General features: G+C 40.8%; 1 protein-coding gene across 1 annotated transcript; it reads right to left on the bottom strand.

Annotated features, from left to right (window-relative positions):
- Positions 1–32,057: 32,057 nt before the first annotated feature.
- PPARGC1A (PPARG coactivator 1 alpha) lies at positions 32,058–127,021 on the bottom strand. The gene is made up of 13 exons (XM_042936788.1): positions 126,974–127,021; positions 121,758–121,937; positions 70,895–71,089; positions 68,707–68,829; positions 67,642–67,846; positions 63,755–63,800; positions 63,572–63,645; positions 49,408–50,323; positions 48,712–48,816; positions 48,432–48,552; positions 39,012–39,133; positions 38,527–38,678; positions 32,058–32,437 (listed from the first exon to the last, which is right to left on the bottom strand). The coding sequence occupies exons 1-13, from the start codon at positions 127,019–127,021 to the stop codon at positions 32,334–32,336; spliced, it is 2,391 nt and encodes a 796-aa protein (XP_042792722.1). The 3' UTR covers positions 32,058–32,333.
- Between the last annotated feature and the right edge of the window lie 17,158 nt (positions 127,022–144,179).

The following is a 144,179-nucleotide window of genomic DNA, read 5'->3' as shown; positions in this document are numbered from 1 at the left end:
TATTTATCCAAGGGATACAGATGTGCTGTTTCAAAGGGACACATGCACCCCCATGTTTATAGCAGCACTATCAACAATAGCTGAAGTATGGAAAAAGCCCAAATGTCCATCGATGGATGAATGGAGAAAGAAGATGTGGTATATATATATATATATATATATATATATATATATATATATACACAATGGAGTATTACTTGGAAATCAAAAAGAGTGAAATCTTGCCATTCGCAACTATATGGATGGAACTGGAGGGTATTCTGCTAAGTGAAATTAGTCAGAGAAAGACAAATATCATATGACTTCACTCATATGAGGACTTTAAGAGACAAAACAGATGAACATAAGGGAAGGGAAGCAAAAATAATATAAAAACAGGGAGGGAGACAAAAACATAAAAGACTCTTAAATATGGAGAACAAACAGAGGGTTACAGGAGGGATTGTGGGAGGGGGGAGGGGCTAAATGGGTGAGGGGCATTAAGGAATCTACTCCTGAAATCATTGTTGCACTATATGCTGACTAACTTGGATGCAAATTAAAAAAATAAATAAAAAAAATCAAACCAAATAAATCAATAACCCCCAATTTTCACATTGCATCCTAAGACATATGATTTAGCTTCTCACTACCCTGCAGGTTTAATGAGTTACTATCATCGGACACTCTACTAACCAGTCAGTTTACTGACTGTGACAATGTACTCTGTAACTTTTGATCCTTTGCATACGTATATGTTGATTCCTCCTAAGATTTTCTTCTTTCTTCTTGTGTGACAGATACTCACTTACAAGTGAGTGTACTTCATCAAGACTCATTTAGGTGGCATATCTTCAGATGCTCAGGTAGATTAAGCACTACGTCCTGTATGGTCCACGGCAACATATGCATATATTCATTACAGCATATGTCACATTATATTATACCTGTTTACTTGTCTATTTCCCCAATCAGACTTGGAATGTCTTGGGGGAAAGAAAAAATGTATTATTCATCTCCATATCCTCAGTGCTCAACATAGTTGCTGGCATATTCATAGGTGCTGAAAATATTTATTGTGTAAGCATTAATTAATTAATTAATTAATATTAGGCACTTCCATTGATTAATAAGGGAGATTTCCTTGGTGAAATGGAGAATATTTCTTTCCTACCACCTTAAAGAATCAACAAATATTTGCCAAGCTCTGACTCTGTGATAGTCACTGTGCCAAGCACTTTTAGTTTAAAGGCAAAAAATATAGTCCCTACTCTCAGTAGGGCTTATATTCTATGGGGGAAGACATACATGAAAATAGGCAACTACACAAGAGAATTAAGTGATATGATAAGGGAAATAAAGAAAACTATGAGAAATCGGGGCCAGAGGACATCAAACCTACTTCTGGATCATTAGAGTAAATTTCCAGAGCAAATGACAGTTAAGCTGGGACCTGGAGAATAGGTAGGAGGAGGGGACAGCTATTCCAGGCAGTGGGAATTTCATGTGAATGTCCTGAGTGGGAAGAAAAGCACACCCTAGCCACAGAATTTAAAGATCGGTCTGAATGGATCACAGTAATTCAGAAAGAGTTGGTGGGAGGTGAGATTGTGAAGGGTTTTGATATCTCCCAGGATTTAAAAAAAGGGACAGAAAATATCATGCTATGTTTAAGAAGATCACACTGGCTGCAGAATGGAGGCTGGCTTGGAGGAAGGCAGGAATAAAGACTTACATGCAGTCATGTAAGTAGGAGACGGTGGTGGTAGTGTATAGGAACTCTGTCACCTCCAACATTTTTTTAAGACCGGCCCCTGTGACCATGGACTGAGGAAAGCTGCTGTGCATTGAAGGAGCTCTAACATCTTGCCTCCCTCACTGGGAAATGAGAGGAAAGCTATAGAGTGAAGGCAAGGGGAGCCCTTATATCTGACTTCATTTAGATGCTTACTTATTTATGTATTTATTCATTCATTCATTCATTCATTTATTTAAAGTTTTTATTTAAATTCCAGTTGACATACGGTGTAATAGTAGTCTCACGTGTACAATATAGTGATTCAACACTTCTATACAACACCCAGTGTTCATCACAACAAGTGCCCTCCTTAATCCCCATCACCTATTTAACCCATCTACTCACCTACCTGCCCTCTGTCACCATCAGTCTGTTCTCCATAGTTAAGAGTCTTGTTTCTTGGTTTATCTCTCTGTCTCTCTTTTTCTCTCCTTTGTTCATTTGTTTTGTTTCTTAAATTCCCCACGAGTGAAATCATATGGTATTTGTCTTTCTCTGACTTACTTCACTTGGCTTAATACTCTCTCGTCTCATCTCCATGGTTGCAAATGGCAAGATTTCCTCCTTTTTGGTGGCTGACTAATATTCCATTGTATGTACCCCTTCATCTTTCTTCATTCATCACTCGATGAAGCAACTTGGGCTGCTTCCATAATTTGGCTACTGTTGATAATGCTGCCAGTTTAAATGTATGACGCAAACCTGAACAAAACATGGTGTGAGGGGCTGAAGCTCAGAAATGGTGACAAGCTGATGATTAGGCCCTGGCCAGCCACACCCCTGGCTGTGAAAGAATAGGAGGCCACAGAATATTGCACTAAACAGCAACAGTGAAAGTATGTTCCATGGGCAAGAGAAGATCTCGATGGGCAGCTGAATAACCACTGAGATAGCTGGCCCCGTAAAATAGGAGTCTTTTCAATTGGACAGAAGTTCAATTCAATAGGGAAGCAATATAAAATCAGAAAGGGGCTTCTGTTGAGGTACTTCTTGGTTATGAAATGGATAAAAAATGAGGCTTCTCTGGTTTTATGTCAGAGCCGAGGATGGGCATCCACGCTGGGTTCAGATTCTTCCAAATCGCTGTAGTCATTTTGTTTTCTTAGAATCTGCCTTCAAGTCCTTCTTCATTTAAGGAAAAGGCACCTGGAAAGGGACAGTAGAACCTCTGCCTGCGAGGCCAAATGTTTTCTACCATACTCCTCTCGCAAATAAACAGCTACTGTCAAGAAGAACTCCCCCAGATTTCCCCAGTGAGCCCATATATTAATACCTCACAGCAGAGTTTCCACTTGGCTTCATGACTACAGGAAAGAATTCAAGTGTACACAAAGCACCTTGATGCTCTAATACTACCCATCCTTTGCCATAAACATTGGGCCTGTTTCACGAAAATGAGAGGTTCTCCTCCCCTGTATTACCAACTATAAAAGTGTACATTTTGCGGGCATAGGTTTCTCATAAGCTCCCAGTCTCTCAATCAGATGTTAAAAATATGGCATGAAATCTGAAGTCATATTTACTCCAGATGGATACCAAAATATGTATCATATTACATATTCCATGTCGAAGGACTATGGCAAGTTCTGCCTAGCTCAACTTTTTAGATTATCTCTTCATCCCATTCACTTTCCTCTATCCCAATGGCCACTGACATAGTTCAAGCCACTACTATCTCTCACTCAGAGGCTATAATTGAATCCATCCCAAATGACTCTGCCTACAGTCTTGCCCCATCCAATCCATCCTCCACACTGCAGCTGGAGTGATACTTCTAGAATGCAAAATGAATGAATCATGTCGCTTCCTTACTTAACACTCATCAAGTGTTTCCCAGTGCTATTACAATAAAGTCCAAGCCCTTTAGAATGCCCTTTGTGGCCTGGCATCCTGCCTTTCTTGCCTAATCTCACCCTCTTGGCCTTCCTACCTTAGGTTCAAATCAAGAAATGTGTACTTTTCCCGTTCTTGAGCATAATTTTACTCTTACCTACTGAACTCTTCATGGCCACTTTTTTTCTTTTTAGATATCATCATCAAAGCTTTTCTACCCTTTGGTAAACAACATCAAATGCCCCTTTTATGAGCTCATATTAAATCTTACATCTTATTGTTGTATTTATCACATTTTATCACAGGTAATGATTTAGCTGCCTATTCTCCTGCCATACTGTAAACTTGCAAAGAAGTGATCATTTTTTATCTTTTTCACCACTGTATTCCTAGCACCTAGTGCAGCATTCATATCAATTTGTTGGATGGATGGATGGATGGATGGATAAGGATGAGCTTGTAGAGAGCTTGATAAAGAAAGCGGATGGAGGCTTGTATCTCCTCTATAAAGAGGAGATAATAAAAATACTAACCTCATATCATGGCTATAAATATTAAATGAGGTATTTATTATATGTAAAGTATTTGAGACTGTGTCTGCCATGTTATAAGCACTCCTCTAAAAAAAGTCAGCTATTATTAATATTAATATTAATATGGTATATTCTCAAGAAATATGACAAATAAATGAATGGGTTTAAAAAGATTATTCAGTAGTAAAATCTAGATACATTCTCTCCGGCCTCTCTGTCTAGCCCTTAATTACAAAAAAACATTTGAGATTTCCTGATAATGCCCAACATCTGTGGTCACAACTCACCCACATTCAGCAAGCAATACAGTAATAGAGTACAATGAAACATTTTCTGCCCTAGGATCCAAGTTCAACCCTTATTACTAGAATTGTTTTTGTCAAATTCCCACCCCTAGGCTCTGGATGCTGCCTGTGTTCTGAGATCTATGACATCTTCTTGCTCCCTGCTCTCTTACCTGACCTTCTGGTCTTTGGTCCCTTGCCTGTCTATACTGGTGGTACCTGATTAATTGGGCTCTGCTCCTGACCCTTTCTTGTTTGGCTTGTGTCCAGGGTGGGTCAATGGCTTTAAGGACATGCCCCTGGGCAGTGCACTGTGCCAAGACACGCAGGAGAGGAATGCCACAGTGGTTGGTCTGCATTAGCATAATTATCTCCTGAATCTACTTTCAACCAATTCATACTTTGTCTCAGACCAACCTAGTTTTGACCTTCTTTTTATTTTTATTACTTCCTTACAAGTTGCCCTTTCAACCTGATGTTGTTCCTTTTTAAGGCTTTGATTAGCATTCTTCTAATGTGACATTTCCTTGGAAAATGTTTGGCTTGGTCCCAGGATCCCCCTTACCAATGGGCATACTTCTGTACTGCCCTAAGTGGGTATAAGCCAGAGGTGATATGCAAAATATTTAATATCTGATAAAACAGAGGCAATGAGGAATCAAAATGAATGATGGCAAGAGGCCTGGAGGTGGATCCTGGAAGGTCTCCATACTATGTCGAGCACTGATTCTTTAGTAGCTGTATCTAAGGTTGCAGACTGGGGATGTGGGGAAACAGCTGCTTACCAAGCAGTCTAATTTTTAGCAACCACTAGAGTATACCTCAAGATTTTATCTAGGTTGGTGTTTTCTAATACAAGCCTATTTTTTCATGCTCCATAATGCGTTGCCCATTAGACTAATCCCTAAACTTAGGCCCTAATTGACAGGATTGCTCACAAAAATGTCATATGCACATATATTGGCTTTAGTTGTCCAATATGAAAATTGCTAGAAGCAAAATCATCCCCCAAATTACTAGGTTTTTGAGGGGATGATGTTATTCAAGAAACCTCAAATTTATTATTTTTAACCCTAGAAGCCCTCGAAACTTCATGAACAAAACATAAACTAGAAGTTTGTACATTCCTCAGGAAAAGTATCTTCTCCAAAGTCAACTTCAAATATAGTCATGATGAATACTAGGGATCCTCATGGGAAAAGATAGGTAGATTGTCTAATAAAAAAAGGTGGACTCTAGGGCCAGGAAAAGTCCTTGCTATTTGATATATGTTATAGACCAGTAATTTGTATGTAATTCCCATTCTTCCTTTTTCTAAGATAAAGATTCTATTGTAGTTACCCTGTTCCTTCACCACCCCTGGATACTGGATGAAGGGAATAGACAACTTATCTTTCCTAATAGTCTCTAGACTAGAAAATTCACATCTGGATCTGATAGCGAGGAGTGGACATTACTCAGAGATGATACACTTTAAGCTAGATCCTAAAATAAATGATCTTTGGGGTTACTTCCTCTAGAAAAGGGCTAAGTAGACTCTATTAAAATGTGTATATGAAGAATGGTATGCACGGATGCCCACTAGTCTAAGGAATGTCAGAGACTGTTCATTGTTGAATTCAGTACTTACCTCTAACCTCCTTCTCCTGTGCCCCATCCACCGCAGAGGCCAGAGAAGCTACATATATGTTTTCCCAGCTTCCCTTAGAACCAGGGTGAGCCACATGACATACTTCTAAACAAAAAAGATGTGAAGGTCAGAGGTAAGGTGTGAAAGCTTTTACTTTACTGATGAAATGAACAGACATCACTGATACTTTGCCTTACCCCATTTTTCCTAACTTTAAGTAGACATGAGATTTGGTGATGTGGTATCCATCTGATAACCATGAACAACAAACGAACAAACCAACCGAGAGATTTAAAGAGGTGCAAGCCCTGACACTACTATGCTAGTGAACACATGTCAGCAATAATCAACCTCCTGATTCTTGAGTGCAAAACAGTTACTCATATTAGTACACCACTGCTGATTGAGTTTGCTGGTGTTTGCCGCGGAAAACATCCTTACTAACAGAGTCCTTTGTGATGCAATTAAAGTCTCTAACATCATTACCCAAGTGAAAACAACGGTGAATTTTGCACTGCACATGTTTTATATTTTCTTAGATCAACATCTCTGTTTCCTTACAGTCCATGTGGGATGTCTGTTCTCTGCTACGAAATCTGTCAGGGTACAATTTTGTAGCAACCCCAACTGGGCAAACAATACAAGGGCCAGATGGCTATTATGATACATCAATCCTTCCAGAAGCAAATTTTATAATAAAAAATTTAGAACCCCCCAAAATTATCAGAAAACTAAACATAATTGAAGTAGCAATTAGGCATGAATCAACAATAAAAAAAAATCATAGAATTCAAGCTAGCACTTCCAAGCACCATGCCTATGATAGATATTGCTGATGATTACAGTATCTTTTTTCAGAGATACCACTTCATACCTGAGAATACTTCATAATGGTTCTAGGCAACCATTATCCAGTAATTGGAGCTGGCACATAATGTGAAACCTAACTGTATCTCCTAATAACTGCATAGTCACGCTATATATGTAGTCACAATCCGAACAAAAATCCATGTTCACTAGAAATCGATAATATCTTTGGGGGAGGGAGTTTGGAGGGTACCAACTAAGTGTTTCAATTTCATTTTGTACCCCTTCTTATTTCTCTTAAGTCCTAGTTGACCTTGTCATCTTCATGACTACCTACCTAGTCAAGAAGACATATAAAATCACGTTGAGTTCTGAAAAGCCCCATTATTATGACCTTGTGCCCATCACTATAGCTAGTAAACAGTCTACGCCCTTTGTATTAATCATTGATTGATTATATCTCGATCCCTTTGTCGTTGCATCTGAACATTTGAAACTTGGTCAAAACTAGTCTTACTGTTACGTATAAAAAGAATTTTCTATTACCTCTTTACAAAAGATTGTGTATCTGCCCTTTTGGACGAATGGGCACACACATTTGTTTCTAGATATGACTTTTTGGAAGACAGCCTCTCTCCTATACAGGAAAAGACATCCTGGCTTGAGAGACTTTTCATTTTCTACTTCAAATCTATCTGGCAACTTAAAGGATAGATACAAAGGAGTAGAACCATTAGGAGTTAATGCTTAACACTTTCCTGCCAGGTACATGGAATGTCCTTCTTTGATCTGGGCTGTATTGAAAGAGTGCTAAAAGATACTACAGAAGATACCAAAATAGAAAGAGATGCTATCGGGAAACTCAGGCAATTGCTGTTTGGTGACCTGAAAGGAAAGAATTACATATGAGAAAAGCAAAGGATAAAATACAAGGAAAAGAAAATATAGGTCATGGGGAACAAAAAGCATAAAATTAAGTTGAGTAACATTTTAGAAATGAGTGTATACATATATATATATATATATATATATGTGTGTGTGTGTGTGTGTGTATACATACATATATATGTATGTGTATATACATATATATATATATGAAAAAATGGTCTAAGAAAATTGGACTTCTGCTAAAAGCAACCCTAGAAGTATAAGAAATCTGAAAAATAGAGAAAGTTTGACATAAAATCAGCTGGTGTCAGTAAGAAAGAATGGGCATGGAAATTCCAGCTCCCCATGACAAAATGGCATGATCTGGAAAAATAACTGTAAGTTCTCTCATTGTAGGTGATGCTGTGAGCCCTCCCCCAAGGGAGGAAACAAAAACCACATGAGGCAAAGACAGGAAACGAATGAAGAAGGGCATTTTGACTTTGTATTCAGTCATTCAATTATTCAAATGTTTAGTGAATCTCTACTAATGCTAGGCACTGTGCTGGGTGATGAGTGTATGTCAGTTAGCAGAAGCCTCAAAATACCTGCCCTCATTTCTAGCAAGGGAAAGACGTGATACACTCTAAGGAATTGTAGAGATCATGTCCCTTCTGTATTATATAATCGTGTAAAATTAAGCCTAAGTATTGACAACTTTTCAGATTCCACTGACCTATGGTCTAATGAAGTCAGTGTAAGAGAGAAATTATGTATTTGCATATACATATTGCCTTGCCTATTTATGAGTCAGCATCCCTTCCTATAAGAAACCATGCTTTGCTAGAAGCTCAATTTCCTGATCAGGAGATGTAAAGTGGACTAGGCAGTCTTATGTGCTATTCCCCCTGACCTTGCTCTTTAGGTTAAGGAGGGTTAAACCTTCAAAAGAAGGGAGTAATCAAGCAATGTTTAGCACTAGAAAAATCTCAAAGAAATTAGTAAAAATATTCAAGGCCAAAGCACTCGGAGATAACATCTTCTTTAAAGGTAAAAAAGTTAGTATAATGATAGGTTAAGAAGTATGTTCTCAGGCAGGGGCTGCTGTTCTAGGTCATCCGTCCATCCATCCACCCATCCATCCATCCGTCCGTCCATCCGTCCATCCATCCACCCCTGTATTCTAGGAGGAGCAGGGAGCTATGCAGAGGCACAGGCAACTTTATCCTCACTAGGAAAGAGGTGCCCCGATACAAGTTGACTTGCAAAATCATATTCAAATCCCATGGAGTTTATGTTGTAGGCTTTGTCAGTAGAGTTGATTCATGCGGGGGAGGGGATGGCACTTGTGACACCAGCCATATTTGTCTTCAGCCCAGTCTCTTCTTCTCGTCCTGTGCATTGTTACATTTTTTAAATTCTTTTTTAACACATGGGCTTTGGTATCCAATTTCCCAAAGTTGCTGGATGGCCCTGTTTGTGATAGACAAAGTCAAGCCAAAATCCTACAAAGAGAAATTTGCCTGCTGTCAGAGATCTGACATACTTTTGTATGAATGATGTAGATAGATTCTATAAAGCATTAAAGCAATCCCTGAGAGATTTATGTTGAACACAATCACTCTTATATAGACATAGATCTTGGAAGTCCACTCCTTGACATTTCTTCCTTAAGACAAAAATTAAATAATGACTCTCTGTAAAAACATTAAAGGTCTCCTTTTACGGGGGAAAAATGAGCAAAATCACAGGGCACTTGTGAAGCTTAACTTCTGTTTAGCCCACCTTGAATTCCTTTGACACACTTCTAGGTCTACCTAAGAGCAGTAGGAGAGATTCCGTAAACTAGAGATTTATAACATATGACAACTCAACCCGGATCCTTATGAAACTAGGAGTGAGTCAGCAACATTATAGCTGCTTGAAATTCAGGGCATTTCAGAGTGAGGGGGAGAAATCTTCAAGAATTTCACAGGCAATGTTTTACTCTGAAAAATTGCTGAGAATTCTTCAGAGGCAAAGTGGTGCCTGAGTTTTTATTTTCCATGGCTAGCTGGTAAATGAACCAAGGCTTTGTGAGTTGGGATCAGACAGCTGACGACAAGAAGGGCCACATCAGCGGGCTGTCTAGTTGCTTCCACACAACCTCTCTCAGAAAGTAGTTAACCTTCAATGGCTCCCATTCCCTTCAAGAAAATAATCTCCAATCCTTAATGCAGGCTATAGGCCCTTAATTAACTGGCTCCTGCCTCACTAGTCACACATGCCATCTGCTCAGGCTTTCTGCTCCTCTCCTCCATACTATTGCCAAACTGAAATTCTCTCATTGCCTTGATGAATCATGCTCTAGCTCTAATTAATTATTGAATTGACCCTTGATGGATTCATAATATAAAACAACTAATTATTATACATAATAATAACAAAAATAGAGTCTCCATGTACTGAATATCTACTCAGTGCCAGACATAAGTCTTATGCTTCTATAAGCCTGCAAAGCAGGCTATATATCTTTTTAGAGTTCAGGAACCTACATTTTGAGAGGATAATTTGCTTAAGGTAACACTGATAGTATGTGGTGGACATACAACTTTAGCGTAGGTCTTTTTGGTGTCCACGCACACTATCTTCCTGTGCTTTTTTCCCCCTAATTAACTCATCTTTGACTCTCAGTACTCAATGCATTGCAGCCATGTTCGGAAAGGCTTCCTCTGATGCCCTCTGCTCCTGTGGGGAGAACAGGTGCTTCTCTTGCTATTGGAAAGCAATTAAAACCTCTCTGAGTTACTGGTTTGCTTCTCTGTCTCCCCTCTCTTAGAATGTGAGCAACAACCAGCCCTCTTTCTTCTCATTAGCATCTTTACCTCCCATATGGTAGCAGCTCATAAGATGTTTCTCACCCGTGGCCAACCATAAATGAGAGAATGATTGAAGAGGTGTCACGTGGTGATTCAAGAACCAGGTGAAGCCAGGAAAAAGATATCTTAAGCCTTTGCCAGTGAGCACTTTCTGAAGCTACCCTTTCTTACTTTACTAGCGGTGAGCACTGACTAGGACTAGATGTAGCTAAAAACCCAGGGCTTTGTTTTTTGAGCCCTCACCCTCACCCTCACCGAACCCCCTCAGCCCAGTTCACCTCTCCAAATGGTCCAGAAAAACTAAAAGACAAAATCATCTCCCTACAAGGAGGTTTAAGAGTGATCATGTAAGGTAGCTGCTGAGGGACCGGTGTGAAGGGAAGTCACGATAAAGGCTGTTAGGAGGCTCTATTGAATCGTAACTTGGGAGAAATGTGGCTGGATTCATCAGGCTGTGGTTAGGAGACCTATGAGCAAATTTTACTGGCTGACCTTAACTAGAGAATTGATTTTTCTTTTCTCACAAATCTCATAACAAGAGTAGAACAGAGAAAAGACAAGAAGCCAGCAGGGATGAAGAGAAGAGCTGGCAGAGCTGAAGGGATTCTTCCCTTCTTTCCTGAAGAAGAAGAATGTGTTCTCTGCCAGGCTCAGGCCCGGGCCAGGGCCCCGCTGCAAATGAAATCCATGCATCTCCTGAGCTCTTCAAGGTTGGGAATTTCCAGACCAAATCACAGAGCAGGTCGCAGAATGAGGATCACAGGAGAGGACGTTGATTTCCTGCTTCACTTTCAAGGGCACTGATTCATGGATGTAAACACACACACACACACACACACACACACACACGCACACACACGTTTTCCTTTCTTCTCTCTCCATCTCTTTCCGCACTTGACAAGGAATCCCTGTTGCACATAAGCTCTGCCCATGCTTGTTTACTCGCTAGTATATATTTTCAGTCACTCAGATGTCTTACTATCCTACTGAACTGGGGTTACGGAGCATGCAGGGAGCACCAGGTACTTGAGTTGCAGAAACTCTTCCGAAGAATGCCATTTATTAAGTAACGAAAACTCTTCCCTGGCAGACATGGTTATCACAGATGTTGCAGTCATTTGCAATTTTAAAAAAGGTAACCATGAATATTTTTATATGTCACCTCTAGGGATTCCTGATCTGACCAAACTTATTGATCATAATAGCTGTTGGCTGGTGTAATCACACTTAACTCCTGGGAACTGTGAGCACCCAGGGAGGGGATGAATCTCCTGCCATGTTGGAACAGAGAAATAATCAATATTTGCTGTTATTATTAGTCACTGGTAATATTAGTCCCATTTTATAGATAAAGAGGCTGAGGCTTACAAGAGTTCCAGGCTTGCCCAAAGTCACACGCCTAGTAATTGATGGAGCCAGGTTTTGGTTCCACTGGGTGTACGTGAAGAATCCATCAAGGCTTCTGGACAAAATAGAAATGGGTGCAGAATCAGAGGAGCAGAGAGACTCACACGGCTGCCATTTTCTCTCCTTGTCTCAGAGGAGAAGGCCAAAACAATGCTTCTTAATGGGTTAAAGACAAGGAAGGTCCAACACCGTGTATGTGGTAAGAAATTGGCAGCTGGTCCTTGGGACAACTTCGCCAAACACCCCCATCTCAGAACAAAGTTGCTCCAGCTGCATTTACCGGGAAGTGCCGTTAACTCCTTGGAACTCAATTGCATTCTGACATCTTATTCATCTTCCAGATTATTTCCCATCGCTGACCCCGATCTTATTAGAAAAACCTTGGAGAATATCAGTAATGGCACCTTTTCTTTCTTGCTTGCTTGCTTTTTTTTTTGACAAGTTACTCCAGAATGGATTTAATATCTTAAAATTGTCATTGATTGAAACTAGTAATTCTAAATGAGCAGTTTAAAACTAATATCCCTCTTTTTTTTTTTTAATCTTTTTTCTCCCTAGCTACTCGACACTTGGTCTTTTCAAGGGTGTCCTCCTAAGCATTCAACAGGCCATAAAGATGTCCATGGCAGACAAAGATGGCGAGAAAATGTCCAGGAGCATAGGACCTCCCCAGAGACGTCACTTATTCTCCCACTGAATCTCCCACCTACCAAAGAGTTTAGCACATAGTAGGTGCTCAAGAAATATGGAACAAATCAGGAAAGGTCATTCCTAACTGGAGCTTATTATTCATAAAATTAGAGGCTAGAATCTCAACACTCAGTAGTTCTTCAGTGGAACTTTTGTGAGAAACAAACTACCAACATGCAGGTAGAGTGGAGGACCTGGAGGCAATGAACTTTTGTCTACTTCAAACATTTCTCTCTCTCTCTTCCAGCAACCTTCTACTGAATTTCCCATCCCTTCCCTAAGGAAGGGCACTAACTTTGGAATTCAGAGCTGTTAGCCCAGATAACTTTATTTAACTAGCTAATAAAGACCTTGGGCCCTGGAAGGACAAAGATAGGGGGTGGGTGAGTCCCAGCTACAGGAGGTAATCAAAAGTGCTCAACCAAAAGGGTGGCATGATTGGTTGCTGTTTGAGCAGAGGAAGTTGAAGAGAGCATGGCAAAGGGAGGGCCACCTAAACCCAATTCACCAACATAACTAGCTTGGCCCTGACACCAAATGAATGGCATGGGTTTGCTGCAAGAAAGCCATGTTTGCATTGTCCACGAGAGAAATGCAGCATCATGAATAATAATAATAATAATAATTGGTTTGGGGGGTCCAAAAAACCTAAATTGGAGTTCCATCTTCATCCCTTTTTAGCTATCAGGCCTATGACTTACTTTGTGTTTACTCAGTTTCCTCACCTGTAAAATGGGTAGAGTTGCCCCTCCTATTCGGTGGTGCAATAAGGCATAATTGAGATCATGAAAATGCCTAAGATTGAGTCCAGTGCAGAAGAGATGCACAGTAAATGGTAGTTTTATCACCCTCAGTAATTATCAATAATTCTTTTCGAAGCAATCTTTAGCCTTGTTACTAAAGCAAAAATGAAGAGGGTCAAGGGAAAGAGGTAACTAAACATGGAAAGGGAAGAGCAGGGACAGGAATATTTATCAAGCATCTACGAGGTGCCTTCACGTAAGAACACACCCTGAGGAAAAACAAAATGTGTCATATGAATCTAGCCTTCTCTGTCTCCCCCGCACATCACCATATCCCACAGACCCCAACTCTTCAGGCTCCCAAAAATACAGAAACACTGATGGAAAAGGAGAAACGTGAGTGGGAGGAAGAAGAAGAAAATTCTGTATAAACCGAAAGCTTAATTGCTTGAGTGTCAGACCCAGACACTTTCTGAGTTATCTCAAAACTCTGAGTAGCCTCATAGGGGAGAGGGAGATTCCCACACTGCCAATAAGAAGTGATCCCTTAGGGGCACCTGGGTGGCTCAGTCGGTTAAGCATCCAACTCTTGATTTCCCCTCAAGTCATGATTTCCTGGTTGTTGAGATCGAGTCCTGCACTGGGCTCTGTGCTGCAGCACGGAGCCTGCTGGGGATTCTCTCTCCCCTTCTTTCTCTTTGCCCCTCCCCTGCTCTCTCTCTCTCTCTCTCTCTCTCTCTCCCACAATAAATTAACATTAAAAATAAAAGGAAGCGATCCCTTAAGAACACAAGCCCCGTAGCAAATGGAAACCTGGTGTGCACTGGTTCAAACATTCCAGGGGAAGGGACCAAGAAGGACGGCTGAGCGATCAGAATCACGGAGTCACAGAGTCAGGCAGTATGAGCTTATAATCTTGGGAAATTCTGGAAGAGAAGAGTTTGCATCCCTCCTGCTATTTGTTCATCACCTCTTCAGAAGTATTCAAATGAGCTGAGACAACTGCTTCACTTGGCATTTGGATCCATCTATTAGCCACTCCGGGCCGCCAGTGCTTAGTCATTTCTTAGCTCATGTCACTGCCACTTTGTTCGCGCATTTGACACTGACTCCAATAACCTTGTAGCATCTGCCCTCCCAATTCCCTGAAAACCCTGAGCAGCCTGCTTCGATGAACGCTCCTTTGAATGTCCTTTCCTCTTTTTCTCTCTCTCTCTCTCTCTTTTTTCTTTTGACAAGGAAAAGAGCTATCAGGTTTCTTGAACATTCTTGAATAGCTAATTCCTGGAGTCCTTGTCCTCACTCCTTCCCCTCTGTACCTCACTGGCATTTGCTCCGAGATCTGCTGCTTTTCAAACAACGACCTGGCACCGAGCTGAGGTTTCCAAATGTTAACTCCCTGGCATCAGTCCTGTAGGTGCTGAAAGAATTTTTCCCTGATTTGCACACAAACCCTTTCATTTCGATGCATATCAGGGTCAGCCCGGCTTTCTGCCTTACCTACAAGGTGGTTTGGAGGCCATGGCCCAGAGAACAGCTAGAGAAGTGTTCCTCTTCCTCTTCAAACCTTCTCTCAGCCGCTCTCACCCAACCATTTAGAAATGCACAGTCCTCCCAGGTTCTTATTTAAACCCCTACAGGCAGAGTCACGCGGTGGACTCTTACCTACACTCCAGCTTGTCAGACTTCCTTCAGGGAAGTCTGCACAGTCTCCAGCAGCTTGTCTGTTCTGTTCTCATGCCCTTGCTCAAGGGAAAGCTTGTCTAAAGCTCCTATGATGGGAGAAACTTTCCCACCCAGGTGTCACTGTCAATATGATTATTTTAACAGATTGCCACGAGGCTATGATGTCTACTCTAGGGTGAAGGAGTGGTCTCGCCTGCCTGATATCCATTGGTTTCCACATTCCGTGCTTGATTCTTACAAGCAGAATGTAAGTGGAGCCTGGCGAGAGGAAATCAAAGAGAGAAGGCGACACGAGTAAAAGAATCCATTCATTCACCTATTAATTCAAAAAACTTTTTCTGAGTGCTACTTATATGGATCTGGGAAAGGTGATGGGGAGTCAAGGAGACACATGGCTGAGGCCTTTGTCCTCCGGAACCTCAAGAGTCTAGAAGGGAAAGTGAAACCATTTTAATAGCATATAAGCTGGTGTATAAGAGGAGTATTTAACCAATGCTGAGTGAAGATTAGAGATTTAATAAGAGCTTTCCAGAAGGAACAGTGTTGGAGTCAAATCTCAATGGAAATGAAAAACTGTTTATGGTTGGCCTGTTGTGGCTCAGACAGAGTGACAAGTGCTAGATGTACGTCAACAAAATAGACTCTGTCCTGACATCATGGAGCTTAAATTCCAGCTCAGGACATAGAGAGATGGAGTTGGGGACGGGAGGCGCTTAGATTCTCGTTGTAAAGGCCACGTGTTAGTTAACAACTACTGAATGTTCCTACGTGCCAAATGCCATACTAGATACATCATATTTAATCTTTAGAATGACATTATATAGCAGATATTGCTATTTCCATTTAAAGGTGATATAACTGGGATTTAGAGAGCAGTAACAGCCTGCTTACAAAGTTTACAAGTACTAGATCTGGGATTTGATATCTAGTATGTCTTACCCCAAAGCATGGGCTCTTAATCACCATGGGGAAAAGGCCGATGGGCTCTCTCATAGAACAGGTGAAGGAGGGCATTCCAAGTAGAGGGGATGGCTTTTGCAAAGCTTCGGAAACGTGATAGAATAGAGCATACTGTATTCTGGAAGCTGTAAAGGATGCAGTAAGAGTGGAGCTGTCGTGCCGGGGGCAATAGCGCTGGGAACATGAGGAAAAATAATGTTTGTGTGAGGGGAGAACCGTTCGTAGATGACTTCACACTCAATGCCAAGGACTTCGCATTTGGTTCCAGGGAGTCTTTTTTTAAGAGCACATCAGTGGACTCTAAGTAAGGGCAGGGTAGGATAAAATTGGGGTTCCAGAAACAGTATTTTGAACTAAATGGAAGAAATGGTGGAATTGGTTATATATGAAATAATGACGATGAGAAACGATCAATTTGAGAGCTTTGAAAGAAGTAAAATAAAGAAAATGCGATGATCTTCGATTTGGTGAAATTAGATGTGGTGAGGAAAAGAAGGAAGGATTTATAGTGACTCCTAGGTTTTTGGACAGGGCAGGTTGAGTTGATGACAATCTCTGAAAAGAGGAATGTAAGTAGATTTTTAGGGAATAAGATGATATGTTCGGCTTGGGAACATATCATCTTATTGTTAGGGGAAACTCAAAGGGACAGGTCCAGTAGGTCAATGAGTCTGAGCAGTGGTTGGGTTGGTGAAATTGATATAGAAGTCATCTCCCAGGGCCTTTGGGAAGTCAGTGTTATTGGAGTCAGTGATACATCTCAAGGATACAGTGGCACACATCAAGAACAGAAAGATGATTCAAGAAAAAAGCCAGGGGAATATCAACATGAAAGAGTTAAGTAGAGGAAAAGAAACTAACAAAGGAGAATATGATAGGATAGCCAGAAGAGAAGGATGAGAGCATATTTTTCTACCTGCATACCATTTTAGAATTGGAACTTATCTACCCCCTTTGCTTTGAGATGTGGTCAGTGGGGCTGGGAGAGATAAAGGGTATTGGCAAGGTGCGTATAGCTGACTAATACTAAAGCCAGAACTAACACCCAGAGATTCTAGTCCAACTGATGCCAGGGTTTTGGTTTCTTTGTTTTTGTTTTTGTTTCCCTTAGTCTATCTGGAATAGTGTAGGAGAACTAAAAAAAATGTTGATTGACAAAGTATTCTTTGGAACTCAGATTTCATTACAAATTTCCATGTTTTGAAAGGCATCTGAATTGTCACTGAGAAGGGATGTGAATGTGCTCATTGTCTGCCAGGTTCTTTGACACAGATCAGGAAATATCATATCAACCCCACAAAATGGACTTAATTTTCCCACTTTTTATTGAGGAAACTGAAGCTAAGAGATGGAAAGAAGTAAATTTCCTGGGATCACGTGGGGGAAAGAAGACAGTTATTTCACTGTCCCACTGTTCTCATTACTTGCCAACTTCTTGATCAGAGCTGACTCCATATTCAAACTCGACAGAAGGGACAATTTTAGAGGGGCACACAATAATAATAAAAGGGGGAGGCTAGGTTGATTTAAAACTGTTGTTCTCTGTGCTGGGGGACAGAGATGAATTCTACAGTGGAGCCATAGCTTTGGGGAAATTAGCAATATCTTTCAAGAAATGCCAATAACTGAGAACCAACTTCAGAGTTATTAGTTGGTGCTTTGCTCCTTCAGAGCAAGTCTATCAATGTGCAGAGGCCTCAGCCTCTTCTGTTGGAAATGAGTTAATGTAGTCAAAATATGACATGCTATTTTTATTTCTTACCCAGATCAGCCATACTCTAACAATGCATTTCAAAGCACTGCTGATGGAAGCTCCACCTGAAACCTGTTCTCGCAGATAAGTATCTTCATCCCATTCATTCTTTCAAGAAAAAGAAATCTTACTGCACGGCAGCATTTTCATCTGCTTTGGTTTCTACTAGAGATAAATTGCGCCTGCTGCAACCTAATTAATATCAGTCACCTGGAAAGCAGAAATTGGGAGACAACAGGCTTCTCTTTCTTGATAAACAGATTGCTGGGGAAGGGATGCACATGAATGTGACAATTCATTTGGCCATGGAAGTAGGAGAAATGAGACTTTTGGGACAGATACTTGGAAGGCATGAGGAAATCTCTTTCGGCTTCATCCACCTTCAGATCAGGTGAGGCTTTTGCACTAAGTTTCGAGCTTCCCGAAGTCCTCATATTCAGCAGAAATTTCTAAGCCCCCAGCGAGGTTGCCCTAAAACTGTAACCAGACTGTTAATGACCAAATACTTGGAAAACTGGCTCTGGGGACTGAGGAGGGCACCTGTTGGAAGGAGCACTGGGTGTTGCATGGAAACCAATTTGACAGTAAATTTCATATTAAAAAAAAATTAATTAATCAACAACAAAAAAAGGAAAACTGGCCCTGTATTCCTTTCATTAGCAGCCCCCTTGCCTGACCCAAGTTCGCGCTTGGGTAAAGAACCCAAAAGCCTGGCCTCCATAGTATGTAATGCAAGGAATCCAGTATCAGAACCAAGCAGCTAGAAAAGAAGAGCAAATGATGTTTAGAAGCAAGAAGCAGCAGCTTCCCCAGAGCTACCCCGTGGGAGGAGATGTCCTAACATGCTGAGAAAAGATGGTTGTTTTGCGTGGACCAAGTGGAACAAGTTCATCCCAACTTGAAGATATCACATCAAATGAAGATATCATTTGAAGATATCAAATGAAGATATCACATCTTTGTCCTAGCAAAACCGTTGTGTCAGGAGGTGGTTCTCTGAGCCATGAGAGGGCAAATGCCACCATATGAGTATTCCTTACACTCAATTTGCTACAGAAGGCTTGAGGGATCATTTTCCCATCTCAAGAATCATAAATTGCCATTTTTACAGGAGCCTCGGAAGAATGATACTCCAGAAATGCTTCATAGCCACAGAATTTGGGGATTAGTTTAGCTAAACATGAAAATTCATGCCCATCCCTCCGTCCAGTCAGTATCCTCGTAAACCCAAAGGGCAAAACAAAGGTAAATTAATAAATTAAAATATGATATTGTCATGGCTGTGATAGATGTGGATGTAGAAGACAAAAACGAGCCAGTTCTACAAATCTGGGGTAGGAGGTGGGGATAGGTCAGAAGAGTTTTTGTCGAGACGGCAACACTTGAACTGAGTCAAGGAAAAACGGCAAGAGTTCATAGGCAGAGTGGGGAACTCTAGAGTGCTTTCAATTCTAGAGAGACCTGGGGAAAAGATTGTACTACGTCTACTTCTGCCATTGCCCAGTTCTACATATCCAGGTCAACTCAGGCAGTAAAGATCCCGTAGAGACTTCACTGTCCAGCCCCCTTTTCTTAGTGGATTTGTTTCCATAGATCTTGGGACATTTCCTAGTTATATGCTCATGACATTGTAATGAATCCACTGGATTACAAATTGCTCAAAGACAGGGTCTCTCATTAACTCACTTTTTTTCCACTTTGGGGACTGAAACAGTGTCTGGGACAGAGCAGGTATTTTGCTGGCATTTGTCAATACAGTACATGTCTCCACACTTGATTAAGAATTTCTGAAAGATAGGAACTATATGAATCATCCCTTTTAGGTCTACTACAACACTCAAAGTAGATGTTCAATAACTTTAATGAATGAAAAAATAAGTGAAGAAGAAAGTTCTTAGGCATTGAGAATATAAATACTACATCTTCTTGGAGCCCACTCAAACTTCAAGTCAATGTGAGTGAAGTCAATGACACACCCACTATATGTCCTTTTTCTGATCGCCCAGTGTCATTGTCTTTCCTGCCTTTCTCCAGTCAGTGAGGGCTTGGGTATCCAGATTTCTTTCACTTTTGCTCTAACACACCTTGAAATTATCTGAGCAACAGTGGGCTAGAACTGGTAATGTCTCTGGTTCATTGGCTTACATCATTTTCGTTTATTATCATTTTATTTTTTCAGTTTTATTTTAAATTTTTAAAATATGTGAATCACCAAATGTTGATTATTTGTAAGCATTATGTGTAAGTCACCCATGGAAAAGATATTTTGTGGGAAGGAAACCTGTACACGGACCTCACAACTCCCACTATGGGTGCAGCTGCCTGATCTTTAATGAAACTGATTCTGCCTCCTGTTCTGGCCACACCTGACTGGTCAGTCAATATCACTGTTGTCCTAATGGACTCAATTTCTTCTGTAAGAGTTCGTTATTGTCACTGTATTGCTGGTTCATATTCTGATATTGTATGGCGCTCAGCAACAGGTAGCATAAGTGATGTAACTGCAGCCTGTTCTAACTCAGGCTCTACCGTTGCATGACCTGAAGCCAGGAACTTAGCTTCTGTGACCCAAGCATCTTCGTATGTGTCCTTGAAGATCCTCATCGTGATGCTAGTTCTAGAATCCTTTGAGTTTTATTTATCTTCTCAGTGAGAATCCGTGAAGACAACAGGGATGGCATTTCACTCTAACAAGGTTTCCTTTAGAAGGGAGAGGGGTGACCTTGGAAGGATGGAAAAATTGCCACGGATCTTGTATAACCTATTAACAATGATTCGTTAAGCTGCCAAGAGGTTCACAGCCTATCTATGCCTATAAAACAACCTATTCAATCCCAACCATTGGTTTGATCTATGCAGAGGGTTGGAAAATGCAAAGCAACAGAAAACTCTGGAATTGGGATATCATCCATATATTTGTTGGGCGATGGGAGAGACCTGAAGGAGCAGGGACAGATCAGATCAGGGAGTAGTGCCTTCTGCATCCAGACTTACTTCAGAACTACCTCCTTTTTGAATTTAAACATCCATTGGTTGTATATAGCAGTCCTAAATACAGAAAGGTCACCTCAGGGAGAAACATGCCCTCCAAACAGAGTCTAGAACCAAGTTCTAGACAGATTCTTCCAGAACAAAACTCTGCATTTCTTCTATAAATCACAGCCTCTTTTCAACAATTCCTTTCTTACTTGGCTCATGCAATGAATCACAAAGAGATTATTTTCTTGGCAAAATGGTAGGAAAACCCTAATGCACACAGTTCCCCTCTGCAGTCTGACTTCCCCTTATTGAATATTACATCAAGTAGTGGGTCAGGGGTTTCAAAGGAGAGCTCAGCAAAAGGAGACAAAAAAAAAAAAAGCCCACAAAATTTTTCAAGGTACCTACTGCAGAGTTATCAGGTCATAGATCTAAATGTCAGCACTGTATGCCTGATTTGCACATTTCAAACCGATTTGGTTTTGTTTTTTTTTTTTTTTTCATTTTTATCTGCACGCCTGAAGTACTCTGGAATACTGAAACAATTTAGAATCATATTTAGTTTGCAACAGTTCAATTAACTTAAGTGCTAAAACATGCTCCCCAGCTGGTAACTAGTTTAATCGGTTACTATTACAAGAAATAATTTTTTCAGTGCCGGGGCTCCCCGATGTCCTCTCTGAGAGGGCATGGCCATTCACAGGTATGTGGGAATGGGAAGGTTAGGAGTCTGGCAAAAATCTCTGACTTAGCAGAGAAGAAAAAAAAAAATCAAAGAATCCAGTCTCCTATAAAAAACAAAACAGAACAAAAACCTAGGTATGGGTTTTCATCTTCTGCTGTGATTTTATGACCTCCTGTTTCTCTGGAATAAGTTTATAACCACTCAATAAGCAAGATGAGGGTATGGACCAAGGGTCGAAGATTTTTAAAGATATTGCATAAATGCACTTAACCATGAGCCAAAGTGATAAATAGGAAACCAAGATGAATGTCAGAAACACTGTGAAGAATGATTAGCTGGGACAGTTGGAGCAGCTGCTAAGGCAACTCCAAACACCTGGAAAGAAGGATTTCCTTCTGGCTTACACCAGGGCTGAATTGTTCTAATTGCATTTGCATTAAAAGGCACCACTGGCAAATTGCAAAAAGGATACATACAGTACGGTAGAAAAACATTATGTAAATTTTCAAAAGACACACAATAATACTGCATCTTAATTTTGGATATATGGAAATGCAGTTAAAAGAGAAAGAAATGGATGGGGAATGACACACACCAACCACAGGAGATGGGTCACTACTGAGAGGGGAAGGAGATGGGTATGTGATTTGTTTGAAGAGAGATTTTAAGCATACAAGGCAACATGTTAAGATCTTATAAATCAAGGAAGTGGATATACAGGGCTCTATTTCATTATTTTATGACCTGATGCTTGTTTGAAATATTTTATAATTAAAGCTATTTTTTACAAGAGTCACTGACAACACCTGTTTTGTAGCTATTGTTAGTCATTTCACGAACATTTGTATCTCACCATGGAGACCACAAACCCTGGACTATTCAGGGTTCATAGAATTCCAAAGACTGATCAACCACCCTCTTTCCCATTACATGATCTTAACTGACCTCGTTGAGCTTGACAACTGAGTTGGAGATGGAGCCCAGATATTGCCGTATTGGAAACCGTATTGGAAACCGAGCCCCTCTTCTCTACTATTGGTGCTAGATGCAACGAGAACACTACCCCAAAAAGATCACCCATAAACTGGGACTGTGAGTGTCTAGTGATTGATTTCCATGGTAATCCTCAGACCCAACTGTAGAAAGGTTAGCTCTGTAGAGACAAATCCAGATGAATATATCTGAGAAATTTTGAGGAGGCCCTCTGCCACGAACAGCTGATAGTCAAGATAACAATGACCATGACCACAGGAATGAGGAAGCATCCGGTTAAAGGGTAACTTGTCAATATGCCTATTGTTTCTTATACATCCCAGCCTAAACCAGAAACTTTTAAATAGTGTTTGTAAAATCATAAAGAGCTCTAAAATAATTGGTTTTGTTATTGAATGCCTAAGTGGTAATAGTGTGCCAACTTAGACCTCCAAATCCATTTTAGTGTAGGGAGGAAGTCTACTTTTTTCCTTTTAAGTTGGCTACCAGTGCTTTTAAATCAGGTTGTATACTATGGTGTCACAGCCCTGTGTTAGTTTTGTCCATTAAGTATGAGGATCTCTGACCTTAACCTTCACAGAAATTTGTTACACAGTAATAGATATTCCAGAAAACACACACACACACACACACACACACACACACACACACAAAGGGTCCTGGCAAGAGGGTCCTGCTGTTGCTATTAGTAAACACACATTTTATTTTTCTTTTACTACATTTCCAGCTAGAATGTAGGGTAGGGTCCCTATCTAGTTCTCCTTTTGCTCTTAGAACCTCATGTGGATTCTGGCCAATTCGAAGAGTTTGATGAATGGATGCAATATGTGCTAAATTTGGCTTCAACCAGATGGTAACAACAACCCTACCCCAACTTTTCAATGACCTCCAATGCAAAATATTTTCTTCTGAGCATTTAGATTTTATTTGTCGAGGCATTGTATGTAGCAAGATGGTCAATGAAGTAAGTTTTGGGGTGAACTGGACTTCGCTCAGATCTTGGCAGTCCCTTAACTTCTTTACATCGCCCTTTCCTCATGTATGCGATGGGAACAGTTGTATATCTACTTCATTCTTCAGTTTGGAGGACCAATTAAGAAAATTCACATAAAGAGCTAAGCAAAGTGACGAGGAGATAATAATCTTATAATAAATGTTGGCTGATCATATCATGGTCATCATCATCTTCGTGCTTTAATCACCCCTGAGCCTACTGGACTTTCAAATGGAGGATGGCTTTTCCTATTGGTCTTCTCATTGCAACAGGCAGATTTGTCTAATTTAAAATGACGATGTTAGGGGAAACTGGCCAGATTAAGTACCACCATCACAGCCGAAGTGGAATCACTGTGAAACAAGGAAAGCAGATGCGTTGCTGAGAGCCAATTCTAAGAAAGGAAGTCTCCAGGTTGATCCAGTTTCCAAATGGGGTTGATGAGGCTAAGTTTTTGAGAGCATGAAAAAAATTAAATAATATTTGTAAATCACCCCAATGCCAGAGTTTAAATGTCTCCACAGTGTCTAACAGATAAGACTTTTTGAAGGGGTTCAACTTTCACCTTCAAAATGCTGAAAGTCTGAGAAGGTTCCTTGTCTCAGATGGCTATGGGAGGGTAAAAGTGAATAAATCAGAAGAAAAAAGGGGATCTTCCTCAATGAATTATTGGGATGTGAAAAGCATTGTTTACTGCATGCACATAGGGGCATCTTTTTATCCTTCCACAAAATTAAAGGTGAAAATTTCCATCCAAAAACCTGGCTATGGAAATCCCTAAAAGCCTTCCACCAATCCAGTAGCTGAGGTAATAGGCAGGATTTCAATCAACTCCTCAGAACAACATCAGTTCAGTGAAGGCCAACTGCTGTGTAGCTGACACACAGCCACGCACACACATGGAACAAGCATTATCAAGTCCATCATCTTCTTCACAACTCTACTGCCTCAGCTGTACAATTGCCTCTTTTGTTTATAGAATCCCATGGAATGAGTTGGCATGAAAAGCAAATAAGAAACCATGAGGAATCTTTGCCCAAACCTTGTTTTGTACCCAAAGTTCCAATGTGTTTGGTTAACCTTCTATTTATTTCTTGTCTTTTCACCAGCTGACCTTTCTAGTCTTCGTCTTTGCCATGGCAGAAGGTGGCTCAGTGAGACTCTCGTACCATGTGACAAAGAAACTCTTATGGGCTCTCTATGAATTGTTTCATTCATCAGGTGCATTCACTGGCGCTCCTTTGTATGGCCACCAAACCTGCCATTAAAAATTGGAAAATGTCATTTTCCAATACACAGGTACTTCTAATCTTCAGACACTGAGGCAAACAGTGGGCAGTGAATGCCAGTTTTTACGTTTCCTCCAGTTATTTTCCTGTTGGACGGTCTGAACTGCAGTGTGGATTGCTGACCCTGGGAAAGGTACCTTATTGAATAGGGATCAGGATGTTTTTCCCATGTAGCCAGATAACTAGAGGAAAATTAGGCCACGCGTTGACCTTGATCATTAAGGTACGTGACATGAAAGTAATATGGTGACATCACATACTGTGTGGCCAGTTTACTAACTTAAACTGCTCTAGGAAGTAACTGATCCTTATTCCCTGATAGGGTACACATATTCCTGCCAAAAAATAGTAAAATGCTCATGGGCGGGGCAATACCTCTATGCATTATGAAACACTAATCACTTTATTAAAGGATATAGCAATCAAGCTGAAAATGGTCTAAATGGTTAAACCAGGAACAAGCATGGTCTCACTGTCCTTCAAGCCTTTCAGCGCACTGAGAATCTCAGTAGGAATAGGCCAGAGGCCTAGTTGGAAGTGAAGTGAGAGAGCAATGGTATGAATGAAGACAGGACGTGATTTTCAACAACACAGAAGTCAATCAAAGGAAAGTACCGGTGAATTCCCTTAAATGACCTGCTGGAGGGTATTGTGCGGTAACTATATTACTATAGCTACTTTTTTTCCCCCATCAATTAGTATTGTTAGAGAGAAGCTTGACTATGGAGTTCCTAACAGCAGCAAAAATAAATTCCCTCCAATTAAGTAGTCTAATAAGCTATTTAGGATTTTACCACTTAACATTCTTTCCTTCCCATTTAATTTCGGCTTTCACTTGGATGTCATCTTGTTGAAAATCCATCACAGAAAACTATGTGGGGAGAAAAGATAATGTTGCTAAGTGCCCCTGATGTTCAAAAACGAGCGGAAGCACAATATTTTTTCTAAATCACCCCGGGATTTTTCCTAATAATTCAGCGTCTTCCTACTAGAAATTAATATATGAAAATATATGAAAATGGTCAATATGCAGATTCAAATATCACACCAGCTACTTGTCTTCAGTAAGTGCTATATGCATAAATTTGGAACAATATAATATTCTAAGGTTCCTTGATTATAATAATGCCTTGGTGTGCATATGTGCATGTATAATTATGCTCATTTAATTTAATCATGAAAATATTATAGGATCATTTGGTTTTCTCCTCTAAAAGTTCTCTCACTTTTTTCAATTAATTAATTCCACTTTGCCCCTTCTAGAAGTCAGCTGATGGTAAGTAATGATTTTTGAGCTAACAGGAATATGGCCACATTTCTAGGGAATTATGGGTAGAAAAGAGGCATATGGGAAGGTGATGGCCTCTTTAGCATACATCCCAGTCATGGAATGATGATAAGCTTTTCAGTGGAACCTGATCCTAGAAATACTCGTATTTTATGATCATTTCTTCCCGCAAGTTTCCAGTGTCCCCCAAATGCTGAGAATTTGCCCAGGGGCAGTCACCTGATTACAACAGAAGAGTCAGCTCATGTGACCCTCACATTCCACATGCTTGACTGGAGTGGAGCTTTGGGGACTTTGCAGAATTACTAGAATCACGTGGGATATATTGAGGGGAACGAGGAGGTGGAGGACATTGAACTTAACCGTGCAGTAGAACAGATAATGCCTCTGTAAGTAGAATGAAACAGACCATTCTGAAAGGGAAGAAACGTGGCATAAAGGCCATCCCATACTATCCTTCCCCCATCAAGACGTCTTGTTTCCGTTCTCGCCAAAAAACTGTGTCTCTTCTCCCCAACGTGTTAACAGAGACCAATGAAAAGAAATAGGCTGCTTTGTGCCCATCAATAGAATCTATATAGCATCTTTTCCCCCAGGGATTAATTCAGCTTTTGATTAAATCTTTCTGAGATTTAAATCATGATGTTACAAACCTCCAAGGAACTCCTCTATGAGTTGTGACCTTCTTTATTACTCTCTGCTGTTTGATAAAGTACGAAGATTGATTTATAATGGCGTATAATGTGTTTGAAAACAAGGAATGGCAACAGGAATTGCAAAATACGAGATTAATACAAAGTAAATATTGCAAAAAGGATGCTTTGGTTAAAATATTCTATAATTAATGCTGAGTTACAACTGTGTAGCTCGTAACACTAGTGTCAAATGAGTATACTAATGTTGGGGCTGTAAATTATATCCAATGATTAGCTAAATAATCCTACAACGGAGAGAAAACCGGCAACGCTGAAAAAGAATTTTGAATATCACATTGTACAGTTTAGGCAGATTTCGTTTGGAGGACTTCTGCATTGAGACAAGCTCCCCTTAAGTAAACCATTCATATTCAGCGCTCATTTCTTTTTATCAGCCTAATTTTGGTCCCAATAATTGTTTTTGCCATTCGTGTCATCAAGGATGGGAGTGATTTAATGTTTTGAGGACAACATGAAAAAGAAATCTTTTGTTTTGATGCAGAACATCCTCGTATCAGACCAGCGGCTACTACTGCTGCTTCTGCACATCCCCTCTTTACTCTCCAAAGGTTTTGAAGGGTAAAAAGTTAACCTTTAAACCCTTTAAGAGAAATACTTGCATTATTCTAATGTCCTTGCTGGGTCCAGCCAGAAGATTGAAAATGTCGTATACAATTTAAGCATCAGCCGAGACGGGTCAGAATCTGAGGGCGATCTACCGAATCTCCAGGAGTGCTTCATGCCCACGGTTGTCAATGAGGATGGTATTTGGGTTAGATAATGGCAATTTTTATTTTCTATTTTGCTAACGTGACTGGCAAATCTTAGAGTGGCATAAAATAGAAATAGTGGGCAGCGCTTCTTGTGTTATTTGGCAGGTTCCAATGTACTGTTTCCAAGAATTACACACACTTTTTTGCTCTAGGAGACAGAGGGGGGCGAGGGCTGGGATATATTTAGCCACCTTCCCCCCAGCGCCCCAATGTTTAGGGTGGGTCTTGCAGTGCAGGTGGCTGGGACCGGGGACGACCATCTGAAATCAGGAGAGGACAGAGCCCTAATAAGTGTGCCCTCTGTCATCTCTGTCATCAGGACCACCAGTCACCTGCGAGGCACAGCGGACAGACATCCTGACGGCAAGCTGTGTCAGCGGCTATTGGCTCGTCCCATATTTAACCTGATGACTTACATATGATGGGGGCTGCGTCCTGTTAACAAGTCTTCGAAACGTGTTCAGTCCATCCACAGAATTGCTTCCTAAGCTGAATATTCAGCAGGTTTCTCACTAGGGGCAATGGCTTGTACTCAGGAAGACACAATTTCTGTACAAAAACAGAGGCAATCCATTTCATAAAGTCTCACGTCACTTCTCGTGATAGAAAGCACTTCTGCCTCTGCCACTTGAAAGAAGAGAAGGTAAAACACAGAAGGTCTACGTTACCGTACAGCTGAAATCCATCCATGAATATGGAAAAGCGGGGAGAAAGGGAGGGAGATCCAGAGAGGAAATAGAATAATAATAAGCGAGTAATGGGTACCGATCTGAGAAACATGCCAGGAGTTTGGTTACAATAAATAAGAAAAGCAGAAGTAGATTTGAAACATTCGTTTCCCTTTATTAGCTCAGTGAGGCTGATGTGTACTGCACATTTAAAAAAAAATCACAGGAATTTTCATACAATGAATAAAACCACAACAATACATGTAGAATCGGCAGGTGGAAAAAAGAAAAAAAAAAAAAAAAAGAAAGAAAAAAAAAAAAAAGCCCGGCAAGGGCTGAACTAATCGCTCACTTACCCTCTTCAGCATAGTTCAACCAACAGTGTTACACTTTCACCTACAAATCTTAAACTAGCTCCATCAAATCAGCAGTTCACATTATTGAAAATGTCTGTCACATAGGTACAAATTTAGAATCATCACATTATATTACATGGCTATTCTAGGTCATCTATAGATCAGGTCTTAGACTACAGCGATTGAAGTTCTCGTTACAGCCATCGAAAAAGGACACATAATCATTACCTACTGTAAGCTCACATCTAAAGGCATGAAAAGGTTTCCTTTTTTCAACTGACCCAACCACACACCCCAATAGTGCAAAGTTCCCTCTCTGCTGCTTTGAATGCTGACAGCCCAACCGCGTTGTTCTCGGAGTCGTTTAGCAAAAATTGATTTGGTTGCACTGGAAGAATTATTCTGCTACATCTCTTTAAAAAAAAAAAAAAAAGGAAGAAAAAAAAGCCCACATCTCTAAAGCACCGGTTCGGTTCCCAAAACTGTAGATGTGGTACTTACCACAGCAAGAAGGCAATGGCCTGCGGTCATCTAAAAATCCTACAGATCTATGCTGAGTTTTGCCTCCAGTGATGATGGTGTGCATGTGTTCATTGGAAAGATTCTCTCCAAAAAAAAATTACAAATAAAAGTAAGAGGAACACAGTTTACGTTTTGATGGCCTACCCACAGGGTCTGCATAAGATACAAAAAGCTCTACTCGGACGGTTTAGTGATTCTCTTTTTTGCACTAATTTTAGATGCAATTTGAAGTCCGTGGAGGAAAACTATCTTCACGGTAACAATATTTGTCAGGCCAGAGTGGGGATAAATTAAGCCTCAACGTGAAATCTGCAGTGTTGTCTTTTTGAAAAGTAAGAAAAGAAACCAAGTATTTGACTCATGTCAACAATCCAGGGCAAAAAGGAGAATGTATTTAAAATTGGATCACAAAAATTTAAAGGCAAAATAGAGAACGCATCTGGTCCTTGAACACATAATATGATTTACTAAATATTGATTTCTTAAAAATAATTTATTGCTCTTAATAGTCTTTTTTTTTATTATTATTATTCTACAACAGAAGATACTCAAAATTCCGAAAGAAAGACTGTAAACTTTAGTTTGGCGTTCACACAGAGTTAAAATATCTGCATTTAACCTACAGAACAACAAGAATTAGGCGGATTAAAGATGTGTTACTGCCGTAACGCAGAACCTGTGAACAAGTTCTTTGATTTCATATTTTTTTTTTATTGCTTTCTATCTACTTAGAAATAAGAAGCCAAAAAATCAAGCAAGCATCCGACAGGACAGACAGTGGATTCACTCAGAACACAATATGCTGGTGATAAATGAATACAGCTATCAAAATTAGCTGCATTGGCCTGGGGGTGAAATCCATTCTCTAAGATTGTGTTGGGCGAGAGAAAGGAAAAGAACGATTAAGTAGTAGGTGTATCACGTCTTCCAGAAAAGTCATGTCGGCCAAACTGTAATCGAATCTCAATTTAGAAACTTGAATACACACTCCAAACTTTCCTGACTTCCTTTCCAGGGGCTCCGCACTCGGATGAAATCCTGATGCTCAAAATGGAGGTTTTTCTGAAGTTTTTATTGAATTTAGCAGAAGCAATGTCATCAAGAACAACATCATGGTCACGTGAGAGGCCAAGCTAGTGCAAGTAGAGACACCGCTTCTGCAAAAGCTGAATTTTCCAAATGAAACATTTCAACTGCAACCTGACAGTCGCCATGCATCCTAGGTAGAAAATTTCCACTGGCTTTATTATTTTCATCCCCTCATAATTTATAATAAATAGGCTATCTGCAACTGATAAATATGTCTCTTTAGTAAACAAAGGAATGAAACATCAGTATTTATACAGGATGCGTAACTGTAAAAAATACAGATAAATACCATCATCATACTCTGCCAAGGGAGAGAGATACTGGCTTCAAGAATAGTCTTCAGACACACATTAATTATTGTAAAAATCATACTGTAATTATTACCTCAGCATTTTGTATCAAATTAAAATCACAAAAATTAAAACGAAACAGCATTTTAAAAAGATTTCTGACCTCTAGTTTCAAAACTACTGTTGATAGAGAAAATAAAAACATTTCTTAATGGTTACCCATTGAGAGACTTTACATAAAATCATGATTATCTCCTAGAAAAATTTTAGATGAGAAAATTTCATTCCCCTAACAAATCCAGTGTATAAAACTTCAAAGGAAAACAAGCAACAAGAAAATGTGGAAAAATATCGCGTAAGTGGTTAATACCTTTAGGGGGCGCTGGGATATTTCTTGACAAGATGCTCAGATTGACGCTCACGTAAGAAGGGATGGATGTGCGTAAAGCATCATTTTGTTGTTGCACTTGACGGACACACACACTGTCTTTTTTGTTTTTTACAATCAAATATATATAAGCAGTAAGTTCAGCTTCTAAATATGTTAGTGTACAATAATTGTATCACCTCGTAATTACATTTGAATATTCTTGATTAAGAAAAATTTAGCAGTTTTGAAAAGAAGGCTGCATTTACAGTGCATAGCTGTAACAAAAAAGAACATCGTTGTATAGTATGCACACAAAATAAAAATACTCCATTTAACATCTGTAAATACTTCACTACATCAGAGAATGTAGCAGTGACACTATCTGAACACATACCAGAGAGTTCTACCCAACTCTCATCAGTAATGTAACACCGTGCCCGCTCCTCAGAAAGAACCACTGAATAAGCCGCGCGCTCGACCGTTTACGAGGCTTTTGAAATTTGCAGTGGAAGATCAACATGTGGGACATTTACATGGGTGTCAGGATAGAGGATGAACTACAGAAACTTCAAAATGTTAGGAAAGTTTAGCATTCTGGCGCCCGCAGTATCCTCTCCCACCCAGACTCCATGGCAAAAGGAAAAAGAGAAGAAAAAGAAAGAGAGGGAGAAAGGAGGAGGGAGGGAGGAGAGACAGGGGGAGGGGACGGGGGAGGGGGGGGAGGGAGGGAGGGAGGGAGAGAGAGAGAGAGAGAGAGAGAGAGAGAGAGAAAGGATATTAGTTCTACCGAAACTGTGGTTTCTTCGGGATTGTCAGATAACCATTACATTACGAGAGAAAGCTTGCTTCAAGTTGATTTTGCACTTTCTTAAAAAACAGAGTACGGAGGTTGATGCCCAGACATCAGTGGCTGTCATTTTAGGGTGGTTTGTGGTCGGTTGGTTAGTTTGCTTTCCTTTTGAATTTATGCTTTTTTTTTTTTTTCTTTTTGAATAGAGTATGAACATTTTGAAGTTCTAGGTTTTACGTGCGTCTTCATGGAACTGCTGCCATTTGAAGCGATTCGCCCCGGGCACACTCTGGTCACGTGCCCCCAGTCCCCACCTGTACACACAGACTTCCCCCACACCAGCCGTGCGCATGCGCGCACACCCACGCCCACACACCCGCAGCCGCGCACACACCCGCGCGCGCAAACACACACACACACACACACACACACACACACACACACACTCCGTCACCAAGAGACTCCAGGGAAAGCAAAGCTGACACCCATGAATAAACGTGCTTACTGGATATCCTTCCTGTCTCTTGCCTCTTCAGCAGCTGTGTTCATGTAAACCATTGCTGTTGTTGTTCTTGTTGTATTGTTGTTGTTTTGTTTCGTTTTTATACAGAGAGTGTAAAGTAGGAGAAATTCCTAAGAATGACTTGCAATAGTCCGTTAGGGAAGGACGCGCTGTCCCGTGAGGTATTCACCGTCCCTCTGTCATCTTCAGCCAGGGAACATGTTACCTGCGCAAGCTTCTCTGAGCTTCTTTCAGTAAACTATCAAAATCCAGAGAGTCATACTTGCTCTTGGTGGAAGCAGGGTCAAAGTCATCTGAGTTTGAATCTGCAAGAAACCCAAGCTAGGTTAGAGACACCCTTTGCCAAGTGTCATCAACTCAGTCATCCAATTCAAGATTACCTGATTCAAACACAACTTGTCCAGTTAAAAAAAATACACCCAACTTTTATCGGTAGATCTAGATCTAGATCTAGATAGATATATTGCTGTAAATGTCAATAGTGATATTAACTGATATAAATATAATTGACATCAACATCAATATTGATAGAACTTTATAGAAGTACATATTTGCAGGGGGTATATACACCCAATATTTTATTGGCATACTATTGATACATATATATAATTTACATAATAATTTATGAATAATATATCAGTATACTTATACTTTATTGGCATGCTATTGATACATATATATAATTCGCATAATAATTTATGAATAATATATCAGTATACTTATGAATTTATATATATATAATTATATATAATACATAAAAATAAGTATTTAAAATACACATATATTTGCAGAGGGTAAGGGGTGGGAAGCATTCAAAACACTCATTTATTGACTCATTTTAGTCTTAAACAATCCTAGGAGATAATCAGAACAAACTTAGTCTTTCTATTCAATAGCAACACATTCAATCAATATACTTAAAAAAAAACCATGTCCTGCCCCCTTTCTGGCATGTTAAATGACTTACCCAAGGTTCCTCGACAACTGAGGTGGACAGGTAAGAGTAGAAGCTGGAATTAACTTCCCTATCCAATAGGATGGATTCACAGAGCAAAAAAGCCAGGAGAGTGGGCAGGAGGGAGAATCATTAGAATTTCACCCATTCGTCACCTGACTGCTCCCCTTTGAAGCAGGAGGGACATATGATCCATTGATCTATTCCGGTACCTTGGGGAAACCCCAGCAATAGTGGCACAAATTATGCCCACATGAGAAGGTTCAGGGAAACACTTCAGGTCCAGAGAAGGTAAAGCCAACCTCTTTACCCAAGAATACGAGAGGAAAAATTCACAGGTAAGAATAAAACCACGGTCTTCTTTGAATTCCTACGCTAGTCCAAGTCAGCTTTTGTGAAGAGTTCCACACGCTTCACATAGCCCTTAACAAAACTGTCATGTTCCAGCAGCAGTGGATGTGGAATGAAATTCTGATTCTAAATATTTCTGATTTTCCTCCACTGACATTTATAAAAAAGTCGGATATTTCTTGCCGGTCTTGCAAATGAGGAAAAGGTATCTTGGAGACAGAATAGGAAGCCTCTTGCAAATAAACTCATTCATTGGAAAGCACTTATTTGAAGGGAAAACAAGACCTCTCTGGGAGACATTAACAATCCTACTAAAATATGAACCCTTGTATGTTTTATCCAGAATAAGTTACAAAATAGAAATGTCCGAAGTGACAGAGAGTGTAAGAGTAGATAATGTGGAGGCATACTCATTGACCTCACAAGCTGTTCTGCTGAAAAGGTTGCAATCCCTCAAGCTCTCCAGTACTGGGCTGATTTCCCCTCCTCGCTTCGAGCTCCTTTAACCATCTCAGACTTAAAGGCAAGGAAATTCCTTCACTTTTGTTTTTCCTTTCATTCTTACCATCCCTTGTATTTACTGACGTTTTGTCAATCCAGTTTTTCCAGGTAAGAACAGTAACTGCAGTCGGCCTCGGACATAAAAGAAAGGGGAAAAAACGGCCAATCGCTCCTCACTGAAATCTCCAGGAGTCAATTCTGAAATCACACTGGCTCCCACCCTTCTCTTCATAGCCTGATGAGCAGTTGGCTCGTATCACTAAAGCCTCACGACCAGTGGTTGTTCCAATCAAAGTCTTTCTTGTAGAAACACACACACACACACACACACACACACACACACGAAGTCCTGCTCATGGCTTGACATTAACTTGAAATCAGAATTCCACTTGCATGACAAATAAAGTTAGAAGAGCTCCCTGATGGCCAGACTCTGTGGCATTAAGGTCATCACTGAAACATCAAGAGCACACATACATATCTTTCCTGAAGGAAATTCTGAGAAGACTTAAAATATCTTAACTTTGGGTCACTCTACATCAAACCCAGAGTTTCAGGGTTTCCATATTTTCGTTAGCAAAAGATGCTCCAAAACCGTGGCTCTCAAGAGTTTCTTCACTATGAAACATGCTGGCTGGTATTCACATAGATGGAATCACTTATACGGGCATGCTACGTCACACTACGGGCATCTGCAAACTCTTTGTCGTCGCATGAATACAGAATGTGGTTACGTACAATTCCTGAGAAAATAACATCGACAACACCTCTTTCTTGCCACTAAAGAAGGATGTCGCAACACAAGCAAGACATAATAAAAGTTTTACGGGAATAACCCCAAAGCCACTCTAGTTATTAAAAATAAATAAGTTGTTACAAATAATGATACCGTATAAATAGAAACACATCATGCTACAACGGTATTCCTACTGCCTAGAAAACTTTTGGCACAAAGGAGGTACTAAAATGAATATTTTTTAATGAATGTATTAATCTTGAATGCCAGCATACTAAAAAAAAAAAAAGTGGTTGAAAATATTTGTGTTGGGATCTTCGGATGATTTACCAATTAATGCCAAGGGTATATATAAAGTTATGGATATATTCAAGATGCTGATAATGTAATACATTTTTTGAGTTAATAATTTGTGGTGGATATATTATTTATTTTATTTTTCTTAGTATAAGTTTTATGCGATAACTAATTCCTGATGAGCAAATTATTATACTCCTTTTTATACCTTTTCTTAATGTTTATTTTTGAGAGAGACAGAGACAGAGTGCGAGCAGGGCAGGGGCAGAAAGAGAGGGAGACACAGAATCTGAAGCAGGCTCCGAGCTGTCAACACAGAGCCCGATGCAGAGCTCGAACTCACGAACAGGGAGATAGGGACCTGAGCCGTAGTCAGAGGTGCTCAACCAACTGAGCCACCCGGGCACCCCAAATTATTATATTCTTAATACTGACCCATCCTTCTCTTCTGGTCCTACGGTCCTAATTTAATTTCTATCTCTCCTCTTCAAGATTTTTCATCGAGGTCTTTCAGAAAGATCCATCTGTTTACAAGACAGTAAACAGACAGACAGACTCACAGATTACAGATTCATGGAAACCAGGTCTAAATCCTGGCTTGACCTCGGTAACTTTGATTGTCCCTTTAAACTCTGAGTCTCACTTATAAAAGTGGCTCATGATATTAACTTGGAATCATTATACTGTGGACTAATAGCATTGTGGTAATCACTAGGTGGCCTCCATAGCAGAGGGATAGGATGTGTGAGCTAACTTGGCTTGGGGAGCAAATAAAAACGGAAAAAAAACTGGTTAAATCTATCTAAAATGATAGGTCACTTTACTCTTGGTAAAATTAATCTATATCACATCATTTTCACTAACTCTGGACACACATATGAGCTCCCGATCCCTCCAAGTGTCCAGTCTGGTCTCATGTTCACCAAATTCACCGGACGTTCCCTGAAGCATTGCACCGAACATCTTCAGGGGACAAAAACAAGACACATATGAATGTCATTCAGTTCCGAAGCTGACCCCTGACGCTGACGCTTTCATTTTAAAATGACTTGAAATTTCAGAGGCGCCTGGGTGGCTCAGTCGGCTAAATGACCGACTTCAGCTCAGGTCATGATCTCGCGGTCAGTGGGTTTGAGCCCCGAGTCAGGCTCTGCGCTGACAGCTTGCAGCCTGGAGCCTGGTTCAGATTCTGTGTCTCCCTCTATGCCCCTCCCCCACCCCACACTCTGTCTCTGTCTCTGTCTCTCTCTCTCTCTTTCAAAAATAAACAAACATTAAAAAAATGAAATAACTGGTATTTCTAACTTCTCATTACCATCATTTATAATCATAATCGTAGCTTCTATTTATTGAGCACCTACTTTCTGCCAGACACCGTGCTAACAGCTTCACACAGACACTGTGCTAACAGCTTCACAAACATTTATTTAATCTTTGCAACAACATTACGGAGTGGTTTACAAATGAAGGACTGGAAGCAGAGGAAGTGTAATTGTTTGTTCAAGGTCAGAATTTAAGTCAGGTTTCAAAACCAGGTCTGTAAGAGTCCAAAGCCAGGGGTCTTTCCACTACAGAGCAACTACGCTCCAATCGACTACCCTTCGTGAAATTGTAGGGCTTGAGGGAATTGGAAAAAGCCATGCTGCTACAATACACATCAAACCTACTTTTCACAGAATACAGAGCCAGCTTAGCGACGGTCAAGTTTCTCTTGCTGCTGGCTAGACAGAGAGATAACAAGAGGGGAAACATTCTTCTTAGAAATATTTCAGGGAGGCTCCGGTTCAATTTGGAAATACCATCCAATCCTCCCTCTACCAGTGATGAATCGTGATTTAAAGGCCCCTCTAGGTAGCTTATTTTAAACTCTAGATGTTTTGAAAGACTGGAAACACCCTGGCCTTCATCACTGAAGAAAATAAGTCAAATCAACTTAAGACTTCAATCCGTCTTGACTGTTTTTATCAGCCAACATTTGAACAAATGACTTGCCACCTTTTATATTTTCATCCCTAGGCCTCTATCTCCCTGACAGTCAGCTGCCTCTCCCCTGCTTCATACTATCTATTTAGCCTGTGAAGTGAATTATAGCATATTCCCTCCCGAACAATGCACACCACCTATATCAATTACTTTAGGAAGACATCACTTCGGTGGAAGGGAGAAAAAAAATCCCCGTATTTGGTATTCATTTCTTTCTTTATACCAAGCCAAAGCAAGTGCAGACAGATACAGAGTAATGCTTCGGAAGAGATTTCTATGTTAATTTTATGATTATTGTTACAAATCGATTTAAATAATTATGTCATATGCACAAGACATTTGCCATTTTCCTTCCTTCATTCCTTCATCTAAGAATTTAAAGGCTTACAATACACACATTAAATAGGGACCGACATGCAAAGGCACCAAATTAAAATGGAGAAGAAAATTAAGATGTCCATTTTGGCATTATTTATAATGCCAAAAAAACTGACAATTAAATAAATGTTTAGCTGTAATGGAATGATTAAATATAATGGTACTCACCTAACACAATACAGTGCAACCATTCAAATAAGTTGATAAATTATTTTGAATCCCATGAATCACAGTGGAAAATGAACTTCTATAATATTAACTGAGAAAAGTAGAATTTAAAGCTTTATAAATCTATATGATGTGACCTCAACTGTAAGAAATTAGACATTCTGAGACAAAACACTGGACTGCAAATCACACAGCAGACCTTTAGGTGATGTGCTGATGGGTGATAGGACTATTTTTCTTAGTACTTTTTTAGATTTCCCAAATGTTACCCCTTGAGTCTGTATAACTTTTATAACAGGAAAAATGAATACTTAGAAATGCTTCAGTTTCCTTATCTGTCAAAGGGAGGTGACAGTAACAATAGCCACCTTCTAAGATTGTTCTGTAGTAATTAAATAAGAAAATGCTTGCAGAGCCCCGGGCACAGTGCCTAGCATCTGGAAACACTAAAAACAGAACAGGGTTGTTGTTTTTTTCCCCTCTCCTTTTGTTTTAAAGAAAGTATAGTGTGATTTAGCATATGAAATTATATTTTCTCTTCTCAAGGTGTAATTTGTAGAATATGTCTTAACATTTTTAAGAGTTTGTAGGACAATAAGGAAAAAAGAACCAGACTTTTGCATATTCTGTTCCATGAGACAATGGTGATAATGCTAAGGTTTATACAAAAGGAGTCGCACTGCAAACCTACACAATGAACACACACACACACACACACACACACACACACACACACAACATAAACACTTGCTAACATACACATACGCAAATAGCCCAGACTTTTGGCATTTGAGAAGACACTACAAAGAACTCACTTCTGTCCTTTGTTTCCAAAACCTAAGCCCCTTGCTTCTGAGAATGGCCCAGATGATAAAAAATTAGAAATAAGATAAAATAAGTATTCAAATATCCCTCCTAGCAAAATAAAATGATGGCCCAACCCAATATGCCTATGGTTTACACCTGCTTCCATTTTTGAGCCTTACATTATGGATTCCTCATTCCATGTACAATAAAATCCATACCTAGGTCTGCATAGTTAGACTTGAAAAATTGCTTGCGTCCACAAAAGTACAGCTCGAAGTCAGTTTCATTCGACCTGCGCAAAGTGTATCCATTTTCAAGAGCAGCAAAAGCATCACAGGTATAACGGTAGGTAATGAAACCATAGCTGTCTCTGGAACAGACAAAGAAGAGAGGATCAAAGCTGGTGAGGAAGGATTAACATATATGCCTGTAACCCTTCCTTACTTCGGGAGACTTGGCTGGTGCCAACGTCTCAACCGCTGCATCCATTTATCAGTGTGATTGTCCTGTCAAGCAGCTAAATACTTATTTCTGGGACAGGAAATCTCAACTAGAAAGATTAATAAATAGGGATAAAAGAAAATAAATAAGGTTCTGAACTCAACATGTCATCTGTCAAAGCATTCTCATCCTAGTAATCTTATGGCCATAATTTTTTACATATGTCAGCCTCTAAACAAGAAATAATCTTGAAGATTCTTACCCATCATCCCGCAGATTTACTGTGCACTCCTCAATTTCACCAAAAACTTCAAAACGGTCCCTCAGTTCCGTCCGTGTTGTGTCAGGTCTGATTTTACCAACGTAAATCACACGGCGTTCTTCCTGGGGAAGGGGTGGGGGGGGAGTAAGGAGAGACTTTTGCCAGTTCTGGAGATAGGAAGGAAGTTACATCTCTAGAAACATTCATACGTGTATGCTCATGCGCACCAAGAACCCACGGAGCATGCCAGTGAAAACAAAACATACACTAAAACTGAATGAGAGACAACACGTGACCCCAGTTTTCGTGCCCATTTCTCCAGTCCTGCTCTTTCTCCCGCGCACCCTACCCTGGATCTCACTCTTCTGCTTTTGCTCTCCAGCTCTGTTCTTCTCTCAAGTGAGCGTCTATGTATTACAAAAGAAATATGGGCAATGCGATCTCTTTATCTCTGGACAGCTGGAAGATACCTGTTAAATATTTTAACACCTGTGACTTGATTATTCATCTTCCAAATTGGTAACAAACTGACCTGGCTTGCAAAACTGCTTAATTTCTCATTTAACTCAGGATTCGAATAATGAGATGTACAAATTTAGACATCCCTCGAAACGACGATTCTTAAACTCCGGTATAAATAAAAATTACCTGGGGTGCTTATTAAAAATGCAAATTATTGGGGTTTATCCTGGCTATATTAAAAAAATTAGAAAATACGATTCACCAATCTTCATTTTTAATAAGCACACCCCAGTGATTCTGATGCAGGTGGTCCAAAGACAATAATATGAAAATACAGTCTTAAAATGTAGGCTATTTTAAGCCATGGGTCTCTGCAGAATAAGAGCTATAAAAGAAGCTATAAATTTCACTTTAGCAATGAATCTTATTTTAGGAACAGACTAGAAGGGTGGGGCTAATTTTCAGAAGTGGAGTCAATATCATCATAATCTGAAAGTCATCAGCAATTTATAGCCTACAAAATATGGGAATAATATCTTACAGCCCAGGGATGGACTCCTTTTTCAGGAAACAGTAAAAAACACTTCTCAGTGTAAGAAGCAATCCTGTATTTGTTGTTCCAAGAAGACAAGGCCAAAGGTGATGATGTCCCTCAAAACCAAGGCAAGGTTTTTCGAGAACATAGGGCGTCAATGGAAAGAATGTGCTTACCAACTCATCTATATGCCTACTGAGAACAAACAAGAATGAAGCGAACTTATAGGTTGCAAGCTTTAAGTTAGATGGGAGCCAAGATTAGGAAACACACAGGACTAAGGCATGGATTCAGCTTGCCGAAGAGTTTCCTCCAGATGTACTGAGGGTATCCTGTCTCGGATGAGGTACAAAGTAATCTGGGCTTATGGCAAAGAGATACTCTATGTTATTCCCTGCATGTCTTTCCTTTTCATATGCCCAGTATTTAGCAAAGGGCCTGGCAAAGAGTGAAAACTCAGTAAGCACTTGTGAAACGTAACTGAGCAATTTACAGACTAGAGTCTCCTAGGTGATCCGATCATCCGTTCATCATCTTCTTTTACCACAGGCAACACTCATATTTCTGTTTTGATAAGAGAAGTTCCTCGGAGACTCAGATTCAAATAGCCAACTGTCTATTTGACATCTCGAGCTGGATGTCCCCTGAGCACTTCAAACTAGACCGTTACCCAAACCCAGTGCTCCAGTTCCACCCTCTCCCCAGTAGGTCTCTCTCCAATGGTCTTAATGTCAGTGAAGTTAATGTCATCTAGCCAAGATTCAGGACAAAAACCTGAGCGCCTTCCTCGATTCTTCCCTTTTAGTCCCCTCTATACATCCAATCATTCATTGGCTCTGTTGATTTTACCTCCTAAATACCTGTCTGGTCTGTCTCTCTTACTCGATCTCCTCTAAACCGAGGTGCCAGCATCTCTTTGTGGACTAGCATAACAGTCTCTTAACTTGGATCCTGGGTCTATATTTATTCTCCTCCAGTCTATTCTTTCACTTCAATCGGAATAATCTTTGCTAAGGGAACAGGAATCTGATCATGTCAATTACTGTCTAAAACATTTCAATGGCCTCACATAACTTTTAAGGAAAGACCTAAATCATTAACAGGACCCACGAGGCCTTGCGTGGTCTAGACTTGTCTCCCTCATGGGTTTTCCCTCCTACTTCCCACTCATCCCTTTATTTTCCAGCCACCTTGAGCTACTCGGTCCCTAGTATATACTGTGCTCCTTTCCTTTCCCAAGGCCTTTGCACAAGCTGTTCCCTTGCTCCTTATAATAGCCTCCCCACACTGTCTCCTCCTCCTCTTCTCCGATATACACATACTGTCTAAAATTACACCGAACTCAACAATCATTTCCTTTCTGAGACTTGAGATGAGGTCAGGTTTCCTATCATTTGTTCTTATAGTCCACTATTTCTCTTTCAGAGTTTGATGACCAATTGTAATTAAATAATTGATAATTAACTCGTTGTTTCATGTCTGTTGCCCCCCACAATCTGCATCTGTCCGATTGACAACTGTATGTTAAGGGTACTTAAAACCTAACAGAGTCTAAATGAATATTTGTTGAAAAATCAATCACCAGTCAGTTAATCGATGTCAACACTTACCCTTACACCCTTCATTGCATCAAAGAGGCTGAAGGGTAATCCTTACTCCCTGAGACTCTCTAAGAAAATGGAGAATGAAAGCCAGGTTTGATGCCTAGTCATAGGAAAGAACTTGCCAAGGTAGTTAAGCTGAGGGAATTGACAAAGGTTTCCATGACTTGTTTTTACAGGTTTAAGTGGAAGAAGTGTGGAGTAACTACATGTTTGCAGAGCTCTCACTCCTAAAAATCACTTCTGAAAATCCGAGGTGGGCCTCCACTGAAACACTCAGTAAAACACAATTCCCTTGACAACAGCTATCAGGCCTAAATGATTGACCGGGTGAAGTCCCACAAACAGAATGGACTGCCTGGTTCACTTCCATGTAGATTGTATGTCTCAACCGAAGGCTGTAATTATGTTGTTCCAGACCACCCAGCACATCCTGGAAATCAATAAATATAAATGGATGGTGAGACTCATCCTGGGGCAGTGTTGCACATTGGAGTAAGGGACTCATAACACCACATTCCATTCTATTTACAGCCAGCTCTAGCCAAACAGCCAAATGTGATGGGACTGTTATCTAAACTTTCTGGCGCCTGCTTCCATGGGTGTTACTTTTTTTTTTTTTTAATAGGCCTTTTTTAGGAAGGTTACTACTGTATAAAGAAAAAGGAGGGGGAAAGGCAGAAGAGAGAGAAAGAAATTGAACCATCACAAAGAAATTGCTCAACTACCATTATGGGAATACACACAGCCTACGTACTCAAGGAAATTTGAAGTTAAAGCTAAAATCGACCATATGCACGTCCATATGCAAACATATTGGGACAGTCTCTGAATTGCTTCTTTATACAAAACTGTATGCAACAACGATCCCACAAAGAAGATAAACCAGAGGACCTTTTTGGATACTGATACATTCTGCAGTAAAAAGAAGACACAATCTAGATGGGAAAAAACAGAAACCCAAAGGGCTGGTGCACAATCACTTAAATTACCTATTTGTCCATCATCTCCTTTTATGAAACACAGGAATGGAACCACGTCTTGCTTCCTTACAAAGATCAGAGACTGAATACATGCTGAAATTCTCATTTTAGAAAATGATTAGAGTGCTTGGTTTTCCTAGTGCTAAAAATGAAACTAAAAGGCATCTGAAGGTCTAAAAGCAAAGACAAAAATCTTTCCAAGATTGGCCAAAATGTCTAGCAAAGAACCGATTATTTTTAACGTGTTGCAGTTTTATTAGGCAGATGAATAGATTCCATATCTTTAAAAAACCTTAACATTTGCAGCCAATTTTTCAAGACATTAATTTCTAAACAGGAGATGAAAGGAAAAGAAATCAAAATGCTTAATAACATTTTCAACTTCTTAAAGGCTTGGAGGAACTCTAAACCTTTGGAAAAAGCTCCTTGAAAAATGATTTTCGGACCAGTTTTCACTATTGAGGAGGATGGAACATTTATCAAATATCTTTTAGCTTCAATTTTCACAAAAGCTAGTTTGCTGATGGTGTGGATAACAAAATTGAAGATTTATATTGCATTAACAGGTATAGTAAATCATCATTATATCAAAATGCAGGGGGGGGGGGAAATACAGGAAAAAAAACTGACTGAAATTAACTGACTTTGCATGATCAAAATCTTTATCAAAAAGAGAATAGAGCCTCTGGGGTAGCTGGGGAAACATACAATGGCTGCAGTCAAATAATAAGCTAGTTTTGGAAAAAGGGGTTTGACTAAGAGAAAGGGAATTTAGCAGGGAGGTTAACATTTATTGAATTCTAATATATGCCAAGCACTGTGCTTGATGCTTCTTTATGGGTTATCTCCCTAAAATGTTTTGCAACGCCAGGTAACAACAAGGAACAGCCTGATAGAATTTAGATTTTGATTCTCAGAACTCTTAGCCTACATTTCCAAGTCAGGATAATGGAAAAATTCTTTTTCCTACGTTAAGGAAGCTGCATGTCAACTTCAGCCACGAAAGACTTATGTTCATTTCCAGATTAGCTACCAACCTGACTTCCTCAGAAATTTCAAAGATATTACAAATAGTGTATGTGAGGTGTATGGATAAAATCTATGCCCTCTAGGCTGAACGGTACAGTGAGGTCCTCCATCTAAAAGACAAGGTGAGGGGGTGGATGGCTGTGAAAAGGCACATATGGACAGAAAGAAATGCCAAACCTTGACAAAAGTCAAATTGTGTTTTTTCCCTCTCTTTCCCTTCATATTGATTATAGTAATACTCTTAGGGAAGAAACAAAACTACAGTACTCAGTTTTCCAAAGTTACTTGCAGCTAAGTACTACCCAGGAATATTCTTCTAAGCCTAAGTTTGGATCAGTGTGAATAAATCCAGAATAGTCTACGTAAGAGCCAGTATGCAAGTAAACACAAGAATAAGGCAGACAGCATGGAAACTGAGGGGATGCAGGACAGCTTTCAGTAAAACTGATAATTTCTAAATAGTGAGGTTCAACTCACAATAGAACATGTATTCTAACCTACATGAAGTATCTCTTGAAAAAGGCTTGGATAGAAAACTATTTTCTCCAAAAATTCTAACTATGAGAAATTACACACACACACAATTTTTTTTTTTTTTCCCATTTGGAAGAAGCTGATAATTATCCGTGATGAAGCACTGTTCCTGACTCCTGGGCTGCATACTGACGAATGGAAGGGAGAAATGGAATGGCTTAGTCATTGCCCAGGCACATCTGGTTTGGGTTTCAAGCACTGAGCCGTATCATAATGTGTACATTTACCCTTTAAATGAACATCCCATTATCATGTTTTCTGGCAGAAAATTTTACCGACTGCAAATGAGTGGGACTTAGAACTCTACGAGAAATTAGGGCAGTGACAGTTTAGACATTAAGTGCCAAACTCTGGCTTGCAAAGTTCCGATTAACCTAAATTACTGCAAGGCTGAGAAAGACAGGGTGACGTGGTTCTTGAGAAAGAATTTAGGTGGAAAGTGGAGGAAAGGAACAATCAGAACGGTGGCAATGGTCAACCCCAATATAAGATTCTGTGTTAGTAACTACTGACTATTAGACCTCTCTTAACTCTCTGATTTGCTGCATCCAGGCTGGTCTGGATAAAGACTTTTAGACGCATAAGCAATGACAAGTTTATACAGACCTCCTAAACCGTCTCCTTACGGAACTCAAAATAAAAGCAATATAGACGGCAAGCCAAAGGCGGCAAAGACCGCTTTAATTTTGTAAAATATCAGTTATTCGATGATTTAACATTTTTTTCATTTCCTTTTTGGGCCTCTGCTTTGCTAGTCTTCTAATTATATGATTGATCTGAATTAATAGATAACCCAGCATTGCGCCCTAGATATTCTAAACAAAATTTACTACTTATTCATTACGTCAAGGGTTTCTCAAAAATATGAATGGAAATCACCTACCCAACCAAGTTAAGAGGACTGTCCTAGTTCCTTTAGCTGTTTCACGAATGACCTCTCAAGCTGATCCAGTCAAATGAGTCAAAGCTCATCACATGTATCTCTGTGCCCAAGTCCATTAAAATACATTTTGCAAATGCACTGTGGCACAAGAAAGTAAATCATCTTGATGAAGGAAAGCAATCAGAAAATGTTCCTATGGTAAACTCATTAAGAAATTCCACTATGCCTTCAAGATAGCCTTCACGATCTTTGTCATGTCTTACAGGACACTTTAAGGATCTCGCTTCCATCGAGCCCTCCAGTACCGATTCTGTTCCCCAGTGTTCTGGTTAAATGACTAGCAGTTTCTCAGCATACCTTGCTCTTGTCTAGGGACTCACTGTGACCTATAGCTTCTGCCTAGAACAGCAGTGCCCACTAAAAACATAATGCAGCCTATGCAAGCTTAAATTTTCTAGGAGGCACATGTTAAAAAAGCAAAAAGAAACAGAAAATTTAATTTTAATAATGTATTTTGTTTAGCTCAATAGGTCCAAAACATTATCATTTCAATTTGCCATTGATATAAAAAGTATTAATCAGGCATTTTACCCTCTTCTTTTGAACTAAATTTTCAACAGCCAATCACATTTATAGTGCATCTTAATTCAGACCTAGCTGAATTTTCTGTGTGGCAAGTGGCTGCCATATTGGAAAGCACCGTTGTAGAAAACCTTTGCCTTCCTTCTCTTTCGATTTCAGATCAATCTCACCCTCACCAGGAATGCCCTCCCTCATTCTCAGGTCTAGGTGTCCACCCATTTGCCACCAGTACCTTAGGTTACCTTCTGCCATAGCACTTAACATACCTTATTGCTCGTTTGCATATCTTTATCTGCCGGGAGACTTGAAGCTCTCTGGATGTGTGGACCAGGTCTTACCTGATTCTATATCCTAAGCAACTAGCAAATGTTTATCACATAAAGGATCACGAGTTCTCGCTTATGTGAAGCAGAAACAGCATGTCATTGTCCAAGAGGGAGTGAATTTACGAGTTAGTCCCAAATCTTTATATTCAGCTCTTATTATCTATAGTTCGCTGATCACAGAGTAAATAATCCCTATGTGCTAGTTTTTTTTTTTCAATCTCCTTTTCCAAAACAAAAACAAAAAAATCTCAAAGCCAGATGTCTAGTTAATTTATAATGACTCAGTGTAAGCCAACTTGATATTTTTACTATATAAGCCATCTTTCAGAGGTAACTGATAAAGACTGTCTTACTCAAAGAATTCACTAAAGAACTGGTCGACATTGGTGACACAAAGAGAAGGCAGAGGGTATCTGCTTTCAGTCTGGGGCTAGTGACCTCAAGGTTGCTTTTGGCACAGGCGTTAACTATGGAATGTAGACCAGCCACACCATTTGACATTTTGGAAAGAGCCAAACTAATGAAAAGACCCCTCTCTCCTTTATGCACTCTCATTAAGTATCTGGCACTAAGTTATCTTCGGAAGGAAAAAAAGAAACACATGCCATTTAGCTACATTTATCTGCACAGCTTTGGTTATAGTGGTGTATTTTGCACAAACACACGATGAAACCGTTAATCTTTCTCTTCGCTGTGATACTTTTGGGAAGAAACATGAAGGATTTTACAAAATATGGATTTGCAAACACTGAAATAGCTCTTTTCCTACATGCTTGCTCAACATGATTCTCTTTTGTAAAGATTAACTGTAATGTGCCATACCAAAAGGCTTTGTAAACTATACGGCATTATATAAATGTGAGTTATTATAATTATTGAACAGGCTATTAATTAAATACAGCAAAATTAGAAAAATTGAATTTCTAATTTTCATTAGTCTTCTTTAAGTGTTAACGAATGACACTCTGGCAGCTCTTAATATCACAGCTCATTTGAAAGTTGAGAAAAATGAGCAAAGGTGTTGTAATTTGCACAAGACTTTTGATTCAGTCTTAGGTAGCTTCAACGTTAAATGACAGCAAACACTCTAGACCTTTAGCCTAAGTATTCAATTACTTCTCCCTTCTTTTTCCTCAAGTGCCTGCTGTTAACAAGCCTCTCAGTTAACCTTTTCCCTCTGGTTGATAACTGTTGGCCAGTGCTTGATTTTGACTCCATTCGTCAGTTCTTTTATGTAGTTTTTTCAAGATTTTGTTGACGGTTGTAGGTTTTCTTAAAGGTACAATATAAATCTCACCTTTACAGTTGAAAGTCATTTCCCCAAACCTTGGTTCCCTTATATGCAAGACCTGGGAAGAGCTGATCTAACTGAAATGACTCTCAGGAACAATGAGCACAGACAGGCAGCCACGGCGGACAAAAGCAATGCCACTTCTGATTGATTACTCAAGGCTCCCTGAAACCCCGAGTTGGGAGAGACCCAAAGTTTCCCCGCGGGCTCAGTGGGAAGAGTTCCATGATTGATTAGGAATGTCTGCCATGGGCAAGACTGACAACTGGGGCCACTGGCTTTCGCCTTCTAAGTTCTGGGTTGAAAAGCAATAGGAGGGAGCTGGGGTAAAATCTACCTACTTGCGAGCAGGTGCTGAGAAGTAGTGACCCGCAGAGAACCAACAAGTTCAACATAGCCTGGATCTTTACATCGAAGTGTCAGTGATGTCTGTATGTCAAGGAGATGCAATGCCTTTGCAGTACGTGGTGACGAAATACATAATGGGTTACTGCAAAGTAGCTCATAAGAAATGTGGATGTGTCAACTACCCGGTTAGATGCTGACCCAGCACAAGTAAGAAATGATGACCTTTTAGCAAATCTTCATCTACCGCCTCCTTTAAATCTAACTTGAACCCGGTCCCTTCCTGCATGATCCAATTCTAACGTCTGCAGAAAAGACAAAAACTAAAAAACCAAACACGGGCACCGCCTCATCTTCCACTCACAGAAGCCGCAGAGGACGGTAAGAAAAACCCATCTTCTGACCCGATGGAACCAGTCTTTGACTGAATAAATCCCTGCTCCCTCCATTTTGGAAAACAAAAGTAGAGAACAGCAACGAGCTTCAAGATGAATGAGGAACGTGAAGTCCGAATAAGAACCTACGCTCATTTACCACGTTGCTTCCCAATAATCTGCGTCAAGAGGGCCTGGATGGGGGACCCACCGCTGTTTCAAAGTCAACAGGCTGAATGTTGCATATTCTAACAAAGGCTTCGCTTTAGTTTATTTTCTAGTCTACAAAGAAAAAAAAAAAAACAGGTGGAAGGGAAGGGAAGGAAGGGAAGGGAAGGGGAGGGGAGGGGAGGGGAGGGGAGGGGAGGGAAGGGAAGGGAAGGGAAGGGAAGGGAAGGGAAGGGAAGGGAAGGGAAGGGAAGAGAAGGGAAGAGAAACCCTCCCTTAAAATGAAAGCGAGCTCCCAGCTGCTTACAATTGCCTTCTGCCTCTGCCTCTCCCTTTGTTTGGCCCTTTCAGACTCCCGCTTCTCATACTCTTTGCGGTATTCTTCCCTCTTCAGCCTTTCGTGCTGATATTCCTCGTAGCTGTCATACCTGAGAAACATAACTTCATCATTAAGTCAACCGTCAACCGCCTCCATTTGCCCAAGCAAAACGAATCATGATCGGGGGAGGGGGCAGGGTTCGAGCTAACACCGCGTCATCTAGAGGAGGGGGTGAGAGGAGCAGAAGGAAAATGACAGGCGCCCTCACCTGGGCCTCCGGCTGTAGGGCGACCCGGAACGTGATCTTGCGCACAGAGGAGAATTTCGGTGCGCGCGGTGTCTGCAGTGGCTCGACTCATAGTAGTAGCAAGATCTGGGAGCGAGAGGAAAAACAGAGAGGGCATTTGCAACCGCCGCTTCACCCCGGTTTACTGGCACGACAGAATAGCCCCCGGAACACCGTATGACAGAGAGCGGCTTTTTCTTCCTAGCTACTGGTGAGATTTCCCGGTGGCGGTTTGTGATGGTGTAGTCAGCTTAGAGGTCTGGGGAGTGATGTGTGCTTTCCCAGCCTCTCTTATTGATGCTAACGCCAAGCGCCAGTCTGGTACAATGTCAGCTTTATCTCGCGTGGATCTCAACTGTACTGGCACAGGGCAACCCTCCAGGTAATGGAAAAAGTTAGGGGAGCAAGTAGGTTTCTGACAAATTGCTCTCTGTGATCCGCCTGGCTCAAGCCACTGTGCTCAAGGCTGACGGATTTAAGATGAGGAGGACTGTCTGTGTGACAACATCCTCGTTAGTTCCAGAGGCACTGGGGATGCGGTGTTGAGGGGCCGGGCTGCCTGTGGGTTGCGAGTGCGTGTTTTGGTTTGTTTTTTTGTTTTTGTTTTTTTTTTGGTTGGTTGGTTGGTTTGTCTGTTTTTTGGACCTGACGCTCTGGGGTGGGTGATGACAAGGTTACCTTGAAGAGGATCTACTGCCTGGGGACCTTGATCTTGACCTGGAATATGGTGATCGGGAACACGACCTGTGTCGAGAAAAGGACCTTGAACGAGAGCGCATCCTTTGGGGTCTTTGAGAAAATAAGGATTTGGGTGGTGACACGGAATCTCTACACGGAGAATTGAAAGAAGAGCAAGAAGGTGACACATCGAACAACGAACAGGATTGTGTGCCATCCCAAGGGTAGTTCAGTTTATCACTTTCATCTTCACTGTCATCAAACAGGCCATCCATGGCTAGTCCCGAATTTATAAACATAGGTAGTTTGGAGAATTGTTCATTACTGAAATCACTGTCCCTCAGTTCACTGGTCTTGTCTGCTTCGTCGTCAAAAACAGCTTGACTGGGATGACCGAAGTGCTTGTTCAGCTCGGCTCGGATTTCCTGGTCTTGGAGCTGTTTTCTGGTGCTGCAAGGAGAGACCTGCTTGCCCGCCCCCGGAGTCTCTCTCAGGTAGCACTGGTCTGAATCTGTGGAAGAACAAATCTGCCCCTGCCAATCGGAGGGGGCATCTTTATATTCTAGTTGTCTAGAGTCTTGGAGCTCCTGTGATATATTAATGAGTATTTCCGTTTTGGAATTAATTGACTGACAATAGTCATGGTCACCAAACAGCCGTAGGCTGGGCCGCTTGGCCTTCCTTTCCTCGTGTCCACTGGTGAGCACAGAGGTCTTGCTGAGTTGTGCGTACAACTCAGACTGCTCGGGCCCCTTCTTGGTGGAGTTATTGCCTTGGGTGCCAGGAGGCTCACTGTACCTGGGCTTCTTTGATGGAGGAGGTCCCACAGTCTTGCAAGAGGACTTCAGCTTTGGAGAAGTCCTGAAAGGGTTATCTTGGTTGGCTTTGTGAGGAGGAGTAGTGGGCGGAGTTAGGCCTATGGGAAAAAGAAGGAGGGGGGTGGGGAGAGAGACAAGAGATGGAGATCATGTGGTTAAATGCCAGGACAAGTTTTCCTAACTTCTCCAGGGCTTCAGACAATGGCGAGAAAGAAGGTACACGAAATTCATGCAAGACCTGAAAAAGTACCTCTCTCCCTGTCAGCCCCTGTCACCGAGAAAAGACAGATTTCGCTACTGGCAGGCGGCAGTGAAATCTGCGATATTTTGTGTTTCAAATGCCAATGCTAACAGACCTGGCTTCCCAGAAAACTCGAACGCCTCCCTACCGGCCTCCACGGGCACCAGGCATTACCCAAGCTCGCATTTCCAAGGGCACCGTGTGTCTGCCTTATGGAACATTAACACAGCACGGTCCAGGGGGATCACAGAATAGCTCTGGTAGCCTTTGTCTGCAAGGAATTCTGAGGAGCACACAAGTGGCTCGGAAAAATTTCCCCAATCGAGGATCACTACCCAAGGAGCCCCAGAACTCGGCAACTTAAAAAAAAAAAAAAAAAAAGATGGGATGACAGCAAATGTGGGGCAGGGTGGGAAGGACACAGACAACTTCAAAGGAAGTCCAGTAAAACACGACAGACGAAAGCAGGGAACCGGGCAACTGTGCAACTTGACGGCAATGATTCTTTTGTCTCCACAGTTCATTAACTTAGTAAACCATGGCTAATGCAGGTATAATACTTTCTTGTAAGCATAACTAATACATTCTGTCTAAAATATGGTTCTGCAACAGAAACCTAAATGAACAGGAACACTAAATATTGCAGTGCTAGTGGACCATTTTATTTAGAGCACAACATCGGGGCGGGTTAGGAGGCTGAAGGACTGAAACGGACCCAAACTCCGGCAACCAACGAATTAAAAAAATAATAATAAAATAAAGGGAGACGAGAGACACCCCATCGGTTGGTGTCTTTCGTCCTTTTCTACAGAAGAGCAGAAAATTCCATCAGATGGCCATGGTGGGAGAGTCTGTGAGCTGTAGTTGCCTCCATTATGTTTCACCCCTGAGAAAGTTCTACTCATCCCTTCACACCGAGGAAGGATAATCGGGAAATGGCTCCAGAGTCCAAGGAACTTTGAAGAAGGGCACGCTAGGGTTCAAATGACTCTACGCTTACAAGGGAACATTTGAGTTTACAATCCATTTTCTATTCGGGAGGATGGGTGAACGCTGTTCAGCAGAGTTCGAGTCTGCTAACAAGTCTGGGGTTAGACTTAAGGCAACTGCACATTTCAAGGAAATGGCAGACAAATCTGACTTTGCTGGAGAAAAGGGGAAAAAATACACACACACACACACACACACACACACACGACCAAGTAGGTCACAGAAAGCCACATGCAATTTTGGTATGAACAGGAAGATACTGCCTCTTTTTCCTACTTTGCAATAAAAATATGGAAGAAATTAATATTTCCCGTATAATAAAATATTTGACACCACTATTTGGCAATTTTTATTCTGTACGGCTAAAGCTTTCTAAATGAGGGGAGAAAGGCTACAAAAATGCAAAGTAATGTGACTTTGGAAATCCATCCCAGAAAAATTCAGAAACACAGGGGAATACAAACACAGAGAAGGGACCCAGCAGAGTCCCAGAAAAGCTCCCTTGATTAGCAGGCACCCCCACATGCCTTCCGTACTCTTCATTTGAAGGTAATAGGGAGGTGACATATTATACAATGAAACCTCCATGTCACTGAGGCACACTCTCCTTTTGTCCCCTCTTTCATGGACAGGTATGCCTTTTACTCGCTCTAAGAGATTCTTATGTATTCAATCTTTCTGTCTCTTTTTTCCCCTTGTTTCCTTTACCTTTTGCACTGCCCCGTTTCTAACACTCATTTCTACCACATGCTATCTTCAGTTACCATTACAACAAATTTAAAGATACTAATGCTCCTCCAAAGAAACGATAAATTCTCAGATACTTCTCACAGGAGGCTAAGATGCCCAAAGAAATAATGATGAATAATCTCTCTTTGCTCAGCCAATAAAAGTCAAATATTGCAAATGACATAGCCTTTGAATAGGGGAAATGACATTCGACATCCTAAAATCCAATTCCATAAATCTTCTCGTGGTTCCCAAATTAGGGTAGTTGTTACATTCCTAATAATTTATTGCCAGGATCACTCGTTTGATACTTATCAGATAATGCTCTATATTCTTGCTCATCTCTTTTTTGAATGTATAGTTTATCTTGTCTTTCCAAATAGATTATATGCTCTTAGTAGAATGTTGCTTGGGCTTATTTGTGCAAAAATTCTTGTACTTTTTTTTTTTTTTTAATTTTTCTAAACTCTCCTTTAGTAGTGGGTCTTATATTTCAGTGGCCCAAGAATACCTTGGGAAGCTGGTCAAACATTTTTAATGAGGTGGTTCATGGGCCGCATATGGAGAGCCTCTGTCCTGTCATGTCTAAGTAGCACATTGCCTTGTTCTCAGGTGTATGTATTTTGACTGACATTCTAGACTTATAAAAAGAAACCCTAAACTTCAGAAACACCAAATTAGGCCACTATTAAAGAGAGACTAGTTCTAAAAATAGCTCAGCTATCTAGGGATTTTAAATATAGAAATTCTTTTTAGTCTTGAACATTCGAAACCCTTGTCCTAGTACCTAAGCTCATTATCACTTAAATAACTGATTCTCAAGTTGCTCTGGGGAGTGGCGACACCCTGATGGTAGTTTGTTTGTTTGCTTGAGTTTTTTTGTTTTTGTTTTTGTTTGTTTTTTGAGTTAAAAACAAAGTCTTTTCCCTTCTTCACATTTTGGAGGGCCTATGGGGGTGGAGCAGACATTCACTGGGCTTGTACTCTGTGCTGGGTAAGACACCAGGATGCTGGCATTTTAGGGACTTCATGGTTCCTTTTAATAAACGGGCAATTCCCTAAAACTTGAAGTAAGCGTATGTTCTTGCATATGTGCGTAAGATTTCCGGAAACACTCCGAGATAACCAAATAGACCCCACGAGGGAGAATACGAGGGGTGGAAATTTCTGTTGGCACTGCTTGTTAAAAAAGAAAAAAAAAAAAAAAAAGTAATACCTGCTTCATGGATGGAAGTTATTTCAGGATTTAGTGAGTAGGTGGGTAAGGGAAAACAACTCAGATAATTCCCTAAACTTTTTTACTGTTTACTGAAATATCTTTATTCAGAGAATACCTCCAAGCAAGACTGGGAAATCTCAAGGATGCAACCACCAGTGCCTAAGTGAAAATCTATTTCCAGATATAGTTGAGACCTAAAGCAAAACAAAGCAAAACAAAAGTGTGAGAAGCACTGTATATACTTATATATATAAAATAGCGTCAAACTTTTAAGAGCCGCTGATAGGACAGAGACCCCTTGCCGCACCTGAACTAATTGGATTTCTCCCATTTCCCCACCCAGAACTCTGTCCCCTGCGGGAGGAGGGCAGTCAATACTCAACTCCTTAATGCCACTACCTTTGCTCATCTTCCCTCTAATGGCCAGACTCTCAATTTCACCCCACAAGCTTAAATCAACAGGGCTAATGCCTCCCATAACCTCCGGATTATTTCCTGTGTGTTGATTTTCTGGGGAATGTGTACATTTTGGTGTTGACAGTACAAGGTATATTCCATGCTCTCTCTTGAACTTAGCAGGTTTTGACAGATTTATGTGAGGACAGATGGCCATTACAGGCTGAAGGCTGACAAGAGGCAGTTCAGAGCATTGTTAACACACTTGCACAAACTCTCAGCAGTGCAGCACTGTGCAGAATGTAATTCAGACTATAGCTTTTTTATTACTGCCTATTTTCTTTTGTCAAAAGAGCCTGCTGTGCAGAGCAACAAATGGCTGCTATTACCCAGAATGTAATGGGTGTCAGACAAATCACGTAACACAAACAATCAAGAGTATGTAGGTCATATTTCAACAGAGCACAACCTTAGCAATATTTATGATTACTGCATTGAAATGTGTTCTATAATAAACAAGTACCTCTGCATCACTCACACTTAGGCACTTCTGCAAAGCAAGTCTGGGAAAAGTGGTGCACACTCCACAGTCATCTTTTTAAACAGCCCTTTTATTTAAAAAAAAAAAAAAGTCAGAGACAAGTTTTGTTTCGTTTTTCATTATGGGCTATAAAACGATTTTCTTTGAGGAGTTCTCTCTTGGGTTTGTTTGTTTAATTGCATGACTCTGATAAACGGTGACTCCTCTGTGTTTTGTGTGTTCCACTGTCTACGCAATGACTTCAGCAGGGTTTTGTTTGTTGTTTTTTGTTTGTGAATAGTTTACAGTATTTTGCAGAACCTAATGCTGTATCTGTGCCTTGCCTCGGAGTTTCTTTGACGGTGGGATTTCCCTTAGGTCGCACGTCGATTCAGGTATTTCTTAAGGACAAACAGTGGGAAGATGAGGTTCTCATTTGCTTCAAGCCTTCCCAGAAAACAAGAAGGACTGGGCAGAGAGGCGTGTGGCTCCTCCTACCCATACAATCTATGCCTCAAGAATCTGGAGATTGTAGGAAGGGCTGACACTCAGTATGAACTGTGACTGCTCTGCCAGTGAGAATATTTTGTCAAAAGAGTTGCTCCTGTGCTCTCACCCACCCCCAACTTCCCCGGAACTCACCGGAGGCCCAGAGGAGCCAGCCACGGAAGTGTTAATGCTTGCACGGGGGAACATCCCACACCCTGCCCAGTACCCTGGCTGCCATCAACCCCGGCTGGTCTGAGGGCCAGTGCTCCTGCCTTTACTGCTTTGTCAGTATTTCCTACATCACCCCTGATTCCCGGAGAACAAATCGGCCTCACGGAAAGCCTTCAGAACATTCCTAGGACATGTGCCTAATTCCCCAACTCTTGCTCATGGGAGATGAAGATACTAACTGGTTCCCCTTGCACTTTCCCACAGAGCTGGGGCAGGAGTAGGGATGAGGGTGGGGGTGAGGGGGTGACGTTTCTGGGAACGTCGATCACCAACTCCCCCCACAAGCTGACGTGGGAGAGGAAATCACTGTGTTATTCTTGGCTTAAAAGAAATTTGGATAGTATTATTTCCTGAAAAGATAACAAAGGAATGATCATTCCAGATGTTGGGTCAAGAGGAATCAGATCAAAAAAAGAAAACGAAGAATGGAGTTGAAATATGGAGGAAACCCCTGACAGTAAGAGGTGCCAAACACTGGAATGGGCTGTAAAGAGAATTTGTGGGGTCTCTCTTTCTTGGAGTCTTCAGGCTCAGTAAAGGATTATATGACCTGTCAAAATCACTTTCCAGTTCTCTCGTGCTATGGTTTTCCTTTGAAAACTACCAACTACTGCTCATATTTGGCTTTGGTTCATTTCCCCAAAGATAAGTCACATACAAAAGAAGTATATACCAAAAGCGTACAGCAAATCTATGCTCTCTGTCAATATTCTGTCCAGCAAAACAGATTTTTCAATGGGAAGTCCAAAAATGACAATATAAAACTCTACCTAGGGGCACCTGGGTGGCTCAGTCAGTTAAGCCTCCGACTTCGGCTCAGGTCATGATCTCACGGTTCGTGAGTTCAAGCTCCACATCGGGCTCTGTGCTGACAGCTCAGAGCCTGGAACCTGCTTCGGATTCTGTGTCCCCCTCTCTCTCTCTGCCCCTCCCCCACTCACACTCTGTCTCTCTCTGTTCTCAAAAAATAAATAAAAATGTTAAAAAAATAAAACTCTACATAAAAGAATAAGAAATGACAAACTGATGGGTTAATGAGTGGGTTCTTTTAAGAACAAGTCCACCAAAGTTCAGTTTGAATGCTGGCCAATTTAAGCCAAGGGAAAACATACAGTGAAAAACAAATGACACCAAACACTTGTCCTCTATCATCAAAACCACGAGGAAACTGCAATACCAATGGAGGAAAATATTGTTAAGACCTAGTGTGTTAGGGTGATGAAACTGCTGATTATTTTGTTCTTCCCCTTCCCCCAATTAGTTATAAAATAGCCATCTTGCTTTTTATTACTTCTACAGAAATAATTTTAAAACCAGTTCACGTGTACATGTACACATACATACATGTGAAACTTGGGGGTCAGCCACTTTGGTCCCTAACCAAATTCCTTTTATGTCTTCTGGCGGAAACCATCATCCAGTTGAGCTGACATTGCCTTGCCATTTCCATTTCAGAAACAAAAAGTCTAGCACTCTGAAAATCTCCATATGCAATAGATTTAAATGCCTTCTGCCAAAAGAGCATTCTCTCCTCTCATCTTGTTTTACTAACAGCTATTTTGAAATCAAATTAGTTTTTACACCTGTAAAAAAGAAGCGTGTTTTTTTTTTTTTTATCAGCCAAAATGAGCTAGTTTAGGACAATCACAAAGTCAGACCAGCTGGCAATACCTAATAAAGCAAACTTCCTGTCTCATCCCTCCTGTTTCCCAAAGACTCTGCAGATGGGGCAGAGGGATTTTTCTGGAGGTCTCAGAATTTTGTTGACTCTTTACATCTGCACGTAAATGTTTGGAACATGTCCCTAAAATTTGTGAAAGTAAAGAAAAAGGAGACACCAGAAGGTCCTGGGCAACAGCTTGATCCATTTCCTTGGCCATAACGAAATGGATTAAGCCTGTAGACCAAGGACAAACAAATCAACAACATGAATGTTTCCACCCTGTCCACCCCCTTGCTGCACCAACGGCAGACATCACTAATTGGTCATGACATTTTCACTGAATACAGACTTGGCCTTGGAATCCTCCTCAACACAATGCTCCTGGCAGCCAATACCAATCAATGACACTTGGCAAGTGAAATGAAACCTATTTAACATAACACATGTTGACTACTGTCTTTAAAATTCACGCTTCAGCAAGGAGACATCATCTCTAGTTGGACAGACATGCTTTGAACCCAGGGTCCACCACGAAGCCAGTGTCAACATATAGGTTTTTCCTCAACCATGAAATGGCCAGAGAATCAAAAAGATAGTATGTATCACATGCTTACTAGGGAGTGGCTAATCTCCAGAACGTGTAGGAATAACAGAAGTAGCTATTATTGACAGAGTATCAGGGAGGAGATGGTTCTTCCTTGACTTGGTAAATCCATACCCATACCAAAAATGGTATATGCTGAATTTCATATTAGAGAATTAGAGGGATTTTGCCACAAAGAGAATATGTAACTTCATATAAGAGTGTGCCAAGGAGAAAACAACATGAAGGCCAATGAAAGGGAACAGGTAAAGACACAACAAGTTGAAAAGATGAGCAACAGGGTACAGATACCTTCGGCAGATAAAATTAAGGCAGAATCAGTAATTAAATGCCTTATATTTATTGAATACTTATATATGCTGGCACTGGAGGAAACCTTTTTTCACGTTTTATCTCAATCCTCAGAGAGACCCAATGAGATACTGGTGCTGTTATTATCTTCCTTTGGTGCATTAGGATCCTGAGCCTTACAGAAGTTAATTAAAATGACCAAAGGCCATATCGCTAGATGGTAGATCCAGAATTTGAACTTGGGTTTATCCAATGTCAGAGCCAAGGTTTTGCGTAACTTCACTAAGCTATGCTGCCTGCTTTCAGAAAATCATAGTAGACTACTTTTATTTGGAGCTTTGCTGCTTATAAAGTTTTAAGATTCTGGTTGAACGCACACAAAATTGCCATTTTAGGATGTCAAAAATGGTTGAATGCTGGCAATTTTATTTTTTCCAACCTATATTTTAGTCCTTTAAGTCAGACAGTAATTCGATTGGGGGATTATAAGTATGATTTTAACATTAAGGAAACTAAAACCCAGAAAAGATTAAGGAGAGAGAAAAGCGTTTTAGCAATTAAAAGACGAAGGGGGAAAAGTGCATGGCCCGTCTTGCAGTTCCTTACTGATGTCACTGCCCATGCCAAGTTCAGTGTTACTAAAACATCTCTTTGATTTCCTGCCTTCTTGCTTCTGCTCCATCAATATCTTCTCTCCTTAGTCCCCTGGGCAGTTCAAGTCTGATACAAATATTCCTCTCCCTAAGGCTCCCCCAGTCAGTTTTGCCTACAAAGAGCAGTGTCCCTTTCCATGGATCGCCTGGGTCCTTGGCTAATGATATCACCTCAATGCTTCCTTTGGTCCTTGAACCGTCTTTGTAATTCTTTTCAATCTTCTGCGCAGTCATTGTATTTAACTTGAAGCAAAGTGACTTGATAATTTCTTTTCTCCCTTTGGTGATTCTCCTGAGCTGCAATCAGTGTGTATCACATCCTTCAAACACCACTATGCAAGAAGTTTTACTAGAGATTGTTTCAGGAGATGGAGACCATAACCATCACATACGGCAGAGCGTTTCAAACCCACAATATCTCTATCCAAAAAAAACTTCCTTACATCCTTCTCCAGTCAAGTTCCAAACTTCTCTTCCTAACCGCCTCCTGCCTGCTGCAAGTTTCTCCTCAGTCCCTTGTTTTCCTGGAGCTGTAAATTCTTTCTAGTATGTAATGCAGTTTGACCCCACCTCAATTTCTCTAATTTGCATCTTTACACTTAAAACTACTATGCTCAAGAAAGTAAAAACCACCCTCTGGGCCCACCTTTCTTAGAAGATAACAAAACATGGGAGGTAATAAATATTTCGCCTTCATGCTACTTGTCCCATGTGTGTTATTTCCCCAACAGACTATAAGCCCCTATCTTTTTTTTTTTTTTAATGTTTATTTATTTTTGAGACACAGAGACAGAGCATGAGCGGGGGAGGGGCAGACAGAGAGGGAGACACAGAATCGGAAGGATAAGCTCACATCTTAAACACAAGACTATTGAGCAGGCCAAGTACAATGCTTCATGCTTTGTATGGATCCGTCTCTAGGCTTTATATTTGCTGTACATCCACTAAGGCCTATCATATTGCAAGCATAGAGCAGGTATTAAAAATGTTGGTAAACTGATTTTCATTGTACCCAATAATCTTTCAAAGCACCAAGAAGAAAGGATTTAAACCAGTCAGACAAATTCTGATTCACTGACAGAAATAAATCCACTGTGTATATTTTTAAGGATTCTAAATATGTAAAAAAAAAAATGTATCTTCTATAAATCGCTACTTTTCTCTCAATAGCATGGGCTACTAAACTTTCAAAATGATAATTAAATTATTTAAAGTTAGGTTCCTCTGAAGAAGAAAAATGCTAAAACTTTTGCAAGAAGAAAAAAGAAGTGCTTTTTTTTTTTTTTTGTAACACCATAATCTCACTAATAGAAGGAATGCAATTAAAGTGATATTCTCATATATACATGCGAGCAAAACACTTCAAAAACAAAGATACCTAGGGGCACCTGGGTGGCTCAGTCGGTTAAGCCTCCGACTTCAGCTCAGGTCATGATCTCACAGTCCATGAGTTCGAGCCCCGCCTCGGGCTCTGCGCTGACAGCTCAGAGCCTGGAGCCTGCTTCGGATTCTGTATCTCCCTCTCTCTCTGACCCTCCCCTGTTCATGCTCTGTCTCTCTCTGTCTCAAAAACAAATAAACATTTAAAAAATTAAAAAAAAAAAAAAAGATACTCAATGCCAGGAAGGATGTAATAAAGCAAGTATATCCATGGAAGGATATCCATAGGGCGATAAATGAAAGCACTTCTTTTGGAAAGCAGTGTGGCAAACTATACAAGAAGGCCCTAAGATATTATATCTTTATATTAATTATTAAAAACTACTAAGAATTTGTTTTGAGACAATAAGATTAAATTTATGAACAGAACCAACAAAACCCACAAATAATCCAATTAAAATGGGCAGAGGACCTGAACAGACATTTTACCAAAGAAGACATACAGATGCCCAATGGACACATGAAAAGACGCTTAACATCACTAAATCATCAGGAAAATGAACATTAAAACCATGGTGAGATATCACCTTATACCTGTCAGAACGACTCGTATCAAAAGACAAGAAATAACAAGAGTTGGTAAGAATGCTGAAAGAAAGGAACCCTCGTAACTTCTGGTGGGAATGTAAGTTGGTGCAGCCACTATAGAAAATGATATGGAGGTTTCTCAAAAAAATTAAAAATAGAAATACCATCTAACCCAGTAATTCCACTCTTGGGTATTTACTCACCAAAATGAAAACACTAATTAGAAAAGATATATGCATCCCTACATTTATTACAGCATTATTTATAGTAGCCAAGATATAAAAGCAATAGATGAATAAAGAAGATATAGTATACATATAAAATGGAATATTACTCAGCTATAAAAAAGAATACAATCTTGCCATTTCTGAAAGCATGGATGGATCTAGAGTGTCCTATGCTAAGCGAAATAAGTCAGACACAGAAAGACAAATCCCGTATGATTTCACTTTTATGTGGAATCTAAAAAACAAAACAAAACAAAAAACGAACAAACAAAAGCCAGAAACAGATTCGCAAATACAGAGAACAAACTGTGGTTACCAGAGGGGAGGGAAGGGGGGGCGGAGATGGGCAAAATAGGTGAAGGGGATTAAGAGGTACAAACTTCCAGTTATAAATATGTCATGGGGATGAAAAGTACAGCATAGGGAATTAATCAATAATATTGCAATAAACTTATATGTTCACAAACAGTAACTACACTTATCCCGGTGAGCACTGCATAATATATAGAAATGTTGAATTACTATGTTATATACCTGAAACTAGTATAACATTACATGTCAACTATACTTCAGTAAAAAAAAATAAATAAATTATGAGCAAACATTTCTAATGCAGTGCTATTTCTAAACAGTAACACTTTAAAACAACCAAAATTTATAATAGGAGTATGATTAAACAAATTTTGATGTACTTACTAAAACTAATGTCATACAACACATTAAAAGCCTGATAGTAAAAGGCCGGTGAAGATATGAAAATTTCCTATTAAAATGCTAACTGAAAAGTCAGGATGCAAAATTATATATACAAAATGACTATGGTATAAATATAGTGTATAAAATTATCCATAGGGAAAAAATACTATGGATAACTGTACATCTTAGAATTACAAATAACTTTTCTACCAGTTTATATTTTTGACATTTTTACAAGAAGATTAAATTATTCATAATATAATACATAATACAATAATCAAAATGTTTTAACAGAAACCTGGGTGTGGGTATACACGGTGGAAGCTTTCTGAATCCTCTTTGGAACAAAGTAACTGCCTTTTACAACATTCTGCACACTCATATTTAATAGATTCAGCTGAATTGTTATCATGATCCACAGTACTATTTCCCAAACAACGTGATGTCTATTATAGTGGTAACTGGAATTATGTAAGATAATAAAATATTACGAAATTGAATGACATATACGAAAAATAGTTTCTATCAGAAGAACCAATAAAGGTATGCCACTAAAAGAAGAGTTGTCAAATAAGTTGTAGACAGGTAGTATTGAAAATACTGGGAAAACATGGGAAATTATTATTATTATTTAATTATGTGAAAATCATAAAAATCTAGGATGATTTTGCTCTCAGACTACAACACAAATATCTTTAATTCTTTTCCTTTAAAAATCAAGAAATGAACAGTGTACACCATCTGTGATACATTATCAGTGCAGTTTGTGCCAGAAAGATGAATGGATTGACAGGACATTAAAGTTGAAAGCAAAGGTCTCTGTTTCTTATACAGAAAATTTGATACTTGAATGTTTTGTTATATGATTTAGGCAAAAGCAAAATGACAAAGCTGTATACCTTAATCACCTTTTTCAACAGACCCACCAAATACTCATTCCAAATGGTCAGATAAGAAGGTCTCTGCTGCGTATGATACACACACATAAAAGCTACTTATAGGAGTAATTATAATTTATTTAAGAAATGATGTAAAGCATATGCTTTTAAGCGAATCTATGTGTGCGTATATGTATGTAGGCATATAAAGATATGTTTACATTTGCATATGTATATGTCTGTATACACACACATACACACATAAAATATATATAAATACCATGGATTCAACTAATCTACTGCTTGACCAAATCATGCGATCATGCGATAGACCTTTTTCGTAAGGAGGTAATTTAGCAAACTCAAAGTGCGAAATTAAAATTAGCAACTATGACCATGGTGCATATAGGCACTATAGTTCTGGTTAAAGGAATCTTGTTTAAGTTACTGTTCCTTTACCCTTATCAGCAATGGCCAGAGCCAAGGAACTTCTTACTCAGACAAGCCTAAGATTCACTTTCTGGTGTAGTTTAAGTATGTCCACATAAAGCACTCAGTGCAAAGGCACTTTTTGTAACCAACTTAGAAGTCTTCCTAGGAAGTCTCTGGATGATTAAGTTACCTAGGGGTTACTCCAAGTTTTTAAGGCTCCTTCCTCTTCAGTATATAAAGTAAGACTGACTAAATGAGTCCAGAAGTCCAATGGTAAAGAAAATCACTCTTGTTTGAGGATATGGGAATACATTTCGTTTTGGTGAATGGGCAGATTTTTATTTTTCTCCTTTGCTGAAAAGATATAAAAATGGTAACATATATAGGAGAGATCATATTGTTAAGTACAATGGCGAGTGAGAAAATATTTCAATTAAAACATCGATGTAATCACTTTGCTCCTTGGGTTCAGAACTTTGCTCCCTGTTTTCTAGCTCTGTGATCTTGGGCAAGTTACTTAACATTTCTGAACCTTAAAGATGGGAAAACTACCACTATCTTCATGAGGTTGTTGTGAAACCAGTCAAAAATTCCTCATGTTTGGGGCGCCTGGGTGGTTCAGTCGGTTAAGCGTTGGACTTCGGCTCAGGTCACGATCTCGCGGTTCCGAGTTCGAGCCCTGCGTCGGGCTCTGTACTGAGCTCAGAGCCTGGAGCTTTCTTCCCGTTTTGTGTATCCCTCTCTCTGCCCCTCCCCCCCTCACACACACACTCTCTCTCTCTCTCTCTCTTTCTCAAAAATAAATAAAACATTAAATTTTTTTTTAAATTCCTCCTGTTCAAGTTTTGGGGTCTCAAACTGAAATAGGGTTATTCAAGGATCCAAAGCAATAATACACATCAGAGGATCTGACCCCAGTCTGACACACACAAAAAATGTCTTCTTTAAAAAAAAGAAGAAGAAATGAAAATATTTATAGGTAACTTCTTATCCAATGTTGTTTGTACTATTTGTTAATTTCATTAATCACATAGAGAATACATGCTATCATTTAACACATATTTCATACACACACACACACATAACTACACATGGTTCCAAGTGATATATAAGGCTTACCTGCAGTTCCAGAGAGTTCCACACTTAAGGTTCGTTCAATAGTCTTGTTCTCAAATGGGGAACCCTTGGGGTCACTGGAAGATATGGCACATTTATAAAAACAAACTGAAATGGAGTTGCTGTAGCCAAATGTATTAGAACCCCCTTCCCTTTCTGAAAATGGTTACATTTCTTAATACTTACTTTGGTGACTCTGGGGTCAGAGGAAGAGATAAAGTTGTTGGTTTGGCTAAAGGAAAGAAAAGGAAACTAATTATGAAATATTGAGGGGTTTTTTTAGATTTTTTTTTACTACAATCAGGTTGGAAACTGGAAACTGGAAAACTAAAGTACGGAAATCCCTGAATATCGGATCAAAGTCAGACAACAGTCCATTACGCTAAAACAAATTCCAAACAACATTTGCATCAGTAAGCTATCATTCAAAACCACATACAAAAACCAGAATTTTCCCCAAAATGTAGCATCTCGGTTAAGGATACAAATTTTGCATCATACCATCAGAGAGAAATAATGTTTTCTATTTTAATTTGGAATACAGTACACGGTTTGTTTAGACAAGAAAACAGCAGAATAACTATCAGACAACAGAACGTTATGAATATTCAGTTGATTTTTCTCCTAAAATGTATAATTTTATATCTAGCCCTGAGAATAGGTTATATCTATGAGGCCAAAGCTCAAAGCAATAACCATTCCATTTACTGAAAATTAATTGAGAGATTATGACAAATTGTGGACATTGACCCAGATGGTTTAAAAGAGGTTTAGATCCCCAAATCTTACAGACTACAGAAGTAAAATACTGCATTTATCAGTTGAGAGATCAACAGACTTGCAAAGAGAGAGCTCATTTACTTCCTTTTATGCTTCCTAAATCTTACCTCCTACAGGTGGCATTTCCTAATTAGGAGGGGTGGAGTAAGAATATTCTCACTCCAAAATTTCAATTGCTTCTCCTTGGCAGTCTTGTATTTTGAACAGAAGGAGGGGAAAACATGATGAGAAACGCACTTGGGATATACATCCACATATTATGCATCTATGTGCTTATCTATAAAGATATATTTATATGTAAGTAAGTTTATGTCAATTTCTTCTCATTAACATAACTACTTTCAAAAGGTCAAGAGGTAGTCATTTACGTAATGAAAATCCTAGACTTGAAAATACAAAGGTCTCTAGAACAAACTCTTATTTTATAGATGAAAAACCTGAGGTCTAACGATATGAAATGATATTTCGAAGGGCCATAAAACTAGTTCCTGGCAGAGTCAGCCCAGAATATGTTTCCTTTTTCCTATTACCAAAAGGAATTGCATTCGATAGATACTAAAGTAAATTAATCAACCCCAGTAATTAAGGTCCTTTGAAATGTGAAAATATTATTTATGTCCAAATTAGGCTGAAATTACATACTTTACTTGGATAAATAGTATTTACATATTTAATTTGTCGATTTAGATTTGGTTTTTAAACAATTGAATGGTTTATCATCTATCCAGTGTGCATCCAGAAATATGAAGTTCATGCTGTCTTCTACAAATTAGGTACATTGATTGATCGGCTTTTATATATACAGATAAATGAACTGGGTTTTACATTAATTGTTTTAGTATGTCTGATATAATGAGCCTTTCCAAAAGAGCACACTTGTGAAAGAAATTTACCAACTTTTTCAGTGTTCAACTAATAATTAGGATCACGCATACAGGTTCCATGGAAAATGTCACCAGATAGGAACTGTGTGCTATAGGTCACACAATAAATAGACATTGAAAATTGGTCTTTGAAATTCCAGTTTTCAAGGGGTAGGGTAGGCTACCTGAAATGCTCAAAGGAAGATTCCTAACATTCTGATAGTTGGATATAGGTGATCATGATACCATGATTCCTGAATACGCCCACGGTCACAAAACCTACCACTAGGGGAGTATTGATATGGTTTCCTGGGAGTTTAATCCACACCATTCCAATGACTGATAGACCAGGGCCTCTAAGATCCTTGAGGGCAAGAATGCATCTTTTTCCTTCAGATCATGGTATTTTGGACCACGTAGATCCTTGGTTATTGTCTCTAATTGTGAATATATATTTTTTCGGTTTGAATAATAATTTAAGTAAATCCTGAAGCTGAGCATTTATTTCCTGTTGGTTATCCACAGCCAACCATTTTGTTTTTTGTTTTAGGCCTTTGATAACTTCAGGAATTTTGCAGGTTTTTTTGGTCATTCGTTTTTGTTTTTTGTGTTTTGTTAACAGGCTTTGTTCTGGGATAAACTTTTTATGCTTTGCCACAGACAAAATATCTTTTTTAAAAACCCATACAGGGGCACCTGGGTGGCTCAGTCGGTTAAGCACTGAACTCTTGGTTTCAGCTCAGGTCAGGCTCATGGTTGGTGGTTCAAGCCCCACAGGGGGCTCTGTGCTGACAGTGCAGAGCCTGCTTGGGATTCTCCCTCTCCCTGTCTCTCTCTCTCTCTGTCCCTTCTGCACTGGCGCTGTCTCTGTTTCTCTCAAAATAAATTAACGAACTAAAACAAAAACAAAAACAAAAAAAAAACCACCATGTTTAGAACATGTGCTGCTTGTCTGGCTTCACGCTCTACAGGGGTTCAGCCGGTTTAGGACTCCAAATTCAGCTCCAAAAACGCTGAACGCATGACTAGGACACACTAGGACCAGGGGGAGAGCAGCCCAGTGAATTTTTCATCCCCTCACTAGAGCAAGCCCAGCTGGCCCCCTTCCCCTGAGGCTCTCTCCACACCACTGCGTCCCAAAGCGCCTCGGGTTCTGCTCTAAGCGAAACTGTTCCCGCGCATGCGTGTGAGGGGCCAATCAGGGCAAGGTAAGCTGCAAAACAGCTTGGCCCATTTCAAGAAATCTCTTTCCCTGAACCGACAGAAAAGGATGGCCAAGTGATTTTGAGATAATCACCAGGGAAAACCTCATTGAAAGCCAATTTCAAACTCTGAAAGAAGGTTCCAGAAGGTTTATGGGGACGTAGGGATGAGAGAGGGAAATTCAAAACACTGGAAAGAAAATACTTATTAAAAGCAGCAGCAACGGCATACCTGTATGAAATAATCATGGTTCAAAACAGGGATCAGGGACTACCACTCTGCAGCTGGAAGGGGAAGTTGAGGAAACAAAAGGGGAAAAAAAGAAGTGGGTGTTTGTAATGGCTATTTTACAATATGCCTGCTTCCACTATAAGGTTAAAGGTAGGGCAAATGTGGAAGCTGGGATATTTTAAAGCAACAGCAACTTTCATAAGCTTCTCAGACAGGACTTTTGTGAGGGAAGAGCCAAAAAGAAAGAAAATTATATCTCGGCCAAGGCAGGTTTTCCCCAAATCACCCTGATCTGCCTCAGAAGCATCAGCCTTCCAGCAATGTATGGGAATAATAAAAATCACCCCAGATGCTTAGTTTGCTCTCGGCCATATTTTTTAATAGAAAGCAAATGAAAATAAATTCCAGGAATTTCCAAATCACTATTTACAAAATAAAATCTATGAGTGTAACATGTGGTCTTAAAAAAAAAGAAAGAAAGAAAGAAAGGAAAGAAAACACTTAATAATCGGGAGAGGCTGCATACATTATTATGTACTATTTCTTAAGGTATATACAGCAAATCAACAACGCCTCATTTTTGCCATTATTAGAAGGGGGGAAAAATAAAATCTTTTTAATATTGGCTAGCCCAGCTTGCTCAGAATTTCAATTATCTCAGCAATTCAGATTTCACATAAACCTTGTCCGAGGTAGCTATTCCCTTTACACGCCCGTCCCCCCCCCCCCCCCCCCCCCCCCCCGTCCAGTTCACATTTCAGGTGCCTTTTGGTGATTATGAATTCGGCCGCATTATCAGCCAAAGAGGACATGTTCAACCTGTGTCCAAGGAAAGATTTTTTTTTATTTTCCTTAATCTCTACCCAAGTGCTGAATCCTCTTTCCAGAGAGACGGCCGCGGAGCGAAAGCCCAAAGTGGGGGTATCGCAGCCCGGTGCAGGCTGGGTTTGCCTTGGGCTCCCTCCCCGGCAGCCTGTGTTTGGGTCCCCAGCCTACCTTGTAAATGTTGAGACTGCGACTGTGTGTGGGACTTCTTTTTGGAGGTGCATTTGTCTCTGCTACTGTTCCTGTTCTCTGTGGGTTTGATATGAGGTGGGTCATCATTTGTGGTCAGATATTTGAGCAGCTCCGAGCAGGGACGTCTTTGTGGCTTTTGCTGTTGACAAATGCTCCTCGCTTTATTGCTCCATGAATTCTCGGTCTTAAAAACGAGGCATAAAGAAAAAGCTAAAATTAGTGAACTGAACCTTATCAGAATGGATATAGGTTTTCTGAAGAGATGAGATTTTCAATGAAGTGTTCAGTCTAAGTGTACTAGATCTATGAGCTGTGAATAATTGTTTGCAGAACAAGGAAAGAAAATTACATTTAAAATTCCTAAATGACATTTAGGCAGCTTTTTATTTCATTTCTCCTACATTTCAATGTTCCTACTCAGCAACATGTAACTAACAAGACCCTATAGCGCCTTTACTGTGAATAAAAAAAAATAAGCTGGTTTAAACCTTAATTTGCCACTGATTGCTGGAGCCCCGTATTCACAATTCTCTTAAGTACCCCTTAACGCTCCGTTTTCACTCACAGTGAATGGCAAGACAAACATTGTTTAATACAGCCCGCTAACCGAATTATGTCATTGCCAGCATTCTATCCAATTAATGGCAGAGACAGATCTTTCGCGGTGATTCCAGAACAGTCTTTCTCAGGTTAGACAGCTGGCAAAACGGCAGTCCTGCATCTTAAAGTCACTCCTAGATAATACCAGCCTATCAGCAAATTTTATTGTAACCCACATTGCCGCACGTATTAATAAAGTGGGCAAGGAGTAACAGACGGTGGAACTTCCATTCCAATCATCCGAAGACAAAGCATAAATGAACTCTTTCTAGTTTCAAGTAGCTGGAGCGCTGCTTTTGGAAACCCATTTCATATAGTTTCACAGTTAGAAAGCAACTGCGGGATCCCAACTGAATACGTAGAAATAAACCTATCCTTTGTTTTACAGCTTCAAGCAAAATCCTTTGTTAGTTTCCCTCCTATATTACAAAGTTCACATCGTACCTTAACGACTGCAGGGTTTGTTCTGATCCTGTGATTATGGTTTGCATGGTTCTGGGTACTGAGACCACTGCATTCATTATAACTTAGCTGAGTATTGGCTGGTGCCAGTAAGAGCTTCTTAAGCTAGAAACATATCAGGGGGAAAAGCAAGAGAAGTTATGCATCTTTTAAGCATCCGAATAAGCTATTGAAATTTTAAACTTTAAAATTAATTAATTATAATTATAAACATTAATTCCATCACTCTCTAATTATATTCACACCTCGGCACAATAGTGCTAAAGGAAACATATTTCGAAAAAGAAAAATTTGGCATTACACTACCAACTGTGAAAGTATGTCCTTTCCCTACATTTGGGACTAAGTGTTGTCTACTTTGATTTTTTTTTTTTTAAAGATAAAATAAGGCAAAAGGATCTTCCTGAAAGGGTTTCTAAATACCTACTAGATGAGAAATGCTGCTTTGCTAAATGAGGAACTGGGGACTGGGGACAGAATCTATGTATTCTGTCCCCTCAATAACCCAAATGCATCAAGTGAAAATATATACAATATTCCGCAATGCTTTGAAGGATATTTCACAATCCATTTTAACTTTACTGATTCAAATATTTGTGATGAAAGTGTGGCTATCACTGAAAAAGATTTGTAAGTAGATAGAGTCGGGAGATGTGATTCTGGTTCAGGCAAAGCATTTACTCTCTCTTTTTTTCTTAAGTTTATTTATTCATTGTTAGAGAGATTGTGTGTGCACACGTGTACATCAGCAGGGGAGGGACAGAGAGAGAGGAAGAGAGAGAATCTCAAGCAGGCTCCACATTGTCAGCACAGAGCCCAACACGGGGCTCGATCTCACGAAGCCATGAGACCATGACCTGAGCTGAAATGGAGTCAGATGCTTAAACCGACTGAGCCACCCAGTCGCCCTGTCATTTACTCTTTCTTGACCCCTGTTTCTTCATTTGACTTGCTGGCTTGCTGGGACCTCCCTGCTTGGACAGGCAGGATGACTCTGAATCAACAACCCCTCCTAGTCGAATCAGTTATGTGGATGCAAATCATCTGGTATCAATGTAAAGAAATCAGAGAAATGGAGAAACGGGGTGTGTGTGTGTGTGTGTGTGTGTGTGTGTGTGTGTTGGGGGCCAGGTAACAATTACTTATGGGACAGTTTCTTCTAAACCAGAAAACTCAAAATGCACAGGCATACGAATAGAGTCTCCATATGTTTACATGGAGTGCTTTCCACATTTAAAAAACTTAGAGATGGGAGAGAAACAACCTCTAAATGGCATGCCAAGGAACATTATTAAAGTTTGGAGAACAGCATTCCATAATTTACATAGTGTGGTCTTACATTAGATTTATGGCAAATGACAAATGGCTACCATAGATGAGAAGGTAAACTGTGTCTTAGAACTAATAAAATTCTGGTCGAGCACTGCATCGAAAAGAAAATTTACTCTTCATTGCCAACAAATTCACTCTTCATTGCCTACCATAAATTTAGGGAACTTAGGTTGCAAATGTGCTATTATTTTTCAATCTTCATAAGAATTATGGATCTAAAACCTTAAAATATTGCATATCCCTTTTTCTACCTTTTATTTCTAGAATCATGGGCATAAGAATAAAACTACAGATATGTCGATTATCACGTAATTTATGATGGTGAAAAAACAGGACAAAGACCAAATATCCAACCATAAGAAACCTCTTAATGAATTAGAGCATCTCCAAACAGTAAAGTCATGTATAACACTAACAGTCATGCATATCTAAAATTCATAAATATGATGACAGATCTTAAAACAAGAGGAGATTTCAACCTTTTTTATATCAGAGATGATTTGAAATCACAGGTGAATTTTTGGTGCGTTCATTTCGGGTCGTCTACATCTTCTAAGTTTCTACCATGAACATAAATAATGCTAAGAAATAACGATACACACACATCCACAGCCATAGACAGTTAAAAACAAACTTCCGTAAGACTACGTGAAGCCTGTTAACGACCAACATTCCTACACACAAAATCACAAGAATTTGCAGCTCTGAGTGTGCTCGGGAATTATTTTGGCATCAGTCTAAATTAAAAACCCAAACCTTATTGTTACTACGTCATACCCATGCAGCGGGTAGCCAGAGGCAACTCCAATTCCCGTTAAACACTAGGAAGGGTTCTTACTAGAGACGTCTCTTCTGCCTCCTGAGGCGGAGGGGTGCCGTCAGGCATGGAGGAAGGACTAGCCTCATTCTCAGTGGTCACATCTCCATCTGTCAGCGCATCAAATGAGGGCAATCCGTCTTCATCCACAGGGAGACTGTCCAGTGTCTCTGTGAGGACTGCTAGCAAGTTCGCCTCGTTCTCTTCATCTATCTTCTGCAAAAACGGAAAAACAGACGTCGTGATGAGCTGACGTTGGGCGATAGGTAACGCTATCAATCAGCATAGGCGGATCATGTTTATCCAAATGAGTAAACTATTCGTGAAATTTTGAAGGTTCATGCCGGAATACAAAAGATCCTGTCTTCCTCAAACTCCAAATTCACTTTGGGTCTGAATCCGACAATTAACTGATACCTCTCGGTACCGGTCTTTGATTGTTGAGCTGTCCAATTTAGCAATTTATGGCATCAGTGCTTATCACGACTGGGTATGACTCCGTCTTGCTCGCACTTTCCCCACGTTTATGTCTTGTTTCCCTAACCAAAGGAGAAGGTCTAGAGAATCTCAGAACTTGAGAGAATTTTAACCATCATCTATTTCATCTGCGGATGCAGTGTTTCAATCTCCTGTACAGGCAAAATGTTTAGATAACCCTCAGTTTGAACAGCACCAGAAACTGAAACGATACCAAGAGGAACTATACACTTTCATGGTTTCAATTATAATCTCATCACTGAACACTCCACAGCCATTTATTTCCCTCCCTGACATCTCTCCCAACTTTAGTCATAAATCTACCACTGCCCACTGGACATTTCTACCTGATAATGGCTCCCTCATCCTTCAAAACCCAAACTCAGGTCCTTTCACAACCAAACCGCTGTTTCCCTCGACTTCCTGAGTTTGGGTAACAGTTCTGCAGACTCAAACTCTAGAACTACCCCGAGTCTTCTTTATCTGGTCAGTCATTAAGTAGAGTCTTGCTTTGTAACGTCTCCCAAATGCATTCATTTCTTGCGGCTGGGGTACTAGTCTAGTGCAACATTACTTTGAATGGGGGCTCCTGAAAACATATCCTAACTCGTTTCTCCAACTCCCACGATCATGCCCATCGACACACCCTTGGAGAGTTAAGCTTCAGGCATTCGTTCCATAAACATCTGCACACCTACAATACCAGGGCCATGCCTGGTGTTAGAGATAAAAAGAGAAAGACCAACCTTCGCCCTCATAAACCTTTCAGTGCCAGGGAAGAATGTGTAAATAACGTACTATAAAAGATGATATTTATTTCAGGACTCTGCACAAAAACTTTCAAGATCTCCCAAGTTGGGGCTTATACACCTTGTTTAGAGGAACATGTGCTATACCCCATGCACCTGGGCAACCAGGGCCAGTGCTGGCACACGGTATCGTCATTGCTTCCTTGCTGAATAATTCCTTGATCTGCATTTAGTACCTAGAATGTATGTTGTGTAGATCACTTTTTCCCCCTTCTGATAGCACTCCACATTGTTTGTCCAATTTGACCTGCTTCATAAATCTTTTTTTTTTTTAAGTTCTGTATGCTATGACATTAACAATATCGGCTAAATTATCCCACACAGATTCTATTACAAAAGGCACCTAAGCTACTGACATCTAATGAAGCCAGCAGTGCCCACACGTCCTTTCTCTCTAGCACTCAACTCCAGTTAATTGACCTGACAAAATTACAAGAATCACAGAATAAGACAGCTAATCAGAAAATCAAATTGTATTACTAGAGAAATTAGGCAGGCCTTTATCACGTATACATTCTATTTTCACATAAAAATTGTTTTCCTTCATTACTGAGGAGTCCCCCACCCAGGAATAAAACTACAGACTTCTTTCTCTTTTGGATTCAAGGCCCCAAAAAGAGCCATTTGTCCTCACGGTGGATTTCACTAGCATTTCTTACCTTTGCATAATGTATCTCTCTAATGCTCCTGGACTTAACGCTATGAGTCAAGTGGTTTTGGGCACACGGGGTAGAATGACAAGTCTCTGAGTTTGAAGACTCCAATGCAGGAGGTAAATCCTAATCAGAGGGGTAAAATGTTAACTCCGAAATGGCACCACTTCTTCCAAAACTGACCAATGCTTCAAAAACAAATTGCTTGATTTAATAACAAAACATTAGTGAGCATATCCCCCAGCCTCCATTCTTCTGGATCTGTCCATGTAATCTGAATAATAAAGATACTGAAATTGTTACTTATTTTCTGTCCAGGGTCATAACCTAGTGTCCAAAGATTCCAATCTCTCCTCTTTTAATTTAGATTCCCCCACATACAAAAAACCAAATTCGGGTTATTAATCTGTCCTAAATAGAAGTCATATTTAAATTAAATATATATTGGGGTGCCTGGGTGGCTCAGTCGGTTAAGCGGCCGACTTCAGCTCAGGTCACGATCTCGCGGTCCGTGAGTTCGAGCCCCGCGTCAGGCTCTGGGCTGACGGCTCGGAGCCTGGAGCCTGCTTCCGATTCTGTGTCTCCCTCTCTCTCTGCCCCTCCCCCGTTCATGCTCTGTCTCTCTCTGTCTCAAAAATAAATAAAACGTTAAAAAAAAATTAAAAAAAAAATAAATTAAATATATATTATTTTAAATCATCTAAAATCACGAGACTTACATTAATGTAAATGTATGCATATTATCAAATAAAAATAATCTTTGAAGATATCTCAAGCACACACACACACACACACAACTCAGTGAACTGGGCTTCTTTTCCAGGTATCCCAATTTTCAGAAAGGCTTATTTCAAAGGCGTTCAAAAATAGCTCAAGAAAAACAGTTAAGAATGTTTACCAATAAATGAGTAATTTTGTTTACCCCGATTTAAATTTTGTGTTTGGCTTTCCAGCAACACTACAAGCCTCTATTTGCTTTCAATCACATAATACAATAGCGCCTTAGTTCCATCCCTCGTGTAAACAAACTACAATAATTCCAATCAAGTCAGAATGACAAAGAACACTTAAATTAACTAGTTTTCTCCAATTTCTTTAATAAAGCCCGGGTGAATGTACATCAAAAACAATGGCAGAAATAGTGGAGCCTGATAATGTCATAATTAATTTACAAGATCTGATTAAACCACAGCCATTTAAATTCTCTCTACTGGAACCACAACGGGAGGGAGGGTCGTGGGATGGAAGATTGGCAGTGTGTGTGTGTGTGTGTGTGTGTGTGTGTGTGTGTGTTGGGGTATGTAGCTAGGGCAGGCTGGTAGTCAACCAGTATGGACTGTAATCGTTATTTAATCCGTGTTCATCAGAAATGATTATTAAACCTCTTTATTACCATCCCTGAATGTGCGTGACTCAGACAGGTGCTCCGAGACCGTTTAATCAGGTTGTTCTTGAATTATGGAAGAAGAAAATGTTATTATTTCAAATTCTCCGTGTTTTGTCTAATCATAGAAGACCGGGGGAAAATTAAAATATTTATTGATGACATTTTCGTTTCGAAGCTCAACACATACTCCTGTATATAAAGGTGAGTGGACATTGCTCCGCACTGTGGCAATATCAATTAGTTTAGCATGAGTTTCAACAGTCACACACTCCAGAGAAGGCAATGGATGTGACAAAAAGGATTCTGGTAAACAATTAATGTCACTTCCCATTATCGCTTCGGTCCCAATTTACAGAGCAAATAAATCAAAGTCACTGCAGACGAAGCACACTGGCCTACTAACACATGCCTGTTCACAGGTGACGGGGCATGGAAATACATCAGGTTGTAAAATGACTTTACAAGATATCCCTTCAAAGACTCTGTTCTGACACTGCTTTCTAATCGTTTGAATTTACCACTCCTACAAAAATACACTTATTAGCTCCATAGAAGTTAAGAAAAGAAAAGCGGAGAGGCGAAAACCAGAGAGTGGGTCACCAGTTCGGTAGCGATCGACAACTACACAGCTGAGCTCAGTCTTGCAGGTGGTAGCAGAGAGGTAGAGAAAAGAAGGAAACAGCCCAGGCCGATGGGCATTTCCGCAGGGGAGCTCTGTACCTATCAGGCAGCTTTTCCCATGGTGGGTGTCAACCTTGGGCTCTCCTTACGCAAGTCTGGTGCTATTCTTCCGGCCTGAACAAAGGTCTGTGTGACTGTGACACTCACTCTCTAAGGGAGCTCTAGGAGTAAAGACGCCTCATCAACAAAAACTCACTCAAGTTGTAAAGAATTTCCAGTGACAGATGACAGGCGTACATGTATACTAACAACCCAACATTTAGAATGTTCAACAATTCCGAAGCGTTCGTCACCAACAAATGACAGTTCAAAACACTCCATCAAACCAGAAGTTTCATTACGATCGCTGGTTGGGACTGCTGGGTCCCTATTTGACCCGCACTAAGTGTGAACTCATTCAAAGGGTACAGTTAAAGGAAGGTCGATCCTGCTCCTTCAAGTGCTCAAAGTCACCTCGAGACTGCAATTTGGGATCCAGTACGTAATATCTGGGCCTGCTTCCCTTGTGAGCAGTTGGCAAAAGGATCTTCCAACTGATTACACATGGTGGGGCAGACATGCATTCAGCTTGCCCAGGTGCGTACAGAGTGACTAAATCTACTAAATGAAGGAGGAAATGAGGGACTCTGAGATGCACACCGACACCTGAAGGGAGAACTGCGAAGCGAAAACTGCATGTGGTATCCCAAAGATTTTTAAATGCAGGCTATTATGGAAGGACCATGCCCTGCTTATGATAGTAATTTTTTCCACATCTTGTAGAATTGCAATTACACTCTGCGTCCCCAGATTCTCACACTCGCTTGATCTCTGTTTGATAAAAATAGTTTAATAGCCATTTAATCACTGCTTCATTATCTTAGCTCTCTTAATGCGAATTAGGCCAGGAGAATTCTTGCTTCCTCATTATTCAAATCATCAATAAGAAGGAAACAGTGGGGTCTCCTTATCATTCATTAATCAGTTTCAGTATCTTAGGTACTGTTTACTCCGAGATCAATCTATGTGAGGGGTCACTTAACCTCTCTGAGCCTCTATTTTTTTTTTTTTATATATAAAATTTTAGGTCATTATCTGCCTAATTCCTATTACAGAATTTTTTCTGCACTCATGGTTAATAAGGAGACAAAAAGAATTGATAAAAGCCTGAGAATTCTTCAAGAAGGTGCTCAACATACATCTCCAGTGTATATGCCCATCGTCTTGATTGCCCATATTTGAATTTCATTCTTTGAGCACGATCTACCACTGACTTTTAGCACTGGGCCAGCTTCCTCCCAAATACCCAGCATGCCTTGAGCTTCCTCCTTGCCCCATCCCGCTGATTTGGAAGCAGCTAATGAAGACAAAATTAACTCCTCCTTTAAGTGAGGCCTAATTAGGAAGGGAAATCTGCTAGAGTAACATCTGGTAATGCATTCTGAGGCCAAATATAAATGACATTTTTGGATTATCCACTATTTTGGATTATTTGTCCCACTAGACCCCAACTGGGAGTTGAAGTAAATAAATGAAAAAGTGACTTTTAGGATAGATTCAGGGGTTCAAATAATCATAGGAGTCCCTTTCCTGGATCTTCATACATAAAGTTCTGTACTTCTGTTTCAGGCACAAAAAGACAAAAAAAAACTTTTACATGTATAATTTTTGGTTTTAATGTATAAAGTTTGATTCAAGATTTGCAAGAAGCTGAACTAAAATTTAAAAAATAATAATTTCTTCTTTTTTGAAATGAAATAAAAAATAACAATTCAGACTTAGACTACTGAATTAGACTTTGAGGTTATTGGCTTTTTTTTTTTTCCTTTAAAGCATTTTAATCAGGACAGATCCCACGTCACTGATGGTTTGTTGTGTGCATCTGCTCTGAGGGGTCTGAGCCTCTGCTGGAGAGGTTAATATTTTGAATACTCACTCTCAAACAACTCTCTTTCTCTTTTATACTTTTGTATCTATTCATTTCTAACATACTCCCTGAGAATTTGCTTATTCCCCTATTTTATTCCCATAAGAGATAAGATAAGCACATTATGTGACACTGTATTTGCTCTGTTGGATGCCAAAGTTGCTGGAATTTAAAGTTGTACTGATACAATGGTTAATAGAAAGAACACAAATTTTAATTTCACTGTTTGGGTAACTCTCCATGGACATATAGGCTACTTAAAATATCATGTATGTAGGAGCGCCTGGGTGGCTCAGTTGGTAAAGCGTCCGACTTCGGCCCAGGTCATTGATCATGCACTTCGTGGGTTCGAGCCCCGCGTCAGGCTCTGTGCTGACAGCTCCGAGCCTGGAGCCTGCTTCGGATTCTGTGTCTCCCTCTCTCTCTGCCCCTCCCCTGCTTGTACTCTGTCTCTGTCTCCCAAGAATAAATAAACACTAAGAAAATAATTTAAAAAAGAATACCATGTATGTAAATGTGCCTATAGATACCATGCCCCCAACACAAACACACAAAAGTTTGCATCTCAAGTACACATATTTAAAACAGAATCTATGTAGACGTGCATTTCAATCTCTTAAGTGTATTCTCCTATATTCCATTGCAGTTGACTACATATGAGTATAATCAGCACATGCACTCCTCCTCCCGGTTAACCACTATAACGGAGGGAAGCAATGATCAAAAACTGAAGACAGTTCCTGTAAAAATAAAACAAGAACCAAATGAAAATAAATATAAGCAAAACTGAAGATTTCCCCCCATAGATATGTTTACACCTGTGGGAGTCTAGTTCGTTTCTGTTAACATTTATGATCCTATTTAAGCAGCCAAATAATGTGTGTTCACATCGGTATTAGGCTCCATCCTACCTATCAGCTCATATCACACATCCATGAGTTAATAAGCATGCCCCCAACATGTGGAATTCATTATTCTGAAGAGGTTACATGAGCCCAAGGTGGAAATACAGATGTTCAAGAGAAAGGCTTAAGAAAATCTTGGTTGAGGCTTCAAAATGAGCTATCATTTGGAAGGGGGGAAGGGAGATGTTTCATGTCCATTTCTCACCACATGAAGAGGAAGCAACCACGTGGTACTACCACACAGGAGGCTTAACGGGCCTGTAAAGATCTAGTCCGGCACTCAATTTGTTCTCAGGTTGAAGAAACAGGGCTCTGTGTAAAGGACACCGGACTGAAAGTCAAGACAATTGACCCAAGTCCCTTCTGCACCACTAACTAGTTACACAGCCTCAAGTGAAATGACTCAACTCTGGCTGCGGTTGGTGCACATGCCCAAACAATAATCTGGTAGGTTCCCAACTGGCTCCGCTGTTTTCACCCTTGCCTCTTGCCTCCCCATCCCAATAGCCCATTATCAGCACAGAAGACAAAGGGATCCCTTTTCTAAAAAAATATTGATTTATTTATTTTGAGAGAGAGAGGGAGAGAGAGAGCATGTGCACCTGTGAATGTGCAAGAGGGGGAGGGGCAGAGACAGAAAGAGAGAGAGAGATTCCCAATTCACTGACAGCACGGAGCCTGACACGATGCTTGATCTCACCAATCGTGAGATCATGACCTGAGCTGAAATCAAGAGTCACTGCTTAACTGAGCCGCCCTGGAGCCCCAGAAGATGAAGTGATCCTGATAAAATCTAAGTCATGCCTGCCCCCCTTTTGATGTGGCCCTCCAAGGCTTCTCTTTGTCTCTAAAAGTTAAAATCCTAAGAGTGACCTAGGAGCCTAGGATCACCACGTAATTGAGCACCCAAGCCAGAACACTCTTGAGCATGTAAATACTCAATCACTGGGGAATTAGCCCAGACTATCAGAGTCTGAGATGTATGGTTGATTGCCCTATATTAGACCTACATCATCTGACCCTGTCAATGCCCCCATTTATCTGTCTCAATCCTCTCCAACGACTCTGATCTTAGTACTACTCTACAGAAATGCCAGGCATTCTCCTGCTCCAAGGCCTCTGCCCCTGCCATTTCCTCTTACTAGAAGGCTCTTCTACCAGATGGCCACAGACTTGCCCCTTCATCCCTTCATTTACCCAAAAGTCACGTTCTCAGTTGGACCTTTCCAACTACTCCAAACACGTTCTATCCATTTTCTTACTTTATTTTTCCTTTTGACACTTTCTTCTATAACTCAACTCAATATATTTTACTGACTTACTGTGTTCCTAGTCTATCTAAAATAGAAGCACCGTAAGACCTGTCTGATCATTACTAAGGCACTTGGCATATACTAGATGCTTATTTAAAATGAATAAGCATCACAAAGAAAATGTTGAACTAATCCTAAAAATATAATGTGACTTTTCATTTTCTTGTTGTTGTTGTTGTTGTTGTTGTCATTGTTGTTCATAATTCCCACCTTTCCCCACCCCCGTCTAATTAAACGGTGTTCATCTTTGGCTATAATTTAAAATTAGCTTGCATTCATTCTCATACATCAGCTGATAGGCCAAACAGCCAATATTTTCTTATTGGGAGATAAGGAAATTTGAACAGAACTACAGAGGGGCGGATTCTGAATTAAGCCCCAAAGTACTGAAATTGTATGAGTCAACATGAGTCCTTTTGTAAAGGAAGAGGTGGGGATAGGTCTTATAAATAGAGAGATTAATTCACCCCAACTCTGGTGTTTGGGAGGATCCTGGAACGCATCATCAAGGAATTAATTTGCAAAATTTCCAAAGAGCCAAGATGGTTTGTGAAGAGAAAATCATGCCAGACCAACTTACTATCTGTCCATGCAGAAGCATCAGGCTCACTAATCAAGAGAAAACAATGGATGGAATCTATCTGGACTAGAGAGAGCTTCTTTATTCCTTACTGTATAACACACTCATCGACAAAGTGGGAATATATAGTAGCCAGAGGCTTTTTCGAACTGTGGTCCATGGAGCTGTGGATGTTAGTGCAAGTGCTATCAGGACTGATAATAAACGCTGTAGTATATGATATATTTATGTATTTATATAATTGAGCTCATATAGCAATATAATTAGTTTTTAGAAAGCAACATGCACACTCAAATGTGTTATTTCTCCTATCATAAACACAGTGGAGACCACCACTGCATTAACTTGCCATGCTGAATCACTTTATGTTGGTCTCAGGATTTAAAAAAAAATACCTTGAGAAGTGAGGGTGAGCAGCTTAAAACCTGGAGCCATTTACAAATAGTCGTTTCTATGAAGCAGGATTTTCTCAATCCTCTTAGATCAAAACAGAGTACAAAATAATCAGTTGCTAAGATTGATATAAGATACCGATCATCATCTTAAGCCTCAACTTCACATTTTTTTCTGTTCATTTAAATAGTTTCGTAAATACTACTACCAGTACATTTTATTTTAATAAAAAAAAAATACTATGAAGTGGCAACTGACTTTTACTGAGTGCTTCCTATGTGCCCAGTGCGGAGTTAATTTCCCTGTACATACTATTTCATTTAAACCCCCCATTGACCCTATTGGTGGCCCTAAATTCATGCAGCTGATAAGAGGTAGGGTTGGCTATCAAACTAGGTATATCTGATAAAACCTTGTTCTCACTCCCTTTCTTTATATGTTGGAATTTTATGGCCGAATTGATGGGACAAAAATGAGAGTGGTCATGCGCTAGTCTAATCTACATTCATATTAGAGGATACAAATGAGTTAATTATCAACAGATAAGAACTAAGGTGGGGAACCGCAATTACATCCCCTGACGGCCTTCCATGTAGAAAGAGGATATTGCTTTGAGATTGCTTCTCAGTATTTACTGCTGGCCCAGTGTTCCACGGAGCTTATCTTCAGTCCTACTGGGTGGGATCCATCCTTCTATTAAAATGTTCTTTCCATTTCCCTTCATTTCTTCATATCCTATCCCTACCTCAAAGCCTATCTATCTTCAAGCTCCTAAAGCCTTTGTAAGAAGAACACGGATCCCCGGATAGACATACAGATTTCTAGGTCTCATCACAAACCACTACATCAAAACCTCTAGATCAGGGTTTCTGGACGTTGACACTCTTGACATTATGAGCCAGATGATTTATTGTTACGGGCTGTCCTGTGCATTTCAGGATGTTTCGCAGCAGCCAGTAGCATCTCTCTAATTATCAAAATAATCAAAAACGTCTCCAGATATTGTCAAACATTTGCTGGGAGGCAAAACTGCCCCCAGTTGAGAATGTCATCCCGGAGGAACCGTCCAGGATTCTGCAGTTTTGATAAGCACCGCAAGAGTTTCCGAATCATGCAGGTCTGGGTAATTTTCTGTTTTGTGGCCGTTGGGCAGTGTATAGATCAATTTAGGACTGGAATTTATGACTCCATGTGCGCTAGACTTATCCCTACTAACACAGGCAACTCTAGCAGCTCTTAATAGTCATTAATAACATAGTTTTAGTTATTCTATGTGAATTCTTATCTCCAATATCTTACATTATGTGCCCAGATGTTTTATAGTCAATGCTTCCTTGTTGATTATAACTTACTGGTTATTTACTCCCGGAATTTCTTTTTGATTAGTCCGATGGCATTTCACTCTTTTTATTGCCAATCATTCTCCTCTTTCTTCAGCATATTCTTACCATCATCATTATCATAAAGTTCATTTTGGTTTTGTAGTCTCTTTGATTACATAGACTACATGCTAACTGGTTCTTGAGGGTTTTCTTCTATATATTTTCACAGAGTTCTTAAACACTTCTAGACTTCTTAAGATTTTTTAAAGCTCAAGAAGTGCATAAAAGCCTTATACAAGTTTTATGTTATTATGACAGAGGCGGTGAGGCAAAATATAGACTCTGAAGTTAGACCGCTTATGTTTGGATCCTGAGTTCATCACTTACAAGGTGCATAACCTTCAGTAAGTTACTTAACGTCTCTGTGTCTCAGATTTCATGTCTGAGAAGGGCGTTATAATAATAAGACCTCAGTTGAGGGCTTATTTTGAACAAATCCATGAAAATCATGTAGCACAGTGCCTGGTAGATAGCAAGGACTATCATTGTCATTATTATAGTCCTTATACACTAGGCTGAGTTCAAAATAGGTGACACACAAAAATGGATTTACTGGGAAAATACTATAAGGGAGAGAACATTGAAAGTAGACTGAGTTGGCACAGGATATGAACAAATGAAGGGAGAAGGGAAGACCATTCTACACAATAAGCCTACACAATATAGAGGTTTTAAGTGTGGCCTCAAAATGCTCAGAATGCTCAAAAATCCTTACAACTGGTGTAAAGGTCACTGTCTACCAGTTACTTGTTAAGGCTAATATGTTGGAGTTAACAGATGCAGTCTGACATAATCACTGGCTGTTTGCACGTTTATCACATGGACTGATCACCTGAAATCCACACCAAGCTGAACCATGATATCTGCATTTGATGCATCCACCATTCATGTACACACATGCAGACCTACACTATATTTATGTACATGTATTTTGACTACTTATACCTATTTATTGAGTGCCTACTATATGCTATAATCTGTTTTCTAGGAACCTACGTTTTACTTTGGTAGAGGCAGGAAGGCAGATAATAAACAAATGAGCCCTTTCCAAAGATAGGTAAATAGATAGGCAATGTATACATACACATATAGAGAGAAATAATATAGAGTATATAATATATGTACTCTATAACATAGAGGGTATATAATATATGTACTCTATAACATATAGAGTACATATAATAATATATAATTTCATACAATTATTATGTTATTATATAACATAATAATATGTTTTGCATATATATACACAAAACATAACATAAGAAGAATAGAATATGTGTGTATGCGTACTTGATAGCAAAATATATACATCCAATAATGTTTATGTATGTATACTGATATATACACAGAGAGACAGACAAGATGATAGCATGTGAAGTAGCAAGCCGTAATAGAATGTTCTAGGCAGAGAAAGGAAAAGTATAAAAGTCCTGAGCTGAGAACTTGCAGTGAGGAAGACATTAACATTTTCAGAGTTTGCATATCGGTATAAGTGGGAGGGAAGTGATCTTGAAAATATTTAACAAACATTACACATGAGCACTGATCAATCAGAACAGCGGTGCCAGGATGTCAGAAGAAGGCCTATCCTATAAACGACACATAAAATTTTATTGTGGCAAATTAGCAGATTATATTAACCCTGGGCATAAGCATGTTTTTTAGGCTGACTCTGTAAGACATTTTGTAAGAATTTCCCATTACAACCAATAAATTCTCTATACGATAGTGTATTTCCTGTCCCAAAGAAGTGCTTAGAAGGTATTATTACACAGGCCAATGCTATTGGCTCATGAAGGCTTAGCACCCCAAGATGGGTGCAAACCACGCAGCTGCAGATCCCTGGCACCTGGACGTACATGGTATATTAAGGTTGGGGACGCCAAGATTCAGGCGACATCAAATGATCTGATTACTTGCAATAATCTGGCAATGGCATTAAAATGAGAGAAAATTGTCTCAAGGTGGTTAGGAGCTATTCAGAGGCAAGGCTGTCCTCTCTGTGGGGACATCTAGGGTGAAGGAAATCAGTGTGCTTCCTGGTAATCCTCTGTGCCGTGCAGGGCCCTTCCCCCAAGAGAATAGGAGCCATTTGGAGCCTGGGATTGGGTCTTCGACTCCTTGAGCAACTTCCATTTCCTACTAAAGTGTTCTGAACAGAATAGTGGGTTGTCAGTAAATACTTGCCAAACGAATACAATATGAGCAGTCTCAATGACTTTGTATCTAAGTATTCCACACGGGTCTAGGTTTCCAAAGCATCTGAGTAAGGCTGCAATCTCCTAGGATTTAGAAACTGAGCTTCTCTTAATACCAGAATGAGTATACCCTTCGTGAGGAATCTTTAAATACTTTATACTCAGTCAGTTCTTGATGCAGAATCACTCATGATTCTCAGCGATTTGCATGCATATGTGGTGAACATACACAGTAGGGAAGCATAGGACACCCAGTTAGACTAAGTGGCTAATAACACACAAGGGGACATTTATTAAAGTGACCTTGATCACTGGATTAAGGAAGCACAGGTGCCCGTAACAACGCGGAAAATGACAAAGGAAGTACAAACCAAACTGGATAAAAATTCAAGAGTTACAGGACAATAAAAGGAGAAAAAAGTCATTTAACAATAGGCTCACATAATGATAGGATGTAGTCACTGAAATACTGAAGAGGGAGAGCCAAAAAGTCAACTCATCCAACTGTATGATTTTTGGAGATGAGAAGACAGATAAATAAAGTGTTAAACAGACTTTCTCAAGGTCAATTCGGAACTGATCTAAATCTGCATTTGTTTGGGGCCTGTGGGCTCCCTAGTCTTTCTACTATGCCATGTTGCTTCCCTGGAGAATAAAAGGAAATACTAGCAAAGAATCTTTCTCTTACATTTGACATTTTTCTTCTTTAGGCCTCTACACTGTTTAGAATATTGCACATGGGAAGTTCCCAGTGCAGACCTCTCTAGAAATCCTGGACTGTAACAAAGTTCCATGTTTGTGTGTAACGTTCTTGAAAATAGGAATCATGTGCATTTGTGCCTAACCTTCTTGTGTGTTTGTGCATAACCTTCTTGAAAATAGGAATCGTGAGGGGCGCCTGGGTGGCTCAGTCAGTTAAGCGTGTGGCTCTTGACTTCGGCTCAGGTCATGACCTTATAGTTCATAAGTTCAAGCCCCACATCAGGCTCTGCACTGACAGCACGGAGCCTGCTTGGGATTCTCTCTCTCTCCCTCTCTCTCTGCCCCTCCCCAGCTTGTGTGATCCATTTCTCTCTCAAAATAAATAAACTTAAAAAAAAAAGGAATCATGATTTGCACATCAAACTGTCATCAAAAAACATTAAATATTTGTTGAGTACCTACTGTGCACTATCTAGCATTGAACAAAATAGCTAAAACTTCCTGCCCTCACAGAGCTTTATTCTAATAGGAAAGGCAGATGATTGACAAAATAAATTACTGTAAACAAAATAAACAACTGTGAGGAAGAAATAAACGGATAAAACAATACAAAGTCCACTTTTATTTATGGAAAGTCAAATATTTTTTAAAAATCTGATTGATTTCGGGAAGCAGAGCATAGATATTTTTCTTAGAAAAGGGGTGGAATAACTAAGAAACACTTAAATCCCTAAATTGTTGAAAATATAGTTTCTGAGTACAAAAACTTCATGCAAAGAAAAGTTTCCTGCTGACCATCTTTTATACCAAGCGGAAGATGCCTATAAAGCCACGAGTCTCAGTTTTGGCTACATATTAAACTGAGGTGAGCATTCAAAAAATTATTTATGCTTGCCCTCCACTCCCACCCCTAGCCCAGAGCAATTAAATCAGTCTCTTTGGAGGACGGAGTTAGTATTTTTAGAAGCTCCCCTGGTGGGACTCTAATGGGAACCAGGACTGAGAATTACTCCTATAAAAGAGTGAATGGTAGAGTCTTTGAGGGAAGGTGAATATATTTGCCATGACCCATCTTATGGGCTAAAGCTGAGAAGGCTTTCCCATCAGGGTAGACCAGCTGTCTCACATCGCGACACCTGAAGCCCATGTCTTCTATCATAAAATGTTAGAATCTGTATGTTTCATCTTCAGCTGGTACATATCAAGGCAGTCCTCTTTACTATGAAGGCTTTCTTTCCTGGGCCCCAATTCTTGCCTCAATCACCCTCTTGTAGCTGGGAGCTTCGACCTTTGAACCCCTTCATTTGTGCCTATCAGTATCTTTCGCCAATGCTTCCTTCGGTACTTATAGGTCCCTCAAACAGATCTCTTTGGCAGATGGCAGGGACACCTACCAACCAAGACCCTACCTACTGTGACCATAGGCTAGTCAGGCTATGAAAGCTTGAGCTTAAAGGAAGAAGACGTCCAGTAGAAGCCACACCATGACACTTTACATCCATGAAAATGATGGCATAGATGTATGTCATTAAAGTGAAACATACCCATTAAATAGCATTAAATCAATCAAGAAAGTTAGCCAGGAGCACTTGTTCAGCCCATGACCTAGGCATGCATACTGGAAGCCATTTGAAAGAATAAACTCCAAAGTATTATAAGGAACTGTGACTTGAGATGACCTTAATTGAATTTTTTCCTAATCTTTTTACAATGAGCATTTTTGTATTTGTAACATACCAATATAAAACTGTAAAACGTGTATGGTGTGTGATAAAAGGGACAAGAGAAGAAGCTCACGTGTGACTATGTAATTAACCAAGGTCAGTCCAGGTCTACTCAACTTTGGGGCCCTGGCTTAGAATCTGGCTTCATTAGGCCTTAATTTCCTCATCTGTAAATTGGCAGCCGTGAAATCTGCCATGGCTATCTATCCCCTAAGGTTACCAGAAGTAAACATAGCATAACACCTATATGCTTTGAGGAAGCATTAGATAAAAATGTAATGCTAAAGATACATGCAACTCAGATTAAGTCAATCAAACAATATTTACTGAATTTGTACTACCCTTTTATGGTTGAATCCTTCACTTGGATGTATTTCTCCCTCAAATCACCCCGCAAGATCAAACAGACGATAACATCCTATATAAGAACGATGACAGTTTGCCTGTGACTCCACAGCAGCGTGTGGAAGGAAAGGAGGAACCACAGGGATGCTCCCCTCGGGGAGTCCTCTCTGCCCCAGGTGACATCAATGGTTGTAAACAAACTTTCCAGGTCTGTTTGTCGGGATGAAGTCAGCCAACCGCAATCTGTTCGGAGGTGAAAGATCTGATGGTAGCAGCTAAGGGCGGCCCTGAAGTAGATCCTTTCACCTCCAGGCATAAGAGGAAAATACCAGGCTTTAGCAACTGACAGAGAAATAGTTCTGTGCCATTACAGCATTAATTGCTGTTCAGTCTGCCCCTGAAAGAGCATTCGGTAGTTCAATATTTCTGAAACATGAATCCAAGGCCTCTCGAGTTGCTGCTGTTGCTATTGATGGCATGTCCCCTGTGACAGTTTCCAAAGTAGTAGTCAAAATCTTAAGAGCTGTGGTCTCCCAAGACCAGATTCACGTTCTAAACCTGCCCTTTACTAACCTATATTCTTGGAGAGGCATTTGGGCTTTGTGTCCCCAGTGCCGTCAACTGGACAGCAAAGATAGCTGCCCTACAACAGTGTGGTAAGAAGTAACGTACTGGGCGTGATGGGCACCATGAAATACTACATAAGTATTTCCTGCTATTTTTCTAACGATTTTCCTTTTATTTATTTATTTATTTATTTATTTTGAGAGAGAGAGAGCGCGCATGCACACGATCAAGGGAGGGGTAGAAACAGAGGGAGAGAGAGAATCCCAAGCGGACTCTGTGCTGTCAGTGCAGAGCCCGATGCAGAGCTTGATATCATGGTTGGTGAGATCACGACCCAAGCCAAAATCAAGATTTGGATGCTTAACGAACTGAGCCACCCAGACTCCCCAATGATGTTCCTTTTCAAGAATCATTTTCAAAATGCTATCCGGAATAAAAGAGCAAAACCAACAAGGAAATCCAAAGAAACCTTATATAATAAGAATTTATTACCTAAGATAAGCCATTTACAATGTTTACTCCTGATTAAATAGCCTTCCTCCTTACCTAACAAATTGGGTTTAGTAACTTATAAAACCCTACAGGTATTGCCTTCAGTCAGAAGAGCTGACCTAGGACAAAAATATCATTAAAACAAGACAAAACAAAACAAGAAACAAACAAAAACAAATGCCACTGAGTCATAGGAAATATCAACAGAAGATATATATGAAAAAGAACAGTTTATCTGGTTGGGGATGACAAGGCAGAAGAACAATTCATTTTACTTAAAAATATGATTAGGCAAAATAGAGTCCTCAGTAAATGCAGCAGACATTTTACTTAAATTCTTTATAATATCTTAAAAAAAAAAAAAAAGGAAAGAAGGCCTCAATACATATTTAAGCTGTTTCAAGTCAATGGCCATGTTTTATTTGGCTTTCTTCATTCTTTTCTTCTTTTATTCATTTGTAGATTCACAAGATATGTTTTTGGCTATCAGGTGTTTCAGGAACACAAAGTGGTTCTAACTGACACAGTCCCTGTCCTCATGATGCTTACAGCATCCTAGCTGCCCAGCAGTCACTGGTAGATAACACAACATAATTATTTCAATGCTGAATGAAGGAAAAACAGACTAAAGAATAAAAATACAGACGGAAAAGAAACATGAACACCAAAGAAAAGGGAATTAGAAAAAGAGTGGAATAATCCATAATTGCATCATCACTTACAGTTACAAATAAAATACTCTTCTCATGTTCTATTCCTCATTGGGGCTGCGGGCTCCAGAAAATAATTATTACTCTCTTTGTAATGTGAACTAACGTTTTTATCACCACACACAACTCTTCAACTCCTCTTTATTCTTAAACGTTGCCAAGATCGTTGGGGGCTACAGCTATAATGAGACATTAGAGGAGAAGCAAGATTTTTCTTTGAGCTTCTGTGACACTGATCATCAGAGTATTATTGCCATAAAGGCCAAATAAAATCAAACCATAATCTACCAGGGAACTAAAAAGTAAACTCTTTTTTTTGGCAGAAACTGTCAATTTCTCTCAAGTATTAAGCATGACAGGAAGATACAGCTTTCTTTCTGATAGATAATACAATGGCTATGTGCTTTTTAATGATTACATCTTTAATCTTGAAAGAAGAAGGCTGCTCTAAAATCCAACTGATCTGGGGATAAAGGGCAAGTGAAGAAAAATATTTAGGTTGACAAAAAAATAGTCGTCTTTGAGTTCTTGCTGTGGGCTAGGGTGTTTTTAAACACTTTGCGCGTGCTCCTTCCTTTTATCTGCATTACAATCCTTTGAAATATTTACAATGTCACCTTTATGCAGATAGAGAGGCTGAGGATTAAGGGAGTTAAGAAACTCACCTAAAACTAGAATTTAAATAAAAATTTGGAGAAAAAAAAATTTTTTTAAAGAAAGAAAAGAAACTCACCGAAGATTCTATACCAAACAGACTGGAAATTTGAAGCCAGATTTCCCTCTCTTCAGTACCCATAACTTTTCCAGAGCGTTTTTCCAGTAGCAGAATTCAAAACTCTTCATACCTTCACAGGTGTACATTTAAACTTAATTGTTAATTTTATTTTCAAGATCTCTTTGGGGAAAAAAAACACACTTCACTGAATATTCTTCCAGAAAAAGAAAGTCACATGTTTCACTGCCTCTAATGAGTTGTTGCAGTTCAGAAGTTTCCATTACATTCTGACAATTAAGTTGCTAATAAACTGAGGAACCACTAATTGACTTATCCATCTCGCAAATTCAGGATCCAGCTAGCACCCTAGAACACAATTTCCATCACCGGACCCAAAATCATTCACATTTTGCAGTCCACGGAGTAATTAGATTTGATTTGGGAAAACCACATATTGTCCCTACACTTGACATGAAGTTCTGATTGGGAACGCACACGCACACGTGCTCTCCCACAGACTAGTAACAACGGGCTGTCCAGGGGCCGACTGCATTATCAGAACCAATAACGAGAGGTCGTTAAGCTGGGGCCCGTGCAACGGCCCAATATAAAAAATTCATGGTGATTGAAAGCACAGAATCTTAGGAAATGCAGTCAATTTCATACAGTATCAAAAGGTCACTCTATTCAATTCATACTTGAAGCCGAGCACAATATTGAAAACACACGTGAAAGCAAAGGATCCTATCAGCTGTCCGAGATTCAACATTTACTGACGATGGAAGGTAATTTACTGATTACCGAATAAATGCATTACCTGCGTCGAGCCCTGTATTGGCTCGCCAAATTCTTGTACAGAACTTAACGCTTTGAAAGCATTACTAAATATGTCAGCATTACCATATTAACTGCTCCATTCAAGCTTTAGTAAGAGTGAACTTTTTTGGTTCCCTGTTCCACTAGTAACTCTAAAGGTTCTTGGAAATTTGGCTCTCTGCTCAGACTCTTGGGGTATGATCTGTCTTACAGGAGCTACTTAAAAACAAGAACATTAAGTACGGTATCTGGTGCTTCTCAGACAATAATGTGCGTACCAATCACCGGAAGATGTCAGTAAAATGCAGAGTCTGATTCATAGAGCCTGAGACTCTCAGTGTCTAACAACCTCCCAGATGATGTTCACGGCGCTGGTCCACGACCACAGTTTGAGTACCAAGACTCCAGTTTTCTTCAACTCAGCACATTTTCTTTATTACTGGCCCTCATCATGTACAGGGGCAGGGGGGAAGATCTGTTTAATGACAACTAATCCCCACTGGAAAGGCATGCCATCACGTTTTGGATCAAGACTTACATCCTTCTATCATCATTTCACTCCTTCTAGCTCAGGTTGCAAACTGAAGGTCCTCAGGCCAGAACTAGTCCAGACATAGGTTTTGTTTAAATAGCATGCCTCTAAAAGATTTTAAACATTATTATGTTAGTTAACAAGATTTACTATACTGGAGATTTCGTCTAAAGTTTCTGTCTTTTCGAAGGAACCCAGAAGATGAGGAGATGTGATCAGAACCCCCTCCCGCTCTCCTTACAGCCCTGACTTTGACTTCCCGCGGTCATCCTTACAGTATTTCCTGTTGGCATTGGATTCACTCTCTCCTCCGATTTGTTTTGCCTCCATTTTTTGCACCTCCTCATTAAGTTATCTCTGATATAAAATGCTTTTCCCATTTCGTTTCCTCAAAAAAATCCTAAGTGGGGCTTAAGATCCCGTTTGACTTTTCCTGTCCCGTTAAATATTCTGTAAGCACACTAAATTAACTCTTTTAAAGTGTCTTAGCACATCATACCGCATTTTATGCTTATCATATAAAGCCCAGTTTTCATCTTTTCATAAGCACATTTTCGTCGGCCTTTATCTGATGAAGTGAAGTAGAGACGTACAAGATCTATGACGGAGATATGCGAGTGTGTACGCATTGCCCGTGAGCCGTTTGTAGACCAATTACTTCAACTTTCAACTACATTGTCACTGTCCTCGGGGAATTTACAGTGCGTTGCGGTGTTTGCAGGTTAACAGGATGATCTCCATGAAGTAATTACAGGAAAAGTTATTTCTGATTGTATGATGGAGCTATGATAGGCCTGTTTTCACAGGTTTTCCTTTTTGTACAAGGCACCTATCTGTGAAGAAGTTTTTGGGGGGGAGGGCTGCCTGGGTGGCTCAGTCAGTTAAGCATCCGGCCTCAACTCAGATCATGATCTCCTGGTTTGCCAGTTCGAGCCCTGCATTGGAGCCTGCTTGGGAATCATTCTCTCTCTCTCTCCCTTTCCCTTTGCCCCTCCCCCTCTTGGGCACTCTCTCTCTTTCTCTCTCTCTCTCAAAATAAATAAATTAAAAAAAAAAATTCAGAGAAAAGAACTTTTCGTTTAAGCATTCAGCACGTAGGGTATTGGTTTTCTACATTAGAAGAATGCTTTGGCCATAGAAAGCAAAGCCATAATCAAAACTTCTAACTACTGAAAACTTGACAGGTTGATTAAACGTTAAGTCCAGAAGTTTAGTGGAAAGCACTCTCTGAAACATCTCTTCGAGTGGGAGACACGTAAGTGGGAGACACGTAAGAAACAGAGGTGGTGCAGAAGATTCTGCACAAAAGCAAGATTTACACTAGGGTAGTGATATTTGATGTGCTCTCTTACAATGGGTCACAGGATTATAAGAATAATGAAAACATTTGGGAAACTATTTGGTAAATCGATCATTTCATATTTGCGGAGCCCCTTCCATACCCGAGTCATCGTTCAGTAAGGCAAGAGACATCTCGCAAAGCCGTGCGGTGAAGTGGACGAGGGTCCAGGATCACTCTGCGTGGGCGGGGATCCTGGCCCTGCCACTCGCTAGGGTTGAGGATCCGCGGCAAGCTACTGAACACTGGGACTCAGTTCCCCATGGGTAATGAAGACAATTATAAAACACCTGCCCCGAGGTTGGTGTAAAGATTAAATGGATTAAAACATGTAAAGCACACAGAATGCTACCTGGCCCATTGAGGCTTCTGAGAGATACTAATTATTGTTAAATGTTATTTTTGCCCTCCTCCGTGAGTTTATAATCTAGTCGAGGAAGTGAGATAGGACAATGAAAATAGCACTATCTCCCAAGGCTTGTATGTATGAGAAGTGTCAGATAAGCCATTTGGATACTCGGGGTTAGTTCTGAGAAGGGAGAATCATTTTTAGTTTTAACTCATGTCGCCAGGAATCTAGGCAAGGGATTGCTTATCAAGGCACAGAATTTTTAGCAAAAGGTTACCACAGCATACATTATTTTGGTCATGGAAATCCCTTCGACGACCATTATAAAACAGACCTCTCCTAACATTCTGGCGTATGAACACATCTAGGCTTTCCCCTCTGACCTGGACAATGAAGGCGTATCACGGGCACATCTAGACTTCACACAAAAACTGATTATGGACCTATCCAATTACTGGCAGCACAAACACATTTCTGAAGGCCTCTCAGCTCACCCGGCCTGACAGAGAGGTCTTAGAGTCAAATAATCCCACAGGCTTAGCATAGAAACATAACTTGAAAGAAGAAATAAAAACTCAAACCAAGATGCCCTTGTCCCACAAAGATGAGCTTATTTGTATTCAGTTATTTTTATCAGTCTACTTATCTTTAATTCAAATGCAGGAGTTTTATTGTATTTACAAGTTAGGAATGATCTAACATTAAAATAGGAAGCCACAATGGGGGGAGGGGGAGCATGATTTCTTTGATGGTAGCTATATAATAGAAGTTTATCAATGCCATATAGAAAGCCTCACATATTGGCATTTACCATCAGTATAAAAATGGCAATACACATGTTTGCTATCATTTATACGTTTTAGTTCATTTTCTGAATGTCAGTAATAAAGACGTGTCTTAATACTATTAAGATGCACTGTACTAAAATGTTTGGTTCAAAGGCAGGGCTCATCTTCAAAAAATGTTTACCTGTGTGTGTTTCCTGGGGACAGATATGCCATTTATTTTTATATTCTAAGTATCTAACACAGCATACACTGAGTAGGTCCCAGATGAATGAATGAATGAAAGGCTATGATGAAAAACAGGGAAGGAAGAGAAAGAAAGGCCTTATTTCAGAATAAAATAAGTTCAAATATTTTACCAGCTTTATAATCTCCTTCCGTATGCCACACTTCACTTATCATTGTCTTATTTGAACCTGCCACTCAGCGCTCAAGACAGAGAACACTTAATATTAGTTACCTTTTAAAATACCCATCTTTACTTTCACATAGATGCTGACCTGGAAAATAGGAGGCATTCAAAGAGCATGTGTCCAATATACAAGATTGGTTGAATTCACTGGAAGCTCCTTTAGGACAGGCAAGGACCTACTTATGCTTGATGGCTCTCCAAATACCTAGCATTATACCTTGGTATAATGTACTCCAAAAATAATTTCAGATTTATTTAACTCCTTATTCATTCACCATATACTTACTAAGGATTTACTGTGTATCAGACACTGCACTAAATAATGGGACTGTGTTAGTGGAAGTCACAGCCCAGACCGTCAACGAGATTCCTGTCCAGAGGGAGAGGCAGAATAGATGAGAAACAAGTAGATTGAGAAATCCATGGGGGAAAGCACAGTTGCCACAGGGCACTCAGTGTAGACACCTAGATCCCTCAGGACACCAGAGAGAGAGATTCCAAGAGAAGTGATAGAGAAGGGAACACTCAGATGATAATATGGGATTAGGCAAGCAAAGAGGTGGATAAGGAGATGTGTTGCATCGAAGCAAAACAATATAACTTACACATAGAAAAACCCAAAGTGTCTCCAGACCTGACATATTGTAGCAGATATTCAACAGTCATAAGCAGGGATTACCCCAGCATTATGTCAGGGAAACCATCTCATACATAAGTAACACCAGGTTCTCCCGCCCTGCACCAAAATAAAGCATAATATATGCAAACTTGTTGCCAGAGTTATAATATAAAACAACAACAAAAATGTATAGCCCCTAACCCCTCCTCCCCTCCGCCCAAATGGCTCACACAATGCATAATAAAGCTTGCCGCCTTTCTAGAATTCGCCATGACAACTGTAAAGAAAATCACAGAGCAGTTTGTTGAAAATGCCACGTGCTGAACTTCTGCAACCGGTATTCTGAGCAAGGATCCTCTGTGTTGATATTTTCTGTAGTGTAGGCCTCTGCTTCCCGGCTTCTGCTTAGCCAGGACTCATTAGTCATCGCAAACATCATTGACTAAATGTGGTTCACTTTAACATACAAAATGCCTTTGCGTGTTGGCTCTCATCAGCCACATGAGAGAGAGGTCCGGGCCGTGCTCAAAGCTGCAGGGCACTCTGAGGAGTCACACTGTGGATGCTTGTCTTCCCTCCAAAGGTTACATTTCATGACAGAGATTAAACATCTTGCCCGTTCTAGGATTGCTTTTGAAAATTATGCACTAATGATAGCCACTCAAGCAAGGAGCTTACTCATTTCCCTTTGGCCTCTGTCTAGAGCTTCCCAATTTGGTCATTTCTTCAACAAATATTTCTTAGGTGCATACCATGTGCTAGGAACCGTGCTCAGTGAAGGGTACCATGGTGAATAAGAAGAAACATGGCCCCTCCCCCACGGCCTTTACACTGGATTAAAGGTACCCACTGGATACACACGAAGAAGCCACTTCAGAAGCCCCACTTGCCCTACATCGCCGAGGGGCTGGCACGGAGCCCAGGGGAATGCTGTTGGACACACCCTCCCGAAATTTGAATCTTGCCTAGAATTCTCTTACAGTTTTGTGCCCAAGGACACTTTTGGTTTTACAGAGCTATCCAGGAAGTCTGGGGTATTGAATGCTCCTACAAATTGCCATTTATTGACGACCGATTATGTAGAAGCGTTGAACTATGCCCTTCCCTTACATTATTTCTACATATATTATTTGGAATTTTTTTTAATGGAAAGACTAATGTTTCTTGGCAGAGACATACAAGTGAATTCTCAGGGATAGCAAATATATGCAATTACAAAGCGCAGTGTAACACATCCTCCCACGTTCCCAGAGCCAGCATACCGCTGGACTCACAGAAGATGCTGATCAGCGATGCTCCATACCCGTTTCTAGAATTGTTCAATCACCAGAAAAGGCAATGAGTGCACGGTTCCAAATGTCAACGCGATGCACAGACCATAAGAGGGAGAGCTCACCTTTGGTAAATAATGTCAGAGGTGAGGTTTCATAAAATGTATTTAGTGTGTGTTTATCTACATTTAAATTTTAACGGCACTAATAATGAAAAGATCAGCATTATTTTCAATTACTGGAATCCCAGAGGACACCAAGGGTGGTAGAACTCCCACTGCTTATTGGGGAACAAGAGCCCCATTTGTTTTCTAAATGTCAAAAACATGCTGATGATAAGATCCTCTAACTACTATGAAGACCCTATAGCTTTCATGTGTTGTTTCTTGACTGTTTGTAACAGCACAAACATTTCCTTTATACATTATCCCTCCACCGTTAGGTACAAGCCAAGAGCCAGAAAGCAAACTTAAAAAAAAAAAAAAAAAAAGCGGGGAGGGGGGATACACCTGGGTGGCTCAGTCGGTTAAGTGTCCAGCTCTTGGTTTCGGCTATGATTACGATCTCACGGTTCATGGGTTCAAGCCCTCCTGTCAGGCTCCGGGAGGACACCGTGGAGCCTGCCTGGGATTCTCTCTCTCTCTTTCTCTGCCCCTCCTCCTCTAAATAAATGCATAAGTAGATAAGATAAACAAACAAACACACAAAACCAACTTAAAAGAGCCAGAAAGCAAAAGCCCCACTCTCTGCTCAGGGGCTGGCACAAAACCCAGGAGAAACCTACTGAAATCTGGCACAGGGGCTGGCACAGAACCCAGGAGAAACCTACTGAAATCTGAATTGTGACTGGAACCTTCTTGTGGTGCTGCTCCTAGTTCGATACCCTCGCTTGGCCTCCATGGATATTCTTCTGCTTTTCTGTTTAAGGAAAACAGACTTGATTCTTTTTGTTTGTTTGTTTGTTTGTTTGGTTTGAATTCTGTTGTTTGCAACCAAAGCACTTTAAATTATAAATCCCAACTACTACAGTTAAATATATTGTTTGGAATGGTTTCCCTGGGAATAGACTGATTCTTAGAAAAGAAAAGGTCTTATTAATATTACGTTTTTTATCTTTATAGATATACTTATGGATAAAGGCAAGTATCACCATCTACAGCTGTTTATAGACCTTTTATTCTTACTTCCAAAAAAACATTTATTGCATTCCCACCATGTTCCAGGCACCGTGCAGATCACTTTCAATGTATTATCTCATTTAATTCTAACAACAACCCACTAGCTCTAGGAAGGCAGGATTTCTTCTACCCCTTCGTTCACTACTGAATCCCCAGTGTCTATCAGATTTTTCACGTGTAAGCGATCAGTAAATCTTTGCTAAATGAATGAATAACCCTATGAGGCAGACACTTATGTGAAAGAAGAAGCTGAGACTCAGAGAAGTTGAGTAAACATTTCCATGGTCCCACTGCAAGTAAGTGGGGAAGCTAAGATATAAAACCCAGGCCTGTCTAACTCCAGGGCTCCACCTCCTAAACGCCTGTTTTTAAAGACCTTTTAAAAATGTTTACTCATTTCTGAGAGAGAAGGGGGAGGTGCAGAGAGAGGGGGAGACACAGAATCTGGAGGAGCTGGAGAATCTGGAGAATCCGGCACAGAGCCCGACGTGGGGCTCGGGCTCATGAACCGCGAGATCGTGACGTGAGCTGAAGTTGGACGCTTAACCGGCTGAGCCACCCGGGTATCCCTCCACCTCCTAAAACATCTTGCTGTGCCTTTATGTTCCCTTGGATCGCCTATGTCCAGGAGCTTAGGCAAGGCCCTCTGATTTCTTGTCTCTTCACTGTCAAGTGGGGACACGACTCTCTTTTGGCTTTTGGAAGTTCGTGGCACTCTTTTTGCACACATGGAGAATGCCATGGAGTGATAATATGTTAAAATCAAAAGAGGCCAGAAGAGTCAGCTCTCGCCTTGGCCATTGCTAGCTTGTGGGTTGTCGAACCCCTTAATCCTGAGAGTGAGTGCCACACCTCAAAACACCTGCCTTGTAGTCTTTGTGAAAGGCAGGGAGAATTACTGCTCGCACACGGGCTGACTCTGTGAGTTGCATTATAAACATAAGTTAAGGCATTTACATAAATAATTATATAAACGTAAATAATGTAAACTTAACGTATAAATGTATACCTATGTTTCATAAGATAATTATAAATATAAATTAAGGTAACATAAAAGTGTAGGTTTATATGATATAAATAAACATAGTTATAAATATAAATTAAAGTATGACTATAACGACTTTTAATGCCAGCCCACTCCAAGTATTCATGAATTATCCACTCTCCTGGATTTCCTAGACTTCCCAGGGAATAGAGTTATATTAGGAGCCTGCTCAAGCATCGTTCCATAAACCATTCTTCCTTGGGTTGCCTCTTAATTAGGGAAGAGTGATATTGCTTCAAATGCCAGTCCCAAAGTCAGACCAAGACAACGCTCAGGGCAGAGAAGATGCCAACACAATCAACATGGAGTCACTGGCAGGCTCTTTCAGATGCGACCTTTGGCTTGTCCAGTTAGCTCTAGTCTGCTGGCATTCCGAAAGCGTAAGGAAGAGGCACCCTTAAGATCTTCCAACAAAGGAACGAGAAAAGATGCGTTCAGAAAATGAGGAAGAACATTAAAAGACTGCAGAGGGGAACATTAACAAGAACTGAAACACTTAAAATATTTAAAACATTTAAATCATCTAAAATAAAATGCCAAGGGGAGCAAAGAGCTTCGCTACATCCTGGTCAATGGGGGGTATTCAAATAGCACAGAAAATTCCAGAAGAATGGGAACCTGAAAAAAGGCTTTATATTAGACAATTAAGAATCTTTGGATAGTATCAGAGGAAGCACCATTAAACTCAAGATGGAGGGGGGATTAGATGGAATGGTATTGTGTCCTCATAATCCTTCCAAAAGTAGATGAAAGTATGACTTAAAGTAAGAAGAAAAAAAAGTGAGCAGGGCAACAGAAAAATTCTAAAAAGCTAAGGAATTCTAAAAAAGGGGTTAAAAAAAAGATTGATGCAGGACAAGAGAAGAGGCAGAACACAAATGGTGATGCTTGGAGGGCACTGGGTACCACTGGTTCGTACTCTGCCTGGTAATACTCACCTGCTGACCATTCTTCGCCTCCACGGGATGACCAGGCTCCCGGGAAAAACAATAATGCAACTGGTAAAACCAGTTGCGCTCTTGGAGATTTATCTCCATCCAACAGGAGTAGAGCTGTTACCATGATACCCCAATCAATAATTTGCCACCAGCCCAGAACACTATGACCTTTAAATGCAACATATTTCAAACGAAGGGCAAGTACACGTAACAGTGTTTCCTCAGGGTGCTGCAATGGGGCTGGTTGCGGGCCCTCTCCTGTTTAGATGGCAATAAAACACTGTTTTGTAAACATAACCAGAAATGCACAATGGGCACCGCTTTATCTGAAACATCAATGCACAAAAACTTGTATTATTCGAAACAATGAATAAAACAAGCTGAAATGGACTCGTTGGCCTAACCAAAATTTTGATACACTCACCAGACCCAGCCTGGCAACTGCTTAGAGGATCTTATTACGCAGGTAATTTTCCCAGTCTCCTAAAAACATTTCCAAGATGGTTTAGGAGATCACAAGTTAAATGCCACTCATTCATTCATTCATTCATTCATTCGATATGGAGTACCCTTTGTGTCCAGAATTTTGAACTAGGTACTAAAGAATGGCTAGAAGAACACAGGAACCAAAAGGAATTAAAAAATCATCATCCCTACTTATAACTTAACTGAGGTAATAATACGTACCTCAGTAATAACACGTAACCCCACGGCATGTATTTGTTGGTTTCTATTATGTATGTGCGAGGTGTTGCATTTAAGAAAAAGATGAATAAGGTGTGGTTTCACACCTTAAGCCAAGAGCAACAGAAAGCCAAAACGTTAAGAAAAAAAACTACACAGCCACAATTGCAAGATGATTTGGTGCCTGCTAAGGGAAGGAGAATGATCAGAGCTAAGTGCAATTTGTAAGAAATGGTTTATTTGGGGGAATATGCCTAGTTTCAATTGCATTTTAAAAGAGTTATATTCTCCACTAAACTTGTCTTTCGGGAGACTTATCTTGCAGGTATATTCTACCAAATCTACTTTACGAAGACATGCCCAAGAGTTCAATAAAGGACTTTAAAGCCAAGGTTAGGATGTATTATCAATACTTCAGAATTGCCTTCCTTCTCAATCAAATGCCAAAAAAATCATGGTTAATCAGTCAACAAGTCTCAAAAGCATGCACGCTGGGAGCAAAGAACATCACAAATAGTTACTGGCCTTACGATTTTAATATATGCTTTCAAGAGCAATTCTCTGCAAATGGAAACATCTACGGATCCATGGGCAGCAGGGCATGAACTCTGATCTGCTGACCAGTCTGTGGCAGCATGGCTTCATGCTGATCTCTCGGCTAAATAACATGAAATCTGCTCCAGCAAGATCAGGTCTGGGCTCTGTTAGCTGTTTAGGTAGAGGTGGAATTAATCAGGGAACACTTCCTGAATTTGAGAGGTTCCTGCGATTTTAAAATTCAGCAGGATTGAAAACAAGAGGACAGAAATAATTCCAGGCATTTGGAAAATTTGAAAAAGGCTTGGGAGTGGGAGGGGATGAGAAGCTTAGTGCCTGGCGATAGAGGTATTAAGTCAGAGGCAGTGTAAGCGAGTGGTTAAAATTTTAAGTTTTGGAGTTGGGCAATCGCAGCTCTCCTGGTTCCTTTTTGTAACGTGGCCCTAGGCAAGTTACTTATCTGAGCCTTACTTTCGGACCCGTAAAATGAGGTACACCCTCCAACCCATCATGGTGATTAAGAAAATCAGGTGAGATCATTTATTTTTAATTTATTACATTAAACTTTAGAAAACTAAGGTTTTTCACCTTAAAACGCCGTGGAAAAACGTTTAGTCCCAGGGTCTGGCACATAAAGACACCCAAAGTTACTATTACTATTGCCAAGAAGTCTGGCAAATTATCGACCTCAGAGTGAAAGTGCAAAATGCATAATACATCCGACAGAGGGGAACCCTCAACTCCCCCATCCACTGTGTCTGCCAAACGAACATTTTCTTCAAGACAGCTCTCCTCTGAAAGACTTCCGTGACTGCTCTCCAGCTCAGTCACTGTATTTCGTTCATAGACCCCCAACAGCAGCTACCCCATTTACAATCTACGCACATCGCATTCTAGATCTTTCCTTTTAGCTCCTTCCCTCAACCGGATCCTCCTCTGATTCTCTTATTTTCCTTAACTGACCCCACATCCTCTAAATCACACAGGCTCGAAACCAGTCATTTTCGCTTCCTTTTCTCTCACCGCAACATTGAACCTATCACTTCATGTGATAAAGATCTGTATCGATTCTTCTTCACAACGTCGCCCACATCCAGCCCTTCCGCTCACCCCACCGTCACCCCCTAATTCAGTCCTATTGCTTCAAGCTCGAAAACCACAACAGCCTGTTCACTGGGCTCCTGCCTGCAATCTCCGTCCAAGATAACCCTTCTTCCGTGACAACAAACCCTATAGTCTGTCTTCTCCCTGCTCGTCCTGACGTCAGGCTGAGGTCCGTTATGCAACCTACTTAACATGCCTGGGCCTCAGTGTCCCTAGGGCTAGACTAAATCTGTCTCATATTCATTGAGTATAATTCTAAGATTCTATTCACTTGTATCACTTTCTCTTCTGCCCAGTTAGATGGGTCCTTATTTCCCGATCACCCTTGGGGTTCTTCTCACTACTGACTTTGCTCATAACATCGTCTCTGTCCTATCCAGTTATGTCAACACGTAACACGAATCCTGGCCCGTACCAGGTGCCGAATAAGTATTATGTAAGTAATGAGATGACCTTTGACCCTTGAACAATGTGGAGTTAGGGGCCATGATGCCCCCCCGCCATCAAAACTCTGGGTATAACTTTTGCCCTGCTCCAAACTTAACTACTAATTCCTTCCTGCTGACCAGAAGCCTTACCGATAACATAAATGGTCGATGGGCACATATTCTGTATGTAAAATGTATTCACTGTACTCTTACAATAAGGTAAACTAAAGAAAATGTTATTAAGAAAATCATAAAGAAGAGAAAATATGTTTACAGTATTATGTATACATTTATTGAAAAAATCCACGTGTAAGTGGATGCATGCAGCTCAAACCCATGTTGCTCAGGGTCAACTGTCTTTTCCTTTCCTCTTTGCCGACAGAAATCTCTCTCCATCTTGAAGATCTATTTTTCCACCAGCCTGACTTCCCACTTGCCCCACTGGTCTTAGGGATCTCTTCCCACCTCTAAAACTCTTAGTGTAGTTTGCTAATATCATGCCAATGATCACATCTCCTTATGGGACAGTTACTTTTTAATGGAAACTGAAGGCAGGAGCAAAATCGCTGACTCTTCTGTGCCACACGGTGCCTGGAATAGAGATGTGTTGAGTGACAATCCACCTTTCACCCACTGTCTGATTGTGTCACATGCGTGGGCTTTATCTCCTCATAAAGTCGTGCATCCCCAACGATGATCCCCAAACCCCTTTTACAAGTACTGTAGTTTTTGGCAAAGCCTAGGCACACAGCAGAAGCTGAAAAATAATGGTCGCTTTCGTAATTAAGTATGGTGTGTGGGGAATAGGATATGTTCAGGATGACCGAGGGAGAATTGATGGAGGAAGATGGTGAACATTCACCTAAGAGCCAGGAGGAAGTCTTCAGCAACCGACCAAACATGGAGAACAAAGGACAGAGAGACAGAGGCAGTGACCCTATGTGGTCTGGGGGAGAAAACAGCAGACTGGTTTCTGATCCCTGGGAGCACACAAACAAGAAGTTAAGCAACCTGGTGTGCACCGTGTTGCAGAGTCAGCCTGTGCTAAAGATTAACAGCCGGTCTTAAAGGGGAGTAAAGATCAGGAACAAGCTTGCAAAGCACAAAACACCTCACTGGCAGCAGACTCCGCTGTGGGGCGATGGATGCCCATATCCCACCCGCTCCTCTGCAGAAATTGGCACCCTCTGATCATTTAACAGTCAATAGGGCATTTTGATAAAGCACATATATTCTGGGAGATGGCCGTGCAAGTGGCCAGTGTTTCCGAGGCTCGCTCACAGAAGAGAGCAATTCCATCCTCCTGACGCTTCCCCCCCGCAAGAGATGTGATGGGAACCAGGAAATCTGAGTTCTGGTTAAATACTAACTCCTAAATTCCTAATCTGCAGGAAGACAGAATCCAGGCATAACCAAAGGTAGTGATTGGGGAACTTACCGGGGGCCCAATGAAATGCTAACCAACAGGCTGGTAAGGGAGGTAGAATCACACGTCAGAGAGGAGCCTAGGCATGTGTCGGGGACATGGTAGGATATCTCTAAATGTCCTAAACTTTTCTGACTGCCACTCTGTGGGCATGGCTATCTTATTTCTACAAGTTGGTGACAAGTCTCCTTGAGGACTGAGGTCCTGCTCTAAAGCCCTTTCTATTCCCCATCATACCTGGCGTAACACCTTGCATAATGTATGAGCTCAATAAATATCTGGTAATTGACTGCTTGACAGGGAGTGTCTGTGGCTAAAATCTACTCCATACTGAACTGACAGATTCAGTCTTCTGAATTTCAGGAAACTGGTTAACCTTGGAACAATTGTAAACTTTGAGGATTAGCAGCATTGTTGTTTCTGGTGAACCAAGTAGAAAAGAAGACATTTCAAGCGTCCACCTAATATGGTCATACGATTGAAACAGAGACAGCTCACACACACACACACACACACACCCACACACACGCGGAAGCACGCACTAAGGAGAAAGTGTGAACAATCAAAAGCTGATAAAGCCGTTTACGTATACTGTATAGAGACAGACAGACAAGAACAGACAAGAGCAATGGTTTTACAAAGGGCCGTTAATATGTAGGAAAGAAAGATGCCGGGAATAGCCAGCCTAGTGTTTTAAAACTGCATTTTCTTTGCTCTCTGCTTTTAAATTACACACTGCAAAGTCACTGAGGGGAAAGCTTTAAGAAAACTTTCATTTGCTATGGTACAGCTCGCCGGTCTTCCTTTGCCTAAAAAAAATAAATAAACCCCCTGGAAACGTTTCTTTCTTCTCCTAGACACTAATAATGATAGCTTGAACTGTAAAGATTTGGTTTTACCGAAGGTAATGGAGTAATGTTTATTTCCATTAGACTAGGCCTATAAAATCCTCTTTTTATAACCATGAGCCTACAATTTCAAAACAGCAAAGCTTGACATTTTGGTCTCTGACAGGCAACACTTAATATTGGGATGTTTTAAAAATCTATATGGAAAAAAGCTCTTAATACAAGATAGGCCTAACATTTTCCCCGCAAATGGTTTGTTTTAGCTATCTCTCTTCCTCCCGGATGGACGAGGAAAATCAGACAGCTTATTGGCTTAGTTTGTTAGGCCAGGTTAAAGGGATGCAATTCTGAAAGACTCTTAGAGGAGCTTACCCTTGGGCTAAAAATAGCAGGCACTAGAGAATTATCTTAAATACGACAAAACTTGTTCTGTACTGTGAATGCAGATAACTGTAATATGTTTCCATTTTTGGTCATTTCAGGGCTTTTTTTAAGTTTGGCTTGCTGTAGCTGACTATTTAATTCATTTCTCATTCTCTATGTCACATTTGCTCTCAGAGATAGTACCCGGGGTGCTTGACTGAGGAATTCTTACTTAGTTCTGTTGCTTTTGTTAAAATCTAACGAGCTGTCGGACTGCCAAGCACAATGTAGACTGGCCTTACTGGAAATGTGAGGAAAAGCCTACTGGGCGCCTCCTTTTTCCTGACCGTTCTGTTTTCCCCCTGAGGAGAAATGCAATTTATTACATTTTATAAATCAACAGGAATGTTTAACTTCTGATGTAATCAAGTCTCACGACCATATAATCTACTAACCCTTACCAATTCTCCTCTCTGTTTTAGCAGACATTTTTACGCTCTCTTTGTGTATTTGTGGCACTTCATTGCCACAACTTGACCACAGAATTCACCCCGTTATCTTCTAATTAGTTAAGTCTGTCTTTTTCACCCTTCCACCAGCTCCTACATCTGAAGTATTATGTACGTGGTACATACGTCTTGGTATTTTGAGTACCCGACTGCAAATCTGGCACATCGTTGGTGCTCTTTAAATAGTTGATAAATGGATCAATTTAAGAACGAATAAAATCATTCCCTGGATTGGAGTGTCCTGTATAATAGCATACTGAATTATAACACATGAATCAGCCTAAAGTCCTGGACTGATCAAACCATCCCCTTCGAACAAAGACAACTCGCCAAGGTCTTTGCTAAAATAGCAAAAATGACCATGAATTCAACTGTTCTACAAAATCTACTAAGCAATTCAGGTTAGCGGATCCTCTTTGCTATTTTTGCACCCTGGCTTCAATGATCCCAGCCCATAAGCGAAAGCAGGGCCAAAAACATTCACGCCTTCTGAAAAGCCCCAAAGCCTGCGGCAATCGGTCATCCTTCCCCATCCCACCATTTCTTTCTAGCCTTTGTGTTTGATTCTTCCAAGAAGTCAGGTAACTGCCAGACAGATACGGCACAATCAACCTGTACAATCACGCCATCACTTTTCCGAGAGAGGTACCTTCCTTCCGTTGTGATTTTTGACAAGGACACTACAGCAACAACAAAATATTTGCGGAAATCTGATGCCCGGATCTGTTAAGAGAGTTAGAACAGACCAGGAAATAGGGGCACAGTGATGGGAACAGCGTGCTGGGAACCCGCTGCCGCGTACTTAAGGGAGCTCCCAGGTAACATTCGGGTCCTTGTAGGGTAGCAGAATTACCCCGATGCTCTGGAACCTTGAAAAGGTACCAGTTCTGTAGCTCTTCATGCAGTATGAGAAACTCCCTGTCCTGTAGGCGAGAGGAGTGAACACTCAACACCCATCGTAAACCGTGTAAGGGCGCCTTCACGTGCCAACGCGCACCGGCTTAAAGCAGCCACGTGTCTCCCCGACTGCCATTAAAACCACCCAGATGTCTTCATCGGAGCAGCAAGCGAATTAGAAGGTAAGTTCGCAGCCTCTCTGGCAGGCACACAACATACTGTTGTCGCTGTTGGCTCTGCTTACAAACCACCTCTTAGAGAACACGCTCTCAGATCTTTGGCTCGTCTTATTTTTAGCATGACTGCCCTGAATGGCTGGGAAGGTCGTTTTATTCTCTCCCTCGCTCCCTGATTTGGGTAGAGCCACTGTAAATCCAACCATCAACAGACATCGGAGATCGAGTCCCTTACGTGCCTGGCTTGGTGCCGGGCCCTGGCAAGGCGATGAGGCGCCGACTTGAGGCACATCCTTACCCTCATGAAGTGTATCATAGAGCTTGAGGGACGCCGCCAGGAAGCTGACGTCTAAACGGCCGCAGCCACAACATTCAAAGGCCCGCACGAAAGGAAAAGACGCGCTTTTGCACGTGTGGCAGTGAAAACTCACTCAGTGCCCAAGAAGGGCCACGAATCCCCTTCCTAAATGTAGGCACTTAATAGTTTATCCTTTGCCCAGTAAAGGCTCCGGTTGAACACAGACCAAGGCAAACACACACAGCCTTTTGAATAGCGCTTTGTTCTAAGGCAGTTTATGCCAATTGTGTCTATGGAAAATCTCCTTTGGACGCTCACTCCTTGAGACTGAGTTCCACTGTCACTCCGAGGAGGACAGATGTCATTTCTGGTAACCCCAGCTACACACCTTGCTCTATCCCTGCCTCCACGATTGATTTGCATTGACGCTCTCCTTCCCACCGCTCCCTCCACGGAGGGCACTGAGATGGCGGGGCGGCCAGCCTTGCGCACGGCCTGGAACCGGCTTTTATGCTACCGGATGAAAGGTCGGGTGGAAAGACCCACCACTGGCACAATTAATCTGGTCACTCAGGGACCATCCGCTAGTTCAAGAATACCTTGCAGGTGAATGATGGACAGGGTCATTGCTGCCTGAGTGTATCAGGGGCTATTACGACAGCCATAAAGAGAAAGGGAAAAATTGAACACGGGAAGAATTACTCCTGAAAGGGACATGAAGGGAGACACAAATGCCTTCGTATAAAGGATAAGGCATGAGAAAGTACCAGGGGAGCCCGGCTGCTTACAGAAGTCATGGGGGACAGCATCCTTTGAAATTGCGAAAGTTTGAATAGTAATGAGGGGTCGCGGCCTAACCAAAGCTCGGGGCCCATGTGGAGAAATCCAAGCTGTCCATTCTCTCCCTTCAGGTGAGAGGTGGCCCTCTCTGGGCCAGAGAGTTTGGATAAAGAAGTCACAGTTAGAGCATTCCTTGGGTTTCTAGACAGAAATTAGATCTAGGGAACTCAGTCCTGAACCTTAGCTGAAATCCTTTCTCCAAAACCAAATAGCACATTTTAGTGATTATTCTGTAAGCCCTGAGGTTGGTGGTTTATTTATAAGGGTCTCCGGACAAAATGAGAAAGAAGGGGGAATGACTTAGAGCACTGATATTACAATTTAGTGTGCCCCAAATGAATATATACACGTGAATTATGCATTATTGTGGCGCTGGTTTATTTGGGGACTGGGGAAGAGAGCAAGAAAGGGGAAAAGCATAGGTAATTTCATTCTAAAGTAAGGTGGGGAATTACTGATTTAAGAATAACTCTGCTGAGCTGTATTTGTCTTGACTAATGGCCCCGTAGCCAAAGAGCTTTAGTATTGACAAGAGAAGAAAAAAAGTCACCAGCCTCTTTATCAGAGGAAATTTTAACAGCTGTATTTTTTAAGGGAGCAAGTGATCTGACAGATCATACAATGAAGTTCAGCATTTCATGGAGCATTGTCTCATTCAGTGCCGTCACATGGGAAAGTCTTACAGAATGACGTCAGAACTCCATGAAAATCTTTCAGATCCAAAAATGTGCATGTGTGTTTGTATATACGCCTCATTTATCCTCCTCGTCAGGCATTAATCCACACAGACACTTGTGCAGATGAAACGAGAGGCTGACTTACTTAAGCACCCAACTTGTTATTAAAGCATTGAACGGAAAGAGCTCAAAATCGTTTTCGGACTTCTCCCATCTTAAAAATTGCGAGATTTGTTTTTTGTAGCATTGGGTGATACTGCTAAAGGTCCACAGGGAGCTATTTGGAAATATAGCCCCGAGAAAAACGGGGCTACGTGCCCCCAAACCCAGTCCTATTTTGAGTGCGTGCCTCCTTTTTTGGTAATTTTTTGTCTCATCTCTTTTGGTCAGGGCCCACTTCCTGCTATGATCTCCTTGCCTCTACCAGCTCATTAACCTTCTAAATCATTTCTTCTAATCTCCCATGTGCTTGGAAAACAGATAACCAGATCGGTTTAAATTGTAAGTAAAACAAAAGGAAGCAAGTGGTAAGGGAGGGCTGGAGAAGCTTATCTGGGAAGAAAATGCATTCAGTGTGAGGGTATGATTTTTCTGCCTCCAGTTTGGCTTCTCCGAGACAGTTTTACAAATGGTGTGCTTCTCAGCTATGTTTCGGACAATTAATAATACTAAGTTAATAACGGCCGAAGAAATGAGGTCTCCTAATATGAATTATAAAAATAACCACCATGATTAAGTAAAAATGCATCCTATCTGTGGAACATATATCTTCCCTTCCAGCTATGAAACATGGAGCTGGAAATAAAAATGAACCAGCAATGAGAGGGAAAAAGTGGGATCAGTGTTTTGTTTTGTTTTGTTTTGTTTTGTTGTGTCACAAAAGCAGCAGGGAGGTCACCCAGGACTGTTGGAGGGTATCATGCCTTTGGCTGACTCAGAGAAGAAACCGTTTGCCATTCGAAGACAAATTAGATGGGACATGGACCACGCGATGTGGGTGACCAGACTCAGTTATCTGCCAAGAACAGTTACCTCCAAATGCATCTAAACACAGAGAATTCTTTGGTTCTGTGCAGACAGAATGTCTTTGTCAAAACGTTGTCAAAACTTTGACAAACTTGGACAAAACTTTGTCAAAATATTTGTTGGAACAAATATTGCAAAGCAGCCAGACTAGATTTGTCCCAGGAGAAACTCACATACATTCCTTTAGGACAGGGACAGCCACCTCGGCCACGTCGGTGGGATTGCCGGGTGACAGGATTAAAGGAGCTAGAAAGTGGCACCGTGACCTAATGTAACTCTCAAATCTGCTGCACGCAGAGCCCTGGAATTGGGGACCAGCAGGAGAGAGAAGTCGCTCATCCCATGCACCATCACTGCACTCAAACGCTCAGGCATTCACCTAGACTCCTTTCCGGCAGGAACAGGAGGTGAGCCCACCCATCAGGCAGCACTGCCTGAAAAAAAACAAAACAAAAACCAAAACAAAAACCAAAAAAACCAGGCTGATAGATGCGGCTCAGAGGAGAGCAGGGTGTCCCCGCTAAGCATGTGTTGGCAAGACACGAGAGGATCCTGACATGAGAACATTTCTGGACAGAATCTGAGTTGGCCGGAATCCCTGGGCAGCCAGGAGAACTATGGCTGGAAATGAGACACTCCGACTTCACATCTGAACAAATGAAATGGCACCCGGGGAAGCTAACGTCCTTAGGCCAAGAGCCTGTGGAAAAACCAAGGGCGTTCCTATAATAGAGGCACCTAATTCTCCCTACGTAAGCACTATTCCAAAGCAGAAATAAGCCTCTGAGAAAAGACTGGGGAGAAGAGATTTAAACTGAGGTATTACAGGAAATATTGAGCATAGCTCAGTAGAGGTGCAATGCTTGGTACCTCAACAGAGACGAAGAAGAGGGTAGGTCTACATTCTTCCTGTGCAACAAGACGGTCCCTGTGTAGGATTATCCCATGAGTCAATGAGAAGAGGGCTCCAAGAGACAGAAAAGTCACACATGCAGGGTGTCACATATAGGCAAAAGCGTGCCAGCCCTTCTGGCTGGACAGAAACATCATTCTCAGAGAGAAAGGTCACTAGGCCCAAAATGGTGCAAAATGGTTTTCCTCCAAAGGAGCCCCATAAACTTTGCCAGGGGCACAACATTCTAATCACGTCAGCCTTGCACTTGGGTTAAAGAACTTCCTGCTGACAGCTCTGCGTTCCTCCCTGAGGTTGGCTTCCTCTTGTCCTCCCTCAGCAATTCCAAGGAGCAAACTGCTGTTTTCCTTAATACGCTATGTGTAGAAAACCGGAAAGCTCAGGTCTCCCATTTTCAAATATTCTGTTCCACTGCCCTGCACTTGTTGGACCCTATGCCCGGGCTCTCGGTTTGGAATGGACGGCCCCAGTGACTAGGAGAGCTGCTCTCCAGAAAAATCCCGCTTCAAGGTGAAGGCCTTTCTGAAAATGGTAAGTGTGCCAATTCAGAGAAGGGTAGAACTGATGTATTAGCGATGACCAGGGTAATAAGCAGGCGGAGAAAGTTCCTGCTTTGCTGTCTCTATCACACAGCTTATCTCACTTGATTTGAACAACTTGTCTTTATCACTAACCGTGAGCTTCCTGAGGCCATGGACTGTGTTTACTCTAAACCACTGCCTTTCCAGAAATTGGCGATGATGGTGGGCGACGACGATAATTATTTTTGGATACGGATGGGTAAACAAGTAATAGAAGAACTTTTAAAATCGAGAAGCACGAAGCAATGCGACAATGCGCAAAAGCTGGAAACCATCTGAGAAAATGTGACCACCTGTATCACAAGCGATACGGGATGAAAAGACCGGTGGGGATAACAGTCCTCCCTAACAGCTGTCTTCTAATGCACTGCCCTGAGGTGTTGAGTTAGCAATTGATGGGATAAACCACCACGCCCGCAGAGACACACTGTGACACTTGCCGTCTTCAGGCCGTTTGAGGAAGACGAGGAGGGCGGAACACGCCTAAGAATTTCTCAAAAGTGAGAAAGTACTCGACGTCAGTTTCCACTCTCGCCTCTGGTGCAGAAATACCAGTCGCTGTGGAAAGTGGCACCTGCCATTTCTCCCCAGCTCCTGGTGAGGACACTTCATCTGCCTCCTCCTCTCCTTTCAGTAAGTTGCAATTTGGATTCAGTAATTTCTTTTCTCCATCTCTCTAAATCCTGCAGACCAGGAGGGTTCACCCCAAATGCCCAGCTTTCACCAGGGATCTGGTACTGAATTAAGAGTTAACGGAGGTGCAGAGACAACAAGAAAGCTTGCCAGAGTAGAGCTAGAGAATTTCATGACAATTAGCGCTGATTTGCGCTCCAAGAATAGGAAAAAAAAAATTGTTTTAAAGGAGCACAAAAAAAGCTACTCACACATACACAACCCAAAAAAAGCTTTCTAGCACTGGCTGCAAATGATACCATTGGATGGCAGAAGAAACACACCAGATTAGCCAATTAGCATTCACCCAAGAAAAACAAGTGCTTTGGAGGGAGGGAAGAAAAGGGACCCATCATCGTGAATATCAACTTTACAATGGCCCTGACTGTTTATCTACCCAAAGGAAGTGCTACCTCCCTACTTTTTTGTGACCCTCTCGACAATCGCGGGGGGAAAAAAATGTTAGTTCAACATTATCGCAAGCCTGAATAGGACTCTATTTATGTGACAAGTTGACAACATACAATTTCATGCTTGTTGAACTGATCGGTGTTATATATTCACTGTGAATATTAGGAAGCCTCACCATTATAAATATGAAACAGTATACACTTATTCAAAATAACTCCAGCAGTGGGAATTTATAGCTTGGTTGTTTGTGTCCTTACGAAGTCTAAATGCCGCCTTAAGAAGCTGCAGCATGCAGAAACAGATGTGCAGTGTGTGACTGCGACCAAAATGGATTGGCGATGACCTATGTGAGAACGGGCTATTACATTCTGGTCTGCATGGCAGCTGACACTGGTTTGTATTTAGATATGTGACTGTTGAGAACACTGTGTCCTTAAAGCTCTGTTTAAACACGGGCCAAGGCATTTGTCTGCCGGACTAATTATTTTACCACCCTTCTATGGCGAGTTACCGCTTTGTGTTTTCCGCTAAAAAAGAAAAGGAAAGAAATGTAAATGTGTACGCACATACACAGGCACACGTTTCCACTACGCTCCCTCAAGTTACAGCAAGTACTTCGAACCTTGGTCATGTCAGGTGAATGCTGGCAGGCGTTCCAGAACGCCTGCATAACAGGACTGTACCACTTTCCCGATCAGGTGCCTGGGAACCGGACAAGGCCACAAACCATCAAACCAGAAGCTGTCCCCGGCAACCGTTTGGGGTCAGGTTTTTCCCTCTTCCTCCTGCTCCCCTCCCTCCCTCCCTTTCCCCTCAGCGAGCTTCAACCAATTTGCAAGCGTTTGCTTCCACGAGGACAAATTTGGAAGAGTGGAGAACAACACAATTTATCCGAATGTGGAAGGAAATGAAGGAACCAGGCGCCTTGCTGGAGCTAGATATCAAACATTTGCATAAGTAGTTTTTCCAACAGAGGTGGGACTCAGAACAAAACAAATTGCTTGTATTGTACGCAAGGACACCGAACCTTGACCAAGTTTGTGGTTGCTTTCCCTGCTCGTGTTTCTTAAGTATACCCAGATATTCCTGCTCAGAAGCTCAGGTTAGTTGCCCTCGGTAGGTAGACCTGGAAAGGTAATTGTTGATTTGTTACATAATTATATATTTTCAGGTTGGCCTAAAAAGGCTGCTGTTTATGTAGGAGTCTTCAAACATTTTTATCTCGCTGCTGAGTAAGTCCCCAACATTTGAGATCGAAACCAAGTTGTTCCAGGATTGTCTAGTGACTCTTTTGTGTCCTTGTTGTTTGTTTGTTTGTTTGCTTAGTATTGGGTAACACTTCTCGCTCTTGTTTTGAGATCCAGCAAAGGATTCGGTGATGGGAATCCCGGGTCTCTTTGGAAACATTTTAATTACAGTGCTTTGGAACTTCCCCAATCTAACAAAGTTTGCCATCCAGAATGTGCATCTCTCTCTCTCTCCTTTTCCCGTTGGACGCAAGTGGTGGTGTGGGTCTGTCTCGGAAAGCCAACCCACAAGATAACATAATCACATACGTTCATTTCTCAGGGACCTTGGCGGTTCTTATCTCCTTGCTTTTATGATCTCTTATGAACAGCCAGGAATAGCAATTTGCAGCCTGTTTGTAAAGCCATCTTAGTCTGAACCTGGCCTTCTCCTCTTTTATCGCACGGTGATATTCTGCAGCGAAATCCCATTCGCCACATCAAAATTTGCTCTGAGCTCCATCTTAGAAGAATGTAAGTATTCTCTGCGTGTACGGAACATATCACACATGTAATGGAGGGCAATTATCATTTCAATGAACTATTTATTAATAGAAGATGCCTTGTGTGCTTTGCTCAGATTTATTGATATGCTGCCCACTGTACGTTGCAGCCTGCAGCTACTTAGTTCATGGTCGTCGGCATCTCAGACAAGGAGCTCTGCGTTTCACACGGTCCTGGTTCTTCTGTGTGCTTTGCTCAACTTTATTTTACCATTATATCACCTAGAACATTAAACACCACGCTCGAGTTCTGTGTTAAATCACGATTGTTTCCTATTAACTGTTCCAAGCTACCCATTTTTATTAACAGTTACTTTATTAAATCCTTAATAACATAGATAGAATAGTTAGTTAATTTGTGTGTTGAGCCATGGATGTTAATTTGTAAACATAATAACATACTGCAATCATTTGCATAATAGCATTTTAATCTTTTTAGTAAAAGCTGTAATTCCCCACAAAGTACACTGCAGCAGAAACTAAGTGACTATTGGTAATAATACAAAAGGCCTTAAAATTCTGATCCTATTATAGTGTTGGAACATACCCAAACTGCTTCCATAATCTCTGAAATGTTACTGTTCTCTGATTTAGGTGTCTGTGTCAAGAATAAAAATGAAGTATAACGGGTAGCAGTAGACGATTTCCTAAATGTAATTTAGTATTCACTAAGCACCAGCACTTTGCAAATAGCTCTGAGGCTTTCCTTCAAAGTTCAGAGCTCCAGCTCTGCATTTTGCGTGAGGAACACCAAGGAACTCACTCTAAACTTAGTTGTGCTGCAGACAGGGCTCCGAGAAATGGTGCTGATTTGGCACAAGGAAAGGCATCAGCCACCAAGGATTTGGCTACCGAGTTTCCTCCCTCCTCCCCGCCCTATCAGCCTGCTTGTAGCTCCTTGCACTGACTGCCTTCAAGCACAAGTTTGGGAAAGAATGAAAATGGTTACAGGGAGAGTATTTAAGGAAGATACTTCTGGGGGGTGGGGGGACAAAAAAGATTCTATAGGAGGCTTGGTCTCTAGAGCCAATTAACACCAACCACAAGACTGGCCAAAAAAAAAAAAAGTAAAAAGTAGTTGCTTCAAAGTCAGGCCAAGTCATTTTACGCAAGATCTGGTAATTCATTAACCCATTTGGCCGCAAACCCTGAATGAATAACTCGCAGTAGTAATAGAGATGGGCAGGTCTACAAGGTAATGGTGTTTAGAATCTCAGACTATGCAAATTATTCTATCACTTTGGAACAGAAAAGGCACAAAAGTATCTCCCATCGTTGTTTTGGGACAAATGGCCTAATGGATAAGAAGCCATTTATCTTCATAAAATTTTGCCCTTGCCAAGAATAAGAGCGTGTATTTCATTGAGTATCTCTCTTCCCCCTTCCCTAGCTCTCATCCTAGCTACTTGTAAGTCAGCATCCGTGGCAGGCTACAGGAAAATTTGGTATCCTGCTCTGCTTTCAAAACTATACTTCAGAGCACACAATCTTGAAAGTAGCCTCACAGGTGGGAAGAGAGAAAGAGAGAAAGAGAGAAAGAGAGAAAGAAAGAAAGAAAGAAAGAGAAAGAAAAGAGAAAGAAAGAAAAGAAAAAGAAAGAATGAAAGAAAGAAATAAAGAAAGGAAGGAAGGAAGGAAGGAAGGAGGGAGGGAAGGAAGGAAGAAAGAAAGAAAAAGAAAGAAAAGAGAAAGAAAGAACGAAAGAAAGAAATAAAGAAAGGAAGGAAGGAAGGAAGGAAGAAAGAAAAAGAAAGAAAAGAGAAAGAAAGAACGAAAGAAAGAAATAAAGAAAGGAAGGAAGGAAGGAAGAAAAAGAAAGAAAAGAGAAAACAGAAAGAAAGAAAGAAAGAAAGAAAGAAAAAAAAAGAAAGAAAAGAGAAAACAGAAAGAAAGAAAGAAAGAAAGAAAGAAAGAAAGAAAGAAAGAAAGAAAAGAAAGAGAGAAAGAAAGAAAGGGAAAGAAAAAAATGGTCCTTACAAAATTGTTTTACATTACAGGTAATTCATTTTATAAAACCCACAATAAAAGTTTTCATTGCTAAAAGAATAGGCATGTAATCATAGGGACAAATTAACCTTGTTAAAAACGTGAAGTCTAGGGTAGGGAACAGTAGAAGAACAATTTGGCTCTCTGTTTAACAACATGAGCTTTAAAGTTCATCTTTTATCTGCTTTGTGTGTTGATCTCATTCAGAGGTGAGCCATCTGCTGGGCTGTGTCTCCACGATATCACATACAGACAGGGGGACATGGACAAATAGACACAACATATGTGTAAGGTTATTATACAAGCACACACCGTGGCTACACAAATAGCCAGTTTGTCCAGTCCAGCACCCCGAATCTTGATTACTTTAACCAACACTAATATCCTTCAAATAAATCTAAGAGGCCATGAGCCACTTTTTCCTGATTCCTCTCTAGGTTTACCTCCTTGTGAATGTGGGTCTCCACTTTTCTGGCCCCAAAGAAATCTGGGCAGAGTCATTTTTAGTTAAATTATCCACTTAAATGAATCCAGAAGATGGGGGAAACCTAAGCTATGCCCATAAAATGGCTCACCCACATCTGAGAACACCTAGAGTATCCGGCATGAAATAATTGGTCTCTACTCAAAAAAACACAAAATGGTACATTCTGCAATCATTGTGCCTAATTAAACATATAGATTCTCACTTTCCAAGTTGCAAATGGCTAAGGACTGGATCGACTTCCATGAAAAACAGCCGCCGACCTCGTCTCCTGTAACCACAACTTACATTAGCAAAAGCAGGCACCAGGAGAGTTAGTGATGGTGAAAGATGGCTATGTAACCAGCACCTGCAAGCGACTTACTATTTATTAGTTGGGGGGTGATGCCAGTTAGACATCACCGTGTGGGTCAGGACTCCTGAGCCCTATTTTTCCAGCGGTCAGCATAATGGCAGGGAGGAAATACGGTGATAAACCAGATGTTCCCAAGATAAGGCAGATGTTATCAAGGCAAGAAGTCTAAAATAGTCTCTAACTGAGGTGGGTAGATGACCACACACACACACACACACACACACACACACACACAAAACAACAACACTCTTTAGTCTCCCTCAAGATAAGCCGACAGTAGAGGTTGAAAACAAAGCAGCACACAGGCTGGGTCAGATTGTTGCTTCCTGATTTGTGACTCTCCAAGATGAACATCTAACTGATTTATACCCAGAATTTGGAATTTTGTGGTAGATTACAAAGGCAAAGATAAGTACAACATAAATTTTTAAAATACTCCATAAGTCTCCATGAGTTTCAACATTTTTCAATGTTCTTATGTTACAGCCAATTATCTCCCCACTTAAACGGCTATTATTTTCTTCCTTGAAGTTGATGTTCTCCGTTAAGTGTCATTGCCAAGTGTGGCAAAAATCTGGTTGGGGGCTGTAAATTTCATTCAAATGACAAACATTTATTGATTGCAAATGGGAAATCCCAGAAATCTCAAAGAAGTGATTATTGTAAACTAATTCAGCGTCTCCAAATAACAAAGGGAAATTTATTCTCCTGATGATTAAATTAAGGTGAGGGTGCTCTGACGCATATTTTTTCATATTTTTTTCTCTGTCGTTGTGTTAAAATTCCAAGAGGTTTGCCATTCATAGAAAAGTCTGTCTGACCACAGGCACAGTCAGGAGCAGGAATTCATTACCATGGAAGGCTGCAGAATTTCCTCCAAGGAGACAAGTGAAAAAAAGCAGACACCACATAAATTTGTGGATTGGGTTAAATACGTTCTGCCCCTGAGGCAGCAGAGAGATGGGGAACCCCTTTGTAAAATGACTCACAAGCCCGAAGAAGGTACTTCGGCTCCTAAAGGTAAGTAGAAACGTAACCAGGAAGCTCTCCGTGGAGTTCTGTTTCCCTTTGGAGTATTTTTGAGTTAGCATTCTTTGCCACTTCCCTCTCTAACCTAACTCATATTCATCAGGGCTGATGGAATTTTCCTTCAAGGTGCTTCAAGTCTTTGTTCCCTGGACACCATCCCCTCTGCTGTCACCTTGTCCCTTCGCTGCACCTGCATTGCATGGTGTTGGAAATGCAGCAAGCCCTGCTGTCCAATTTCTTCTACTTTCTGCTCGTCCACGGCTCTTATGATTATCAGAATGAACACCCTTAAATCCCATCTCCATTATAGGGCTCTCCTGCTAGAAATCTTCACTGGCACCCCAATCCCTACTATGTAAACTCTAAACATTCCCAACCGGGGTCCCATGGACGGCCATAATTTTGTACCCACCCTAAATCCAAACCTACTCCTCCTACTCCTACGTTCCTATCAGTATATATTTTACTTTGGGGGTATCAAACTCCTCACTGTCATACCCCCTGTACGAAAACACTTCAATTTTATTCTCTTATTAGCCATGGTGAAGTTATTCTTTCTGCTTCCCTCCTCAGCTAGGATACACACACACACACACACACACACATACACACGTATATATGCAGACACACATATATAGAATATATAATATAATATTAATATGTAACCCCACGTATTTAAACATACATGTACACATATACATGAATATACAGTCTTACATTATTTAATTGCTAAACTATAAACATATACATAGATACATACATATGTGTATGCAGTCTTTCATTGTTTGGTAATTGTTCCGCATTTCTTCACTTGACATCCCAAATCAGGCTTGAGGTCCTTTAGGAAACAAGATCCTTTCTGCTTTGTATGTAATCTTCACATGACCTAAGGCAGTTCACGCCATCAATAAATGTATGATGGTCCGTTCATTCATTATGTTGTAAATATTTTCAGTACTTACTTTCTGATGTTTTCTAACAAAACATCTAGAAAAACTTCAGGGAACAAGACAAGCAAGTCCCCTGCTTCTAAAATGCTCACGATCACTTGAAGAGCCAAATTTTGATTGCTTTTTTTTTTTTTTTAACTCTTTGGTAAGTACATAGGATATGCCCATTTTAGAGAAAAAAAGAAGAATACAATTGAAAGTCACAAGAAGAAATATAAAATCATTTACATCCTCACCAGAATAATTAAGCATCCTCAAAAGCCTCCAATCATAATTCCCTTGTTAGCATGATAGGATACCTTAGGAACAGATAGCAGGAAACTACCCCCAGTTTGACTCCCACAAAAGTTCACAGTGTCAGACCTTACGCGGAGTCCCCGTAATCACCTGACATGAATGCTGGGTGCAGCTGTGAGCCCTTCTCTGCCCATTCGCAACGGCAGGCCTCAGAACATATTATGAGTAATGACCTAGAGACAACTACATTCTCACTTGCCGTGTTGTAAAGAACTCCAAGTAGCTGCATTCAGAAGTAAGAGACTAATGAATGAAAGATGCTCATTCAGTTGTATCAAGGAGGCACTGAAAGCAGATATTCAAATAAAGCAGGGACAAGGTGGCCCACGGTGACCCAGAAGGGCCAATGCGCTGTTTAAACTAATCCCGTGCCACCCATCCTTACACCATGCCATGCTGTAAAAGTACTCCTTTATTCGCCTCCTTCAAACAATGCACAAAGGCAAGAGAGGGAAGGAAGTTATGTTGCAATGTTCTGAAACATAAATCTTGCTACCAACCGGTCCAGAGACAGCATCCTGTTTTCCTGACACATGGATTAGATTCACAGGAGGCCGCACCTACAAAAGCCTGTGTCCTGTTTTCTTCTAAGTGGCCTCTGATTAATACCTGGTCACCTGCATTTACACCTCCGACAGAGGTTGTGCAAGCAGAGACGGCTGTTTGTGTGTCCAATTTCTCAATCGACATGGACAACTGCGCGTTGCCCGCCCCCCCGCGCCGGCTCTCACGGAGGAATTCACTCTTCCCCAAACCGTGACATTCAATGCCATTCTTCTTTTCATCTAAAGTCCGATAAAAATTAAACTTAGACCCGAACGCACGGAAGAGGCCAAAGGAAGGAATTTCTACGCACTCGTGGGGTTTTAACATTCTGCTACACGATCTGCAAGCCACCCGGATCCCATCCATATCGCTAAACACCCCTTGCTTTCTGCTTTGATTAGAATTCAGAAACCCTGTGGTCAGTTTCCGGGGGAGTCGCCCACGTGCTGCTTGAGCCAGGGAAAGTGTTTCACTCCTCGGTGCCTTATTTTATTCTGGGAATCTGAGGTAGATAATGCTTCGTATTGGTAGATCAGAGGTGGCGGAAACCGTGACTGTTTGGCTTGCTCAAGTACAAGGACTTCACAAATGTGATGAGGCAGGGCTTTGAGAACTGGAAGAAAGTGAGCCCGGGGTAAAGTCCGCGGGGAGAGGCTTAAAGGCACAGGCTCCGGGAAGGGCTTCGGGGAGCCGCAGGAAGCTACACAAAGCCGTGGCCGTTCAAGGGTTACCGTGTTGTGCGTGGACCATCTGCCCAGGGGAAGACACAATTTTCGAATTCCACCTGTGCTCCGCACACACTTTCCCCCCCCCCCCCACCCCCGTTATCGAAAAGATGTCTGAGTTTAACGCTAGAGGGCAAAGAGTAGAGGCATGCTGGCTGTATGCAAATGCTCAGGGAGCCGCGGCCCTGGGTCACAGTATTGCCACATACGGCCTTACCCTTTGCACAGACAGAGAAGAATGAGTTTTGTGACATCAGAGAAAACGGTTACAGTTATCTAAATGGTCACTTCTGCTGTCACTGACAGAATTCCTGACATCTCAGTCCTGAGGCCCTGGGCATCTCCACAATTTTATATGGCTTCTGATTGTTTTTACATGGTTTTTTTGAATGTTTATTTTAGTTTTGAGAGAGAGAGAGAGAGAGAGAACGCGTGGGGGAGGTGCAGAGAGGGAGAGGGAGACCCAAAATCTGAAGCAAGCTCCAGGCCCTGCACTGTCAGCACAGAGCCCGACGCAGGGCTCGAACCCATAAACCGTGAGGTGGTGACCTGAGCTGAAGTTGGACACTTAACGGACTGAGCCACCCTGGCGCCCCAGCTTCTGATCCTTCATATCCTGTGTCTTTACTATGTAGTCTCTCTGAAACCTGACCAGTTCATCTTTAGTGTTTTACAGAAGGGAATTTCAGTGACTTTTTTTTTTTTTTTTTTAGGGTTTCTCAACCTCAGCACTATCATCCTCTGGGGCCAAACAGCTCCTTGTTGTGGGAAGCTGTCCTGTGTGTGGTCTCTACCCACGAAATGCCAGGAGCGTCCTCCTGCCTTCGGTCCTAAAAAAAAAAAAAAATCAAACACATCTCCAGACACTGCTAAATGTCCCTTGGGGGGCAAAATTGCTTTCGGTTGAGAGTCACTGGTTTAAAATGAGCTAATGAGAAATTAAATTAAATGAACCCTGTGTTTTAGAGCATTGAAAACAATTCTATCAGTGGTAGAAAGTTATACACAGAACCAAAAGGGTGTCTTCGTGTAGATTAAAGCACCTATATATAACCAGTTGCTGAACCAAGTCTCCTCAAGGTACCGATGAGAAATGCCTCGTGCAGGTGCCACAACATGAAATATGGGGACACAAGGTCATGGGGAAGGGATTTTTTTTGAAACTAGCTCACCGGGGAGGCACTGACTCCCACGCCATGCCCCCCACCCCCACCTTTTAGTTATTCCCTGGCCATCACCTACAAAATGCATGGCAATCACCCAAAATGGAATACCGATTTTTAGATAAGAGGTCTATAGAGATGGACATTTTTTAAAGTACTGTTTATTTAATGCAGCATGACTTAAAACGGGCCTGTCGCCTGACAAGTGTACTGAATGAGGAATGTTCAATTTACCAGTTCTAACTAGCCAAGACCTCACATGAACTTTCAAAGACCCGGCTGAGAAGCCTGGGAAATAGAACTAACCGCAGACCTTCAGTGCCTCTTCTCCCCAGCCCGGACTCCCCCATCTTAAGTCCTCATCCAAGACTCTGTTCAGACATATTAGAAACTCTTAGCCATGGACGGAACCTACAGCCACCTTGGCTCCCCAACTATTCCTGCTCCCATGTCAACCAACACTGAAAGGAACGAGTCTGTTCTATTTTTAAATATATTCAGCAGAGCAGCAGCTTGATATGTCTTTGTGAAGGATGGTTGTCACCCCACCTCACTGGTACTCTATTTTTATCAGTGATATGGCCTTGGACATCAGATCAATTTGGGGTTCAGATCCCCGGTCTTTGTCAACTGTGTGATTTGGGGAAAATCACTTCACCTCTCTGAGACTCGGAGTCTGAGACTCACTTCACCTCTCTGAGACTCGACGGAAAATGGGAACGGTACTCATGGTACCTAAAAAATAGGTTGTTTTAGGGATATGCGAGATGACACATATATAGCACAGGTGTCTCAAAAGCTTGGCCATTGCTGTTATCGCTATTACTGTTATTAACATTACTATAGTCACCAGTCATTTATCAGTCAACCCACATTTATTCAACACCTTCTGTGTGCTGGGGTGCTGAAAAAAAAAATCAGTAAATATTGTAAAATTGGTTTTCTTAATGACTCAATAAACATTTATTCAGTGCTTTTTATGTGCTGGGTGCTGGAAAAATTCAATAAATATTGTAACATTGGCTTTCTTAATGACTTGAGATCTCAACCAAATACACTGGAGTTTGAGGAATGGTTCTGCTGGTGGGATACAAAAGACATTTAAAGTGCTTCGCATGGGGCCTGGGACATATCAGGGAGAAGATGTTAGACAATGATGGGGGTGCTAGTAGTGGTGATATTGAAAGCTAGTTGACTCAACAATCTTTATTCAGTTCATTTGCCAGACTGCTCAATGTTTGTCCCTCTAAGAAACCATTTCTTCTTAAGTAAATGAGTGCTGATCTTGTAAGAAAGAACTTCTTTTTTCAAAGTAACACTTTAATAGGAGTAGATTAACATTCCTTATTATAGGGTAGGCTTATAATAAGAGTCTGGAGCCTAGGAGGTAATTTTCCCTATTGAAAGGTAAGCAAATTTTTACTAATTTGTAAGTAAATATTAGAATAGCTGGGCTTAGACATTTCTATACTGTAGAGAAATCAGAGGTCTGATCAAAAAAAGGACAATACTAATAACTACCCACTAACTTTGTGAGACAAATAAAGGTAGACGTCTAATCTCTTGGATGAAAAAAAATGCATTCTTTTACATTTCACATTAATTTACATTAGGCACTTTTCTGTGGGAAATAGACAGGAACAAACAGGTTTAGACTCTTGTTCTTCTTTGTCCGTAAAGCTTTCACAACCCCTTAGTATTTCGACACAGAGTAATGCGCTCTGTCAGGGGCCCTTAGCCCCCCCAGATCTCAAAACAACAACAACGAGTCCCCTCATTTGCCAAACACTGTTCTTCCACGAAAGAGGAAGGGCCTACCTGTGATAAGAAGTCTTTTGATGACAGCAAAGTGAGAAGCCGATATGCTTTCAGGCCAATAATGATATGATGGCCCAAGCCACATTCAATGAGAAATTAATTTTCGCCAAGGGATGATGCCCTTACCTCAAATATGTTTGAAGGCTCATTGTTGTACTGATGGGATATTATTTCTGATTGGTCACTGCACCACTTGAGTCCACCCAGAAAGCTGTCTGTATCCAAGTCGTTCACGTCTAGTTCAGAAAGGTCAAGTTCAGGAAGATCTGGGCAAAGAGGCTGGTCTTCACCAACCAGAGCAGCACACTGCAGGAGGCAGGGGGGAAAAAAAAGCTTTCATTAACTGCAGGAATTTATTAAACTGCAATAGCATGTGATAGGAATTAAGCCTGGTTAATTCAACCACACCACCAAAGCTGGTTTCCAGGGTTTTAGCCACCAGGGAAAAAACATCCTAAATTCTTTTACTGACTTTGCTCTCAATGGATACTTTGCCTGATCCATTCCATCCAAGATTCTACCTCCAAATTCATGGTAAATGCCATGTTCCCGTGAAGCCCTCTCTGATTCTTCCAGTTAGAAATCAACTTAAAAAAAAAAGAAAAGAAAAGAAATCAACTGGATTTGGACTTTTTTGATGGTTAGCACTGAATGAGTTTCAACTTTTTCAGTCACCGCTGCGCAAAAGTCTACTCTACCCTGAGAGTATAATCTCTTTGAGGGAAGGATACAAATTTGATTTTACCTTGGAATCGCCATCACACGTAATAAAAACAAAATAAACAATTGTTGAATGAATACTAGCAGCATAAGAGCTCTACTAGGAAAACTTTCTCCATTCACGTTCCTTTCGACCATTATAATCCACATAATTCATTTAGCAACTAATGATGCAAGTCCTCTAACTTGTCTATGGTTCTCTTGAATTATTATTTAAATCTCGCAACTTGACTCTTCATGAGCCACAGCACTTCATCTTGAACAGGTCAAAAGAAAGTTCCTTGAGATAAGGACAAAAGTCATAGTTTTTCTGTATGATCTTTACATCTTTTACAACGTTTAACTTGCAAGTCAAGTGTGGGGGGAGTGCGTGTGAGTGGGATCGCTTGACATCTACGAAGGAAAAACCCCTATAACGCCCCACAACCGTATTTTTTTCTCATCATTTATGTATTCCTCACCTACGCTCTGAGTGTATTCAAAAGAACTATTTTCCTTCGGAGTTTTTCAACGACTTCAACACAGCGAGAGGTTGAAAATAGCCCACACTGTGGCTGGGCTGGCTTGTCAGCAAGGCTATGTCAGACTGGAAGAGTCATTCACTTCCTTGCACGGAGTAGGTGGTCTTTTCATTGTCCCACACTGTGGCTTTTTGAAGGAAGTGGCCCCCCGTTATCAGAGAGGTGGTCTTCTCACCTCCAATCGGCAATCTGACTGCTGATTTCCTCACGGCATACTGTGCAGAACCCTGCAGAAGTTTCCTACTGCAGGGCTCCGGTGATACCAGAGCCAGAAGGACTTTATCCACCTGCAAGCCAAGGTGTCTAAATCAGAGCAGGTGCGCAAGCTGAAGTGGCACCCTCACGGCCCTGCCTTCCAAGGTCAGGAGAGATGCCGTGGAGTTGTTCCCATCCAGGCAGCCGTTGGGCCTGAAGCTCAAGATTCTGCCTGACGTTTAGGTTTTGAATAAAAGAAGTTTTATGCAGATTTTTTTTTTTTTTTTTCCTCGAGCACCCCTGTCATCCCTGGCAGGCTACATTACACGGGTCATATGCAGCAGCACGATCGTAAGCACCACGCTGAGAAGAAGGTACTGGGTAATGGAGTCAGCAGTTGGTAAGGGGAGGCCGGCGGCAGCCTGAAGATGACTGTGATTCTTCCCTAAGACCACCAGGTCCCAGTCAGATCCCAGACTGCAGGCACGACCGTGACGCGAAAAGAAAGGGCAATCCTCTCCACCTGAACTCTTTCCTTATCATTTTATCGGTCGTTCCGTTTTTTATTATCCGAGTTAGCCCAAAGTTGCAGATCGGTATACTTGACTAGGTTTATAAGTAGGCGGAGGCTGGGCCGCGGAGATTTTGTTCTGGTACAATGTTCGCGTTCTGTTACGGGCGTAACACTTCCCAGTCTCCATACCGGCCCACGCTGCTTATCCTCCAGGTACAAACACACAGTGTTAACTCTTCCCCAACATGATCGATTCAGAGACAAGGGTAACTTTTTCAATGGTGCAAAACCCACCAGGGCTTCATTGAGGGACAGTCCTTAAACAAGAAAGAAGAAGCATGAACAACAGAAACAGCAACAAAAAATACAATGAAGGTGGAAAACACGGGAGGTGTCCATCTGGCTTAAGTTCCTGTCGTGGAGAACGTAACTTAGAAGCCATGCTTCGGAATGCCGGCGTGTCCCATCGACTGGTGAACAACTTCTTGCTGTCTCTCCCCTCAACTGCCTTCTCTAAGCATGGCTTGTGCAACACCCTTCACCCTTGCAGGTACGTGCATTTTTAAGTGACTTCTGAACAACCATTAAAAAGACCAGATCAATTTCTGGCATTTTACTGCGCTGTCATTCACACATTCCTTTCCTCCCTTTTCTCTTTCCGTCCCATTTTTGCTCTTACGTTGTGGTTGGAAATGTGCCTGTGCTCTGGCCAATGTGGACATGCTAGTAAAATCAGTGTTTCTGAATGTGGCATTATCCCGATAATCTAAAACACATTAGTGATAGCAGGTGTCCCTGTTATTAATTTGTATTTGGCCTTTGGATGATGCCAGACTTAACAGTCCAAGCCCTGTAACTGTCCTCATCTGACATGCTGATATTTACTGCTTCCCTATACATCTGTAACAGGTGTCTTTCTTGCAGTTACAGAGACACATTCTCCTGCCTCTTTGCAACTATGACAGCTATTTCACAACCGTAGCCTTAATTTTATAATAAGATTTAAGAGGATAAAGCAGTCACTAAACACAAAAGGCTAATTATTGTACGTTTTTTCACCCCAACAGACTTTTCCCTTAGTTAAGGAGCAGACAATAAATTAGCTTAACTGCACTGATGATAATGAATCATCATAATTAAGTATAATTCTCCATTAACCTTTTGGAGGTTTTTGTGCCATTGATGGTAAATTTTAAAGAGAGAGAGAAGAAAGAGTGGACTTGGCCACATTAATTATATTAAGGAAAAAAGAATTCTTACTTCTTAGAAAAAAATTAGTGAGGACAGGGAAAAGGGAGTAGGGTGGGGGGGGGGGGACAGGCAGTAAAGAATGACAGTCTTCGTGGAGGGTATGTCATGTGAACTGTCTCTATCAATCTTGGTAACCTTATTGTACATCACCTTCATTAAACTGTAAAACACTGGGGACTCTGAGTAGCTACAGCGATATAGGCCTTTATTAACCACTGTGCTGTCCTGTCATTACGTGCAAAAGGGCATAATACGTTTTAGGATGACAGCAAACGTTAATGATTCCAAAAATGAAAACTGCCTATGCTACCTGCTGCTCGTAACACGTTAGGCTGGCCGAGGTGGTTCCCAGAGCTGCGGCCGCCAAGGCACGGCTTCTCGCAGCTCGCTGCCTCCAGTGCAACAGAGAGGCGACTGGCCAGTCTCCACCGACAACTCAATCCACGGCTGGACGCTGAGCCCGGGGAACTCACCTCCTTCAGAAGAACATAAAAGGGCCACTGTTCTAAACGGTCCCGACGCTGACTTGAAAACGACTCCAGGAATTCCAGTGATGAAAAGAAATCCTCCATATTTCCGGACCAACTCCCAACAGCACCCAGAATAATGCGTGATGGAAAAATGAAACTATAGCAGCTGAGAGACCCACACTGCCAGCCAGCCTGCCAGCCAGCCAGCCACAGGATGCCCCGGTGGCTCCAAGACACTGGGGACTTTGAAGCCACTTAGAACCCTGACTCCTAATAGCGACAGCACGTATGAATTAGCCCGATCCAGTGCACCTTACCGAGAAATCACAACAAGATAAGGACAGTCAGGATCCGCAAGTACCAGCTGCCAAGGCAGGAGAGCGCAACCCGAGCCAACGTGTGCAAACCCAGCAAAGAGTTAAGGAGCCAGGGCATGCCTCGCTAGATAGGAGAAATGCATTCGCGGACGGCCCGGCCAAATTATTTTCACTTTAGATGTGTATCGCCACACCACATGGACATCTTATTTAATCAAATCACGTGTGGCTCTCGATCCTCCCCCTCACCCTACGTGCCCTCGGCTGCCCAGAGGGAGCCCTAGCAGTCCTCTGCCGGAGTCATTGTTAGCTGCTCCGGTCCCCCGTGCAATGCAATTGGGCTACATCTCGCTGCAGTCCGCAGAAAGTTTCGCTTCTTTCCCAAGTTGCCCAAACTTTCCGAGAACATTCCATTGTGTTGAATGCAAACATGCCACGGCCCTCCTTCCCCCCGCTAGTCACTGTAGGCTCCAGAGATTATGAGGAAACGGCTTGCTTTTCTCCCCCTGTATGAATTGTGGCCAGCAGAGACTGTGGAATTGATGTATTGCCGTCTATTTTTACACAAGCAGCGAGCAGCCCCACACACAGCCCTGCATAAACTCCTCTCTCCGGCTTCAGGCAGCTCTCCGTGGTACAGAGAGATTTAACCATTGGCTTCCCTGCCACCGACGCTAATGCAAAACCTTCATCGTAAGGCGTATGTACATATTTTTTTATTTGCTGACCAAATCTTTCAACCACATATAGCTGTTTTAAAGGGATCAGCTCCCTTGTTTTGCGGTGCTGCGGGGAAAGCAATCTAAAATAGCCTAGCAGGATTATTTAGGATTTTGTGAGTTCTCTGTCTGATGAACAGAGAGAGAGGGGAAAAAGAGAGAAAAAAAAAAAAATCCGGACTAGAGTCAAAACTGACTATATTTGAGCACATCCATTTTAATATTTTTATCTTCATCTTATTATAAATAGAAATGGCATTTTTCCAACCGGGCCACTAAATACCACTGGAAAGACTTCAGCTTCTGATTCATATCAATATCTTAGAGCATAAATATTGCATATGAGTAGAAACAGAGCCAAAGGCACATGGAAAGAGTTTCCAACTGCAACAGATATGGGTGACAGCAGCTAAGCTTTGATTTGCTCAAGGCATCTCAGAGCCACCTTAAAATAGCAAAGTTATTGGAGTTAAGATAAGATTGAGATTCCCTTCCAAAAGCTCCTGCCCGGGATACTTTCCTGCCTCCTCTCCTTGTCCAAGCCCTTCCCCCCCCCACCCCCCCGTTACAGGAATAATTGCATCGGGAGGGACGCTTCAGTCCTGGCTGCAGTGCCGAGCCCAGCCCCAGCTCACCTCGATGTCACTCCATACAGAGTCCTGGTTGCACATGTCCCACGCCATCCAGCTCCTGAATGACGCCAGTCAAGCTTTTTCAACTCCAATCCACAGTGACACAGAGCACACACTCATGCAGGCAACCAGCCCCTTACTGAGAGTGAACTGAAGGCACCTGTCTTACTACAGTCCCCAGTCACATGACAAAGCTATTAAAAAGTAGGCTGGGCTGTCACTCACCCAGCCTCCCTTCTCCTGTGCAGCTTGCTGCTCAAACTCGTGACGTCACTCAAAGGCAGCCTTCTGCCTCAGTGAAGTAACGCTTAAAAAAAAAAAAAAAAAAAAAAACGGAAAGAAGAAAGAAAGAAAGGAAACACTTGGACTTTTGGAGGCTTCAAGCATCATGCTGTGATTAAAGCCAGCTTTGAATGCCACAGACTCTAAACGGAGTCCTGGCCATATAATAACTAAAATCCCCTGCAATCTTTTTTTAATTTATTTTCCTTCCAAAACAAGCAAGTGGCAAAGCTCCCTGTTTCATCACAGAGTAACTATACTCTTAGCTAAAATGTGCACTCCCCAAGGATTCAAATACTAAGACCTCCAGTGGACTCCAGCTCGGTTTGGGACTAAAGCAAGAGCTTATCACATGATGCATTTTTATGAGACATTTTCTAATTGGGGGAAGTGTTTGAAAGCAGAGAATGGGGCAGGCATTTTTTTTTTTTTTTTTTTTTTTGCTTGTTTAATCAACAAAATAGTCTGTATTTGTTAAGGTATAAACAAACTCCTCTACCCAGGAATCTGCTGTCCCCGTGGCGGTAAGGGAACACCAGCTCCCAAAGTGTTACTGCAATTTGCTTTGCTCCTTATAAGGAGAACAACGAACAAAATACCACCCTTTCAGGTCCTTTCTAATTATTTCCATTTCTCTCATAGGCTCCCAGAAAACAAGTGTTAGTAAATACAGTTGCCGCCGCTGTGCTCAGATCAGCTGAGTTTCCCGGCTGCCTTTTTTTTCATATGTGTACCATTTCCACCCCAGCCGCCTTAGGGTGCCTTTTTGAATAAACACTGGATTCCAACCCAAGTGCCTGAGCTGTGCAGTTTGCATTTGAGACCAAGAATGTCCGTGGAGTAAGGGAAAAATACTGACACGCTATTAGCAGAAATATTCATTTCTTGAGCTTTTTAATTTTTTTTTTTTTTCCAGCCTCTACCCTGAGACAATGAAGGCTAATGCAGGTGCACTGTTTTATGATGACATACATATTGAATACATAACAAACTCAAGGCACTGGGGATCGCCGAGAAACACTTCCCATAACACTACAGTGGTCTGATTTAACCCTTCCAAGTTCCAGGGAAATGTACATGTGTATATAAATTTGTGAATACATGTTTTTAATAAAATTTTCAACCCAATATACTTTAAAATCAGTTCAATTCTTTTACTTGATAATAACTTCTCTGGAAAAAAAAATCCCCCAGGTATCTAAAAATAATTTTAAAGCACTATTAATTTAATCTCCTGTTCCACTAAGGTTAATTTAATGGGTTCTCTCTTGTCCATCTCTTTCTAAAGAAAAAAAAAATGGTGATTCTCTCTGACACATTTTAACTGTAAAGTTGCACCGATATTAAAGGTGAAAGGAAGACAAATCAAACAAACAAAAATCAAACTGTTTCTTCTTTCAGACCACACATGTTATAAGGTATTTTTCTACTCTGATATCTGCAACAAGTTGCCAGTAAATTCCTGAAAAATGTGATGAAATTGACAGTTTGTCATTACTGGACATAAAAAGATGGCCCAGAGCTTTGACATTTTAAGTTAGCTGAGTACATTTCACGGGCACATCTTCCCTCTTACAAATAGCGGAAAATTACTGTAGTTTTAATTTCCTAAATCAAGAAAGAACAGGAAAATACAACCTCGGGAAGGCTTTTATACATGCAATTAGTGGCATTACTCTGCACTCCCCACAAAGAAACACTAATTTTCTTCCCAATTATATTCTGATTTAATGTAAAACTACAGTAAATTATTAAAATTCAGGGCAAAGGTCATTGGCTCTACCCTCAACACAGCCAACTGTGAAATAACAGTGGTCACTTGACCAATAAGAGTTGATGTTTATTAATTATTATCAGGTGATCCCTGTGGTGATTTTTTCTGATACTCTTAACTGTCTTTATCAAAGGTTAGGCATCCATTATGCATATCTTTCTAAGCATATAAATGTATATACATATATTTTTTTTAAATTCTGTTCACACATTTTAAAGAAGTTCTTTGCACTGGAACATTTTGTATGATTGTTTTTGATATTGTAACCTGCCCACATTGTGGTGTTGGGGTTTTCTTACTTGTTTTCTTACCACCTAATTCCACTTTTTCTTAATCCAATCAGCACAGTCACTGAAACTACAGGTGGTTTTATATACATTTTCTTCTCCCTTCACCATCACAATGAGGGGGAGTTAAGAGTCAAACCACTGACATGATTTCTAAGCTACAGCATAGGGCATATTTCCCCTCAAGTTTCTATGACGGGACAATTCCAAACTTAAATTGATTCTTGGGACAAATCAGAGTCACTTTCCCTATTATTTTTTTTTAATCTCAAAGTTACAACTCTAACGAGAGGGATATTTGAGAGGTCTTATAATTTGGTTAATTAGCTCTTCAGATTTTAAAAATTCTCTTGTGTCCAGTTTTTTCTTTTCTCAGGAGAACATAAACTGTTAGTTCCTCACCAACTTAGCTCTTTTCTGGCTTCCCAGGCAGTTTCTATATTTAATTCTTTCTCTGTCTTGACTGTTTTTCTCTTCCTCTCTCCCTGCAGCCCTCTTCATACCTCTCCATCAGCTCTGCCTCTAAGATTTCCAAATGTTTGTTTTCAATCAGCAAGGATCTATTGAAATCTGTGTCCACAGCAACATATTGTAAGGACTACCAAGAAGGCACAGGACATGGACACAAGGGAGCTGACAATTTTAGGGGGATGACAGCCCTTAAAAATGAAAAATAATTTGCTATGAAAAAAGAAAAACAATGCAACTTTGCCCAATACCAGGATTCCTCTTCTCCTTAAAACACACCCTTTTTAGGTACAAGGTCCTTCCACTAACCATTACAATTCACACCCAAATCAACCCCACTTTGTCCCAACAATAGAAAGAGGTATTTATTAACATCTGTTGAGAGCCCATAATGTTCCATATCTTCACAGAACCTAGATTCCACCCCAGTGGAATTTCTCCCCTCACTAGCTCTGTTAACGTTTCCCAAGACTCCAACATTAGTGAAGGCAAGAGATCTAGCCTCCGTTGATAACAAGAGAGAAAATAAACCTTCGAGATAATTCCATTCCGTAACAAAAATATTAGACAAAGCATGTAACATTTCCCCACCACTGCCCCAAACTATAGGCTTTTCCCACCCTCTCTGCTTCAGACAATTATCACTTAAAAACTAAATAAACACAATCAAACTCAAATACCCAAGTAGACAGCAGCAAAGACAATTTGTTTTAACATCATTATTGCAAATAGGTGAGAACTCAGAAGTAAAGAGCTACTAGTATAAAATATCTTTGTCCCATTGTTTTTTTTTATAAACTTAAATAGAGATGTAAGGACAAATTAAAGGCTGAAACTTAAAAAGAAACCTGGAAAAGAAAATATATATAGCAGGGCTGACATGAGCTTGACATTAAGATCAGCATTTTATATAGCATATTTCAATCAATTTTGGTCCTCAAAGCTACTCAATAAAGATTATCTTGTACTCATTTTATAACTGGGAAAAAATATAAAAAGAAAAAAAGCAAGGGTTTAGATAGCAGCTGAAAATGGCATATAGATCTCTGAAAACCCTTCTAGGAAGGACTGAAGTTTTATACATAAGAATAATATTCATTCCCAAGTCAAAAGCACCAGCAAAGACCCCGGAGGTAACTTTATATCTGAGAGAGTGTCTACATAGCTGGAAACTAACATTCCTGGGAATGCTGCCTGCCTAGAGCATTCTTCCAGAAAAGGAAAGGGATCTGCCCAGAATTGCTAATGTTTTTAAAGTTAATCATTGCTAACAGGCATTCAATTGCTTGCTTTTAATTCCTAGAGGGGCTGATTGATTCTGATACCCCATGTCAGTTTCTGAGCACATGCTCTGAGCCTCTGGGACATGTTTGAAGCTGGGGCCATGCGGGGCACCAAAGTTGGTGGCAGAGCAGGGTACATCAAACACCTCTAGCCTACAAACACTCTCAAATCAAATCTTACTTTGTTCTGCCATGATGATGTCAATGTGAACAAAGCACCTTGGGGGAAACAAACAGAAGAAAAGTCACTGCATGGCTTTCATGCTTCCTTGAATTCATTTGTTTATTTTTTAAAATAAACTGAAGGCAATAGACAACCTTGGCAACACAACTTTTATCCCCAATAAAACCTTCTGCAGAACAGTTCTGTGCAACTGAGTCAGCCTGTATTTTAACATAGACCTCAGAATCTGCTCCTGCCGTTTTTCACATTAAAGCCCCCCCCCAAAAAAAAAAAGTGAAAATTAATTTGGGCTGCAGTCAGTCAGTTGGACTAAGCTAAACATAAAGTAAAAAGTATGCTTATTAGGTGTGAAGATAAGAAATAATAAAAGGATGGTTAAAATCTGCTTTTGTCTGATATTTAATTCTGCCATATTTTCATTTACCTTAATTATTTCAAGTTAATGCATCTATAATGCAGGGAGTTATTGGTTATATAAATAAGAAATGCTCCATAGGATTATTTAGCAATATTTTTTTTACTGAAATTGAAAATAAAGCACATTGTATTTTATTAAATTTGGCACTGTTGAAAAATATAAAGAGCCACTAAACCTCAGTAATGTAATAGTTCACTGAAGAAGATATTTTTATTCCCTAAGGAACTTAGTGAAGGGCCTGAGAAAACTGAGGTACACAAATTACTAAATTGAAAAAAAAAAAAAAACTGTTAGTCGAATAGTTCTGCCTGGTACTTTTTTCTAGAGCTTGGGTCCTAATGAGCTTAACTTTTCTTGACTTTAGTGAAGTAAATTGTATTTTTCAATTAGTCTCAAAATGGAAGCATGAAATAGGTGAAGAGTTTTCTTTCTTTCTTTCTTTCTTTCTGTCTGTCTGTCTTTCTTTCCTTCTTTCTCTTTCCTCCCTCCCTCCTTTATTTTTCTTCCTTCCTTCCTTCCTTCCTTCCTTCCTTTCTTTCTCTCTCTCTCTCTTTCTTTAACTCCCATCAGACAAGTCTCAGAAAGGTTTGGTGATTTTGCTTTTGTTTCTGTTGTAGATTTTTCCAGTGCTTTGATATTTGAATTTAATTCCAGCAGAGCTAATATCTATCCTGAAAATGTGGGGAGGCAGAAAGGGAATAAATTCCTATCTTAAGAAGCAATTAGCTTCAGGTCTAAGCTGAATTTTATGATGACTTAAATAAAATCTTACCTTATATTTGCTAGCCCCAACAGACACAGGATTTTTGAGAAAACTTTCTTAACCAAGAAGAACACTTCACTAAGATTGACCTCCACATTTAGCAGCTCAATCAAAAATAGATGTCAAATACTACTGGTAGGATTACAAATGGGTACAAGTGTTTCTAGAGGACAAGTAGGCAATATGTATCAAAAGTGTTAAAAATAGGCATCCCCCTAAACCCAGAAATTCTACTTCTGGAAATTCATCTTAAGGGCACAACAAGGGGATGTGTGCAAAGATTTTTGGTGTGAGGAGACCCAATACTATATTATTTGTATATAAATATATACAAATAAAATACTTGAAAACTTGAAAGCCAGGTAAATGAGCGATAGTAATAGTCTAGTTAAATAAATTATAAAGCATTTTATATGTGTGTGTCTGTGTATATACACATATATATTCATATATATATTCATATGTTTATATATTCATTATATATGTATATTCAACGCTAACATTAAAATCTATTGCAAAATACATTTAATGGCAAATAAGAAAATGTTCAAAATACACTAAGGTTTAAAATTATGTTTGAAAAAACTATAATCAAAACAAATTTACATGCCAATGTATCTACTCAAAGAAAAGAAGAAAGAGGACTGGGAGAACATATGGCAAGGTGTTAATAGTGGCTGATGATATTATAAGTCCTTTTTAATTTTCTTTCTGTGTATGTATGTTTTTCTGTAATTTTTAAATTTTCTGTGATGAACATGTATAACTTTTGTATTCAAAATAGAAAGTATCCCTTTTTCAAGGAAATCTAGAGGTTCAGGCGTACAGCTGTGCCCTCTTAATGTACAGGGAATGTAGCAAACAGAAATGGCCCCTGGCATCCAACGGAAGTCTCAAATATTCATCGCATGTTTACAAGGAAGCCATTTCTGTCTATCGTACCGAGTGTAGCCCACACTCCACTCAGAAGAAAGCCTCCTGAGTAACAGGGAGCAGTTACTCATCAGCATTCTGAGAAACCCTCTGAGCCCTGAGCTATAGGTTGAGGAAAGCTATCAAGTCTTAGTAGCTTGCCTCAGAGGTGGGCCCAAACCCCTGGCCCCAAGATCCCCCTGGCATTTTCACTTTGTTTCTCGATTTGAAATTTCATCAGTTCAGTTTAACAAACTCTCCGTTCAAAACTGTAATTATCCTTGGTAGGGTAAAGGAGATTTCAGTTATTTATACAAAAGCATCTATTTGTTAGCCATATTTTTCCTTCCTTTCTAGCATCTAACAGAGTTCAGAAGCACATACCAAGAAAAAGACTAGTAAATGTCTTCAGAATGGTGTGACTATAAACTATTAAGAAGATTTCTCAGGAAGAGATTTTAGCACCTGGGAACAGGAAGGGGCCGTCCTGGCAGGTTTGGGAAGAGTTGATGTAGACGTGACTTCTTCCCAAGACAACTGAAGTGGGCAGGATGAGGAAAATGCCGTCCAAGTTTCAAACCAGTGACTTACAAGTGAACTTCTGGGATGCAATCTGTTCCCAAATGTGTAGCCACTGTGCAGGCTCTCATGTGCTGCAGCGCTTTTCTTGGGCAGGAAGCTCCTTCTGGACCCTCCAAGTATCCCGGAGGAGAGGTTGACCCATTCTCTTTCCCCAGGAAGGCTCACTATCCTCACAGGAATGAAGGCTCTTACTATTAGCCCCTTGGAGTTAGTGTTCTCACAGTTTCATGGGCCTTTCCTGCAAATCACTCTTCCCACACTTGGGTGATCATTATTTTGACTATTAAGAATTTTCGTGGGAAAAGGGGTAATGAGGCTGGAACCAAGGCCAAGTTCATGAGACTTGTAGTCACGGGAATAAAAGGCACAGCAAAAGGAATATAGTCGATGGTATTATAGTAGCCTTGGATGGTGACAGATGGTAGCTATGCTTGTGAGATTACATTTGGCTCAATCTATCCGAGAAGTAGAGGTAGAGGAACTTTGTGGATCTTGACTCAGTCCAAGATGGAAGGAAAGGGATGGTGGAAGAACATGGGTCCTCACTCAGCTGTGTCACTAGCCCACAGTTCAGCTTTATGGGCAGTTCACTTAATGTCTCTGAGCCTCGGTCAAAGGAGATGGCCAGATTCAAACACATCTCAGATCCTTGCCACCTCTCAGACGCAAGGATATGCCTGCCTTGACAGAGGCAGAGACAGGCAACTTGGAAAGACCTCTTCGCACAGAGGAAATCCAAATGTTTCACTGCACAAAGGCAAGAATTCAGAAAGCGTGTGCAAAGAAGAGTAGGAAGCTGGTTTCCAACTTTGTTGAAAGAGCACAGCTTCATCACTTCCCTTGCAATATAGGTATTTAACTTCCTAACCATTCTAGAAAAGGGATATACTACTTTCACACATACTGACTATGTGAAATCTGGCTTCTACAGACCTGAGTCTCTTACAAAGCCCAGCAGTTGCCCCAGAGAAACAGCAAGTTTTCATCTTGTTTGTCATTAATGCTATTAAGTGGCATAAGTCATGTGTGAGACCAAGTTCCTACTTGCACAATAAAAATGAAAACCACACACCTCGCGTGATAGTGACTATTAACTATGCCTGCATAGAGATGCCATTTGACATACTAACATGCAATTTGGTTTTACAACAGGGATTAAAAGACATTACCAGGAGAGAGGGGATTTGGAAAAGAGGAAGGATCCTGAACTTAGGGTTTTGTAAAGAGGAATAAGGTCTACAGCATCTAGGGAAATAAAAACTTAGAGTAAACCTCTTGCCTCCTAATCCTGGAATGCTCCCCCACCACTGCACTCCCCCTTGCCCAGCTTAAATGAAGGATTCATTATATTTGGTCAAAGGAGACCTTACCCCTTTTTAATTTGAGAGAAATTACCTGAGATATTACGGCAGGGTATGGAAAGAGAAGAGGCTGTGCGCCTAAAATGTTTTATTATGGCATTATTAGCAAATGTACTAAACCAAGGCTCTATCACAGGTTGGCTGATGTATCCTTGGGAGTTAATAATGTCTCCCAGTCAGCTGTTTTCTTTGTACGTACAACCCAGTTTAACAGGAGGAGGAAGATCTATGCTTCAGAGTCATCTAATGCCACCCAGCCAGAGATCCTCCTTTAGGGCTGAGTGAGTATCCACAGGCACACTAAACGCCCTAATAGGAAATTTGGAGAGAGAGCCCTAGTGACAATGGAGTAAGCAAAGTAAGACCAGGTAAATGATAAACCTCGGTGAGGACAAAGCCTTGATAAACCACCAGCTATTTTCATACAATGCTGGATGTCCAAAGAGTATTCACTAGCATGACATACTTAACATCCCATTTTCCTGCACCAAGAGCAAAGAAACAATAAGAAAGCGAACATAAGAAAGCTTCATTTGCGTGCCTATGGATTAATCTCCAAAAGGCAGTTTGCAAGAGTTTGCCTTTTAAACAAGCCAAAAGCTTCATTGCGCTTTAAGGAGACTGGGTTGTCCTTTGGCCCGAGCAGATGATCAGAAAGGATTCTTTCGCTACCTCTTTTCAAAGCAAAACTCTCTGACAGCTCCTAAGGTGTTAACTTTCCACCATCCATCTTAGTGGATCCACTTCCACGCAGGGCACCTAAAAATAGGCCACGTCTAACCTTTTGCACAGCTATACAAAGCTACTAAGTGGGAACTACAACTCGGTGCTCTCCTGTGGGTATTTTCAGACTGTGTTCTTTGTCCTCTCTATTATATCACCTGAGGTTGACTATCGCATAAAAACACAGGACGAGAGTGGGTGGCTGGGATGTACCTTGCATCACAACCGCTAAGGTGACCGCTCTGTCATTGTGTTTTAGGTTTATTATTTAGATTTATTTACTACTTTCCCTTTGTCTGTTGATGTATTTAGATTGTATTGTTCCTGTGTTTTAGATTGAACCAAATGGAACGAGGGATGATAATGTTCTGGGGGGGAAAAGCCATTGAAATGATATTAATGTTCCATAAACTTCTTAATTCCACTTACAATATTAAGGTTGTTGGGACTCTTAGGCTTCAGGAGTATAGTCAAGCACATCAATGAAAAAGAATGAACTTCTGTGACACATCAAAATGTACATAAATCCCAGAAACATCATGTGAAGCAAAAGGGGTTGGACACACCAAAAAACGCATACCTTATTCTATTCTTTATAAAAATAAGTACGGAAAGAGATAAGCCTAATTTACGCACTTGGAAGTCTGGATAGAGGTTGCCTTTGGCAGTGGTTGAGAGCTGGGGACATGGGCTATGGGGAGGGGCTCCAGAAAGCTGGCCATGGTTTATTTCTTGCTGTCAGTGCTGTTTATGTGGGTACGTTCAGTTAGTGAACATTTATAGAGCTGAACACCTATGATGTACGCACTTTTCAGTATTCATATTATACTTCAATAAAAAAGTCTAAAATGCATAGAGGAGAAAGAGAAAAGAATCTTCCTATAATATTACAACGTTTCAAAGATTACTACACTTCTGTTAAAAAAAATTTCTGCATGTTTAACTTATCTTCTCAAAAGAACCATTAACCACACAAACCACTGGGGAGTAGGTGTGGAACAACCTGATGTCTAAGTGTGTTTGCTTCCCCGTGGACAAAGCCCCTTCAACTTCCTAGGTATATTTTCTATCAAAAGATAGGATAGGATTAGGTATTCTCTGAATATATTTCTTTTCTTTTTTTAGGGTTTTTTTTTTTTAGTTTATTTTAGAGAGAGTGCACACACAAGCAGGGGAGGGACAGAGAGAAACAAAGAGGGAGACACAAAATCCGAAGCAGGATCCAGGCTCTGAGCTGCCAGTGCAAAGCCCAACATGGGGCTGGAACTCACTAGCCGTGAGATCATGACCTGAGCCGAAGTCAGATGCTAAACTGACCGAGCCATCCAGGTGCCCCTCTGAACGTACTTCTTAAATAAATTGAGTGAAGGAAACTTCCAACTCTAAATCTGTAGTATTTTGCCGATGGTTCAAACTTCATTATTGAATGTTGTCACTGATTTGGTTTGGAAACGTGGTCCCATTCTCTGAGAACATGACCTTGGGGGTCAGTCAGTGCAGATCTGTCACTTAGAATCTATCTATCTGTGTGACCCCAAGTGAGGTACCTAAACTATCTGACCTCACATTCTAAACAATGAAAATGGCAGTGTAAATGCCCATTTTTGATGGTTGCTGTTAGGGTTGAATGAGGTGTATGTGAGCCCAGTGCTTGACATATAAAGTACTCAATGATGATACTTTATATTCACATACAAATACTTCACACTCAATTTAACATCAAACAACATTATAGTAGATGCGTAAGTTTGCACTTTGCCTGGCTTCCTCATCTAAAAAAAAAAAGAAAATCTAGAAACAAAGCAGAGCACTTTCTTTTGAGGTCTTAACATTAAGCTGACTTTCTATGAGAGCACACACAGAATCATCGTCTAAGCTGCAGGGATGCCAAGTGTCTGTTGGTTTCTCTGTTTACCTGAAGAAAAGTAAACCCAGTCTCATACTGGTCCTGACCTGGCTCTACCTCCAAAGAGACCAGAAGCACCAAGTGCCGAGAACAGTTTTTGTTTCCATTGTGCTGGCCACAAAAGTCACTTAAGCCAAAAGTCTGCAAAGACTTTCTCTGTTAAGAAACAAGACATCCCTTAAATTGGGTGGAAACTGACAAGATACCATGAGCTTGCAAATGTAAGAAGAACCACAAAGTATCAAACCGTGTTTTAAAACGATGGTGTCTGTGGGGGAAGCATGAAAAACAAAGCCACAGGAGCAAAACACTTTTCAATATCAAGTCAATTTTGCCACCAGTGGCCTATCAACTGAATCATCCTAGAGTCCATACTCTTCCCAAAAACTTGTGATCATACAATCACTTTTTAGATGGGTAAAACGACATAAAGGCTATGTTATACTTGTCTTAGATATTTAAGGTTGTTTTTTTTTTTCTTGTAAGTCATTTTTCTGTGTAATGAAATGCTGAAAAGCTGGCATATAAGTTAAAAACTGTACTGTCCAATACAGTAGCCACCGCCCACATATGGCTGCTGAGCACTTGAAATAGGTCTGGTCAAAATTAAGATGTGCTGTAAATGTAAATATACATGGTATTTCAAAACGTTAGCGTGAAAAATCAAATGGAAACTATCTCATTAATAATTTATATTGGCTACATGTTAACATGATACAGCAGATGTACTGGGGAAAACGAGAGATTTTCTTAAAATGAAATTTACGTTTTCTCAACGTGGCACCTAGGAAATTCAAAATCACGTATGTGGTGTGCGGAACCTTCCTATTTGCCAGTCCCCGTCTCCCGTTTTGCGCTCCCCCTCAAGCAAGTGATATTAGTGAATTACGGCATCGGGGAATTGCAGAATGAATACGGGGTAGGAGAGGAGGGCCACAGCAATGCACTCCTCTAGGGGGCACCACTCGCATCCCAGGCTGTGAAGAGTGATCACTGGAGCTTTACAGTATTCTGTGTGCACAGCTCTGTATTATATGCTGTATAATCTATCGTCCCTACATAATCAGGAATCCCTTCCAGAACATCCCTGAGGCAACCGCATACATCTTCAACACTTTACACACTTTGCCAAAACATATACAAAATAACGAGATGCAAATGTATAAAGTGAGGTCTACCCCAGTACTCCAGACTGGGAGGATGGAAAATAGAGCTGATCATATTATACAATTCTAATAGGATACAGAAGATAGCCAGAGTAATACAAAGTATGCAGCCCCCGATATACACTGGGATGCGGCGTTCTCAAGAAGACGGTTTTCTTCCTGGAGACTAGAGGCATTTTTCAGAGGGTAACATCCACGTTAATTACAAAATGCGCCCGCCTCTCTCTTCCAAGGGAGAAAAGCCTGTTGTTGCATCCGTAATGTAGCTTTAGTTTCTGATGCCAAAAATGATTCAGTAAACACAGTTATGTTATGGTATACTATTTCTTATTCAGCACTCAAATTAATCTCAAGGCAGTGCTGGCATTAATTCAATTTGACGCCTGTACTTAGGATTTCACATAGGTGCCTTCATCCAATTCTTCTTCGCAACTAATAAAATCTTAATTCATGGTAATATATTTATTTCTAGTTCAGTTCATGTTAAGGAGTGCAGTGCTTTACAGAAAACTAATTAATATCAATCATATATTATAACACTTTTAATGGTTCAGAGGAAAACCCTACACCGGGGGAAAGATTAGATGAACCGAGGGGTCTGAGCCCATCCTATTGACTCTATTTTTAGGATTTGAGAAAAAGATACCAAGCATCATTTCAAATATTAGTTTAATTTGAAGGTGTGCATCATGGGAAAGCCGGGAATTAAGAACCCGGGTTCTGATCCCTAATAGGACATTGATTTGATGTGGCCCAAGAATGTAATTCACACTCTCAGAGACTCCGTTTTCCACCTATTTTGTGTAACAGCCATATAATTTGCAAGTTGGTAAAGATATTCAAATTGAGATGCATGGCACTATTAAAATAATGAACAACTTCACTAATAGAGAGCCTTCTGCAATTGTTGTTAACAATTCTATTTTTATGTAATGTTTGAGTAATGTTGATAGCATCATATTTTCTGGGATTGGACATATAGTCAGCGGGATAGTGCAAGCGTGAGTCCTCACTGTGACATAAACGGGGCCCCCTGGAGTTGTGCAGTGCAGTGGCCCTCACATTTCCTTAGAGAACAACATTTAAAAGGCCTAATTCCTCCCCCCGCCCCCCCGCCAGGCACAAAAAGCTGGAACGGTGACTATCCAACTTTTTGAAAAAAAAAAAATTTTTTAAATAATAATAATGCAATAGGTCCCTTGAAATGCATGGTCATAATATTTAGTCTTCCCAAATTAGGCAGTAAGCATTTCATTCATTCTACAACAATTTCTCCATATTGACATTCTACCATCAAGGGAAAAAAAAAAAAAAAGCACATACTATTCTGTTCTCTCTCTCTCTCTCTCTTTTTTTTTTTTTTTGCCTCTTTAGAAATCTACACATAAAACCTCCAAATCTGATCCCCATATAATTTTTAAAATCCTGATCGTTAGAAATAAAACAAAAGCCCAAACACCGGCAGCATACTGGCTTCTGGTGCAGAGATAATGCCTCTGGATACTCACTGTCAAAACTGAATCCATAGATGATGACCCCAAGACGTATGTCATTCATTTTACTGCAGTGCAAACACTTGTATTGCAAGCTGAGGGAACACTCACGACAGGGGCCTCCGCAGGCTACTTTTAATTCACAAGGCCATGCTGACGTGGGAGGGCACCTCAGAGTCACTGTTCAATGAACTCCACGATAGGGCACAAACCTGAAACCCAATCTTAGGCAGATATGGACGTAAGAGCAAACATATACAGTATCATGTGCTTTCCAACAGCCCTGTGTCTCAAGGGAGCTCTCTGACATCAGCAGTTGAGACAGGTGGTTCCCTTTCCAACTGTGGAAAATAAAACCCTAGTGCAGAGGCACTAAGTAAATATAGCTGTACTGTAATCTTTCCTTGGGGCGCTCTCCCTGTGATTTCTGTCCTGTGATGATACTTTATCCAATGAACCCATCCAGGACATTCTTCGATACTAATAACGGACCGCACATTTGCAAACTGGCTGAAGCTGGCGTTGAAGCTACTGAGCGAGGACTCTGTTTGCTGCCCCCGTTGGTCCGACGAAGGTTTTCCTCCTCTCATTTATTCAAAATAGATTGTCAAGTGGCTGCCCAACCCCTCTGCGGGGATATGTCACCCTTTGTCCCCTGTTACTAATCCGACCCAACAAAATGACAGACAAAAGTCAGATCGTCTTAAAATCACATGCAGAGAGCAGGTCAATACCAAGCGTATCCAGTTTGGGTCTGAGAACTAAAATCAGCTGAGATGTACTAAGCCCTCTGTGGCCACAACTATTTGCTTTTGCATTTAGGAATTACTAGCAGAAGGGCACCCTGTAACGTGTGTGTAAAATTACTTAATTCAACTTCTATTTCCCTTTCTGAACGTAGATACTTTTACACTCTGACAGCCGCTGGCTCTTAAAGCATTCTCCTTTTTGTTGTATCTCCTTAGAAACACAAATCTTGTTCCCTGGCAGCAGCAGCCCTCAGTGCTGTACCACATGCCCAAACTCGTTCTCCCTCACAGCTTTAATTCACAGTAAGTGGCATGAAAGGAGGTCAACCCTTCTCAAAAAACACTCGGAGTTCTTTTCGACTTCAGAATCTATTTTGAAAAAGCCACACTCCCTGCTACGTAAAGAGCGGCTTCCCATTTTGAAATTCTGGCTATAACTGCTGACGACTTACGGAATGGTCTGCAAAGGGGCAAACACAGGCCGATGGTCACAGTTTCAACCCTTGATCACAATTCTCTTAGAGAATTCAGGAAACTGTGAGACACGCAAGTCAGCAACTGCCATCCCCTCCTTACCCCCAAATAACCCTTTTGCCTGGAAACTGCTCAACGGCACACATACATGTTATAGCTTTCTTTTCCCGAGGTGTTCATTGCATGCTTAACTCAATAATGCCATCTTAATCCCTAAAGTTTCCATGGTAACCTACCACTGTAATAAACAAGTCTGAAGAATGAGAAACCAAGCAAGGTACTCCTGTTTCCCCCGTCCTCCTTCAACTTTAAAGAATAGGGTCTTCTCTAATGCTCTAAGCATCATGGGTCATAGCTCCTTGAGCTGGAGTAAAAATAATAGCAATAAAGCAGTGATAGCCAACATTCGGTGAATATGTACTGTGTGCCAGCCACTGTGCCGAGTAGTTAGGTAGAATATCTCCTTGACTTCTTACACCACCAGTAGGAGCAAGTACTCCTATTACGCCGACTCCAGCGTAAGTCTGCTGAAGCCTAGAGAGATTAGGTGACTTTTCCCAAGACAAAAAGCTGGTTTGTGGGCGACATGGGACCTGAAGTTAGTCTCGTCTGATTTCCAAAGTTTTTGTTTGTGCCCAATAATCACATGACTTCAACATCTAGGAGTCTCCCTACAAATCAGAAGGTGAACCACAGCCTCTGATTCCGATGGAAAGTAAAAACACCGCACACATGTAGCCAAAACAACCAGGGAAACTAAGGAAATCATGACTCAAACAGGAACAGCCAATACATGGCTGCTCTGGTCAAAAGAGGCTATACTACAGGGGTCTTTGAATGTGACCTGTCATATCATTTAAAAGAAAGCACCTTTCTTTAGGGGCACCTGGGTGGCACAGTTGGTTAAGCATCTGACTTCAGCTCAGGTCACGATTGCTCAGTTGGTGGGTTGGAGCCCCGTATCGGGTTCTGTGCTGACAGCTCAGAGCCTGGAGCCTGCTTCAGATTCTGTGTCTCCCTCTCTCTGCCCCTCTCCCGCTCATGCTCTGTCTCTTTCTCTCTCTCAAAAGATGAACAAATTTTTTTAAATAAAAGAATCCACCTTTCTTTGTAGACCAATGTCTAAAGGTAAAAAAAGTTAAAATTGGGGTGTCTGATTCAGATCACTAAGAGCACTCTCAGAGGAAAAGAAGCCTTTACATAATGCCACATCTCCCCCTAAATGAAATTGAGATTCCTTTTGAAGATGGCAATTGCAAACAAAGGCCAGATTAAAACATATCTGAAGACCACATGGCAAAACATTACAAAAATGTTTCCATGCTACAAATGTATTTCCATGCAAGTCTATCCCATGAAGTACATATATTAGGTTTATCTGACTCTAGACGAGAACTCAACAAACAGACTTTAACCTTGACTCTTAGTATTAATAACTGAATCAACTTCTAATATATATTTTATAGCTTTTGGTTGGAAGTATGGTCAAATATGAAAAGGTCACGTGAGTTAGAACCATTCAAAACTCACCATGGTACAAGTTTTTGGAAAGAGGGTCTGAAATATGTGGTTTTCTAACCTCCTCTGATTTCAGGAATAGAAATAAACTCCAATGAACATGTTCCAAAAAAAAAAAAAAAAAAAAAAAAAAAAAAAAGAAACAGTTATAACTAAGGTCCAAAGTACCTGGGTCCTCTGGAAGGCTAAAGGGCCATCATTCAATAGGGCAGGTTCCAAAGTGAATGGCCCAGAATACAAAGCCAGAATAAGCTGCCTTCTCTGATACCCTCCCACCTTTTGGAACCTAGAAGAGCAAAGGCAAACAGGAATGGCCTATGGCCATCTGGCGGGGTAGGCATGCCATTATTAATTCTGACATCCCCATTGTGACCAACATCACCACACCTAAAAGAATCAAAACCACACTGATGATTATTGAGTAGGAATGGAAGTTACATGCCTTTGAGGATGTGAATTCTGAGGTCTGGTCCAGAGGTTATAACATTAAAAGAAGAAACTCACTTTCCAACAGAGCATTAAGCCCAGTCCACATTCATGATCCTTTTCTAGGTATGCAAATTATGCTGCTAAGAACAAACCTTCGAAGCAGAATCAGAACTCTGATGGACACGGAATAAATACACTGGCTGTGGAGGCCGCGCACGTGGTGAACACGAACGAGGAACATGAACATAACTCTGAATAGACTCTACTTCAACGAACATCCACCACGTCAATATCACCAGTTGAGCCACTTAATGTCCGTGAGTCCGTTTTCCCACTTAGAAAATGGGGAGAACACCCACCTCACTGGCTTATCATGCGGACTCAACAGGAAGAGCTGAAGGGATATGAGGGAGGGCCTTGCGGAGAATGCCTTACCT

Source organism: Panthera leo, chromosome B1 (assembly GCF_018350215.1).
Source record: "Panthera leo isolate Ple1 chromosome B1, P.leo_Ple1_pat1.1, whole genome shotgun sequence".
In the NCBI taxonomy this organism is placed as follows: domain Eukaryota; kingdom Metazoa; phylum Chordata; class Mammalia; order Carnivora; family Felidae; genus Panthera; species Panthera leo.
The sequence above is the reverse complement of the archived record's forward strand: the minus strand, read 5'-3'. Positions and strand labels throughout refer to the sequence as shown.

Coding starts and splice junctions, on each gene's coding strand:
- PPARGC1A (XM_042936788.1), bottom strand. CDS start 127,021: ATGGCGTGGGACATGTGCAACCAGGACTCTGTATGGAGTGACATCGAG. Junction 48,553..48,711: donor CCCTACAGCCGGAGGCCCAG/GTGAGGGCGCCT, acceptor TATGTTTCTCAG/GTATGACAGCTACGAGGAAT. Junction 32,438..38,526: donor GTCTAACTATGCAGACCTAG/GTATGGATTTTA, acceptor GGTTTCTTGCAG/ATTCAAACTCAGATGACTTT.